This window comes from Phyllostomus hastatus, unplaced genomic scaffold, assembly GCF_019186645.2.
Source record: "Phyllostomus hastatus isolate PE091 unplaced genomic scaffold, TTU_PhHast_1.1 phas_scaffold_39, whole genome shotgun sequence".
NCBI lineage: Eukaryota > Metazoa > Chordata > Mammalia > Chiroptera > Phyllostomidae > Phyllostomus > Phyllostomus hastatus.
In genome coordinates this window covers 29,395,829-29,540,007 of record NW_025334028.1, presented here as the reverse complement: position 1 = coordinate 29,540,007, position 144,179 = coordinate 29,395,829, and the positions used below count along the sequence as shown (strand labels likewise).

General features: G+C 42.7%; 1 protein-coding gene across 6 annotated transcripts; it reads left to right on the top strand.

The window, feature by feature from the left end:
- Positions 1-23,913: 23,913 nt before the first annotated feature.
- Positions 23,914-136,929, top strand: LEF1 (lymphoid enhancer binding factor 1). Of its 6 annotated transcripts, none has more exons than XM_045820377.1 (12): positions 23,914-24,722; positions 27,236-27,302; positions 28,955-29,088; positions 102,266-102,398; positions 107,753-107,843; positions 109,487-109,570; positions 111,605-111,727; positions 112,997-113,159; positions 118,326-118,433; positions 122,635-122,683; positions 123,351-123,391; positions 135,744-136,929. In XM_045820377.1, exons 1-11 carry the CDS (start codon positions 24,507-24,509, stop codon positions 123,383-123,385), a joined length of 1,203 nt encoding a protein of 400 aa, XP_045676333.1. In that variant the 5' UTR covers positions 23,914-24,506; the 3' UTR covers positions 123,386-123,391; positions 135,744-136,929. The 6 variants fall into 6 exon arrangements, with proteins under 6 accessions (XP_045676333.1, XP_045676335.1, XP_045676332.1 ...); XM_045820381.1 differs by lacking the exon at positions 23,914-24,722 and adding an exon at positions 25,560-26,022; XM_045820379.1 differs by lacking the exon at positions 109,487-109,570.
- Positions 136,930-144,179: the final 7,250 nt, after the last annotated feature.

Below are 144,179 nucleotides of genomic sequence, written 5' to 3'. Positions count from 1 at the left end.
TTCAGCACCAGGACAACAGCTGGAAGGACACCAGTGGCATACGGGAAGAAATTGAAGTGACTGACAACAGGGCAAGTGCCAGGAGACAGCTTCCTCCTGGGCGAAACTCCAGAGGCCAGAAAGCAGCATTGCCTCCACTCTGAACCCTCCTCCACACAGAGACACAGAGCAGTGACACGGTTTGCCCTGCCCTGGTGCTTACCTAAGGCTCTGCTACCCACAACTTAGCAGTGCACTTTTCTATAACAGGTCATGCTACTAAGACAGGGAGTCAAAGCAGCTCTACCTAATACGCAGAAACAAACACAGGGAAGCCACCAAAATGAGGAGACAAAGAACTATGGCCCAAGTGAAAGAGCAGATCAAAACTCCAGAGAAAGAACGAAATGAAATGGAGATACGCAACCTATCAGATGCACAGTTCAAAACACTGGTTATCAGAATTCTTAAGGAACTCATGAGGTACTTCAACAGCATAAAAAAGACCCAGGCAGAAATGAAGGTTACATTAAGTGAAATAAAGAAAAATCTACAGGGAACCAATAGCGGGTCAGATGAAGTCAAGAATCAAATCAATGGTTTGGAACATAAGGAAGAAAAAACATTCCATCAGAACAACAAGAAGAAAAAAGAATTCAAAAAAAGTAGGATAAGCTAAGGAGCTTCTGGGACATCTCCAAACATACCAACATCCAAGTCACAGAAGTGCCAGAAGGAGAAGAGGAAAAGCAAGAAATTGAAAACTTATTTGAAAAAAATAATGAAAGAAAACTAATTTAATCTGGTGAAGGAAATAGACATACAAGTCCAGGAAGCACAGAGAGTCTCAAACAAGATGGACCCAAAGAGGACCATACCAAGACACACCACAATTAAAATGCCAAAGATTAAAGATAAAGAGAGAATCTTAGAAGCAGCAAGAGAAAAGCAGAGAGTTACCTACAAAGGAGTGCCCATAAGACTGTCAGCTGATTGATCAAAACAAACTTTACAGGTTAGAAGAGACTAGAATGAAGCATTCAAAGTGGTGACAAGCAAGGACCTACAGCCTAGATCACTCTATCCAGTAAAACTATCATTTAGAATGGGAGGGCAGATAAAGTTCTTCCCAGATAAGTAAAGTTAAAGGAGTTCATCATCACCAAGCCCTTATTATATGAAACATTAAAGGGAATTATGCCATGTCCAGCAGAAGTAACTTCTGCTTGAGTGTGGTTGGTAGGGTAATAATATGAGTGTGATAATTTATAGTTTTAATTTGAACATTTCACCTAAAATGTCATATGATGTGCTTTAGTGTGATATTGTTATACTACAGAATTACATGTGTATGCTTTTGTAATAAAATATTTTGTAATTAAATGGGCGCATTATTTGTGCCAGACCCTGTATAACAAAAAGATCATAACTATGAACAATATGACAAGAAATTTACAACTACTCACAGCTGAATCTAAAAAACAAACTAAGCAAATAAGCAGAACAGAAACAGATTCAGGGGTATGGAGATCATTTGGAGGGTTATCAGCTGGGAGGGGGAAGGAGGAGAATAGGAGGAAAGTTGCAGGTATTAAGAAGTACAAGTTGGTAGGTACAGAATAGACAGGAGAAGGTTAAGAATAGTATAGGAAACAGAGTAGCCAAAGAACTTATGTGCATGACCCATGGACATGAACTAAGGAGGGATTGCTGGAGGGAATGGAGGTACTGGGTGGAAGAGGGCCACGGCAGAAACATTGAGACAACTATAATAGCATAATCAATAGAATATATTTTAAAAATTCTTCTGGTACACCACTGTGCCATGGCACATGAGTTGAAAATTGTTAAGCTAAATTATGACCTACTTTATTATATTATTCAATGTTTACTTAAATGGCTTGCTTTGGTGGAGTACAAAATGCTGATGAGTCAGTAAATGGATACTGCAGAGGTTTCCAGCTCTTGATGTAGTCTAAAATAAAATAAAACTTTCTTTGTATGGATGGAAAAAAAAGAGAGAAAGGATGAGGTTAATTCATAAAACTGATAAATATTCCTTGGTGAAATGGTCTACTATCCTACTAAATTATTCAGTGACACATATTTACTGTTGGACTATGAGCCATCGTTGTGCCAGCTGTTGTGAGTGAGACACTGTAAGACATGGTCCCTGCCCTCAGTGCCCCCCAGGAGAGGGGGCACAGGGCAAACTTTCCACATCCCAGCTCTGCCACAGACCATCTGGGTGACATTAGCCTAGCTCTGAGCCTCAATTTTCATTCTGTGAAATCGAGATATGCTGCTTTGCAGACTGTCTCCAGGAGGAGAAATGATGTTTTGTGTTCATGGGGCATACAGCACGGAGGAGTGGTTCAGTAATTGACAGGTCTCGTTTTGTTGGTTTTTGAGTGCTTGCTGAGAGGCACATAGGAAGAGGGGCCTACACATAAAGAAAGCGCATGGGCACCAGAGTGGACTCCTCCATCGGGTAGATTTCCAGGGTAGTGAACAAAAGATGCATGCTCACACTTTCTGGGATGGGGAAGTCCTCATAGAAGAGGTGACAGGACTTAAGCCACGAGGGATGCTTAAGTACAGGACAAGTGGTAGAGACTGGAATGGCACTGTAGATGGAGGGAATAGCATGAGCAAAGCCTGAAAAACTGCATGTAGTTCGGAATTCCTGGAGCCTGCAGTGTGAGCCTGGCCCACAGGGCATAAGACTGTCGTGTGCAGAAAGAAAGCCTGATTGGGAATCAGTGACAAGGTACAGTGAAGTTTTAGTCTCCTGCTTGTAAGCACGGGGGGTGTTCATTGAACATACTTCCTCTTGAAAATCTTTATCTTTATTCATTTTCATTGGTGAAATAATATATGCTAATTGTTAAAGAAAAATCAAGTTGTGGAAAAGTGAGTAGAATAAAAAGCAAATGATCTTGCCCCATTCCTTAGAGAAAACAGTTTAGTGTTTAGCTTTCTGGACATTTCATTGGAGATTGTTTTAAGCCAGAAAGTGTCATAAACAGATTTTGTATTTTTTTTTAAATCACTTTGCACATAAGGTGAGGACACTGAAGGCAAGTGACAGGGCCAGTTATTTCAGAGGCGCCCAGCACCTGCATGGAGGTGGTGCAGTGATGGGGGCAAGAGGCCGGGCAGAGAGTGAGGAGGCCAGGATGACTCACTGACTTGGGCTGAAGTTAATGAGCTTGGAAATACAGGAAAAACGCAGGTTGATGAGAAAACATTTTTATTACAATTTCAGACACGATGAATTTGATGTGGCCATGGCACATGTGGGAAAGGATGCCTTAGCTCTGGGGCTGAGGAGTGCAATCCAGCTTAAAGAAGTAGACATAGAGTGGATTTCGCATGGTGGTGAGATTGAAGGGCTGGAGTCAAGAACTGAGCAGAGTCCTGACTGGTGTGGCTCAGTTGGTCGGGTGTCATACTGCAAGGCAAGGGGTCACCAGTTCAATTCCTTGTCAGGGCACACTCCTGGTTTGTGAGTTCTGTTCCCAGTTGGGGCACATATGAAAGGCAACCAATTGATGTTTCTCCCTTGTATTGATGTTTCTCCCCCTCTCTTTCTCCCTCACTTCCACTCTCTCTAAAAATGAATAAATAAGTACATAGAAATGAGCAGAAACAGATTTTTATGAGAAAATGGAGAAGGAGCAGACCCAAAAGGGGAGAGTTCAATGTCACAGTCAGTCAGCAGGACAGAACTTCAAGAAGGATCAGAAAGAAGGGAATAAGTAAAATGACTCAGGTGAAAATGAGCATTGCCCTTTATGTTCATCAGGGGGCTTTACCAGAATGGGTTCAGTTCATCACTTATGTATGTTATTAGAAAAGGACAGGAAACAAATGTAACATAATGTCAACAGTAATTATTTTTGGGTGTTTGTTACAGAACAACAAGTGGGGGGGGGGGCGGTGCCTAGGCAATATACTATTGCCTGAAAGGAAGCCCCAGGTTTGTTATGTCCGCCACCTATAGGAAAGATGTCTCTCAATGCCAGAGATTCATGAAAAGGAAAGGAAAGGTTTATTTAATGCTATACAAACTTAAAGTAGTGACCTAATGTCATCATCAAAATCCCAAAGTCCCTTAAAACACCCACAAACACACACAGTCCTTCCTTCCCCCCTTTGCCTCAGTCTAGGGTACTGTATCTCAGGAAAAGAAATAGAAGTCCATGGCTCAGGCAGCCCCCAGTTCTTCCCAGTAATCCGTCTCGGCTGGTAGGCCTCCCTTGGTTCCCGGCACCCTCAGCTGTGTTGCCGGGAGCTCTGCTAAAGCCGGGTGGTGGTTCCTCCTTCTAAAGCTGCGGGAGTCCCCACTCAGCCCAAACCACATGGTTCTCCCTCCTCAATGGCTGCAAAGACAGGGGTCGCCACTCTGCCAAAGCCGAGTGGCGGTTCTCTGCTAAAGCCACACAGTAATTCTCCCTCGCAGGGCTGCAGGAGTCCCCACTCTGCTAAAGACCGAGTGGTTCTCTCCTACATGTGCACAGCTGCATGGCTCTCTCTGCACAATGGCTGTGGGAGTCCCCACTCTGCCAAAGCCACGTGGTTCTCCTCCCAATAGCTGCCGCGTCTGGGCTTAAATCCCTGCACCAATCTTCCTCTGCAGTCCCATTTCCAACTTGGCTACACTTGCCATCAATTTCACATTCTTCCAGCTTTACTGGGCTGCCATCATGAATCTGGGCAGGCGTGGCCCCTTGTCATGGAGCCAATCATCTCCAAGCTCCCACGCAGGCGCTGTAACTCGGGGGACCTGCCCCCTAGTTTTGTCTTGGTGGGGAAGTTACTTCCATTCCCCTGGCTCAGAGCATGGCCACAGCTATTTGACATATCTATGTAACCAGTCAAAGGTTATAGATATGTTAAATGACCATACCAGAGGTTAGTTGCAAGGCTGTTGCTATGCGAAACAACTCTCAATGGCCCTGTTCCATGTGTCCCTTCCCCCAGCCCACACTTTGCGGGGGGTGGGGGGGGGGGGGGGGGGTGGTGAGGACATCCTAATATTTTCTGAACATCTTGAATTCTGGACCCAATTCCAAATCCCTATTTGGGGTTCCCCCTCTTGGCTTTACCCTGTAACATGTTGAGATTATGGGTGATTGCTCTTTCCGTCTCTTCCAAGAAAAGAGATGAAGGATAAGGGAGAAATAAGAAGGTATGATATTCCAAAGGGAGACATTTAAAGATTACACGGATGAAGCAAATTTATTCACGATGCTCAAGTATTTAAATCATAAGGGAAGATACCAACTTTACAGGGATCAAACCATAAAATTATATTGCTGCTACATATTACTTCTTGCTATTTTGTGAAGGAGCCACATGAAGCATGGCAGGACACTCTTTGGTTCCCTCAGAGACCCGACAAAATCAGTTAAGGAGCGAGCTACCAGGATGTTCCCCAAACTTCAGTCATTGAAGTCCATGATTTTTGTCAAATCCCTTTATGACCAGGCCTATTATTTAACCAGCACTATATAAACCAGCTCACTTTTACACTTGAATGGATCCATTTAATATCACAAGTGTAAATAGAAAATCATTATCACAATAAATTGGTTACTGAAAAATAAGTATAATAAAAACCAAACAGCCCTGGCTGGTGTGGCTCGGTGAATTGAGTGCCGACCTGCAAACCGAAGGGTAACTGGTTTGATTCCCAGTCAGAGCACATGCCTGGGTTGCAGGCCAGGTTCCCAGTGGGGGGCATGGAGAGGCAACCACACATTGATGTTTCTCTCCCTCCTTTTCCTCTCTCTAAAAATAAATTTAAAAAGATATTTTTTAAAAATAAAATAAAATAAAATAAAAACAACTGTTAGTAATTCCATCAAGAAGCTCTCAAGAACCGAAGATTTACAGCCTGAGGCCTGAACTAGTTCTCCTGTGAAACAGAAGCTCTGCAAGCACTGCAACCAATGAAAAGCTTTACTGGTACTGCCTTAGTGTGATTTCTTCAGAAGCAAACCCTTTGACAAGAATTCAGTTGCAAGCACTTTACTTGAAAGGTGAAGGAAACATGGAAACACAAATAAGGGAGTTGGGACTTGTGAGAGAAAAGGGAAGGGAGTCAAGAAATTATGTATTAGACCAGCGATCTCTCCAGGAAACTGGAGCTTAACCCCCTTGGAGAAACTCTGGAAGCCAGTGCAGAGTACACCTCAGAAACAGCCCCAGCCAGGGGTGAGAGCTGTATACCCACTGTTGTCCAAGGCTGATTCTGGGCTCATTAGTTCCCCAGCATTCCTGGGCTGCCTTGTGGGCAGCAAGGCAGGCCCCGGAGGCAAGAGAAGACCTCAGGCAAAGAATACCACCAGTGTCCCAGTTGGAAGTCTGGCCTGAGTACACTGACTTGATAAAGGTGAGAGATATGGATGGCAGGCAGAGACTGCTAGACACTAAACTGAGACTAAAAGATAAAAAAGGAAATTGCTTTCCCATTATTTGCATCAAAGGAATTTATGCTGGACCTATTAATCACTCAAAATCAACGTCTATACCACCAGCCTAAGGCCTCCCCACCCATTGAGGCCTGAAGCAGCCCCAGAGGCACAGAGCCTAACCCAACCGCCTTCCTGCATGGCCTGGCTGAATCTCGTCCAGGCCAGGCCACTGAGAAACAGAGCTTTTAAATACCATATGATCTCACCTTTAATGGAACATAATCAACAAAAGAAAAAAGCAAGCAAAATATAACCAGAGACACTGAAAGTAAGAACAATCTGACAGTAACCAGAGGGGATCGGGGAGGGGACAGTGGGGAGAAGGGTTTTCTGGAACTACCATAAAGGGCACATGGACAAAACCAAGGGGGAGGGTGGAAGCAAGAGCGGGGCGGGGGGTTGGCTGGGGTCGGGGGGAGCAGTGTGGGGGAAATGCAGACAACTGTAATTGAACAACAATAAAATAATTTTAAAAAACTAAAAATATATATTTAAATTTAAATTTACTTTCCTCCCTATCAATGAGAAATAGCCTCATCATATCTACCTGCCCAACAGAATTGTTGAAAAGACCGTTATCCTGGCCAGAGCTCAGTGGTTAGAGAGCTGTGCCAATACACCAAGGTTGTGGGTTCAATCCTGGGTCAGAGCACATACAAGGAGCAACCAACGAATGCATAAATAAGTAGAACAACAAAGCAATATTTCTCTCTTTCTCTCTCTCTCCCCTTTCCTTTCTCTCTCTAAAATCAATCAATAAATTTTTTTAAAAGATTCCTCTCTATGAAAGCAATTCATTAGGATGAAAATCTGTATTGACAATAAAGACAAATGAGAACTACTGATCATTTTTAAAAGGAATTTTACCCTCATAAAAGGACCATCATATGCCTTGATCCATTTAAAATGATGTAATAACATCCCTGCTCCATTTAAAATGATTTATTTACAAATATCAAGCTACCCCATCTATAGCTCAGGAGTACACAAGGTATAAAGTGTACAGGTGCCCAGTGCTACCAAACTGCCTGTATATGTTTAAATATATTCTTTCATCAGCAAACATGTATTGACTCTCTCTATACCAGGAACTGTTCTAGGAGACTAGAGACATAGCAATAAAGGAAACACAAAAATCTCTTCCCTCCAACAAACTACATTCTAGTGGGAAAGATGGTCAATAAAGAAATGAATAATATATAGAGGGTGTCAGCTGACAATAAATGCTACAAATAAAGCGGGAAAAGAGGATAGGGAGTCCCAGTGGCTGGGAAGGGGTTATGATTTTAAATGGGGTGGTCAGAGAAGGTTTTTCTGATGAGGGATATCTGGAAAGACCTAAAGGAGGCAAGGGAGTAAGCCAGGTGAAGATTTGGAGAAAGATTACCACAAGAAAATAAATAGCCTGCACAAAGATCCCAGGGCAAGGACATGCCTGAGATTTGATGAACAGCAAGAATCCTGGTAAGGCTGGTGCAGAGTAAACAAGGGAAAGGAGATGCAGCAGGAGACCTGACCAAAAAAGTCAGGAGTGAGAGTAGATAAGGTAGGGTCTTGTAAACTATTGAAATGGTGAACTTCTGGATAGTCCTGAGCAGAGGAGAGGCCTGAGCTCAGGTTTAAGAGGATCACTCTGCTGGCCGTGAAGACAACAGGCAGGTGTGGCGACACCTGCCAACAGGCAGGAACAGACCAGTTAGGAGGCTGCTGTTGAAATCCAGAGGGAAGATGATGGCAGATTGAGCCAGGGTGATGAGAAGTCATTGGTTGTGGTTCCATTTTGCAGGAAAAGGACTTGTAGCTAGCTTAGGCATGGGGAGTAAGACAAAGAGACTTCTGGCCTGAGCAGCAGCAGAACAGACCTGTCATTTCCTGAAAGAGAAGACTGTGGAGGAACAGATCTGGGGAAAGATCGGTTAGATTTCAGATACCTATGAGACATCCAAATGGAGAGGTCTTAGGCAGTTGTACATGCAAGTCTGTAAGCCAGAGGCTAGGTAAAGGCCAAAGATATAACTCCGGTAGTTACTAGTGTCTAATGTGTCTAAAGGCAGAGACTGGATGAGGTCACCAAGGGAATGAATCAATGGAAAAGAAGGGGTTGAGAGGCTGGGCCACAGGGCACTCTGCCAATTTCAGGTGAGGAAGAAGACGAAGAACAGGCCAAGACTGAGTGACGGGTAGCCCAGGAGACCAGGAAAGAACCAGAGCTGGTGGCGTCCTGGGAGCAAGTGAGAAAGTGAAGAAAGAGCAATCAGCTGTGTCGAATGCTGATGATGAGTCAAATAAGAATCGACCATCAGATTTAGGGAAGCGCTCCGGCCCGAAGCATGTCTGAAGTGCGTTCCGGAGAGAATGCGTGAAGGGGCACCTGCCTGCACCTGCTGCCCCCTCTGTGCCACTGGTTTTAGCTCTGTTTGGGACCTTTAAAAAAGTCTGATTTTTTTCCCCTGACAAAATAAAGTATAATTAAACATCACATTTAGCTGATTAATTCAGGTTCACAAAACTGCCTTTTCTTCAACAATAGGGTGTTTTGCCTAAGATAGTTCATGACTGGTTTAATTTTCTGATTTATTTTTTACATGAACAAAAATATCGACCACACTCTGTGATGCCTGTAGTAAGTGTGACGGATACTGAGCGTGTAGAGTCACTGCTGTGAGTGCCTTGTAGTATCTAAGTCAGTAAATACCTTTCTGCCCTTCTCTCTGTTCCCTTCTGGTACAGCACCAGTGACCTGGAAGGTGGAAAAAAGGAGACAGTGGGGTGAAAAAGAGGAGCAAGCAATATGTCTCCGTTGTCTCCAACCTGGTGATGAAGTCAGTTCCATTTAAATCCAGTAGCAACGTAGTGTGTGAACACAAAGTCACATTCATCAGTGTTCACAGTGAGGCTAGTGGCATGGTTACCAATCCACGCACAGTGTGACTGGGTCACCAAAATAAAAAGAAAAGAGAAATTGCCCCCTCCTCCCTTCTAAATTAAACCTTGTTGTCATGTTGATCAGAATACAATCCTGAGTTTTTAACTGTATAAATTAGTTCTGATGTCTGCAAGTGTCATTCTTATTTGATTGTAAATTTCTCTTTCATCTTAGACAAGAAGAAACTATGAGGAAATAGGATATCATTCATCCTCTGATTAATGAGAAGTGTGGCAGTTTTATTCAAAGGATCGTAGTCTTAAGCTAGAAATATAATTATTATTTTATTTCTTTCTTTTTCTTTCTTTTTTCATCTTATTCTTTTTCCTTTTCTTTCCTTCAATAAAAAAAGGAGGAGAGAGAGACAGTGCAGCTGAAATAGAGCCACTTCCCTGAAGTGTTTCTTCCCCGGTGCTGGGAACCTGGAGATAACAGTCCTGTATTCAAATGTGAGAGGCAGAAAATGTCATTTACTTGAAGCATTATATGAAACAGAATAGCTTTTTTTAAATCAACCATAGTAAAGTGAAATACTCACAGTAAATAATGTACAATGTCCACTTGATTTTCAATCTTTTTTCACTTTTAGTAATCAAAAATAGATATAATAACAATGATTGTCGCTTAAAGATCAGTTTCGCTGTTGCTATTGTGGCACTGATGACTATAATTAATTATAGAGCATTAACTCTTGCAGGGAAAACGAGCAAACAAATAAATGCCCACCTTGGTCTGTAAGCAAAGGGGGCAAAGAAAATATTAATTGTTAAGTAAACTTCCTCTCTTGCTTCTTTTTCACAGACTGTAACTTAACTTTTATTATTGCTCTGCTTACCTCTTTCTTATTATCTTAATTTTCAGCTCACTTATTATTTCTTACCTACATGGCCACTGCACAAAGGTGTATCTTACCTAGGTTTCTGGTGACTAATTCACCACCTTGATCCTTAATTCTCTTCATTTTCTGGGGTCAAACTATGAAATTCTCATAACTCACCAGCGGAAACAGTTTGTCGAGTGATTTCACACCCCGCGTGCTGCAGGGCCCATGAAGAAAGGGGATGGATGAAAGGCAAGCAGAAGCAGGCCAGCAGCTCTGGAGCATTTTGCAGTCCATCCTTGGAGTAAATCCTGAGTGTGGTTTTCACATTATTGTTTTATTTCCCTCACAGCATGCAATGTCTTTTTGGACTACCAGGACAGTAATCCAAGAAGTTCTGACCCTTAGCTAAGAAATCATCTGACCTGAGCCACGCAGCAATCCACTCCACAGACAGTTGGACAATTCTGACCTGTTTACCGATCAGATTGTTCAGGCATAGGCCTTTGAACCCATATTTAAATTGATTAAATTTTCTCCTTCCTGGAGGCCCAGGTTTATTTTCATGTAAGGGCTGGAGTGGGGAGAGAACTGAGAGACACAGAGAGCCACTGAGAGAGAGAAGACAAGAATGTCAACTATTTCACAATAAGGGGGAAAAGCATCAGACTGCATCCTGTCTGTATTTTTTAACACTTCCCATAAGAGAAATCCAGGAAATGCCCCCCCCCCACTACCTCCTTTTTTTTTTTTTTAACAATGAGTGCTATTTTGTGCTACAGCCAAGAGACCCTCCTGTTAGCTTTGCTCAACTGCATGTATGCAGCGGGCTGGACCAGACAGAGGCCAGAAGAGTGCTAAGCTCAGGAGCATGTGCCGGAGGCCTGCGCAAACCCACCGTTTTGCCCTCCTGTGTTGCTACGCCTACCACAGGTCTTCACATTCCCAGGTCTCTCAGATGCAGCTGCCTCTGGAAGTCACCCCATCACCTCTTTCTCCATTCACCCCACAATCTCCTCCCCAAAACACCGTGACCGGAGCACCCAAGACCTCTTCTGACTGTTGTGTCTGTTGGGGTCGCAGACATCATTTCATCTGTTACATTGAAAAGCAATTTGTAATATAAATATCTCCCTGAATTTACTTGGCGTTTCACTTCAGCATTTTAATGGCCAACCCTGCACCATGAGTTCCGTTTCCGCCCTTCCTATAAAATATATCATTAGCACATCTTCTGGAAAGGTCTATTTTCATCAGACAGGTTTTTCAGATGGAGATAATAAATCACGTAGAATTTAAGGGACAGTTCCAAAGCAGTCAGCAAGCAAATGATGATCTAACAACATATGACATTTCACCAAAAAATGTAGCTTTAAAAGTTGCTTCAAGGTAAGTTCCTCCCATGGGGGAATTTCTGGGGTGATTAAAATGTTCTGTATCTTGATTAGAAGGGTGGTTTCACAGGTGTATGTATTTATAAAAAATCATTGAATTGTACGCTTAAAGCCTCTACATTTCACTCTATTCAACTTTTGACTTAAAAATAAAAAGCCCAGCCCTGGCCGATGTGGCTCAAGTGGTTGGAGCATTGTCCCATAACCGAAAGGTTGCACATTCAGTTCCCCATCGGAGCAAGTACCTGGGTGACAGGATTGATCCCTGCTCCAGGCAGGGGTGCGGGCCCACGCGATCCCTGTCTGGTAGCACACGGTCCCTGGTCCCAGGATGCAGGGAGGCAACCAATCAATGCTTCTCTCTCACATCAGTGTTCCCTCCCTCCCTTCCCTTCTCTCTCTAGGAGCAATGGGGAAAATGTCCTTGGATGAGGAGGTAGAGAGAGAAAGAGATAGACAGACAGTCCACCTTTTGCTGCGCTATGAAAGGTGGGCTATCTGGGTTAAATTCTGCATGCCCACCAGTGGGCCCTGCAATGTGTCTGCTGTGACACAGCGGCACCGATACTGCCACTGCGGCCTTATCCTCGTCTTGTCCATGCTGACTTCATAATCTCTTTCTATTTTTTTGTTATTGTTTTCAAAATACCCTAGGATCAGCTCTTTTATTTTTAAAAACTTTTTGTCATATTATATTTTAACAATTAAAAATTTTCTCCCTTTAATAATGTTTGTTCATTGCATATGTTTTTAAAAGCACAAAGAAGAAGATAAAATCCACCTGTGCCCCACTATTCAGAGAGAAGTCCATTGGTACTTTAGTCTGTCCTTCTAGAGATAGCCAACAGATTCAGACTGAGTGCCCATTTGTGTGGCAGGAATTATTCAATTGTTCAAGGCACCAGGTATCCTGTAATAAACAAGGCAGTGCCCTTGCCATCACAGAGCTTGCTTGCTAAAGAATAACAGGTAGAAAGGGATGTTAAGTATAAATATTTGTTCATTTATAATCTTTTACCACTTAACAATTTGGCCCTCCTATCTTTTCAAGTGAATAAAAGTAATTATATGTAATTTCATTTTCATAGCTGCATAATGCTCTTATGTGGCTAAATTAGAGTTTATTTAATAACCTCTAGTTCAAACAACTAGACTTTACAAAGTTATAAACTACTCTTCTGTTAACATACTGTTGAGAGTCTTTTGCATGTATTTTTAGTGATTTTCTTGCTGGCAAAATAATTTAAGGAATCATTGTTAACATACTTAACTGTTTTCTTTCAAACACTCTTCACTTAAGTTGTTGCATAGCTGTATTGTTGATGAAAAAATCTACAAGTCATTTTCAAAACCATGGAAAAGGATGACATGCTCATGCACTTATGTCCACATGATGCCTCTCTACCGTTAAGGCACATCAAGGCTTTGAAGGCAAACCCCCCATCAGAAAACTCTTTACCCATTTCTTCCAGGAAATTACTTAGTTTTTTATTGTATCAGGATTCAAATCTCTGAAATGGGCAGAATCATTTTTGCAACTCCAAAGTATTTGACTAAGTCTAAAGCAAATGCTTTATTAAGGTGCCTTGTTTGAAAAAAGCCAGGCACAGCACAGAGGAGATTTACTATCTGGCCCACGTGAGGCCGAGAAGTAGGAGGAGGAGGAGAGCTGAAAATCAAGCCTGGAGTGTGAGTAGGAGATCTCCATGCCATATATTTCTTGAGAAACCTTTGATCCTAGACAACTTGTAGAGAATTTAGCAGTTTTGCAGGGGAGGAGAAAATCATTTTAGAAAATATGATATAGGAAATCTTCACCTTATATATTTCTAAGAATGTAGCAAAATACTCAAACAAACTATTCAGCACACACTTGAACCACAACTATTCAGTGAGCCCTTATTATGTGCAAAGCACTATGTTAATCATTTAAGATGATTCTTACAATCTCAAGCTAGCTCAAACACTTATTTCACCCTCCAATGAAGTTGAAAGTAAGTTTATACTTGCCATGAGAATAGTATGTAACAAGATTATAATATTCTTTGATACATTTTTGATCATCTACTGTTTTAAGAGAATTCTGCAAGGTACAATTGTAGCAAGGGGCTTACAAAGATGCATTAGACAAAAACTTGCCATTAAAGAGCTGACCCACTACAGCTGCACTGTCTAATATGGTAGCCTCTAGCCACACATGCTGCTGATGGGTGGAAACTGGGCTACTATGAACCGAGAATGCTATAAGTAAGTGATCCACTGATTCAAAAACTTAATATGGAAACGAGAATGTAAAATATTTCATTAATAAGTTTTGATAATGATTACATGTTGAAATGGTAATATTTTGAATATTGGAGTTAATTGAAATATATTATTTAAATTAATTTAACCTGCTTCTTTCTAGCTTTTTAATTTAAAATTACATGTGACTTATGTTCTATTTCTATTGGCAGTATTGATCAACACAATTATAGTTACTAACCCATTCAGTGTATATACAGTGTGCCAGGTAATTTTATATTAGATATATGTAATCTGCCACAAGAAAGGTATTACAGATGAGAAAACTGAGGGGCAAAGGCTATATTTATTCATTATTTCAACACATACCAAGGTCTGTCCAGAAAGTCCAGCCATGTACTATAAAAAAGAGACTTTTATTGAAGAAGATACAAGATACAAGAAACATTGTACATAAGACAATGATGTCTCAGTCTCCTTCAAAGTAGGCACCTTGGGACCTCACACAGTTCTCTCACTCTCTCTTCCACTGTTCAAAATACCCTGCAAAGTCCTTTGTTGGAATCACCATCAGCTGCCCCATTGTATTTTTTTGAATCTCAGTGATGGTCTGAAATCTCTTCCCTTTCAAAGGTGATTGTAGTTTTGGGAAAAGCCAGAAGTCACAAGGTGCCAAACCTGAGTTGTAGTGGGGCTGAGTCACCTGGGCGATTTGATGCTTTGCCAAAAATCTCTGCACGAGACATGATGCATGAGCGGGCATATTGCCGTGATGAAGCTGCCAATCCCCAGTTGCCCACAGCTGCAGCCTTCTGAATCACCCCAGTAGTTGCTGCGAAGGAATGTGCAAGCAAAAATTTGATGCAGATTCATTGCTCTACTTCGTTAGTCATTTTGAATGTGGTGACCACACAGTACACATGCTCACTCAATGGCATCTACTGCCCCCACTGACTAGTACAGTGAAGTCATCATTGTTCATGCATGTGCATTCCAGGCCACTCTCCTTGGCTGCCAGGTTACATCGATGTCGCAAACCATTCTTGTTATATTAACAAGGGCTGGACTTTTTCCAGGCAGACATCATATCTTCCTTATTTTTGTGCACCTAGGGCTCTTGTAGGCAGTAGAGATACAACAGAAGTCCCTACTCCCATGGAACTTATGTTCTAGAGGGAGAGAAATATACTTACTTAATAAGTAAGTAAGTATAAAAATATGTCAGGCAATGACAGTAAAGAAAGATGAGGCCTATAAAAAGAACACATAGTGCCCAGAATCGGGGTGAGGTAGGGTGGGGTATTTATTAGATAACAAGGTCTCAGAAGGAATTGTCATCTGAGCAGATACATGAAGGAGGGAGTCCTACCTGGCTTCAGGACAGAGGCAACAACAAGTAAAACACTAAGGGATGTGCGTGTGTGTGCTCACATGCTTTATACATTGGAGGAACAGCAGGAGAGCCAGTGATGTTGGAGAGCAGTGAACAAGGAGTAGAGGGAGAGGAAGCCAGAAGTCTATTCCTGTAGCAACTTGGAAGCCACCATGGCTAGGAAATATTGAAGGATGGCTTTGGCTGCCTGATGACGCATGGACTGTTGTGGGCATGCCTGGAACCCAGCAAGAGCAGAAGCTGGAGACCAGCTAAGAGGCTGCTTGCAGTAATGCAAGAGAGATTTTACAAGGTCTGTCTGACTCAGCCACCAGAGATTTGCTGTTCCTACGATACAAAGTAAAATAATCCAAAAATTATCCAGAGAATTAGACCAGCAAAGGTCAAATATCTGTATAATTTAAGCTTCAAAATATATTTGGGAGTATGTAGAGTTATATGAAATGGCAGTAAAAAAAAAATCACTGTCTAGCTTCATAAGATAGTAATTTGTGTCTGTCTCTTGCTTTCTGCCAATTTAACCTAAGGAGAGTGGACTTGAGATCTGCAATTGGTAGAATAGGATTGCAGGACCTTTAAGTCAAATTCAGATCAGGCAAATTAGGGTTTTTTTTTTTCAAAGAAAAGTGTTTAGTTAAACCAAATGACAATTTTGTACCCTAAACTATTTGCATTTGCTGTCTACCTTCTGAATTAGTCCCATAATTGCTAATTCTGAGATTGAGCATAGCTGTACATGCAAGACACAAGCTGTGTCTTGGATAAATGTAATTATTAGTCTAGATAACCCCCCTCAACAAGTCTGTTTTGATGGACAGAAGAACTTTTAAAAAGAAAGCATCCTGAAGGTCAAATGTTATGTAGGCCAAGACCCTCCTCTGAGAGATATATTAAGGTTTAAAGTAGGTACCCAGTCTCAAATGAAAACAAGTACATAGCAATCACAAGGACACCCCCAAAGGCTTGTCTTGATAAAAAGGAGGCTAAATCTTGACCCTCCAGGTGGTTTATTTACTTTGGTGGCATTCACTGGAAAATTGTTCAGCTCCTTGTCTCACTGTGCCTGCGTAGGTGTGTTTCCTGGGCACTGGATGTCGCTCCCATCAGTCAGGCAGTTTCCCCAGAACTGAAATGTACAGATCGTGCACATCAAAGGCAGGCTGCAACCACTGCAGCTGAAATTTACACAAATCTGTGCATTGAGTAACTGGATAAACAATGAAACGAATGACCTCGTTCTGCATCAATCTCCATAGGACTCTGTTGGTACTGCTCTCTTCTGGCAATAAGGCTGTAGCTTGGGCTTCTGGCCTCCAACCAGGGATTAGGTGCTGGCCCATGGATGGCAGAGCCCAGGGCCTTGCTCTTATTATAGCCCAGGAAGCCTAAGAAGGCTACAGAGGCCGTCCATCTCAGCAGGTGTGCCTTTGCCACCATTCAAGAAACCCCTCCATTACCACAGCCATGGAGGAAATGCATTTATAAAAATAAGAAAATCCTTTAGTCATGCCTCTCCCTTCGGAGAGCTTACCTTCTTCTACAGAGGACCCAAGACTTCCTTGAGTATTTTTAGGGCCTTCCCACTGCTCCAACCCCTCACCCCTCAAAGGAGACTGAACTCTCAGTGCCTTGGTCCGTGTTCCTCTTTTCACCAAGAATAAATTTCAAAATGGCTGCATCTGTAAAGAAGAGTGAAGGGGAGACTCAAGCTGATCAATGAACTTGATCAGCATTTACTTCTAATCTGAGATACTTGGGGAAAGATATTTTTTAAAAAGAAGCTGCCTCCTAAATGCCTTCCCTTCTGATGGCCATCGAGTCCCTTGGACACTATTTGCAAAGTCTGAGTGTTGCTGCCAAAAGAGGTGGAGCAGCCTTGGGCCATAGTAAAAGGAGAAGGGAACACTGGAAACCAGCCCCTATGCCCGCTTCACCACTTGGTACACAGGTCACACAGAACATTTACACTGAGGGGTAGAGCCGAGGCAATGACTCCGTCAGTGGGGTTAGCTTCGGTTAGAAAGGGTCACACAGGAAAGAAGCACACTGAGCTGAAGGCCCTAAGTGCTGCACATGTAACGCTCCGGTCACTTCCCATCCAGCCCTAGCCATAATCTTTATTGCCTTGAAAACTTGAGATGCCTCCGTCTGAGACATGCAATCACATTCTATTCTTAACATAAATTCCGGTGAGATTTACAGTCCCAAGAAACACCTCTTATGCGCCTTTCTGCTCACTCTCTCTGTATTTGTAGGGCTTTTGTCATTTGAAATACTTTACCCATGTATATGCATTATCCCTTTCATAGGCCGTCAGACTACGAAGGCTGTTCTCAGAGTTATTGGGAGCTGTGTCAAATGCCTCACAAAAAAGTATTCTATTTCCAGTGTCATTTTTCTTCATCCATTTATCAGTTCATTAAGAGCCCATCAAAAACATGAGGCACATTCCCTCCCTTCCTGGAATATTCTTTCTCTCAACACACTCACTCTGGGCAACAAGGGCAAAGGTGACTTTGGTGCCTTTGTAATATGTGAAGACAGTCACAGGAGAGTGGATGTATGTGCTTGACACCATCCCCATCTGCCCCTGTGGTAAAGGTTCCTAGTGCTTTAGAAGTTTCCTATTTTGTAACTTACAGATCTCAAGAATCATCTTCGCTTTGTGGACTAACAACACCTTAGATTTGTACATACTTTCACATGCATTATCTCACTGAATTCTTAAAACAATCTTATCAAGTAGGCAGCCATCATACCCATTTTGCAGGAAGAAAACTGAGTCTAGGAGAGGTTGAAAGTCTTTCCTAAGGCCATCACATCATGGGAGGGAGTGGCAAAGCCCACCTCCAAGCCAGGGTTTCTGACTCTTTGCATTACACTCTTTCAAAGCTGTCTCTTTATATTGGTTACTTCTAAAACAAGAGAATACTGTTCAAGAAGCACTTCAAAAGGGGCCTTACAGTTTAACCATCAAGGCAGAAACTTTCTAGTCACATTCTAAGTGTAGGAAAAGATTTCTGAAATTTGCCAATAAAAGGACTCCAAATCAGTGAGACCACTGAGATAGTGAGTGCTTTGATAAAAAATAATATTAACACTGGTTCTCCAGACCCTAACTTCGGTGGGGAAAGAATTATGTGTTGCACTGTACTGTGTGTAGAAAAAGCAACATTCTGTACAGTAGATGAGTGCACACGTGTTGTGTCAACATTCTCTTCCCAAATGTGGCTGCAGAAGAAAGTGTGAAGCATACTGAAATGAGACAATATTTATGGCTGAAGAAATTCGGCTTCACATAACGGTAATTATGAACAAGATATTTTCCTTAATAAAATTACTGCAAAACAAAATCTGGAGGAACTAAGTGTTTCCCTATGTCCTCTTTATTTTATTCCATGTGCTCAAGGATGGTTGCAGGAAAGAAAGGGAGAGAGCAGAGGGAGCAGAGGGAGAAAGAGAGTCAGAGCCAGACGGTCTCTGCTGAGGGTTGGTTTTGCTTTAGAAACTGGAATGTGTCCAGGCTTGATTTTTATTTTCAATTCACATTTCAGATCCAGCTCCCCAAACTCTTTGATCTTTCTCCCTGTCTCCTTACCCGGAAGAGAACCCTTGGCCTTCTCAGCTGGGAGCTGAGAGCACACGTGGAAAGACTGGCTCGGATCCATATTCTTGCCAAATTTAGTCACACAAAGGGGCCTGCGAGGGAAAAAAGAAAGGATGAAAGCGGCAGCCGCCCGGACTTCAAAGGCCGCGCCGCCGCGCCGTGTCCTGCGCAGGCGCCGCCCTCCACAGATATAAGGCGAAACTAGCGCGCGGGCGGCCTCTCCGCGCCGCTGCCCGGCGCGCGTCCCCGGCCGGAGGGTGGGCGGGGGGTTCCCGCAGGGGAGTGAGGGGCGGGATCCCTGCGCCACCCGCGGGCTGCCCGAGGCCTATCCTCAGCCAAGTTAGGGCGCTTGAGAAAAGTTCTCAGAACGTAGGGGAAGGCTGTCGCGTCCAAGCGCCCTAGGCGAGCGGTGCTGAGGCCAGCCAATTTATTCCAGCTCCCACTACACTCTATTTCGGGGGTCCCCCTTCCAGACGAAATGCCAGCTCTGTACCTGATCCCGGGCCCCTCGCGGCTTCCCATCGCCGAGCAGAGCAGGGAGGGCGCGTGGCAGGGCTCTCCGTGGTCCAGACCGGGCCACCCCCCCACCCCGTTCCGCACCCCGCCAATGCCGTCGGAGAGGGTCTGCCAGCGAGCCCACAGAGGATGGGGTGGGCCGTGGCCCTCCCTCACAGGCCGTGGGCGGACCGGGACCCTGAGCTGGCGCCCCTGGGGCCCCAACCCAGCGAGACCAGGACGCCAGGCTCGGCCCGCACCCGCACCCGGCGCGGGAGAAGCCCCCGAGGGCTGAAGCGGGCACCGTGGGCGGACCCGCCGGTCGGCGCTGGCCGGCGGAAGCCGGGTGTCCGCAGGCGGCCGGATTTGGGAACGACATTTTTACGGTCCCACGAGTTCTCTATTGCCCCGGCGGGTGGGGGGGTTGAGTTTGTTTGTGTTTGGAGGAGAGGAGGCGGAAGAACCCCTGGGACACAAACTGCCATTTCCCTCGCCCTCCCCTCTCCCTTTCCCCTTAGCCCGTTAAACTGAAGGTGCGCACAGCTTTCAGTCTCCGGTGAGGCTGCAGTGGAAAATCCGGGGTGCCCGACGGAGTTCCCTCTCTGCAATCACGTTCCTCGTTTTTCTAATCCTTAGCCCTCGGTTCTCTCTTTCCGAGCATCCTCTTCCGTGCGCCCCGCCACCCCCTTCCTTCGGGATCCCAGCAGAGTTGCAGCTCGCTGGGAGCGAGTCCAGGCCGCACAAAGGGGAAGACCCAGAGCTTGAGTGGGGCGGGGGTTAGGGACCGCGGGGGCGGAGAGGGCTCTGAAGGGCACCGCGCTTTTTCTCTCCTCCCTGTAATTAAGGACTCGCTTTAGTGTTTGTAGCTGACTCGGTTTGGCAGCAAAATCGCTGGGGTGGGGGTGGACTCCGGTGTGGGTGGGGGGTCATTCTCCTAGTTCCCCCGCCGGCACTCGCGGGGAGCTGAGCCCAGCCTGCCCTCGGGGCAGCGGGCCGCGTCTCCGCTCCCCCTCCCTGGGTTCCGGCGCGGGGTGGGCGCCTCGCCCCCCACGCGCAGCCCTGCCTGCGGCGCCCAGCGCAATAGGAAGTGTTGATATAAAACAAGTCACTGTTCGCTCGCTCCCAAACTAAACCCCAACCAACCGAAGCCACCAAGAGGGGAAAAACCAACAGCAATCCAGCCAGCCCCTAGCAATTGTTTCACGGTCGGAATTAAATCACTTCAAAACGCCCCCTGAAACCCACATCCTGAAGGAGTGAACCTGCAACAGCCAACCTCCAGTCGTTCGCTCGAGTTCACACGAACAACCCGCCTCTACATCCGAGGGAAGGGGGCGGTGGGGCGGCGGCGTTTCTCCCGCACCGCACCCACCACATCCCGGACTTGCACCCCAAGAGGCGGCTGTATATGCTAATAGCAGCCCCCACACGAATTAGAGGAGACCTGCTGGCAAAAGAAATACCTTTGCCTGGAACTTCACGCAGCCTGAAGGGAGAAAGGATCGCCCTCCTAAGAGTCACTTCGCCCCTCTTGCGCCCTCACCCCTTTCCCCGGAGAGACAGAACTTCGTGTGGAAATGTCAACCTCCTTCCCAGGCAAAGCTTTTGAAAACTTGGTCGAACGTTTCCTAGTAAAACAAGCTCCTTTAAAGACATTTGCAACAGTGCTCAGGACAATCAGCCAACATCTCGCACGCCATAGGGAAGGAAATCAGTCACGCACACAGAGTCGGGCATCGGGTGATTTCCAGGGTTACGGCCAAGTACTAAAAGCAGGCACCCACCCTCGGCCCTTTTAGTAAACAGTTCCCACTAGTTAGTGTTCCCCAAATTCCCATCTTCTCGAGTGCCTGATCTCCAGGACACCTGGAGTTGAGTTCCAGATGACTCAGGGAGTCCAGATAATTAAGGAGAAGGAGAGAATGGGATTCGAGTGAGTTGCCACACTTAAACGAGGGCAGGGGGGTAAAGTACGGGGTCGTCATTGATCTTTTTCGGCTTCCAGAAACTACATTCTGGCCATGCCGTGTGCCCCCTCTCCCTCCTCCAGTTTGAGGAAAAGGAACTTCCACCCTGGCTGCTTTGGTGAAGCTGCCTTTTTCCAGTTCTTTTTTGTCGGCAAATTGGCCCTTTTGTGAAGGGACTTTTGACCCCCACCCCATATTTCTTTTTGGAAACGGTGTAAATGTCTGACGTAGCTACATGTTCCCATTTCTAGGACCTTGTACTCACACTGGCACACAGCTTCACGGGAAATTGCATATGAACGCCAATCAAAAAATAAAATTGTTTTCTTTCCAACCTCTTCAGTATTGCCATATAGACACATTGCAGCAGAACACTTCTTTTAATTTTTCTTCTCTAAGGCATAGCATTGTCAGCTATGCAAAGTGGCTTTAGTGTTTCACTCTTCCTGGTTCCCTTCACCAGCCCAATGTCCCCGGAAAGAATGGCGAGAGAATGGCTACTCGCCATTCTCTATGTGACCTAGAGAACCCTTTAAATGATAGTTTTTAAATTTGCTTCCTAGAAAACCCCCATCCCCAGGAAGCAGTCACCAGTAGGTGCAGTTTTAGGTGCTCATTTAGAGCACTGTTGTCAGTGTGTGGCAGCAGGGGTTCCCTCCTAGGAAAAGAAGAGGGGTCTTCGCCTGACTGTTCCTGTATGGTAGAGCTAAAGTCGGATTCTTTAGTATTTTCCTTATTTTCAAATTGAGGGAGATGTGGACACATTTCTTCCTGCCCCATGTTTACTGTTCTGAGGTTTTTACAGATGGCTACTGTATTGGGTATAATAATTTCGCCTGGATTTTTAACTGAGAGGGGTTTGAGAGCCAGGGAACAAAATGTAATGTGTTTTCAAACTTCAGCTTCGCTTATACTGTCACTTTCACAAAGCATCTCCTTAAAAGTCCTGTCCTTGCATAAAATGCATCAGAGAGACGGTGGAGACTGGAGAATGTGTGGGGTCGGATTCGGACTGGCAACTCCAAGGGTCCCTTTGAGCAGGCAGTCGGATGGGCCAGGAACTGCGGATCTTTTCTCCCTCTGCCGGCCGGGCTCTCCTGGGTCCTTCTGCCTCCTCGTCCTCCTCCCTCGGTTGCTTTTTCATCCTCGGTGACATTCCCACACATTGTGGGTGTAATTCCGAAAATCCAGGAGAGACCTAGAGTGACTCTCTATGTACATCACATGGTGAGGATGTAATGTAATAGATCTAATTTAAAAAGCGATAATTAAGATCTTCAGTTTTTTTTCTTCCTCGTCCTATATCACTCTCGGTAAGCCTGGAGATTTTATTTTTGCTAGCGTGTGATCCCTTGTCCTTTGGCATTACATTTAGGAAAGCCACAACTCTCTCCCTTGTCCTTGCTTCCGTTCACTCGTGAGTTGAGCGATGTCTGTTATATTCTCTTTTGCCTTCTTCTCTCTGTCCGATTCCCGCCTCATCCGCTCGGTCAGAGCATCTATCAATGTGGTGTCGATCACAGCTGCGGCGGCTTCTCTTTCATCTTCCTCCCCTTGCCAGAGCCGGGCGGGGGCGGGGGTAGAAAGGGAGGCAGCAAGGAGGTGTGCGTGAGACTGCAGAGGAGGGGGTGGGAAGGAGGTAACAAGAAAAGAGATACTTAGATGATGAAGTTAAACCATTCGGGGAGTTTCTTGTCATTTCACGCAGGCAAAGCCTGACTCTCAATGGGTAACAAGAAGAGTCCGGTCCTTCCTTCCTCTGCCAAATTGCCTGATTCTTCCCTCCAGGAGCGCGCGCGCACACGGACGCGTGCGCGCACACACAAACACACCCTAAAACTAGGACTCGTCTTACAGGCTCTGGGAAAGGAAAAAAAAAAAAGTCCTCAATCACCACCTCCACTCGCGGTCCCCCTCCCCCCCCCCCCCACGAGCAGCCAAGGAGAGCTGGAGGCGGGGGATGGGAGGGGGAGGAGGAGACGCAAATGGGTAGCTTTTCAGCGCCAGCGAGGCGCGCGGGGAGGAGAAGCGGTGGGTAGGCACAGCCGCTCACCTGCGGGGCAAGGCGCGTTGGAGGGACCCAGGCTACGTGCTCTCCGGCCAAAGGCCCGGGACGCACCCGAATCCCGCACACACGGCCAAGCCCGCGGCGTCCCCTCCCCTTGGCCGGGAGAATCCGAGGGGTGCAGCTCTTTGCTTTGACAGGGAGGCCCAGCGGAGGCGTGGAGAGCGGCGAGCGAGACAGCCCGCGAGCCAGGCTGAGAAATTCGAGCCGGGAACAAAGAGGGGTCGAGCTCTGAGCGTGTGTGTCGGCTCCAGCTCCTGGAAGAAGCAGTTGGGTTCGAGGCCCCTGCTGTGACTCTCCGAGACCCCGCCGTGCCCTCCACTGCCGACTCCCAGAGCTCGACGGCACAAACTTTATTCTTGGCAAACTTCTCTTTCTCTTCCCCTCATCCTCCGCCCCCACCTCTTTCTCCTCCTCTTCCTCCTCCTCCTCCACTAGCAGATTAAACGCGCCTGGAGAAGGAAAACCGAATGGGAAGCGAATGGGAAGGAAATAAGCTCTAAAGAGGACATCTCCAACCCGAGAACTCTTTATTATTATTATTTTTTACCCTCCAGGAAGCGGACATTTCGTTATCTTCTGATTCTCCTTGCACCTTTGCCGCTGGGTCAGACGGAGCCTTTTTTGCTCAGTTCTCCGTTTTTCTCGGAAAACCAGTTCCCAAGGCGGCATTCGACTAGGGTAGAAAGGCTTGCGTAGAGACGCGCCGACGGACCCTGTTCCGCACTTTGGAGAGTCGTGCCTCGCCAGAACCGGCGCCCTCGGCGCGCGTCTGCTGGGGGCGTGGGGTGGCCGCCAGGGCAGCGGAGCCTAGAGCACGCCGCGCCGCGCCACTGTCCGCAGAAGCGCCGACTGCTGGGCCCTCGCAGCCCGGTGCCCATCGGCCTCCAGAGCGGGCGCAGGCGTCAGTCTTCGCGGAGCGGGAAGGCACGGGCGGCCTCCGGGACTCCGGAGCCACTGCAGCTGCTCCGGCTGCGGGCCGCCGGCCCCGCGCTAGCCGACCTCGCTTCTGCCCCGTCTTACCTCACGCATCCTTCCAATTCTTCTTTCCTCCCCCCTTTTCGTTGACCCCCTCTTTTCCTGCTGTCGCCTCGAGTGCTCCCCCAGCAAAGCGGAGATTACAGAGTGGTCGGGATGCCCCAACTCTCCGGGGCGGGCGGCGGCGGCGGCGGGGGCGACCCGGAACTCTGCGCCACGGACGAGATGATTCCCTTCAAGGACGAGGGCGATCCCCAGAAGGAGAAGATCTTCGCCGAGATCAGTCACCCCGAAGAGGAAGGCGACTTAGCCGACATCAAGTCTTCCTTGGTTAACGAGTCCGAAATCATCCCGGCCAGCAACGGACACGAGGTGAGTGGGCCGCTGCCCGAGCGCCGAGCGGCGTGGCGGGTCGCGGGATGGAGCGGCGAGCGAGAGAGGCGGGGCAGGCACCAGGCAGCCTCGGCGGCAGTCCCTCGTGGGTCCCTCGTCTGCTGGAGTGTGGATGAGCCCCTGGTCATCCTTCCTCCTTTGTGTGTGTGTGTGCGTGCGTGCGCGCGCGTGTTGGGTGGGAGGTGGAGAGCTGTGCAGGGAAACTTATTCCAAGTGGATCCGTTTAGGGTTAGGTGGCTAAACCGTTGGTTTGCGGGCGGAGAAGTTGGCCTTTAGCACACAACGTTTGTCCTTCGGACTTCTCACTGGCATTCAGAGGATGCCATGCTCTAAAGCGAGGATGTCTGAAGTGAGAAGTTTGCCGTAGGACGGAAAACAAAGTGCATCCGCTATCTCGGTAGAGATCTCTGCAAAAAATGCGTTAAACCACCACCAAAGGCTTAGGTAGAGACGAGCAGAGCCACAGGCGGAGAGGAAGGGGAGGCGGGCGTGGGCCGGGGACAGGAGGGGCTGGCCCAACCGCCGCTGAGCTGGGCTCGTGCGAAGCCGACCTGCCGTGGGGGCGCGCGCCCTGGCAGCTGGGGCAGTGTGGGGCGCGGTCCCCGCGGCCGCCGGAGTCCCAGCGCCCGGCCCACTGCCCAGAGCCGTGGGCGCGCTGAACCGAGCCACCCCCTCGCAGTTCCTCCCGCAACACTAGATTTCTCCAACCCGCGTCGCTTAAAAAGCTCTTATATTTGGGGTTAATTTGGGCCCGGATCAGGCCTTAAATCTACACCGAAGACAGGAGAGTCAGAGTGGTGCTGGGGCGGAAGCCAGGGCACCCACTCAGGGGAGGGTGGAAAGCGCTTTATCAGATCTCCTGGCCCGTGGCGGGCGATAGCGCTGGTAACTGGAGTAGAGTAAATAGAGACACGTGGGTGCCAGCGGGAGCAAGCCGCGAGCGGGGACCCCGCGGAAGGGCTATTTAAGGCCACTGTAGAGCTGCAGAAAGGGGTGGGGTGGGCGGATGGACCCTGATACCGGACACTCCACTGGCCACCCTAGTTCGACTGCTGGGAAACGCTTTGAAGGAAATCCGGTAGAAGTGTTCTGACACTCAGATGATTTCAACAACGATTCTTCCCTCCAAAGAAACTTGGAGGGTATACCCTTTTCCCTTAAATGGCATCCTTCTGCCCCCAAAAAGAAAGCGTGTGGTTTTGGGGGCGGGGGCATTTTTGGTTTTAAACAACGCGTTTAAGAACACCTCAGAGTTACCTTCTTTATTCCGATGGCAGGGGTGAGTACGCCTTTTAAAATGGAAGAATGGGACCTGGGTTCTAAGGAGAACATATAAGGGTGTTCTTTAACCTCTGAATCTTTCTTCCCATTATGCCAATTTGAGGGGGACTTGGTGGTGGGAGATAGGGTGAACCCAGCCCCATTTACATGGTTTGTGACTGTGTGTATTCAGGGGGAGGAAGTCTTGGGGGTGGGAGGATGACATGTCCAAAGAACAGCAACAACAACAACAACACAACAACAACAAAAAACAGCCAAACACTCAGGCCAAACTCTCATACTTGTGGAGGAGCCTCTATTTCTTCCTACCCATGTTGCTCTCCTTCCTTATTTTATAAATGAATTTGCCACCATTTCACATTTTCTGCATGTTTCTGCTCTGGGGAAAAGGGTGCTGTATTTGAAGCCCAGAATCCAGGTGTTAGGGCTCAGTCAGTCTTGGTCCTGGAGGTAAATGGGCATGGGGCAGCCCGGAGGAAGATGGTGAAGAGGGTAATACCACTGATTTGCACGTGGTTGAGCCTGGGTGGATGGTGGTTACCAGAACTGATATTAGCTGGGCTACCTTTTAGATGTCTATAACCCAACTCTCAAATTTTCCTTTCTTTAACCACAGAGTAGTTTACTTTTCTCTTGTAAGCTTGCACTCAGCCAGCCATGGTAGCTTACAAGGAATGGAGCTCCTGCTGGGTCTGGCTTGGGACAGTGGCCTTAAGCCCCCATCTGGGAGTGGTTGGCCTGTTTTTATTTAAAATGTCATTTTCAGTTGCAAAGTGATATTTCAGCGTGCTTTTAATCAGCTTTGATTGAAGTGAACAGTGGTTGAAGAAGCTATCAAAATGATCAACGGCATTGATGCAAACTCCTATCATATTGGGCATCCAAATAGCCTTGATGCATTTTAGCAAACAGCAGTCAGAGCAGCATGTGGATATTTCCCAAATTTACTATATTGTTATTGTTTTCCTCTCACTATTTATCCTTTTTCTACTGCTGGGTAAAATAATAATGATTCAGAAATACATGTTGAAAAGAAAAAGATTTTCCAGTACTTAACCCTAGCCTCCACCTCTTTAGGTTACTAAAGCAGCTGATTGAGTTGCACCTAACCCTCCTCCTTTAAGTTACCAATTGACACACATTTATATTAGTATTGTCACAAACTCTAAGGTGTTTTTCTTTCTTTTGGGGGTGTGGATTCATGCTGTTAGGTGGCCAGACAAGCACAAACCTCTCAGGAGTCCTACCATGACAAGGCCAGAGAACACCCTGATGATGGTAAGACTTAATTCTACTTCTCTCAACTTAATCATTTAACACGTGCAATTTGTGATTGTAGGTACATTTTGTTATTTTGAGTCCCCCCCCAAAAAATGGGATCAAGCCCTGACTGGCATAGCTCAGTGGATTGAGCGTGGGCTGCGAACCGAAGTGTCCCAGGTTCGATTCCAGTCAGGGTACATGCCTGGGTTGCAGGCCACAGCCCCCAGCAACCGCACATTGGTGTTTCTTTCTCTCTCTATCTCCTTCCCTTCCCTCCCTAAAAATAAATAAAATCTTTTTAAAAATGGGATCAGATGTGATAAGACTGTGCCCACTCTTTTTAATAAAATGGGGGGTGGGGACCCAGGAAATGTAATGCTTATCTTTAATGTGTATTTATATAATTTTAAAACTGTCTTTGAATAAGTTGGGTGCCTTTGGATTTCATTTGGCTTCCAGATTTTTTGTGGAAGAGGAAATAATGAGTTTTCCTCTTTTTCTTATTTTACCTACAGTTTTAATTGGCTTAGATCTTTAGTATTTGTTCCTGCATTGTTATAAAGAGTGACAGTCTAAACCAATTTATTTTCTAACTTGAATAGTTTCACACGGATTTTCATTTGTTAAAATGCTATTTCCACTTACAGTAAGAAAGCAAACAGAGAATGCACAGAATAAAGCAGAATGCTCAGTAAAGCAGAATGTGATTTGTAAAAATAGAAAACTTCATTTGTAAAATTAGAAGCTATGCATATGAAACATGATAATGTGACTTCCTCCGCATTTTTGATTCTTGCTCAAAACTTTAACAATTGGACATATATTTTTTAGATTTAGGGAAAACTCTGTGTGACTTTAAAAGAATCAAAGAATCTGTAGAGTTGCCTTGTCAGATGGTCAGCTTTTCTGTTCTCTTTTGATTATTTGCAATTGGCCTGACCAGAACGAGGTGTTTGTACATACAGTGTGTCAGCCAGAGAAGAAAGGGAGAGAACTATAATATCAGGCTTCTTTCTGAGCTACAAAGTAGTTATACAGGTTAAAGAGAAGAAATGTATATACTGAACACATGGAAATTGCTTTGGAAAAATGATGTAAGAGTAACACGTAAAATTAAGCTACTGGAATTACTCCTTATAAATTTGGGTAATCCCTCATGTACTAGTTACAGCTCTCTTCCTTGGTAAAATCTAGAAATTTTCTAGAAATCTAGAAGCACAGGTAGGATTTTCACATTTGCTATAAGGTAGAGAGTAACTTTAAGTGTATAAATATATACGTGTGTGAATAGCTAGATGGTCTAATGTATTCATATTACAGCTTTAGGTTTGTGTATGTTCTTTCATGTGTCTCTTTTTTTAGTCCAGCTTGTTGGTATCCGAACAAATTAAATTAGAGGGATAACACTTATTTTTGTAAAAACACCAGTCAGTAGTAGTAGTAAATTGAAACACATGTTTTTAAAACATCTGGTTCCCTGCTAATTTCATTTAAGAGAACAAATACTATCAATCTAAAATAGAGCATAATAATTCAGTTACAATGTTTTGTAAACAACTGTTTTATGAAAGGCCTGATTTGTCATGGAACTAGCTGATTTTCAAATAAAAAACAGTAATATAAAAAGGAAGCCAGTGCATCATCAATTGTTCTTTGGACTCTCTCAGGGAAGCATCCAGATGGAGGCCTTTACAACAAGGGACCCTCCTACTCGAGTTATTCCGGGTACATAATGATGCCGAATATGAATAATGACCCATACATGTCAAATGGATCTCTTTCTCCACCCATTCCAAGAACAGTGAGTAACATGCAATCTATAACATGTTGCAGATTGTTTTCAAAAGAGCAAATTGATTTGTATTTTGTCAAAATTTTTTTAAACACATTGGAAATGCTTTTTATTATATATGACCACTCATTGCTAAATAGGATCTGTTATGAGGAATGGCTTCCTTAAAAGAGTTCCAACTTGGATGTCTTGTATTTGGAATTTTATCCTTTGGCTTATTGGGTTAAGATTAATAATAACATACCGCCAGTTTTCATGAAATTAAGTGAAGTCAACAGATTTATAATTTTATGAGTATTTTGTTTTCTGTGCTGATGAGAGGGAAAAAATGACTTACTCTTTCAGTTAGCTGAGTATTATACAGCTTTCACTGCCCTGGAGCCATCCAGCATCAGAACTCGTTTGGCTCATCTAGAGCTGAACATTCAGAATGTTACTTCAGCTTCTAAAACGATGTCCTCCTTGCATTGTATTAGCTATTGTTTCTTTAATATCAGTTGGGATGAGCTATTTTTTACTTTATTGTCAACTGTTCAGAAAAGATCACTTGAAGATAACCCTGTGAAAATGGTTCTTTTTGTCTTGTGGTTCAGTTAACTTTTAAAGTTGTAAAAATGCAATGACATTATAACTGCATGGTGCAAATGCATAACACTATAAGGAATTCCAGATCTGTTAGTTGATGGTCTTTCTCTTTTGCTGGGAAGTGGAAACTTCATTTATATAAAGCAAGCATCTACAAGGGAACACGTAGTATGGGAACGTGAGGTGTGCTGGTGTTGGGGTGATCCCTGAAAACCATCCCTGGAGCAGTGGAGATTGCTTTTTACTGGTCCATCAATACACTTACACCTTCACTCAATCTCACTCTGGCTCCACCACCTAAAACCAACGAGAAGCATGTATGTCTGGGTCTTAGGGATTAGAGTTTTCCATTCTTCCTGGCTCTGCCTGAAGTCAAATTCTGATAGTAAAAAGGAACCTATGATTTTTGCCTTCTTAGCCCAGTTCTTTCACTAAGTGAAAAAAATTAGCCACAATCATCTGGAGAAAGTAGTGTCATTAATACCTCAGTGAACAGAATCTGGGGTCAAGAAGATTCACCAAAATTGCCAAGAGGAATGGCTCATACTCACAAGAGTATTGGTGGTTATCTTAATTACCTACAGTACTCAGTTGTTGGAATTATAGGTATATGAAATATAACTATTTTATGTGGGCACTGTAAATCTGTATTTTTCCACAGATTTCAAAGAGATATTTGACGTTTTGTGTAGGGAATAAGATTTTTCTAGTTTTCATGTCACGACTACAGTGGCGATCTTGGAGATCTCATGATGGTTGCTTTAGGTGATAGCAATTTCACATGTTATTTTAAAAGTCTTTTTAAATATGTAATGGTAGAGATGCCTATGTGGTGAATATGAATCTCCTACCTAAAAAGTGAATGAACTAATAAAAACAAACATAGTTTAATATTTAGAAGCCATTCCCAAATAAATGCTTCTTTAAGTTTTAAAATTTGTAGGAGAGTTTGTGTTTCTTGAACTGAACGTGCAAACATACCAGATATTTCTTTTATAACTTGGATATTTTGTTTTGCTGGGGTTTTTTTAGATGAATGTGGAGAATATGTTTTAGATAAGGAATAATTGAAGATTACTGTTGAAAGCCTTCTTAGAACAACAAATAATCTTTCTGACAAATCTAGATTATAGTCTCTGACTTGTTAAACAATAGAAAGTAGCCACTAAAACAATCTTATACTTTTCAAAGCTGTGCACACAGTTCATGCTTAATGAGTATTTGTGGGGACTTGTTCCATAGTGCAGCTACTTCTTCGTTCAAAACATTTTTAAAGACAATATAATAAAAATCTGTTGGTATTTATAAATGATCCCTACTAATGTTGAAAATCATTTCTCCTTTTTTCTTTCAATGAGCAGTTTCTTCCTTCAGCATTTCTCTCCAACGTCCCCCGACCCCTGTATATTAATCATTTTGAAATTTCGATAGAAAATGGAAGGTATTTATTATTAGTGTATGTATTGAAATTTTGAGGTCAGTAAATTGAACAGCCATTCATTATTTAGGAAAGATTTGTGGCCAGAGTAAATGTTGGTGGGTGTAGAGTGGAGGAGAGAGGGGTGTGGTCAGGAAACAGTTACTTTACACTCTCATCTGCTGCTCTGCTTTATTCTGTTACATTTTAGGACATATTTATTTCAGGCACATTTTCTTGCAGATATTTTGCAGTTTGCACAATTCCAGAAGCTTTTCTGATTTAACCACAAGGCTATGTCAAATTTTTTAATTTAAGGTCCCACCGAAATGAGTTGCAATCTTTGGTGTTTAATATCTAACAGCTGTTTTTAACGTATCTGAGACCGGAGACACTGTAACCGGAAGGCAGCCTCTCTCCATCGCCCCTAACCACACTTCTGCCTTCTCAATGTCTAACTCTGTCCGTAGCAGGAGTGTTTGTGTAACTGACATCCATGGTGATAGGTTTTTATCTGGGGTGTCAGGAGCAGGGTGACCATTTGTGTTTGGACTTAAGGTGGAAGCAGCCCTCAGGCATTTCTTTACTGGAATTTGCATTACAAACAACTGCTTGTTTACTGCATCTGCCACCTGCAGGTGTTACGGCTAGAAAAACATCTGGGGGTGGGGGAAGGTCCTGACTGCCCCTTCCCACACAGAATCTTCCATTGTTAGTAACTGCAGGTAGTCCGGAGAAGACCCACTAGGGCCACAGGCAGGCACAGAAATGTTTCTGCTGGTAGCTCATTCTGACAATTCCGTGTGCTTTTCCTCTTTTTTAGACAAACACTGACATGTATGATCACACAGCTTTTACAATACTTATGACCTAAGTACAGGATTACCTACTCAGGAGAACCACCCTCGCCAGTCCAGCTTTTTTCCTTCAGGAGGGACATTTTAATGGGCTAATTACACCCTTCCACAACTGGAATTCTTAGTGGTGTGTCTATACCACAAATCTTACAATTGGGTGTTTCACCGAATTTTAAATAAGAATTCTTAATTCAGATCAAATGGACCTAACAAGAAAGTACCTATAATGAAAACCCATTTGGTGTCAAGCAAGAGTGAGTTCTCAAAGCCCAGTAAACCTTGGCTTGTTGTCATAGAGAGTGCGAAGGAGATGCAGGAGCCTGTTCGACACATTAGAGCAAAGACCCTGGCGACTGTATTAAAAGCATACGCTCAAGGCTTTCTTTCTCTAAGTCTCCTTTATGATAATCTACGTAGGCCAATGGTAAAGGTTAATATTAAAAGAATAAAATAGTTTGTTTCCTCCTTTGTGGAGTCCTGGCATTTGTATGCCTGAGTACCGTGTGAGCAGTGAGCTGGGCTGGCTTTAACCCAGTGAAAGTTCCCACTGGCCTACTGCACTGTGGTTATTCATCTTAGGTGTCAGGCTTCCATTTGTCCCTCACACTACCCAAATGTTTAACACCTTTGAAGGGAAACATCTCATGTCTCTTCAGCTGCTTGGGGGAGGGAAAAGCAGCAGGCTTAGTGCAGGAAGCAGCGAGTGTGCAGCTGGGTCCCACCGACCACAGGAGCACCTGGGCAGCACAGCGCTGCTGGCCCTGTGTTGGTTTCTCTGTGATCTTTCTGAATGGATCTTTACGTGGGAAAGGAAGGTGTTTGTTTGCATTGTATCTTTCTTATTTGTATTAGACGCTGCTATTAAAATGTTTCAGGGGTTCCTTTTTCATTATTTCCAACAACTCATGAGTTTGGGTTCTAATGTATAGTTTTTACCTCAAGGGAGTCAACATTTGGATATCTGATGAACAGAATTATACCTCTCATACGCTTGTCTTAACCTCCCCTCTGCCCCTTGTTTGTATTTGCTTACAAGCAGCTGAAATTTGATTTCTGTCATTGCTCCCATCTGGAATTAAGGAACTAAGGTGGATATGTCTAATCAGTAAGCGTTCACTTAAATCACTGTACATCGCATTCGTGTAGCTTTGAAGATAATCAGAGAAATAATAATTCAAGGGTAGAGGAGACTATGGCTTATATTTTGAGCAAGATTTTGTTAAAAGATTTTATTTATTTATTTTTAGACAGAGGGGAAGGGAGGGAGAAAAAAGGGAGAGAAACATCAGTTTGTGGTTGCCTCTCATGTACCCCCAACCAGGGACCTGGCCTGCAGCCCAAACATGTGTCCTGACTGGGAATCAAACCATCAGCCCTTTGGTTTGCAGGCCAGCACTCAGTCCACTGAGCCACACCAGCCAGGGCCTAAGCGAGATTTTTAAGAGAGTATGTCTTGCCACTTCACTGCAAGGAGCTACTTAATTTTACTTACTGACAAGTTACTTTTAATTTTCTGATCTAAGTTGTACACTTTTTGAAGCTAAGCATATTAAATTTTCCTCTTTACCTCAACTGCAGGAGAAATTAAGTTTTAGAAAATGTGTTGTCTTTCAGATTTGAATGTAGATATCAGAAGAAAGCATGGGAAAATTCCTTAGCAGCTCTAGACTCTTCTGTTTGATTCATTCTTAACTGTACTGCTACACAGTTGGGAAAAGGTCACAATAAGAATAGCTGGATGCTACTGTCACCCTCCTTAGGCATTTATCTTAAATATCTTACGACGAACAGCTTGCTTCTCCCAGGAGCCCAGGCAGCACACTGCATGGGCCTGTGGGAGCTGGTGTATGACTGGTACTGCAAAAGTATGACCCTTATTCAGATATGTATATTTTTAAATAATCCTAGAAATTTCTTGTTTATTTATAAGTACCTGAGAACAAACCAATTTCACTAAAACAAGGCCATAAAAACAACCTGCAGAAAACCTTGCTCTTTGAAGTAACCTTCTTCTACCCCCATACAGGTCCTGGATTTACTCTTATCAACCCCATTATTTTGCTTTGGTCACGTGAGTCTTGTGGTCAAAGACTCATGTGAGATTTAACAGGACAGAGATAGGGCCCTCACAAAGGGGTCTCTCTGAACTTGAACTTGTAGCCTCAAAAGTATTCTTCCATAAATAATATCAAAATTTTGTAGCTTTTGAGTCTTTTTTTTTATTAATCCTGTTAGTTCTTTAGACAGAACCATTTTTGGTTTACGTGACTGACTTTTTTTTAAGCAATTGGATCACTACATTCTTCTCTGACTCCTTTTGTTTCTCATTTATGTATTATAGATACGGTTAGAATTTTATAAAACTAGTTTCCCTTTAATATCAAGATAGACTTGGAATTTAAAGACAAAAATGTGCCAGCATGGTCTGTGGGCCAGCAGAAAAGCACATCTGTTTTATTTCTTGGCAAAGCAGAGCTCAGAGTTACCAGGCTGACCAAAAAGTTCATTTGGTTTTTTCCATACGATGGCCCTCATAGTGCCTAGTTGTCTTTAACTTTATTCAAAAAGTTTTGTTAGAACGAATTGTGACAGCTGTCATATCAGCATACATTTAAACAACAACTTATCAAAATTGATGAATTTTTTGCAGCCAATTTAATATTGAAGATGGAAGAAAATATGTAACATTTATGGCATATTATGCTTTATTATTTCAAGAAAGGTAAAAATGCAACTGAAATGCAAAAAAAGATTTGTACAATGTGTGGAGAAGGTGCTGTGACTGATTGAATGTATCTGAAAAGGTTTGTGAAGTTTCTTGGTACTATTGACATTTTGGCCAAATGATTCTTTACTGTGGGGCTGTCTTATGCACTGGAAGATGTTTAGCAGCACCCCTGGCCTCTACCCACTAGAAGCCAATAAATAGCAGGAGATAGCTAGCATACTCAAAACATCCAATAAAGTTATTGGTGAAAATGAAAAATGTATCTTTTATGGAAAAAACTAAATAGAATTTTTGGCCAACCCAATATAGAAGTACTGCTGTTATGGGACTATGGTTTTTAAAAAGAGAATATTCATTTAACACTTGGGTCTTTAAAGTTATTAAGTGGCTATGCCAAACTGAGACAGCTTGTGGAAGGTAATATTACAGCAATCAAGAGACTTAGTACTACTTTGTACTGTCCCGACAGGTCCTTACTCATATGGAAAAGGCAGCCATTGGATTTTATTTAAATAATTAAAAAAATATGTTTTAGCTGCATATCACTTTTTAAATATTAATTGTGACCTTATGAAGTCACAGTCTAGGAAATGGAGACTCTGCTATAAGGTATTAAGTCATTTTAGGCAAATAAATGATCCAGTTTCTAAGATTTAGATGCATAAAGCCGGAAAATGACCTACAGATGAACAACAGAGAGTGGGTGGCTGGGTTTGAAATGCACCAAAGGGAGAGCGGGGAGTTGAACACAGATAGTGAACAGGGGTTCCTAACTTGAGAGATTTTGATAGGGTAGCCAACTTAGTCTGGACTATTTATAGACAATTAACAGAGGCTCTTCAGAGGATTAAAGTCTCTAAAATAGTGTATGTGAACACAATACCTACTCTATCTAGAATTATAAACCTGCTGAAGTTATGTACTTGCTATGTGTAGATCACTTACAAAGCTCACTGAGGAATGGTACTCACTTGCCTTCAGTTCGTAGTAGGAAATTTGCAAGGGCATTGGGAGCCAACAAGAGTTTTGGTTACCTGTGTTCTTTCTTCTTTCTGACTGAGAAATATGACTGGAAGAGATGTTGCATCACAGAAGGGCTAGAAATGGGTTTTATTTTTGTAGGTAACGAGAGGCAAGTAAACTCAAAAACGTTTGATTATTGATCATTGTTTCGAGCTATGCCCACAAGTAATTCGTCATACAAATGTGTTGTTGCCCTCCTGGCCGCTGCCCCTTCCCCTCAACCAACTAGCTCACACGAGCCTGGCCTGTGCACAGCCCTGCGTGCCGACTCCTGCTCCAGCCATATGCAACCTGCAGCCTGGAGGCGACCTACAGCATGTGGGACACCATCATGGGCCTCACCCCCAGTTTCTGAAGGAGAAAAGGGAAAAGCCACCAAGGTGGCATGTGGCATGACCCTAAGGGCCTGACTCAGAAAATCACAAGATGGAAGTGTAGGTAAACAGGCCTTGCCTCCTCATGCACCTCGTAAAAATGCAACTAAACTACAGTACAACCATCACCCAGAATCATTAGAAAAGTGAGATGTATGGAAGTCTTTGACAACCAAGAAATTAAAGAAATCACATCTGTCCAGACAGGTAGGTGGAGCAGAGACACAGAGACGCAGAATGGGCAGTCCCACCCCACATGTGGTGGATAAAAATTGGGAGGTATACCTCAGAAGTGAGGGATCCCAACCCCACACTAGACCACCCAGCCAAGGTTCCATTGCCAGGAAAATAAGTCTCCACTACTGCTGGCTATAAAAACCAGTGGGAGTTAGGGAGGTGGAAGAAATGCAGGATTCTCAGGACTCTACTCTTAAAGGACCCAAAGTGGACTTAGGACTTATGCAGACTGACTCCCTCTGGGCTCCAGCACTGGGGCAGCAGCTAGAAGGGCACCAGTGTATTACAGGGAGAAACTGAAGTGTCTAGCATCAGGGCAAGTGCCTGGGGACAGCTTCCTCCTGGACAAAATTCCAGAGGCAAGGCAGTGGCCTTCGTCCTTTTTCTGAGCACTCTCCCACACAGAGCCACAGAGTGGTGACACCATGTCTGAGACTCATCATCCTGGTTCACAAGTGTTTCCCCACCCTGGTGATTACTTAAGGCGCTGTCCCATCCAACTTACAGGTAAGCTTTTCTACAATAGGTCACACTACTAAGACAGGGAGTCAAAACAGCTCTACTTTATACATAGAAACAAATACAGGGAGGCTGCCAAAATGAGAAGACAAAGAAACATGGCCCAAATGAAAGAATAGAACAAAACTACAGAAAAAGAACTAAACAAAATGGAGATAAGCGACCTACCAGATGCAGAGTTCAAAACACTGGTTATTAGGATTCTTAAGAAACTCATTGGGTACTTCAACAGCATAAAAAAGACCCAGGCAGAAATGAAGGTTACACTAACTGAAATAAAGAAAAAAATTACAGGGAATTAACAGTAGAGTGGACGAAGCCAAGAATCAAACCAATGATTTGGAACATAAGGAAGAAAAAAAAATTCAATCAGAAGAGTAATAAGAAATGAGAATCCAGGAAAACAAGGATAGGCTAAGGAGCCTCTAGGACCACATCAAATGTACCAATATTCCCATCATAGGGATGCTGGAAGGAGAAGACAAATAGCAACAAATTGGAAATCTATTTGAAAAACTAATGAGAGAAAACTCCCCTAATTTGGTGAAGGAAATAGATATGCAAGTCCAGGAAGCACAGAGAACCCCAAACAAGATGGATGCAAAGAGGCCCACTCCAAGACACATCATAATTGTAATGCCTACAGTTAAAGATAAAGAGAGAGTCTTAAAAGCAGCAAGAGAAGTTAGTTACCTATAGGGGAGTTGCCATAAGACTGTCAGCTGATTTCTGAAAAGAAACTGCAGACTAGAAGGGACTGGTAGCAAGTATTCAAAGCGATGAAAAGCACAGACCTACAACTTAGATTACTCTATCCAGCAAAGCTATCATTTAGAATGGAAGGGCAGATAAAGTGCTTCTCAGACAAGGTAAAGGTAAAGGAGTTCATCATCACCAAGCCATTATTATATGAAATGTTAAAGGGACTTATTTAAGAAAAAGAAGAGCACAACTATGAACATTAAAATGACAATGAATTCACAACTATCAACAATTAAATCTAAAAAACAAACTAAGCAAATAAGTAGAACAGAAACAGATTCATATCTATGAATCTGCTGGAAGGTTATCAGTTGGGAGGGGGAAGGCAGGGAGTGGGGGAAAAGGTGCAAGGATTAAGAAGTACAAATTGGTAGGTACAGAATAGACAGGGAGATGTGAAGAATAGTATAGGAAATGGAGAAGCCAAAGAACTTATATGCATGATTCATGGACATGAACTAAGGGGGAGTTGCAGGAGGGAATGAGGGTACCAGGTGGAGGGGGGCAAAGGGTAAAAAATCGGGACAACTGTACTAGCATAATCAATAATATGTATTTCAAGAAAAGAAAAAAGAAACACTAAAAAGAGAAACGTTGATGTTATGTTCTCTTTTAAAAAGAGGACTTTTGCTTCTTTACTCAACATAGAGAGGGGTTGAATGAGGGCTGGGTGGAGGAAAGGCTCTGTAATATAAGTAGAAGAGTGGCTATAGTGTAGTTTAATGTTCCTTTATTATCATCAGCTTCTGAATGAAACAGGCACCAAAGCAAATTTTTAAAAGCTGACATAGTAAAATATTTTATAAGTCCATACATTTTTATTTTGCAACAAAACCTATCAACTGTCGTTGATAGTTGGTTATCTGATCAATTGATCCAAGACTACTGATAAATTATGAGGTAGTCACATTCAGCCTAGTACAGAATAGGCACTTCAGAAGATTTGCTGAATAAAGAATGTACTAGAAAAATTTCCTGTAGGTTTTTTGGATACTTCCACAAGACTTCTCTTTTTCTAACCAAATGTTATGTGAAAAGCATAATCTGAACGTGTCTGCTAAATAATCCTTAGCATTTTATTTACTTTTTCTGTGATTTGTTGCATCAATGAAAAGAGAATTAAACCAATGTCTTTCATGAGGAAGTCAAAGTCGCTCCTGACAGAATGTCAAGTTACCAAGTAAGAGCTGAGAGCAGTCAGTGTCTGAGCTTGTTGCTGGAGTAAAAGGAGTGGGAGTAGACCCTCCTATGAGAACTGGTCCTAAGAAGTACTTATTTCTTACTTAGGTCCAGAAACCTAACTGAAGAGGGGGAGATAATAGAAATGCTCTTTTTTTTTCCAGAAGTGTACTTGAGATAGAAATAGAATAAAAAGAAAGCTATCCTCAACTATGTTTTAGTATCATATGGTTAATGCTTTTCACTTCATTTTTATTCTTCCCCAAATAAAAAGGATTCTTTTTTTTTCAGTAACACTTGAGATATTTTCTGATATTAAAAATTCTTTGTGTTCTGTCTAAATACATGTGGCAGCATCAGTGCCGACTTTTACAGGCCAGTGTATGTCGTAAATTGATTATATCCTTCTGCAATGGGGAAAGCACAGTTTCCGAGTCTTTATTAAATGAGGGTAAGCAGTCCCTGTGAAGACTGAGCCTACCCCAAAGTCTACTACTCTTCCCCAAGAGCCTTGGGAAATTATTTAACCTCTGTCAGCCTTTGTTTCCTCATTTACAAAATGGCATATTAATGTCTGGCTTGCCTACCTTATGTGGTTGATGTAAAATTCAGATAAAGCCTGCAAAAGCACTCAGTTTTCTAGCAAAGGGAGCAAAGTTCGAGTCTTAGATGGTACAAGCCAGTGCTCTGGTTCCCACCTGCTGGGAATTCTGCAGCCACGAGAGATCATGGCTGTAGCCAGGAAGCAACTGAGAAAGGGAAGAAGTTTTTGGTTCTTACTATGCTACCATGCTGACCTGGGATTGGAACACTGAGTAGAGGCCTTACATTAACCTTTAAAAAATTCTTGCACGAAAAAAGTTTGGGGACCTGTCGTTGCATCCCTTACAAAGGTAGCTTTCTTTTCTTGGGCTTCTTTTTCTCCTAGTTGTTAAAGCCTCTGATCTTCCTCTTCAGGACCAAAGTCTTCTAGTAAGGAAATGAGATGTGTGAGGGACCAGATTTCTAAATTTTGTATTTGTTAATAATCTCATACCCTTCTAATATTTGATACAGAATTTCCAGATGATTCTTAACTCCATGGACTGGAGTAAGAATATATTTTTGGTCAGGCTGCTCTCCTCACTTAGTTCTTAGGAGCTGGGTTTCTTCTCCCCACTGCACAATATACAGAGAAAGGAGAGCTCTGTAGTTGTGAGGGTAGAGGACAATGGGCAAGTTTTTTTCTCCCCCTTTGATTTTTCTTTTAACTGAAATCTTTCTAGCTTTCCTTGGCACCTAAAAGGATCCGGTCCAAGGGGATGTGTTGGCTGGGCAGCAAGCGAAATCAGTGCTTTTTAATAGTCTCATGGAAAACTTCAGCTTCCATATTTCAAGACTTTTTTCCTCACAATAAAACCCAGTAAATATTAAATATATTTCAACACAGAGTCAGCTTTCTTGGTACAGAACGCTTCCTTTTAAGCACTGTACGTTCCACCTCACGATAATCGCGATCCCATGTACCATCTTGGTGCGCTGGCTCAGAAGACTTGGATGAAGGGAAAGGGTGCTGCGACCTCATCTCAAGTGCATTGGACTTTGTCTTGACTCCTAACATTTATATGTTTTTAAAGTCTTAACCCTGAAAGTCCTGGAGTAAAACTGTGTTTACCGTTTACTACAGTTGGGATAACCAGTTAGCTCACCAGCAAGGTTAGGAAAAGAATTGTTCCCCAAACAGTGCTTGAATTGGTTTTTGTTCATTTTTATATGTACACATTAAAAGCTTTAAATTAAAACTGGAATTTGCTTTTTTGAGAGGGAAAACAATTACTTTTTAAGTTGTTTTAAACTATTCCCTTGTGCCACATACTGTGCTGGGCAGTTTACATGGTTATCGTATTGAATTTCACCTTAGCTGAAAACTGTGGGTGAATGTTGTGGTCTCCATATTGAGACTGGGGCCCATCCTCAGGGACAGCAGTAATCTGCCTTGATTTAGTGAGCTGTAGAGTCAGTGCCCTTCCCTGAGGTCTAAAGACTTATTTTCATTAAAACAATCATATTTGCCTTTCAGAACATTTATTAATGAATCATAATAGTGATTAAAATGTAAAACAGGAAGCAATTATTTTAATGATTGTGTTGGAAATTTCTTTTCAATAACCTTAACTATTTTTAATGAAAAGAAGAATAATTCACTAAAAATCGATACATGTTCATTGGAAAAATTAGAAAACTCAGATGAGCAACCGGAATAATGAGTATTAAGTTCCCAGGATCCCACTGTCAGAGATGATTACTATTAAAACGCACCTGTGGCCTTTAGAGTTATTCCCATGCACATACTGAAACATGCATAAACATACACAGTATATGTTACACGTTCATGGCAGTGGGAGCACAATATACCATTTTGTAACTTGCTTTCTTCCCCCACCAATGTAATATAGTGGATATCATTTTTACTCTAATGTAATATCCTTTTAAATGATTGCCTAAGCATTTTTTTGGGAAGGCAGCTCTCCTAACCACTATACCACCAACACTGCGGCAGTTTTTTGGTAGATATTTAAATGGTATTACCTTTTCCCCCATCTTAGGCAGCATTATAATTAATACATATTGTCTCATTAAATCTTTGTACAAATTCTATTTCTTTATAATAAATTGCTGGAAATAGAATTGTAGAATCAAAGGCAGGGCACTTTTTTAAGTTGTATTAACCCAGCATTGCATTTTAGCCTTAAACACATTTATTTAAAGTATTTGAAAGTGCCTGGCTGGCATAGCTCAGTGGATTGAGCACAGGCTGTGAACCAAAGTATTGCAGGTTCGATTCCTAGCCAGGGCACATGCCAGGGTTGCAGACCACAGCCCCCAGCAACTGCACATTGATGTTTCTCTCTCTCTCTCTCTTTCTCCCTCCCTTCCGTCTCTAAAAATTAATAAATAAATCTTTTTAAAAAAGTATTTGAAAGTATGTACTGGATCGCGTTAAGCTTGTTTATGGTTGGTGTTTTGAGGCTGATAGTTTTTATGCCGTCTTCCAGTCAAGAATAAGTCCAGCAACAGCCAAGAAGCTGGACAGATGGAGAGCAGACTATCAGCTTACTTATTAATAAGGCTGGATTGTAGAATGTGGCTTGAACCATGGCATGAATTTGGACTTCTTTTGACTTCTTTAAATTGAATACACTGCTCCTTGACAGAAGCAGAGGTTTACCTGCCAGAGAATAGGAAATGGGAACAAGCCCATGCTTGGGCAAGCTAGCCCCAGAAGAGAAAACCAAGACTCCGTCTGGCTTTCCCCAGTTTCTCCTCTCAGTCACCAGAGATGAGTAGGCCTCCCTTGTGGAAAGTGAGTGAGGGAGTGGGAGAGAGTAAGGCTACCTCTACTGCCAAGAGGGCAGAAATTCCTGCTTTACTGACCAAGCTAAAAAGAAGGGGAGAAGGAGTGGGTGGTTATCTCCTTAGTCCTAACCATTGACCAGATTGACCAGGACATGAGCCACGGGCCATGGTGGTAGCACACCTGGGTACATGTGATCAGACCAGTCAGGCCGTGGGCCGAGGGCCAAGGTGATAGCACACCTGAGTGAATGTGATCAGACTCATGAGGCGGTGGGCCGAGGGCTGTGGTGGTAGCACACCTGGGTGTGTGTGACGGGGGTTGCCACAGAGCACACTGCGTTGCAGTCAGATCTAGAACCCAGTGCCCGTTCCTGACTAGCTGTGTGCTTTTCAGCCAGTAAACTCTCTGAACCTTGGTTTCTTCACCTGTCACATAGACTGCAATCTTTTCTGCTTATAAAAATAGACGGTATTATGTGTTAATAATATGGAGTCTGGAACGGGAACCAAGTGCAACAAAATTACTGGTGTTCTTGTTTAAAAGGCAGAAACCTGGGCCCATGTGCAAATGTTCTGAACCAGAAACTGCAGACAGGTCATGTGTGTGTACTCTGAAGTTACTTTAGTGATTCTTATCTGAGGTGAGGTTGAAGAAACACTGGCCCAGTAGATGCTCAAAACTTCACTGAAATTCAGATAACCTGAGTGGCTTACACAAGGTCTCACCCCAAGAAAGCAGTGGAACTTGAACTCAAAGTCAGGTGCTTCAGCCGGGCCCCGAGCTCACTTTCCACTCAGCTCTGTCTGGTCCTTCCCGCATGGGACTGCTGGCACTCTGTTTACTTCCAGCGGACCTCAGGGGTTTCATCTTCGAATGTTCTCCTCTGCTGACCGCAGAATAAAACCCACGTTCTTTAGTGTTATTTTCGAAGTTTTCTATAGTCTTGACCATGTACCTTTCAAGACTTGCCTCCTCACTTCCTTACCCTGCAGCTTACAATTCAGCTACATTTCCAGACCTGCACCTGAATGCATTCCCCAATCTCTATCTCCCTGAAGTGCCTCACCAGTGCAATCTTGTTCATCCTTAAAGGTCCAGGCCTAGTGGTGTGTCCTCCAGGAAGCTCCTCCTGATTTCACCACCAGTTAAGACTACTAAGTGTTCTTTCCTGTGGGTTCCCATAGGACCTTTTCATAATTCTATTACCATGTGCTATATACTAGTTGGTTGTCTCTGTGTCTGCATTTCTCACTAGTTGTTAGTTCCTTTAGGACAGGGAGCATGTCTTACTCACCTCCATGGCCCAGAACCCATTATACTACCCTGCATAGAACAGCATCTTCCCTCATATTTGTAGCATAAATATAGCAGAAATTTTTTTAAATCCTCAGCTGAGGATATGTTTATTGACTTGAGAGAGAGAGGAAAAGAGAGAGAGAGAGAGACTAAGAAACAGAAACATTAATGTAAGAGCCCCAACTGGGGATTGAACTCAAAACCTCGGTATATGCCCTGACTAGGGATCAAACCTGCAACTTTTTGGTGTACAGGTCAATGCACTAACCAAGTGAGCCAACGTGTTAGGGCTAACAGAAGTTTAAAGACTTCACTAATGCAGGGCAATAACACCAGGTGTCAATTCATATTTAAATGAAGACTTAAAAATATATAAACTCATACAAAGTCACAAAGCTGGCATTGAGCTTAGAAATTATCTGAGCATTAAATACAGAGTCCACGGACCAGACATTAGCTATTAGTATTGAGTACTTAGTATGTGCTAAGATCTGTTCTAAGCTCATTTGATCCTCGCAATAACCTGCCAGTATTCCCTAATATCTCTCTTTTACAGATGAGATACTGGGGCATAAAGAGAGTTGAGAAGCTAAGGTGTAGGGGGCATAGAAAGGGAGTGGACCAAGAAGTAGAAGGTCAGGGGGAGTAGGTGCTTTGCTCAGATCCCACCCCTGGTGGGTAGCGGCACCCTCATGGGGCCCAGGCCCTGACTCCTCCTGCAGGGTGCCTCCTGCAGCCTCAGCTTCTTGCTGCCATCACAGCCACTGGCACACGGAGGATGCTGGGTGATTGTTAAATCAGTGAATTTATTGTCAATCAGATGTAGTTGATTAGTAACTTACAGGGGTTTTGTGAGTATAAAATGAGATATAGTGTATGCCATTATGAATTACTTTAACCTAATTTTTGGTAGTAATAGCTGTTGTGCTAGTGGAGAACATGGGGTCAGAGGCAACCAGTGAGATTCGGGGAGAGGGGGAGGTATAGCAAATGGAGAAGGTTCCCGCCTGATGATGAGGGGCAGTACTAGTGGAAATAATGATTCTAGAAAGGGGCAAATTGTAGGACAGCCTTTCTTGAGTTTAGCTTAAGGATTATCCTACATTTTCACTTTTATGGTAAGAAAACCAAAAAATTAACCAGTATCTAGAATGAAACATTTTACATTATGGACATCTTTTTGGTCCATGATTTATTGAGTTGCCTCAAAAAAAAGCCCCTAACTTAACTCTGAAGCTATGTGGATCTGAACCAGAAGCTTCTGTATGGTTGTGAGAGGTAGAACTGCATATTGCCCAGAGGTGAGGAAAGGAATAATAGCATTGATGACATAGTAGAATATAATCTTTAATGAACGTATTTAATGCGTTTTTCTTATTAAAGACTATAACACTATGACATGAGTACTACTCATCTTTCCATGTTTCCAGTAAAGAAACTGGGGCACAGAGAGGTTATTTGACTGCTACAGTCCCACAGTTTAGTAAGTGGTGGAATTTGGATTCCAAGTCAGATATCCCTGATTTAGGAGCCAAGGCCCAATTCATGAACTAGTTTCTCCTCAAAAGGGTGTTGAGAAGAATCCTTTAGTCAATGTCAACAAACTGCTTTGAGGGTCATAAAAGCATCTGTTATGTTTGTGTTTCATTAAGCGATGTAGACAGTTCAGCTTTACTGGTGGCTTTAATAACAGGTTCTAAGAATACTTGAGAATTGTCTTCTGGTTCATTCAACACACAGCCATGTAATTGCTCAACGTGTTCATGAGACTTCCCAGGAAATATTGGATCCTTGGCACATGTTGATAAATGTCTAATTTTTATGAAAATCCCATTGCCCACTTCTGTGGGCCCAGGGTTCCAAAATCTTAAGGACCAAAGAGAGTATAACCAAATAGCCACATTGCCAAAGAGTTTGTGATTCTTGAATTCTCTTTGGTAAATGGTGTTGCCCCCTTATTCCATGAGAACTAAGCTTTACAGACAAAAAAATAAAATGCTGCCAGAGAGTGTGCTTTACACAATAAGCAATTAAAATGTGGCATGTGCTTCATTTTCTAGAGCTGTTGGTGGTGATTTTTGTGGTATCACAATGTTACATTAAGAGAAATTAGTTTAGAATTAACTAGAAATGTGATCATTCCTGAGAAGTTACAACAGTGGGTTTTCTTCAAAAAGTGAAGAAACTTCTTGTTAAAGAGATCTTATTAGGAACAATCTTTTCTTCTTTATTCTTTCTCAAAAGGAAATACCTCTTTTTGGTTGGTTTGTTTTCTAAAAAGTAGTAATTTTTAAAAAGTCAGGGGAAAACTCATTAATTTTCCCCTGAAGTCAGAAAAAAGTACTTATTCAGATGATTTCATTCACACACACACACTTTCAGATGTTGTTTTTGCATCTACACTTAACAATACAAGCATTTTTATAAATGGGTTCATTAGGTCAATGGTTTATCATAATTTTTTTCTATTAAAATATATTGTGTGCTCATCTTTTTATGTGAATATATATAGGTCTATATCATCAGTTGTAATGGCTGGCTACTGTCTAGTTATAAGAATATTTCAACTTACTGATTTTATCCTCAATTATGGGTATTAAAGTTTTTCATTGTTTGTTTTAAACAATGCTAAAATAAAACTCTGAAAATACTTATTTATCTATAATCCTTTTATAGGCTATATAGATTTATATGGAAATCATCTAATCTTCAATAGAAATAAATTTAAATAGATTAAAAATATGTATTTTTACATATTTTTGTGATTTACATATTTATATTATGAATTGTTCATATCTTTCTTGACTTGTTAGAACTCTTTATATATAAAACATATTAACCATTTTGATCTCCTACTCTTTAAATAATAATGGTTCAAATCTACTCTACACCAATATTATCAATGTTTTTTTCTGTTTCCTTACAATTGAGATCTGTCTACTGGTTGTTGTATAAAAAACAATTAATGACTTGTTACAAGAAAATGCTCTTCAGCATGAGCTTGGCTCATTTCTTGTATTTTATTTCAGGAGAGCAGACGCTAATATCGCTCATTTGACCCTTGCAGGGTGGTACAGTAACCAGAAAGGACATTTTATTCCATCTCACTCATCAGGAGAAGTTATCTGTGGTAACTGTCTCTGAACTAACCCAAAGTTTAGGGTTAAACAAGTTTTCTGACAGAGTGAAGACTAACACCAGACAAAGTTTATCTTGGTACTAATTTAATCATCCATCTCAGAAATATTCACTGAAGGTACTTATTTGAAAGTCATGGTGCTGAGCTCCGTTGTGGATGTTTGACAATGAAGAGTCACCACTCTCAAGGAGCTTACAGTGTAGTGAGGGGGAGACACCCTGCAGACACCCAGAGCTTAACAGGGAGTGAGCAGGAGCCAGGTTGTTAGTACGGACCTCGGTACAGGGTGGCAGAGACAAGCCAGGTCTTCCTGGAGTGGTGGCAGCCTACTACTGCATTCCACAGGGCAGCAGTTTTTATAAAGTGCCAGTCTTTCTTTCTCTGCTTTCAGTTCAGTGTGGCCCTTTGGAAGTACAGTAGAGAGTATTTGGCTCACTGGTTTAAAAATGGATATGTAGATAGCTCTGTTCAGTTGGGCCAAGAAAGTTGCTTAATAAACGCTTTCTAAATTGAAAGGTCATACATATTAAGCAACCTAAGACTATTGAAGAAAGAACTCAGAACTACTTACAGGGCATTCAGTTTTATTTATTTATTTTAAAATAGAGTTTGTTAACGCATCCATCATGAAACATTTTCCACGAACACATTTATAAACATTGGTGCCAAGTGAACTGGTGGTTGGTGAGAACGAAGGCCAGGAGTTAGGCCCTCCTCTGCTTTATGCTTTTGGTACTACATCAGCGTTTCGTCAGCACAACCACCAGAAACCTTGGCGTGTAAGAGACATTCGCTCTGTGCACTCTACAAGCATATTTGAAATAGCTGTCAGCCTTGACTACAATTAGAACTAGGCAAACAGAATCTCATGAAGGTAGGTGAGTTTCCACTTGTTTATATGGTACAGTGGGTGGGAACGCGTGTCCTGGACCTGGACCGCCTGAGCCCAAATCCAGGAGCAGCCACTTGCTAGGGGTCTGATGAAAAATTATTTCTAGCTTTCTGTTTCTGTTTCTTGACTCACAAGAAGTGTGAAAAATTCTGTGATAGTTGGAAACACAGCAGGAAGTGACTGCTTTGTTTCAGTCACGTGGTGTAGTTACCATATTTAGGAAATCTTTGGTCAAAATCCATGGCAGGGGTCACTGCCTGCTGGCAACAGGTGCCAAGATAGACCTGTGAGGTGCAGGCCTGAGGATGTTTGCTTCATGTCTTACATACCATTTCTCAAATAATTCTAAGCTAAAAGCAAAGTTAAGTAAAGCAATAGCATATTAACTAGATTTATGAGGGTTTCTTATGTAGCTAATTGGGGAAACAGTCACATGAAATTTTTCAAGAAGAAATGTTTTCTCCCACGATGGCTGGTAATCAGGAAAGAACAGAAGTCTCTATGTGGTTACAAGAGAAATGTGACATTTAACCTACAAATGAGGAAACAGTTCATAATTCAAGGACGTTTCAGATGTTTATTTTTTGTTTATTATTTGTTTTTGCATGAACTCAGTAATGTGTATGCAATATGAAGTTTGAAAATAGTTGGCTACCTGAAGAAAACCACATTTTAAAAGGTTGTTTAACACACATGTTTTTAAGTTCTGTTGTTGCTAATTTAATGATGGAGCAAAAATACTGATGTGGAATTAGACAAATCATGCACCAGCCGTGTGTCTTTGAGCAAGTCCCCAGCTTCTTCAGCTTCAGTTTTCTTATCTAACACCTGCTGAATAGCAAGTGGTTGTTGGTGCGCCGAGGGAGGCACTGCCTGGGTAGTGTGCCTGTTCAAACCCCGGGGTTTCTTGGTGCCAGGTCTCTGGACTGGGTCAGAGAAGGAAGCTTTTGCACTGCTCCCAGTCCTGCAAGCATGGGAATTGACCTCAGTGCTTTGACAAAGGAGGTTTCTCTGTCCTGGGAATACATAAGGTAGAGAATTGATCCAGTACTGCTTTGCCTGTTCTGGGAGGGCATCTCATTGTTTGTTAGTAGCTTTCTGGGGCACCAGGACTGCAGACTTTTACCAGGGTGACATCTGGAGCTCCGACTTGAATAGCTGACCTTACCATAAAGGTCTGCCTCAGGGAATCAGCCTATCCCTATTTTCTGTTCTTCTCTTCTCACTCCCCAGTATAGTCCTAGAATTCCTTGTCCACGACTTCTCATTCACATGCTGCCTTTTCATGAGTAAACATCCAGTTGTGTTAAAGTTATCAGGTAGCTCCATGGACAAAGACTGAACCACACAGTAGTTTTACTCAGGAAAATCACATCCAGGAGGGTTTCCCCTCTGCCGTTTAGTAATTTTTTTTAATTGGGTGAAGAGGAATTTACTTACATATTCACTCAGCAAACATTTGTTCAATGGTTACTTATTTTTTAAGTGACTTCATTGAGATGTAATTCACACACCACCCAGTTCACCCTTTTAAAGTATACAGCTGAATGGTTTTTAGTATTTTTACAGTCAATTTTAGAACATTTTCATCACCTCAGAGAGTAACCCCATACTCTTTAGTTATCATCTCCATATTTCGAGATTCCCTTATCTGCTACCCTGCTAATCTAAGAAAGATGAGTGGTCTAAGAAACCACTAATCTATTTTTTATCTCAATAGTTCTCTGTTTGGGACATTTTATAAGAGTGGAATCATGATATGTGGTCATCTGTGACTGCTTCTTTCACTTAGTATAATATTATCAAGTTTCATTCAGGCTAGAGCATGTATCAGTACATCATCCCTTTCCCCTCTGGCTTTTCACAACTGTATCTTGCCTCCTAAAGGTTACATCTTCTTGCTGATGCAGATATAAGCACTAGCGCAGTGAGAAAAGGAGGTGGTTCAGTCTATTTTAGGAGGAAGGAAGATCAAAATCAGTTAATAAGTTTAGATATAAAAATTAGTGGTGAGAATTTTTTTAATTTCAGGTCCATGGCAGTTAAAATTTTTGATCATTGTATAATTATTTATGAATTATATGCCTGAATTGCATAATCATCTAATAACTTAAATTACAATGTACACTTAGGGCATGTTTACGGTCACTGATAGAAGCTGCAAATTCTGATTTCAAATAAAATTGATGGTTTCTGATTATTCGGGTCAGCTCCTTTTCAGATCTCATTACAGATTTTGGCTCTGGTGAAAGCTCTTTATAGAGTTGGGATTAGGAGCATGATAACTGTTACCCTTGCCATTTTCTTGATGTTTGCCTGTGTTTGCGTTATTCAGATTTTTTCAGTCCACTTGACATTCTTGCCCATCTGACATACAGAGCAAGTGGGGGCACCAGTGATAATGTATATTAAATATTTCTGTAAAGCTTAAAATTTCTAATATAAACACATATTTTGACATTGTGGTGTTTTCTTCCTGCGCCACAGTGGACGATACTGTGTATTTTTGTGTAGTGCAGTACAACCCACTGCTGTAGTTTGATGGGGAGCATGAAGAGGACTCTATCCTGTTGGTTCCTGTGAAGTGCTTCTGACAGCCTGGGGGCTGTGTTTCACAGGAAGGGTTTTCATGAGACCAGAGGATTGTGTCACACGTACAAAAATACTTCTCTTTTTGGATGGTTTTGTCAGCGCCTGGCTACAGGGGTTCCTTGCAGACTGTTCAGAATCACGGGGGGTTTGCTGCTGCATACTGGGCCACGAGCTGAATGGGTATGTGACCCTGGTGTGGCCCAGCCAAATTACATCACTCGAGGTGGTGCTTCACGCTGACCTTGTGGCTTCTTCTGCTCACCCTCCTGTGGCTCTGCCCTGAAGCAGCTGTGTGGGAATCCTGCCGTCTTCTCTCCCCCAGATTAGAATGTCTGCATGAGGGTGTTGTCTATTTTCAACCAAAAAGGTCATCCTGGGTGTGCTAGTGATGAAATCCCTTGAGAAGAAAGCCCTACGGTGTCTGAGACAGTTCTCAGTCTTTCGTGAGCATGTCAAAAATCGGGCACAATTCAAATCTTGGCATATTCTGGTGGCTGTTGATGGCAGAACTCTTTGCTAGTCCCCAGGGGGACCTGCCTGAGAAGCCAGACATTGCACTTAGAGGCCAGTTTGAAATCATCTCCAAGTATAAGACTGTTTCTTTCACGTGACTTTGTGACCAGCTCTATTCTTTACTGAAAAAACACCCGAAGGAAATGGGCTTAAATTGTTGACAGAATTTAGGTGGGAAGAAGTGCTTCCAAGGGAGGGATCTGTAAACACTGAATGGTTTATCAGAGGAAAGCATGGAATCTGATTATTTAAAGGTCTCAAGAATAAATGCTTATTTGTATGAAGCGTTATTAAATGCCTTACCTGGAGGGACCCCAGACCTCTCCCCCCTCTACCTTTGAGGCAGTTCTGTTTTCTTTCCAGTAAGCAGCATACAAACCCTCCAGGTCCTCCAAGAGATTATATTCCTTCCTGAAGGGAAAAATAAATAGGCCAGCATACAGATCACGCGCTGTAATGAGCCCCCCGTGCATTCTTCCAGTGTTGTCATCTCAGTTCTCAATTACGGCAGTTTTTGCTGAGGGGCAGTCTTAGGAGGGTGTGGACCCCAAGGCCACGGAGTCCACTGAGAATCCATGAGCTTCAGTGTGTCTCTGCTGAGCTATGCTGTGTCTCTCTCAAGGTCGGTGGCTGAGCACCCTCAGGTGCCATTCAGGTGGCAGAAATTCTAAATTGCAGCTTTTCTGCAGAGATCCTTGAAGAACATTGGGCTCCCTGGAAGGAGTCCAGGAGAAGTCTGACCCGTGTTTGTGGGCAGGGGCCTGCGTTCAGCCAGCCAGCATCAACTTCTCCTCGGGTACAAATGAGAATCCTGGGATGTGTCCAGTAGCTGTTTTGCTTGTTACTTTGCTGGAGAAGGCTAAGGATAGAATCATAAAAGAAATGGTTTTTGCCTGATAATCTCGATAAATTGAGGCCTTGGGATATGGAAAATGTGATAAGCTTACTAGAAATGGAAACTAGAGAAAAACATTTGATAACTGGAACTTATTTCTGGCATTTTCTGCAAATGGTAAAATTAAGGAAGGACAGTTTTCAAGAGAAAAAGATCTAGACTTTGAAATGTTATAATTTGTGTTTTCTTGCAGAAATTTGCTGTTGCAGTTGTGAATTCAGGCAGTTTGCACAACTTCCTCCAAAACAAACAAAAAACAAACTCCATAAAGCACAAACATCAAAACTGAAACCTAGTAAACTGAGGTGGACAGGCTGTTAAAAGAACGAGTTTTCTAGTTCAGCCCAGTTTCAGGCAAATTTTTCAAAGAAAATATATAGTTAGGTACCTTACACCCAGGCCTGTTGATTCAGAATCCTGTCAAACAGACAAAGGCAGCTTTTGTTCACCAATTACTTGGTGTTGCAGAACTAAGAGATTTTGTACAGAATGAAAAGAGGCGAGTTATTTTATAGTCATTTCTTTGATGTCATTAAGTTTCAGAACTTCACAGACTTGGAAAAGTAAAAGGCTGATGGTTTATTGACTAATACCTACATAAACAACATTTAGTCTTTGCAAAAAAGGGCTTTAATAAGTGAGATACATTCAATTTTATAAATTCTTTAAAAATTCTGCTGTTCCACTCTCTCTTAAGCCTTGTCATTTATTACATTTGGAGTTTCTGCATAGAGCTACATATAAATTGGGGCAGACATTTTCTAAAATAGCAGTGTAAGTGTTGGAATGGGAACATCAGAGGATTTTCTGACAGCCAGGGAGTGGAAATTGCTGGACACACACAGCACTGTGCATGTCGCCCTAAAGACTCAGTCTTGGGATTCATGGTTGGCCTGCTTGTTTTCTATGTTGATTTTCAATGCAGTGATGGATTATTTGTGCATCATGCTTAATACTAATGACCAAGATGCCTTAATTAGAGCTCGGGGTGAGGGGTGGGGGTTAGGGAGTGGAGGGGATTGAGCAAAAAAGAAAAAGGACTCCTGAACACGGACAACAGTGCAGTGATGCGGCGAGGAGGGTAGTGGAGGTGGAAGGAGGGCACGAGGGGGATAAATGGTGATGGAAAAAATGCAATAGGAAAAAAGATAGAAAAAAACAGAAATACCTTCACTCTCATTTGGTATTTTAAGAAAGAGTAGAGTGCTAGTGTTGATATATTTTGACCATTGTGTCAGTAAGAACTTTTCCGCCTCAGGTTCGGTGGCCTCAGGTTTTGATTCAAGTGTCAAAGGTACAATCATGGACACAGATTTGTGCCCCCATATTTGGAGCCTGAATCAAATACCTAATTCGACTTTTCTGTTTTTATTCTCCTGTTAATAAGGAATTGCGCATTCACAGTTTGCCAAATAACCTGTGATTCATTACAAATGCAAATTCCAGCTTTACTTAATCGATTGGCAAGGGAGCAGGTGAGGGGGTGGGGCTGCTCTCGAGCAGCTGTGCTGGTTCACCTTGCATCAGGTGCCTGCAAAGACTTCAGATCCAATGAATGCATGTCAGAGTCCCTCTCCCGATTGGAATCACTTACCCCATCGTTTTCATTTTACCCTCCAGGCTTGAAAAAGTGTGTATTTAGCCATCAGTTCATTTTGTGTGGTCTGAGTTATAAAAATGCCCCTGCCGTTTTTTCCATATGAAAAACATGTTTTTCATTTGTGGAAACTTATATAATTTTTTTGCTGGCTTTCTTTTGTGCTGCTTTAAATTAAAAGCAAATGTACTTCCCTCCCCTTCATTCTTGCTTCCCCACCCCCATCTTTGCATGTTCCAATTACAGAGTTGTGAAAATAAGTCATCTTTCGGCTTTTGTTACTTTAAAACAGCTATCGGTGATGTCAGAGTCAATACTAAAAGCATTAAGAATGCTGGCAGAATGTAATGCAGCTGCAATCCAACATGATGCTGGAAATGGGGTTGAGAGCATAAAGGCTTTCCATATTCCCAGGGCGCACAACTGCTTGCGGCCTTGGCTTTGATCTCTTCAAAGGCTGCTGCCTCCTCCTAGATGGAGAGACTTGGCTGCCACTCGCTTGCATTGAAAAAAGGCAGAGGTCTCTATTCAGGCAGAAATCAATCACTGTGCAGAAACAATTATGTGTAATTCAACCATCATGAAAACAGGACAAGATTACGGGTTTGTTACCTGAGTGACTGTGTGGAGACGGGGAGCAGAGAACACTGGAGTCCTGCTGACATGCCACATCTCGATGACAATTATAGACGTATGAATGATGTGGCAGGCGGGGGAGTCACGATGACAAATGCTGGTCATGCTGTCCAGCAGAGCAGAAAATGAGGTTACAATTGGGAGATAATGTTTGCATATGTAACCATATTTCATCAAGCTGAACAACTTCAGGGAACAGACCCTCAAAAACTCTTCTGGTGTTTGTCTGTGTATGTACACTAGCATATGAATGTGTTATTAGCCAAATTAAGGTACAAATGACCCTAATAACTTGATCATTATGCTGGAAGAGAGAAAGACAGTGAAGTTTGGGTTATTACATTAGCTAATTTGGAATATATACTCCTGACATCAAACTTGAAAAACACAACAAAGTTTCTAATCTATGTATGTGAGTCTGTCTTTCAACATCTTCTGGTTCGAGAGTAACATTTTTGTTTTGAATTTGTTAATCTGCCTCAAAAAAGCATTATTTTTTTTTATCTTTACTTAAGCCCTTTGGGAAATAGTTTTGTCAGTCGTACCACCTTCCCTTATTTTCAAATGTTATTTTTCTAGAGCAACCTTCTGAAATGTGTTGAAGTTTTCTTTCACTGTGAATGAAAGCAGGGCCTCTTTTCTAGGTAGGAAGTAACTTTCTGCTTTAAGTAGACGTATATTTAATCTCAGAGCCCTGGCACGCAAGCTGTCGAGGCATTTATTTTTATTTTTATTTTAACTTGCTCTTGTCACCTAACAAAGGCGTAGGAGTAACCTCACACTTTGCCAGCAAGCCCCAGTGAGGGTTGGGGGGTGAGGAGTGGCGAGGCAAAATAAGATGAAAACCTAGATGGCTGATTATAAAATGGTATTGCTGCCGCTCAGCTTGCTACCCAGGCCCAGGCTTACCTTTTATGCTGCTCCAGCTTAGACATCAGAGGCGTGAGAGCTGCTTTGAGTTACAGATCTTCAAACAATAAGTCAAAACAAAAAATCAATCCCCTCCAGTCCCTGGGTACAGTTATCGAAAGATAAAAGAGAAAAATAAAGTTATGCTAAAGCAGATAGAGTAAAGAAGCAGATATGCCAAGGAAACTCGGAGGACAAGTGCAGAGTTGAAGTGGGCCTCGTGTGAGCCAACATCAATGAGTTTTTATCTTATCAAAAAGTTTTCGGGTTGCCAGTTCTTTTCATACTGGATCCAGTCTGCTCCAGGGCTGCCTGGAGCATTGGCTTCAATAAAATAAAATGCTTCCCCACTCCCTTTTAAACATAACCACATAGGAATTAGATTGCATTTCACTCAAGGTATAAAACTTGCCACAGACTTCAACACAAATTAGGGGTTTCAATAATCCCTTGATATTTTGAATATAAATTGAGGGGAGTTTTTTTATGTTTATTGAAAGCTGTAGGTTTACATGAAAAGTAAGGCAAATCTCTATAGTGGTGTGCTTTCTTCAAGCCAGATTTCTAAGGAGGGCTGGAAAGCCCCATGAATTCTTTTTGAGGTAAGAAATCCGTATTTTTCCTGGGTTACGTGTGGGTAATGCCAGATATTTTTGGAGATTAACTTTAAGTGTCTATCTAAAGCATTTTGGCTAGCATTTTGATATATGAGCCAGTATGTATTTTTGAGAATCCAAGTTATAGTAAAAAAAAGGACATATTTTTAGATATTCTTCTAGAATAGTAAACCTATTGCTCACTAATTTTATAGCTGTAAACATTTCGGATATTATACAAGATAGAATCCCTTCCCTAGCATTCCTAAAGGTCTTTTTAAAACGGCAGCCCACATTTCACTCTTCCCCCTCCCTTGATTTCTCTTTAGTTTCCTCTTGATAGAGTAGTTAGTGGACGTGAACTTGTGTGGGGGAGCCAGCCCCCCATCCATCTCCCTGACCACTGCGGAGCCCAGTCTGCCCCGTGCTGGGTAATCAGCTTTCAGATTTTAAGGGAGCAAAGGATAGTTTGCTTAGATCGTTAGAACTGGATGCCCTTCTATTTAAAGAAACATGTTCTATATATAAACTATAGTTAGTCATTTGAGTAAAACCATCATAGATTTCATTTGCATAGTTCAAATGACTCACTGTTTTGAAAATTAAATAAACTCAAACAGAAAACAACCACACACTGCGGGTTGCAACTTTTATTTCCTAGTCTAGAGTTAATGAGCAGAAAAATGGCAGAGCCATTTCCAAACATCTAAGGCTTAAATTTTTTTGAACTATTAATGAATGTACTTTATTATAAACACTGAAGCTTCGAGTATGTGCTGTTGGCCCCGAGAGAAGTGGAATGAAGACTCTTTCTAGTTTCTTATCGTTAAGCCATGGTAGAGGATTGCAAGCTGTATTTTTAGGCCTTTGTCCTCTGACTCTCCTTCAGGCAGGGTGCAGCTAACATTTTCACTCCAGCCTCTCTCTACCATTTCCTATCCTTAATCCCGTCTTGTCATCCTTCCAAACTACTTAGAGGATGTTGTTATAAGTGGCTTCAAGTTCATATTCAAGGAAGAAAAGAAGGCAGAGGAGGAAAATGGGGCAAGGTGGTGTATGCCACCCATAGGGACCTGCCCCGGCAAGCTCCGTTCTGGCCCCAGTGGAAGAACCTGTGAATTCCTAACATTCCAGCCCAGAATTCTGAGCTCTTTTACTCTCCTGCAGGCAAGGGGTGGGTGGGTGGGTGAGCCTAGCCTCCATAATCACTGGTAATATCCTCAACCCCAAATAAACTTCTATGCTAAGTAAAAACATTCTTCAAGATAGAACCTCTAATCCCCTTTCCAACCAGGTTGCTGTCCCTAAGCGCCTGTTAGGTAAAATGTCTATGCTGGGTAACCTGTCCATCATATTCACCTGTGTGTGCATGTGCATGCATGTCCATGTACATATAATGCAGTGTTTAAAGCTCATGAATCATATTGACTGCACGTGAATCCAAGCCCCACCACTTAGTGACTGTGTGACCTTAAGCAAGTTACTTAAGTATTTTCATCCTCTGTTTTCTTATCTGTATAATGGGAGTGTAGTCAACCATGAGCTTTGTGTGAAGGCAGTGCAAATGTGTTAGGCAAAGCATGCTTGACGTCTGGGTGCCAGGAGATGTTAGCTGTCATCATTGTTGTTAGGAAAGGACATGTCTTCTGCATTCAATTGATTACTAACTTTTTGAGATGTACTATTTTTTCTGTTTATGCATTTTTGATATTTGAGTTTCTTCATGACCGGTTCTGGAGGGAAGTGTTGAGTCCAGTCTGTCTTGGGTAAGCCTGAATTTCTGTTGAAGGCGCAAAAACAGGAGGTTTTGTTGTGGTGGTCCTAAAGGTGGTATGATCATGGGAGGAAATATGTGGTTAATAATTCCTTAATTTCTTAGGTTTCAGTGACTTGGAATTTAGGGATAAAAGCATAATTTACATTTTTCTAATGCTTTTAATATTCTAAAGGAAATAGCTTATCTTTTTCATAGGAAAAATAAACTTTAATTACATGAATGTTATATTTTTGGCATTTTATATTTAGTTGGATATATTCCATGGGACAATATTAAGCACTTATTATAGAGTACATGCATATGTAATATTTGGAATGGTAAAAAGGAAAGCCGTATTTCAAATGTTCTGAGTCAAATAAAAATAGGGGTTATGAATCTAAATGTAATAATCAGGGATATGGTGGATAAGACAAGGAAGATTCAGGTCCCAGGATTAGCACAGTCCTCCAGGACAAAAGCAGTCTCTGGGCAGCGCAGTCTCTGGGACCTGTCCTTCCCTGTGCAGACGGCCCCCCTGGCCCGTGCGCTCCCAGCTCTCAGCCTCTGGTCTGCACGCCTGCCCGCAGCCAGCAGGGCGGCTTGACCTTCTGTCTCTCTCTCCTCCGGGCCTCGAGGGCAGTTCTCTCTCATACAGACTCCAAACTGAAATCGAAGTTGCAGTGTGACGATAACTTTATGATACTTAAAATATTACTTGGACCTTCTGCTGTAAAAGGAAATGTCTAACTTTTATGATGCTGATTTTATAAAACTGCTTCAAAATAACAAAGTTAACAATTTTGCTCCTTTTAGCTTCAAAATTCTGTAAATTGAGAAATATTTATTTGGGGAGGGACACTAAAATATTTTAATTAATGTTAAGTAACATCAGTTTTAAAGTATTTAAAATAAAAATACTGACTTTACAACAAGCCAAAAGAAAATTACTCGGAAATAGCTCTATCCTTAGCAAAAATGACCAGACAGCCTCTTATTTCTCCCCCAGCTTCTCTGAGGTATAATTGACAAATAAAAATTGTGTATCTTTAAGGTGTACAATGTGATGTTTTGGTCAAGCTCTCAGAATTTTAAAGGAACACTCAGAGCTCTTATTTGTAATTTTCAGCAACTACATACCTATATAATATCTTCGTAAAAATTTTTGGACAATATTTCTCATTTTACTCTTGGCTATTTGAAGTTAGAACATTATTTCAAACATCTTACAAGTGTAACAGGGTAAATAATCACACATATTTATGCTTTTGAAAGAAAATACAAATCGTACTGGAGCCTAAATGACTTAATTTGATTCTTTGGGCTTCACTGTCACACTTTATAAGAGGTGTGAGTCCTCACTAGCTCTGCAGTTGTGACAGTCCCAACAGGGGACCTTTTGGTGTTTGAGCCTAAATATTGATGAGCTTTCCAGATCTGACCGGGGTATCCAGACTTGGAATGTTAGTATGTGGCATAACTATCTAGAGTTTAAAAAGGAAATTTAAGGAGATGTGTATTATTTCGTTAGAAGTATTTGAACTGGCAATTCAGCACACACATGTTTCTATAAAGGTGAACCCTTTGATTTTAGAATATTTGGTTGAGTAGCCAGTAGAACTACAGTATTGAAGATTTCAGGGAATATTTATAGTAGAAGGGCAAAGCAGAAATGGCATGCATTTTATAAAGTGCTAAGCCAACACCACATGGATATTTTAAAGGTAAGAGTTATTTGTAGAACTTGTAGTGTTGCTTGTGCATCTTAGAAAAGATGAACTGTGTTTTATAATTTTCAAGTTTTTATATGATCATCTCCTGGAAGTTATTTTGCATTTAAGTTCGGAGCTGTTTTTCCCTTCTGTTGTTTAGCATGTTTTGTTTTGTCTTTCTACCTGGATTTTAACCCCACATCATCAGCTTTCTACCAGAGGTTGCACTGCTTCCAGGTAAAATGAGACCAGTTTTCATTCAGTTGGCCTGTTTGCCCAATAAGTAATATTGTGACTTTTCTGTGTGGATGGGCAAGAAAGTCAGCCTAAGGAATTTTTTAAGGATGCATTTAATCTCACAGACTGATGTACATTTGGATGTGATGCGGGAGGGGTGTATATGTCATGAAGCCAAAAAGAAGAGATTCCTTGAAACCTCGGCCAGTGGGGTCAGTGGGAGGAGGGCAGGAGGAGTCATAGGCTCCACTGGGCTAGCCCTTGAAGGATTCAGAGTGGATAATTACCTACCCTGTAGGGCTTGAGGAGGACTACATGTCTCTGCTTGCCTAAAATCTCTCCCCTGCCAGCAGTCCATTGAAATGTCACTCAGCCGGCTCACTTGCTCCCAATTCCCGCTGTTATAGGTCCTCTACTGACAAAGCCTACAGGCCCCAGTTCAGTGCCCAAGAACAGAACCTGAGGAAAAGGGGGCCTTAGAAGTGGGCTGGCCTAATATTCTGGCTGGTTGGACACAGCTCTGTTTCTCCCCAGGTGAGGCCAACCCCCTGCAGGAGTAACTCCTTCACCTTCCACTCTCCCACCACCCCCTACCCCCAGTGGGAGGGGCACCTGCATTTCAGGGCCATCCTGACAAGAAATGGAATCACTCTTCTGTATGTGTTTGAGACTGCTGTCATTTGCTTTCCTCCCACCCTTTTTCACTCTTCCAAACAAAACAGATATTCTTAGTTCTTACAAGCCTCTGGTTTTGGAACTTTTGCTGTTCTGCACCCTTCCTCATTACATGCTTTGTTCTGGTTCAATAAAGGCTTGAGGTTTTAACTGCTCAGTACTTCAGATTGGGTCTGGCCACTGTGGCACAGGGTTGGTCTGTGGCATCCCTCAATCTGGGCTTCAGAGAGGCCTATTAATGCAGTCAGAGGATTACTTTTAATCACCTTTTGATACCTGAGCTCAAAGTTAATTCTTTGCAACCGAAACTTCTGTCTTCCTCCAACATGTTGGTGTATGGACCCATTGAGTCGTAAAGTTTTACATTAATCCATATTAAATTGTCCTTTCTCGGTGTCACTTGGTCATTTTTAGCTGCTTTTGTTCACTGGGTTCCAGTGATAGTTTTTTTTATTCTTCCCATTTTCTTCTCCTGTTGGATTTTGGAAGGCAGGCATCTTCATCCTCTTTGAAGTCATTGATCATTATTGTTCCACTTACTCATGCATTCATTGGCGGATTCCCATAAGTGCCCCTACCTAAGTTGTTGATTGAAACATGTGTGGACCACTAAGGCAGAGTCACTGAGCCCTTCATCAGAGGCCTGTAGGTATATTGGAAGGATCCTGTATAGACTTTGGGGTCAGGTGAGAATTCTGGTTTTGCCTTTGGCTTGCTGTGTGACTGTAAGTGGTTAACTTCTCAAGGTGTTGCTTTTCTCATGTATGAAGTGGTGACACCTCCTGCTTTACAGAGTGGTTGTAGGGATTGGAGATCATGTATGTACATCATCAAACATAGTGCCTGGCACAGAGCAGTGGTCAACAAGCATTAGTTCTTCTCTTTTTTCTATGTTTTGGAATCACAGAGAGAATGTTTCGTTCTTCCTCCATGTCTTGAATTAATTAAACCACAGTTTTCTTGCCCATCAGCTTCACAAGTCTCTTTTTTTCTAAGGTTGAGTGCCACTTCTTTTGGACTGCTCTTCCTCTGCTCTTACATTACTGCACATTTGAACTTTAGGTAATGAAATAAGGCTGCCTTGGACAAGAAGTTGACCTCTTTCCTAGTCCTCTTTTATTACACTGGCTTACTTTATCAGCTGATAATTTAGAAGGATGGTGACATGTAGGAAGAGGCATAGCGGGTAAGGGGGAGGGGCGGTAGCCGTCTTCAGATAGTTGAAGGACTGCTAGCGTGGAAGAGGAAGCAGACTGACTTTGCAGAATCACAGAGGACAGAATCATACAGGTCCACAATCCTTTACTCATAAATTTGTGATCAAAAAAATCTGGAAATTGGGTTTTGTTTTTTTTTTTGTAAATTTGGTGGCAAAATCTGACCCTAATTAATGTGAAGTTATTTATGGTTTTTATTGCACTAAGTGTGCATATTTATATGCCTCATTGCACAGCTAAAAATGTGTTTGATTATAGACTACTGCCTTGGAACAGACCAAGGGCTATGCGTGCCAAATATTACTTTTCTTTTTTTCCAAAATAGTGCTTTTCTAAAGAATAATTAATTCATAAAACATATGGTCCCAAAGGTTTCAGTTAAAGAGATTGTGGGCCTATACCAATGGGTAAGTGGAAGGACGTCTTCGAAAGACAAATACCAGCCTAGTTTAAGGAAGACTTTCATGTAGTGCCTCACAGTAAAGTGGAGATATTTTCCAATGTGATGACATCTCAAACCCCTGGTAGGGGTGGGGAGGTGCTGTGCAACCACCTCTTAAGAATATTGTCAAAAGAGTTAATTGAGTAGGAGACTGGACCTCTAAAGTCTCTACCAACCCTGCATTTATCTTAAAAGACACAGTTTGTTTAGCCCCAGGTGGATGAGCTGCAGCAGAGGTTTCTTTGGGAAGATGAGCCCCAGCCCATTCCAGGAATTAATTGGGGCATAAACGAAACATGGGGTACCATGCTAAAGAGTGCAGGGGCCTAACAACAGAGAGCCTGCAATTGCTTTACATCAATTACTTACATCTCAGGATTACACAGAATTCTGTAGTCATTGTAAATTTCAAATTCTAAATAAAAGTTGTATAATAAACTCCTGTTTCATGAGGTTGATCTAACCCCCAGGTTCTCAGAGTGTGGTCCCTGGATTGGAAACATCGGCATAGCCTGGGGACTTCCTAGAAATTCAGATTTCTACTCCCATCCTAAGTCTACTGAAACTCTGTAGGTGAGGCTGTCCAGGCGGTTCTGGTGCATGCTGATTCAGTAACCGTCACAAACAATACACCCACCCAGAGGGGGGCCGTGACACCTGCCCTCTAGTCCTCAAAGTATGGTTGCAAGATAGACCCAGGCTGCCCCATGCCAAGGTGCTATTTCAAAAAGGCTGTAAAAGAAACTTAAAATGCAGAAGGACAATTGGAGAGGAGTAGAGGATTCTAACTGGGACCATAAGAAAGGCTCATTGGGAAGTGTGCGTTTTAAGACATGGCAAGACTTTGGGGATACAGAATGGGATAGCATTCCCGGCTGAGGGGAAAGGACAGTTAACCTCTCCACTGGGGACTCAATTGTCTCTAGAATGCCAATACCATATAGCACCAACAAGGGAGAACTAAGACAATGATACCAGCCAGACTACTGGAGTACATATTTCACATGCTTAGGATATGAAATCAATTCTTTCTGGACCCAAGTGCCGTACATTATTTCATTTTGCTGCCGTAGGCACGTAAGTCTAGACCTATAATGTTTTGGATTCCTGAATCTGTTACCCCATTGCCTGATTAGATCCTCCTTCAAGTCATCAAAACAACTTTGAACTTACATTTGAAATTTCCCCCCTTTTGACCTAAACCCAAACTTCAGTTCAGTATATTTCTTGAACTAGAAAGAAATAATCCTGATTTTTGTGTGTAGTTTGTAAAAACAGTCTCATTATCCTATCACCATACCCTATGCAACACACTCATTTTTTTACTGGGAATTTATTACACTTTAAACTTTTTGTTCAAGATATGGTTTATACTATATGGTAAGCTGCACAAAAGCAGGGTTGTATCTGATTTTCAGCCTGTCAGAAATCTTAAAATTTTATTTATGTTCCCAAAGGGCCTTTGCCTCACAGAAGCTTAACTGTCACTAGTAGCATATACTGGCCGGTGCCAGCACGCCACCCAGAACAAGGGCTCCCGCGCTGGTCCTCGGTGGCCTCTTCAGACCTCTCACCAGTTTATGGAGACTGACTTGGGGACTGTCGCTGGAGAGTTCAGAGTGTTTCCAAATGTCTTTCTTTGGACTAAAGTTATGTCTAATGGTATCTGGGAGTGTGTTTTCATAATGGCCTCTTGCATAGTTGTGAAGGCGTGGCCTTAGGTGCTTTTGAGTGGCTTAAATTAGAGAAAACTGTCTACTTAGCACCACCACCACCACCATGCATTAGTTTAAGATTGTTTAAGACAAAAAATTGAATACATAACCAATTTTCTTTCTTCATTGGTTAGGGACAAGCCTAAGTTCCAGGAAGCAATTTGGGGAGGGTGAGGAAGGAGACATTATTTTGCTTTATTGCAAATTCACTGGAAAGCCTTTTGGGGAACTGTAAACAGCTAGTAATCATAGGCTGATAACACAGCACCATAGGACTGTCAAGTAACAGGAGAGAGTATTCTGGTGCCCTTAAAGATCGCATCAACTTGCAGGGAGGTATCTATCAAGCTCTTAATCACTTCATGTAAAGAGAGTCATAGGTTCTGGTCACCCATGTTACAGGCTCTTCTTCCCCTTTTTGAACCCCAATTCCAGCTGCTGTTCTAAAAGTTCTCGTGTAAAGGGAGGAATTTGAAGGACTGTTTTAACTCATCCTTAAACTCGAAGCGAAGTGTGTGAAGTACTGTTTTTCCATGAGTGATCATTGGGGCTGATGATGTTATGGAGAAAAGACCTGAAAAGTGGATCACTCTTGAGTACCTTGGGGACTACTGTTCAGGCTGTAAGTAGCATTGCTACCTATAGCAGGGCTTAGGAGGACCACGTGTCTTTCCGAAATAGATACTGTTCATTATTGGTACTCCAGACAGCAGGCTAAGAAAACTGTTCAAAGAATACACATGTGATTCCTAGGATTATACCCTAGTAAGTAGCCACCCAAATTGATACCACATTTTTGTGCCTTTGTATAACTTAAGATAAACTGGGTGTATTTCTAACATTGCTAAACAATTAAAGTGCCAAGATGTTACCTGAATTAATTGGGAGTATTTTAAAAGTTATTGGATAGACTTAAAGAGAATGAAGAGAATAACCATCAATAGTTGTGTTGCTTGTTTGTTTTTCAAGTGGAGCACCCAAAGCAGGGTTTTTGTCCTATACCTGGAATTTTCTCAGGATCCAGCAAAGTGTGATTTCACTTTGATTGTTCTCTTTCCATCTGCCTTTCCATTATTTATGAAGAGCCATGTTTTTGAGAGCAAAGTATTCAAAATTCATGCAATCCATACATGGCTTGAGCTTCTAACTACCCCTTACAAAAATAATTATGCCTCTGAGGCTTAGAGAAACTATGATTCAGAGATATTTTTTCCTCCTAAAATTATAATTTTCCTTGGGATTCTAGTACTCTTAGAATGTTAGAGACAAAGAGGGTATTCTAGATGACCAGTGGTTTGGAGGAAAAGATTTGTACTTTTCTCTCTCTTTTGAGTTGGTTGACTAAACCATTTGACACTGAGCAGAATTCCATGTAATCAGAAAGACTTTGAAATGACTAGAATCCATCAAAGGTGTTCAATGAAACTTGGTTTTCTGCAGTCCTTCCTTCTTCCCTTGGATGCAGGAGGGTTGGTCATGTCAGGAACTGGAGAAAGAATGGGAGCAGAAGAAATGCACTGCTTCAGCTTTGAGGGGGATGGGGAAGCGGTGCCTTCTTTTCCTAAGTAGTGGTGTTGCCTATGATTTAATCATTTGGGAAGTGCTTATTAATTTTATCTATGATAGGATTTATTTGATTGTTACAAACAACCATTTATGATAGACTTTTTTATGGATTCTTTTCCTCCTTTTTACTTCAAATCTGTATTAAAGCAACAACAAAGGAAATGAGCTAATTCGTACACAGCCTTACCACCATAATAAGTAACTCTTTTCATTTTTCATGATCTGTTCTAGTCCTTGCCCATGTACATGTTTTTTATATTTTTATACTCCTATCTGTTTAGATATTTATATTCTTTCAATAAGTATGGGTGCTATATCTTAACTATATATTTGTTTTCTATTAAAGAGAACATATTCACGAACTAGAAAAGGACTCCTTTAGAGTCAGCTTTAAAATAAGTAATATCTTTCCAAAGAGCAAAAAATACTCTTGTTTACTTTGAGTTGTCAGTTTATCCTCCGGCCCCTAGACAAACACCCATCACTTTTTCCCTTGAGAATTTTAATCCCACCTGGCTTTTCATCATAACTAAGTTTCATGATTAGCTTATAATATAAACATGGACATTGAGAAGTTGTTGCTCTGTTTTTGTTCATGTTTTTGCTACGTTTCTTGAAGCCCTGGACTTGTCTTTGAGGGACAGGACTGAACGTTCCTGAGTGCGGGACCCTGTGTGGGAACTCCGCAACAAGTGAGGCGAATACTCCCACTTTATAATAGGGTTTGCACGTGTGTTTATTTTTGAGCGTTCTCCCTCCTGAGAGTAGTGCACACTTTATTTGCTGTTTTTCCCCAGCAATTATATATTATGGGAATATGCTCTGCATGTGCTATATTAGCAAACCTCCAGTAGCTGTGCACTTAAAGAAATAGGGTTTGAGAGATTAAAGTGGAGACTCAGGGCCATGGAGGAAAGCTCCAGAAAAAGGGACGCAAGGACAGGCACCCAGTCCCTGACCTAGGTCTTTGCCTGGCCCCGAACACTCGAAACCTTACATTCCCATTTTCCACAGTCCATCTTTTACTACTGTACACGTTATAGTCCCTACAACCATAAGTTCTCTGTGACTTTGGCTTCCCCACTGTTTATATCCTCAAATCTCTGGTTCCCTGCCGTGGCGGGAGCGCTGTAGTGCCTCTTCTGCTTGCCCGACATGGGGCTGCAGGACGTGCTCAGCCCAAGGAGGTGAGGCGCGCCGTCAAGCCAGTTCCGGAGACGACCTGTAGGCTCACTGAGGGAGTTTGACTGGCGGTTTTCAAATACATGGAGAGAATGAGAAATAACATAAAATTTATGACATCACAGTAGTAATTATAATAATTTGATTTATCATCAGTGAACCACTGGGCTTGCTTCTTTCTGGCCACCACGCTCTCCAGTTCTCTTCAGCCTCTCATAGGAGGTTCACAGCTTCAAAATGAAATCAGTGATTTTTAGGTATTTTTCATTTCTTTAATAGTCCCCCGGCCCCCTGCTTCTAGAGCTTTGGGATCACATAAGGAGTCCTCCCTGAGTACAACTGTAGGAAGTCCCGAGTACCAGCCAGAGCCTCCCCTGGTGTCAGCGTGCTGTTCCAGCCTCTGGGCCTTGCCTGGCTCTTTCTTCTGTCACACTACTTCTCCCACAGGTCAACTTTGGCCCAGCCACTGATCCATCCCACAGGCCTCATCTCCTTGAGCCGTAGGTGGCCTTAATTACTTCCGTAGTATTGTATTCAAGTATCACTTAGAACATTTTTCACATTGTATCAAAAGTGATTAATTTGCATCTCATCCCTGTCATTAGACAGCATACAGATTCTTCATTCAGGACAGGGACCACCTTTCTATTATTATCCCCTAAAATAGAGCCACATAAACACAAATTAACAAGTAATGGAGCAAATGAGCAGGACTTTCACCTCATCTTTTTTAAAGGATAAAAAATCAGGAGACGAATATGTTGAGAAACTATTAAATTATAGTCAGTTTAAGTCCTGGTAAGGGACTTAGATGAAAAAATTTGATTGGGGAAGTTGACATAATTGACTAAAATAACTTCTGAACACTTGCTAAAAATATGCATAATGTCTGTTTTTCATTATTTTCAAAAATTTAGAATTAGCTTTTTATGTGCATGCATATATAAAGTTTATTTCAATGTAAGAAACTTATAATTGGACCTTGAAGTCCTTATAGAAAAGGAGAGTTTCAGAACATAATTAAAACCACTGGACTCTGTAGCAGGACCACTTCCTATAAAAAACAAATAACAAGAAACTACTCCACTCCAGTAAAGAGGTCTCATGTCTGACTAAGAACTTAAACATTTAAAATTGGGAGATTATTGGGTAATTTTGATTGGAGTTTGGTAATAAATAACATGATCAGTGCTCACACTGTTGTGATTAGTAACTAATAATGCAACACAATACATTTAGGATTACCTCCTAACATAAATCACAATAGATTTAAGCACCTTTGTGGATTTCATTGAATTGAAGTCCCAGGCGAGCTGTGGTTCTCTGCTCTGGTGGTAAGAGTACACACACAGGCTGCTGCACTTAACCATCTGTTGTGGGTCAGTTCTAGGATTTGACTAGTAGGACTGCCAGCCAAGATGGAGGTGTAGGTTGATATACTGCACCTCCTCACACAACCAAAAGAAGGACAGCAACAATTTTAAAAACCAGAACTGCCAGAAAATTGAACTGTATGGAAGTCTGACAACCAAACAGTTAAAGAAGAAACATTCATTCATACTGGGAGGAGAGGCAGAGACGGGCATCCAGGGCAGAGAGAACGCTGGGCTAGGTGGCAGCTGGCTGAGTGGGCGGTCCCACATTTGCATGCAGATAAACCAGGTGGAACACCTGGGGGGAGGGGCACAACACACCACACAACCCAGGGATCCAGTGCAGGGAAACAAAGCCTCAAAACCTCTGTCTATAAAAACCTGTGGGGGTTGAGGTGGCAGGAGAAACTCCCAGCTTCATAGGAGACTTTGTTGGAGTGACCCACAGGGTTCTAGAAGGTACACAAGCCCCCACCCCCAGGAATCAGCACCAGAAGGGCCCAGTTTGTTTGTGGGTAGCAGAGGAAGTGACTGACAGCTGGTTGAGAGCCAAGCAAAAGGCATTGTTCCCTCTCTGACCCCTCTCCCACAGAGAGCACCACAACAAAGTAGGTTGCCCAGCCCTGGCAAATACCTAAGGCTCTGCTCTTTAATATGTCACAGGCACACCCAAACAAAAAAGATATGGCTCAAATGAAAGAACAGATCAAAGCTCCAAAAATAGAACTAAGTGATGAAGAGATAACCAACCTATCAGATGCATCATTCAAAACACTGGTAATCAGGGTGCTCCCAGAAATGGTTGAGTATGGATGAAAAATAGAGGAACAACTGAAGGCTATGCAAAGTGAAATAAAGGTAAATGTACAGGGAACCAATAGTGACAGGAAGGAAACCAGGACTCAAATCAACAGTTTGGACCAGAAAGAAGAAATAAACATTCAACCAGAACAGAAGGAAGAAACAAGAATTCAAATCAATTAGGAGAGGCTTAGGAACCTCTGGGGCAATTTTAAACATTCCAACATCCTTAATGTTAAAAAAAAAAGTTCCAATACCCAAATCATAGGGGTATCAGAAGGAGAAGAGGAAGAGCAAGAAATTGAAAGCGTACTTGAAAACATAGTGAAGGAGAACTACTTTAATCTGGTGAGGAAAATGGACTTCTAGGAAGTCCAGGAAGTTCAGAGAGTCCGAAAGAAGTTGGACTCAAGGAAGCACACACCAGGGCATGTCATAAATACATTACCCAAGATTAAAGATGAGGAGAGAATCCTAAAAGCAGCAAGAGAAAAGGAGACAGTTACCTACAAAGGAGTGCCCATAAGGCTATCAGCTGATTTCTCAAATAAACTATCAATAATATATACATATCTGCTGAACTTTCATAAATTTTCACTAAATAAATTTTCACCATCAAGTAAGTTCTAAACCACTAAACATTTCACCTGAAACAGTGGGAAATTTAAAAATGATAATGTGTGGAGGGATGTGTTTAAAAGAACTAGAGTTCTGCCACTGGAAACAATATTGATAAGATAATGACTGAATTATATTGAATTGGTAGGTGCAATGCATACTTAGTAAGCTCAGTGCTTTAGTCCAGAGAAAAATAATTGCTAGTTTATAATGGGAAAACATGTTGTGTATGAGAATTCTAAGTTGGGAAGAGCTGAATTCTATGTGATTAACCTTCCAGTAGAGAATTCATTGCAGTTTAACAAGTGAGAAATAATGTTTCCCACAGCTCAGTACCATTGTACTCACTAAAGTATGTAGAACAGAGCTGGGGATACCTAGACAGGAGTGCTGTAGAAAACCTGAGTGTTAGTCCTAGGTCCAAGTTGGACTCTGGACGGATTGCTTGCATATAAAAGAATGTGGAAATTTAAAAAAGCTCTGAAATCTGACACTGTTTTCATAATGTAATTGGTGGCCAAAATTTGATGTGAGACTTTTTATAGCCTTTATTTACCCTGCTTAGTTTGACTGCTGTTGAGTTTTGCTGAAGTAGTGTTAATGCATCTGATTAAGGGGTGCTGCCCTAGACTTCTGGGGGCATTATACATTACTAGTTTATATCCTGTGTTACTTTTCGTATGTATGAGAATTCTGTAAACTAAAAACCAATTGGCTCCACGGGTTTCGTTCCTATAACACACACATTGTGGACTAGAACCTCATTACTTTGTGTAAATTAGATGAACAATACTACACTGTCTTGCCTACCAGAGAGTGTTTGATGTCAGACAAATCTGGGTTTGAATCTGCCTTTGCCTGTAAGGGACAGACAGGTTATTACTCTGAAAGGATAAAGCTTAGTGTGTAGGGTTATTTATTTTCAAAGTTTCTAAAATACAGTGTTTGATAGGTGGTAAGTCAAAATACTCCTTACATTGTAGCTTTGATTATTAATTTTAGATTTAAATCTGATACTAGGCCTCTTAACAGTTGATGAGATCTAACTCAGGTATCATGCTTGATGATATACTCTAACCAACCATTTTGCTAAAATAAACTAAAATTACAGATACACAGTGAGCCCATCACTTTCACAGAAACAGTTATATTTATTACCAATGATAAAGCTCAGACTTGCATGCACAAATTAGAATTTTGGAAATTCTGTGTCCTTCACCATAAGCTTGAGCTTCAGTCCTTAAAGATTCGTATGAGAACTCTTTGGTGATACTGACAACTGCAATTATGATTTTGTATAATGAAATGTGTCAATATTTGAAGGTCTGCATAACTCAGTAAACCAACATTCTCCGAATGATCAGTACTTGTTACAGAATCATACAAAGGTGAAAGATTTATTCGAGATGCAGGACAGACCAGTGAATTTCAATGTGACAGAGTAGGGAAAGTTCACTGGCATGGTTTCAAATTCCGTATTACGGCGAACCTGATGAAACCATCATTTGTCCAGTGCAGTATTAAAGGGGAATGCTCACAATTATCTAAAAAGTCTATTAAAGTAATTCTTTCCCAACTACATTTCTGTGTGAGGCTAGATTTTTCTACATATACTTCAAACAAAACAACATGTCACCACAGATTTTATACAGAAGCAGATATGAGGATGCAGCTGTTTTTGATTAAGCCAGATGTAAAGGGATTTTCAGAAATGTTAAACAGTGGCACTTATTTTCCATAAAAAATGTTATTTATAGTCACGTGAAGTGGATTTACTATTGTTTTTGTAAACAAATTAATATTTTTAAATGTTCTTAGTTTTAATTTCTAAAACAGTAAATATTGGTAGATAAGATCCACATAAACAAAGCTCTTTGAGTCCTCAATGATTTTTAAGAGTCCAGGTATCCTGAAACCAAAATGTTTGAGAACTGCTCGTGTAGCAAGTCAAACTTTCAGGCTCCTGCCTAGGAAAGGTGTGAGGCTGCTGAACGCACAAATACACACGTGGTGGCTTTTTATTTGTGATGAAGGCTACTGGTGATGAAACACACCATTCAACATAATGCCAAATGGGCCGCATTGGCAAGGACCTTAAAACCTTTTATTGAGCATTTGGACTATTTTTTTGCATTACAGGGGGATTTTTTTGTAAGCGTGGGTAGTTCTCACTGTCATTTTGAACATGACTGTAATATTCTTAAATGACACATTGAGTACCATAAATCTGAACCCTTTCATATATTTAAAGGAGATTCAAATTTCCTAAGTGAAACTTGGTAAGAATCGGTCATGTCCTTAGCTCATACTTAATTAAAACAAAACTTCAGTATGTGCATTCAAAGGAGATCAAGAATAAAAATAATCTATTCTAAATGAAAGGAAAAAAGAAAAATTCCCCAATTTAACAGAAACAAAGACAAATGATTTAGAAACCCAAAGACTTGCTTTTCTCAGTGTGTGATTTTCGGTAACCTGGTGTTTGAGCTTTCATCCGAATGTGGGAGTTTGCCTGCAGACTCTACAGACAGCGTTGTGATCACAGCCTTTCCCCTTGGCCTTTAGACCTTGAAATCCCACAAGCACAATTAAAGAGAGCTGGGAACAGGAAGGAGGAAAACTCATCTTACTGTACATCCACATGGTATTCCAGAGTGTGAAAAAGGAAACCGTCAGGACTGGGAAGCCCACCTCTCTGCGTAATTTACATCTATAATCTACATAGTTGATTTATTGAGAAGGCAGAGAGATTGAGTAATAAAATCCTTCGTTTTAAAATTAATTTTGTTTTCTTTGCTATAAATTACTTGAATGTTATTTGATGGCAAACTCCATGACATGAAGTGTAGCTCTCCCACAATGATGCATAGCTGTCATATACACACAAAGCGTGTTTGAAAAAAAAAGAAACAGTTTTTGCTTTAATCAAAAAGAAGCTCAAGAACAGATTAGGCTGAAACACCAAATGTGTATAAAACAACACACAGAAAACAGGTCGGTGGATGTTGTGTTACACCATCTCATTAAAGAAAATGAGTGAAGATTGATCTAATTAACTCACACCGATTCAGCACATTTATCCACTACCCAGCCGGTGGTGGCCATCTCCTGCCACAGCTGTTTGAACTGCTCAGATGACTCATTCTGAGAAGAGACTCTGCCTTTAAGAAAATAAGTAAACAAACTAGTTGAAAAAATTGTCTTCTACCTGATAATCATCTAAGAGAAGCATTGTAATTATGTACTTGGGAGAGTCCCTGGCCTGAGGCCTTTCCAAACCTGAAGTGGCCTCAGAGAAATTGAGAAGTTTCCATGTGTCCGTCAGCAGAGGCACAGTGTTTATCAAGTCACTCACCTCCCTGCTGGTTCAGCTACAGTGTAGCATTGCAGTTGCCAGTGCACATTCAGACTGAACTTTACACTCAAGCCATTATCAAAACTATTCTCATGTCAAATGTGTGGAGGCTGACTACCAGCAAATTGATCTGAGTAATTTATGTCACTGTTTAGCAAATGCAGAAATGTGAATTTGTAAAAAGACTCCAGAGATGAAAGTATGAATTGCTTTGCCACCTTCTAAACTAGCAGTGAGTACTAATAAGCTCATCTTTTTAAAACTAATGTAATGAAAATAAAAATAATTATCACTCTTACAAGATGCTTGGAAGAAGCCTAGTTCAGTGTCAGACAGATCTGGATTTGATTCCTGCCTCTACCGCTTACTAACTATGGGATCTTCGGCAACTCATTTAGTCTTTCTCAGCCTTATCCTAAAATGGGGATAATTATAGCAATATCACAAGGTTGTTGTTGGGATCAAATAGTTGTTCAGCACAGTACACGCAGTAAATGTTCCAACTGGTAGTCATAGTCATTGTGACTGTTATCTTTGCTAATATTAAGTTGTATTTCACAAGTAATTAAGTCCTGTTATCTTCCTGAGTCTTGGTTCTCTTATTTCTAAAATGGGGAGTTGGTAGGTGAGCTCTAAGATTCTCTCAGCGGGACATTCTGAGTGGTTCAGGAGCTTGGTGCGCTGCCCAGTGGAGGGTCCTTCAAGCGTCCTGCTCCCCTCCCCTTCTCCTTTCCCTCCCTGGAGCAGCCCTGGCCAGTTAGCACCAGGCAGGAGGAGGTTGCTAGATCAAAGCCCCGGGAAAGGTCAGGCATTCCTGGGGCTGTGGAGCTCAGCTGGCTGCAATAGCTGCCCTTCCCTAATCTAGGACGGAAGAAGCTCCCGCCCCGAACGGAGAGGCTTTTCTAGAAGGCTTTTTCTGAGCACTGGGCTCAGCTGAGCTGCGGAGAAATTTAAAGGACAGTGAACACCTGTTTGGGAGGTCCCCGTGAAAAGCTTTCATTGTAATGCTTTTGTTCTCTTTGGGGACATGTAAAAGGTGAGACTAGGAAGGTAGGGGCCAAGTCTCATCATCAAGATGCTAATGAGTGGTAAATTAGAGTATAATCAAACAGTGCAACCATTAAAATTGGTGTCACGAAGCATTAATCAACAAGGAGAAATATTCAAGTGTATCGGATAAAAAACTAGAAGACAAAACATCACAGGCTTTTTAAAATAAATGTATACATATAAAAAACCATGATAGAGAAAAAAGATAGAGACAACTTACTGTGTTAAAGCGTTCTCTGGCAATATCAGGTAGTTTTTAACTTTTATTTGTATTTTCTAAATGTTTTGCATGAGTTAAGAATTCTAATAAAGAAAAAACAAAGCTGATTTTTTTAAGAGAAAGAAACCAAATTGTCTTTCGGATGAAAAGCTTAACCTTTTCAGAGAAAAGAGGATGTGTGGATGTGAACCATGCCCTGTGGCGCCTCGAAGCGCCTGCAGCCTTCACAGCGTTCACACGCTGCCATCCCCAGGGCTGCGGGCTGGAAACCAGGGATGCAGCCAGCGCTCTCGCTGGTGAAGCAGCGCTCACCTTGTGCCCATTGTGCCCGGCACTGCTCGCAGCCCTCTAGATACAGTCACTGCCTGAAGAAGACCCTGTCCTCTGTACTTTGTGGGAAACTGAAGCAGAGGGGACGTTAACACAGTCAGTGAGAAGGAAAGGCGGGATTCAAACCCAGAACCCAGAATCCAATGTACACCATCCTGGCTGCCCTGGGCTCAGACTCTGCCAGCATTCCTGGCCAGCTGCTTTCCAGGTGGAGTTATACATGTGTCATGGCCAGGTGAATTGGGGTGTTGTGGGTACATTCAGTTATGAGTGGACACAAAGGGCTTTTAGACCCTTTTCTCTTACTGGTTGATTCTCCATCTGGTCAGCTGAGTCCAGCCATTGTGCCCTTGCACTCCTCACTGGGTCTGGGTCCTAATCCCACAACAACCTGGGCTATCAGGTTCTACTACTCATTTTACCTGAGAATCAAAAATCCTACCTGGCTATGAGTACACCAATGTGTCTATAGTGTCATTTAACATTATAAAACCACCATTTCTTTTCCTTCTGTGTAGTCAGTGGTTTTACTTCTCCCTACAAAAACAACTTTTCCAGAAGTGGTTCTCAAAAGATGGAGTAAAGCAGTCAAGAGGCTAGATCCCTGGCATGGGTCTTCAAAAGGTGGAGGGGTACCTAAACCACCTGTGCCTGTGATGGACAGACCTTTTAATCTCTCTGGGCCTAATTTCCTTCACTGGAAAAAAATCAAGGACAGAATTACATGAATTTCAAGGTCTCTCACTGTTCCAACTCTTCAAAAAGCTTTAGTGCCATCTCTCAACATTTTCTGTTACAGATTGTTTTTTTCTGAAGCAGAGAGAAGTTAGAGTACTATTATATATTTGTGCAACAGCTACTAAGTCTTTTGTGGCTTTAACTTCTTCCAGTCTGGTAAGTACCTCAGCTGTGTCTTATTGGTTCATAGCAATTACCTTAATGTGGCATCAGTTACTAATTTATTTTTGATGGAGAACTCAGAGTTAAACAATTCTCAGATTAGCAAAATTGTTTCTAGGAAGACTATTATCTCTTCAGAGCAAACTGCCTTAAAGTAACATTTAAATAGAAATGTTTTCAATGTTACAAAGCAGGGAAATGATACAGGCTCACCATGGCCACATGGAGAAGCGATAACTTCCCAATCTGAAAGCAAATTGTATCTCACTGACTTCCCTTTACCAGGTCTTTTGACTGTTTCTACTTACTCCTGTTCCCATCCTCAGGTTGACATAATACGTGAAATTGTGCTCATTGGTCTGATCACTTTGGACAAATCATGTTCAGTTTATGAAGTCAGGTATTTGCATGGCCACTGGAGACTTTCTGTCCCCAGCAGAGGAATATACCAGTTGCACCAGTGTGTGCATACGTGTGCACACATGGCGATGCTGCTACAGGCACGCATACCTTTGGTTGATGCCTGTAATCTAAAATGGATAATAAATAAAATGCTTTAAATACAATCTCTTGGACTTAGGTTGTCCACGACAAGCCAGTGGAACACAGTTCGAACGCCATCCTCCCCGCCTCTTTCTTCCCAGGCAGCTGACTCCCTCCTCCCACCATGCCTGGGACTGCTTGCTGCCTGGGTGACGCCATCCTGGGTGACTGAGGGGCAGGGGATTCCTGAGTTTCTCTTCACAAAGATGACAGTCCTCTTCAGACTGTGGACAGTAGTTCTCTGAGACATGGCAGATCTTTAATTTGATGTGATTTGATGGTGACAAGTTATGTGTCATGTGTGACAGGTGCCTCTACCTGTGGTCCTAATAGCTGCCCTTGTTAAACCCTTTCCAGGGTGGAAGGCGTTTCCCTTGTCCTTTGGCTGCCGCTCTCTCATAGTCGTTGTTCTCTCCCTAAACTCGAAATCCTGTTTCTTCAGCTCAGGGAGCTCGTCGGCTCATAGGCACCAAAATTATGTCTACATTTCCCATAGAACACTTGTTTTTGTACCACTTGGGGCTGTTTACCCAAACTGTGTAACTTTCCACCTTTGTGCCTTTGCTGTTATCCTCATTTTGTCCTTTCCCTGTAGTCACAGGGCCCTTTGGGGGAGGGGGGATGTGTGATGAAAGCCTTCTTTCTGCCATAACCACTTGCTGGAGGGGCCGGTTGACATTTCTCACCACGCTGCCATGCAACAGCAGCGGTGGCTATGATGATGGTGCCACCTGTACGGCTCTTCGCATATAAAATGCCTTTTCCTCCATCATTTAGGCATGCTTGGTAGTTCTGCCTGGCTTGTTCTGACACATCCCTCTATTTGACCCTGACATATTGTTTAGGTTGGTTAGCTTACCAAATACTTAACTGTAAAGGAGAGAGAAAAATCTCTGAAGGACAGTTTTTCTTTGTTTCTTGTTCACTTGGATGCTAACTACTCTGGGCTATTATAGAGTCACAGAGTTTGAATGCTTGCAACTACTGAGCTGAATAGGCTTACAATTAAAATATGGATTTTTAGTAACTTAATAAAACAGGTAAAAAGTGTTTGAGTAATTTTCAACTTCTTGAAGTTTCCCTCACATTCTCTTGCCTTTTAAAGCAAACAACAAAAAAGAAATACAGATTGTTTTAAACTTATTTGTTGCCTTTCTTTTATTCTTTGTCTTCACATAGTGGTTTTTAATGACTTGAGTGTCCAGAGCTCAAACTTTTACAGCTGGAAGTAGGACAAACTGTTTAACTCGAATTCGTCTTGCCCTTTTATTCGCAGTGCTTATTCTACGCAGCGGTGGCAGAGGGTGCCCACAGGGCAGAAACAGCGTCTGCTGCTCGCCCTCCCTTCTCTCTCGGCACACGCACCTGCAGCTCACCCGTGCTCACTCGCAGCCCCAGCCTCCCGACTCAGGTGTTACTGTTTGGCAGTTGTCCTCCCTCCTGTTCTCAAGTGCCAGGGAAATCCTGTTGAATTCTTTGAAGAGCAGATTTGTAGGTGTCTTATGTTTTGATATTTTGACAGCACTAGGTGCTGTCTTGGGTTCAAAGTGCTTGTGATCTGTGGCAAAAACAGGATGTTTTAGGTGAGCCTGACTATATAGGTGGTAGGCTTGTGGCTGGGTGGGTGCTCCCTACTTTGGTCCCCATTTCCCCCTCCACACCCACAACAATTCGATTTCTTTGTGTGCAGGCTAGTTTCAGGACTTGGCAAGCGACAGTGGTTCAGTAGGTGCTCCCTTCTCCCTCTCACACAGCTCCCTGGGTCCCCCGACCCAGTCACGAGTAGCTCCCTGCACCCCCTCACCCCTGCACTCGGTCACAGCAGCACCAAGCCCTGTGGGCCTCCTCCACCCATCTCCTTTCTGCTGTCCTCAGATTGTCTTCTGTCCCATGGGCTTTCTCTCTGATTTCCAAATTCTGGTTTAGTGGATTTACTGGTCAGTGTATTTCTTCTCCTTTGGGGAGTGACATCAGACAAAGAGAATGGTCTCCATTGGTATCATCAATGAAACACACAATGTATCATTCCCCTCAGTAACACCTCCCCTGTACAGTGCATCCCCCAGGTCACCATGTGGCAACTTGTGGCAGCACCAGTCTCTCATTTCCAGGCTCCTGACTCTCCTGGAGTCTCACTCCAAATGGGCGATTTCTCACAGTGGTGTTTTGACTTCTTGGCCTAACAGAGCGTCCTTTATGCGTCTATGGGGGGTGCCTTAGGGACAGAATATTTTGCTTTGTGGAGTTAGATCCTGGCTTGATCCTGCCTTTTCTGAGAAGGCTGCTTCTCTAAAAGGGCGTAGGTTTCAAATGAGGAGCACAAACTAGCCGTGTTCATGCTCAGCCATTGGTGCTGGGTCCCAATGACACTCTGTCACTGTGCCATGGGTGCTGACTTATTTTCACATTTTATCTATTTAATAAACATTATTATGAGCCAGAAACTGATTCAGACACTTGAATAATACTAGCTCACTTAATCCTTAACCATCCTGTGGACTAGGCACTGTAATCATGATTCTTATTTTCAGATGAGGCACTGAAAGAACAAGCAACTTGCAAAGAACAAGGTCATGCAAGGAGCAGAGGAGTTGAGGGTCAGACTTTGGCAGTCGGGCCCTCCACACCTCTGCTTTACTGCTCCCCATGGATGTGTGTCTGCAGGTGGGTGGGCTGGCCAAACCCTGTGCTGGGTCCCACTTCAAGACACATTCTCTTTGCCTGTGAGACACCAGGACCAGAATCCTCCATGCAGGGGACTGGAGCACACAGTGAAAAACTAACCCTTTGGTTATTGTACTGGCATCGGTCTTTCCTGGGCCTTTTCTAATGGAGGCAGATGCCTTAGGTGTTCATCTGACTACACCAAACCCATCACAGGCTCGCAGAGTGCAGTTCCAGGGATAGGAGTTTCTAAAGCTGCAGCTGCGTGTGCTGTGCACAGTTCCTGACCTGTCCGTGTGGCCTATGTGGGCTGGTGCCAGCCCAGCATTCCAGCGCCACTGAACCCCCAATAGGTCATTACCACTCTTCCTTGTCGCCTCCAAACAATCCAGCTCTTTGCCTCCCACTCCATCCACTAGTTGTTGACTCCTGAGGGGCAATTAGGGCGGGACTTGATTTCATGGATGAGACATTGTGCCCATAGTCCACCTTAAACATAGGACCTGACTCTATCTGCCATTGTTTTGTATGCCAGCATTGTTCTTTCTCGTCTTGTCTTCCTTTAGCTCATCCCCCCTTCAGTCTCCCTCTTGTTAAATAAGGTGATGGGGATAAATGCTGGAGTCAGGGCTAGGAATTTATCCAGTAGCTGCAGAAGGAAAAAACTCTTTTTTTGTAGCCATCTCTTCTTTTTCTCTCCTCCCTCCCTCCCTCCCCCTCAAGCAGCAGCGTGGGGACTCTGCTGTGCGGCCTGGCTGCTGAAACATGACTTAGCTGACAGAGTCATTCAGTGGCTGGGTCCCCCAGGTACACTCCGCAGGTGGTGCTTTCAAAATGAGCTATAGGCCAATGTGCTGGGAATCGAGATGAAAATACAGCTTCTGTGAAATCATCAAAGCTGTAGGTACATTCAGAAAAGAAAATGGGGATGGAAGGAAGGTAGAGAGCCCAGTCTGTACAGGGGCACCTCACGGGTGAGTGTCTGTATGTGCCTCCACAGGGGTTCTTTTCTGATCATCACCATGAATAATCTTGTCTTCCTCGTTTTCTGTCACATGCGTTGCTTGGTGTATTTTATGGAAATATTGGGCAAGGGGGGGTGGGATAAGGTTTCCATTAGCTTTATATCCTACCTAAGAAGAAGTTAGAGGAAATTATTTGCCCGAATTTTCCCAATTGCTAGGAATTTCAGCATATAGAATGATGACCCATCTTTCCCCCAACTTAATAAATGTTCAGTCTGGGAAGATCTCAGAAACCTCATAGTTATAGGACCATCCAGGGTTTGCAGTTGTAGGAATTATTGCTGTGAGCTTATTGAGAAGCTCCTAAGTGCTGTTAATTCTATATATTTTTCCTTACTCCTTATGAAAACATCATATGATGGATATTAACATTTCCATCTTACAGTGGAAGAAATAGAGAGGTTAAGTAACTAGAGAAAGATTATGAAGGTCTAGAGGGAAGATTTGAACCCAGACCCGTCAGTCCTGCCTCACACCGGGAGGCCTGCATGCAGTGCCTGGCCGTGCGGAGGCCTGGATTAGCTGGGCTGATTTCCTGTGAGCAGTGGAGAGAGGAGCGTTCTTAGAAGGGCGAAGACATAAAAAACATTGATATGTCTGTCTCTTGGTTGGAAAACAACGTCCTCTGTTTTATTATTATTATTATTATTATTATTATTATTATTATTATTATTAAACATCAGTAGCAGAAGTTCAGTCTCAAAGACAAATTATAATCATCCTATTAGCAACCTTCTAGGCAACAAATGGTTGTATCACCAGGGACAGATTGAAGCTATTAAGCTGTAGAAGTCGGAAATGCCCATACTGTATGATGCTTGTGAGAAATTCTGACTTCAGAGAAATGAGAATAAAATGATGAAATGTGTTAATTTTAGAAAGTGAAAACATGCCCCATAAGGAAATGATTATAATATTTAGTGACCTGTGTTGCTGTACTCAAAATAGCAGGCAGAAAAACTTGACAATTAAGCATTGTTTAGAGGATGTTAATTTTCTACCTGGAAACCTGTTTAGCCAACATTGCCACCTGCGTTTTCCCCCCACCTCTCCTCCCCACTGGAGGTGCCTCACCTTTGCTGCCTACAAACAATGGAAAAGAAAGGCTGTTCTAATACAAATCCTCATTACTTTCCCTTTCACACCCCTCCCCCAGTATACTTTAAAAGTGATAATTGCTTGAAATACTGGCAGAAAGTAATTTGTCTTTGTAAATCTCCGATGAACTTCAAACAAATCTGCATTCCATAATAGTGACTTCTTTTAATTATGGGGCTGGGCAAATGGGACCTTCTGTGGACCTGCTGCATCTGACCCCCCACCCCTGCCTTTACCCCAAGAGCTTGGGCCTTGGTGATGGAAAATCACTTGTCTGGATTTTTAAAAGTTTGTGTACAACAGGAGGTCATAATTTAGAAGCTCATGGAATGAATATCTTAGTATTCAGGACCCTGAATGTTTTGGTTTCTGTTTTCTAGGTTAAATTTTACATTAGACAGTAGTAGTATCTAACACTTATTGGCCACTAGTCTAAGCACCTCATATACATTTATTTTTGTTTAACACACAGTACTTATTAACATAGGCCAGGCACTGTTCTAAGTGGTTTGCAAATATTAATACATGTGCTCCTCACATGGTTCTTCAAGGGGACTTCTGTTTTTGTTCCCACTTTCCAAATGAGAAAACAGGGGCACGTGGGGAAGGGCTGACCTGCCAGAGTCACCCAGCTGGTAAGTGGCAGAAGAGATGTTCAGACCCGGGCAGTCTGGCTCCGGAGTTAGTGCCTAATCACATTACTGCACTGGGAGACGCCGTGTCTCCTCCTAGTTTTCAGGGGCCTTCCACAGCCTTCAGCAAGTGAACAGCATTTAGCTTTCATCTGTTAATCATTGAAACAAATTGAGCACTGAGGAAGTGCTCAGGCTAAAACACTAAGGAGGGATCGTTGATGGCCTTACAAAGGAGTGGATTTCTCTACTTTCCCCCAATTTAATTAGTTCTTCCACACAGGTGCCAACTCATGCCTAAAGATTGCATGCCTCCAGCAGATAAGTAGCTTCTAGCAGATTCAACAAATTATCCTTTGCCTGCCAAGCCTCTTTGTTATCAAAACTACATCCCTGGGTAGAAATGTAAGTTTTTACACATCAAAGTTTGCCTGCTAAGCTGGGGATACACACAGGAGGGACCTATTGAATTTGATGCTTGGTCTGGATCCAATCCTGTGTTCCTGGTTCCAGATAGAAAATGAAAAACACACATAAGTCGGCTCTAATTATTAGTGAGATCTTCACTTCAGATCCTTTTAATGTAATTAAGAGGGTTAATAGGAGTAGGAGTGCAAGGGAGGAGAGAAGCTTGCCGCTCAACAGGAAGGGCTTGTTTGCTTGTTTTCTGTTTATTTTTAAACCTAGTATTTAACTGTTAATCCTAACCTCGTGTGAGTATACCTTATAAAAAAGGAAATTGAGAAGGCAGTGATTTGTGTGGGTCTCCCGGGTGAAACCGTCTGCCTCTTGGCAGAGACCGGTCCCATGGAGCGGGACCCTCACGCCGGTCCTGACCGCGTGCCTGCTCTTACGTGATGGAGGCACCTCCAGGCCGGAGGCCGTGAGGCATCTCCCAGGTTTTCATGTGATTTTCTTACACATGTAGAAGGAAAATAACGATATTCATGCGTGCCTTTGCTTTAGTTTGGATAGGAAAAACTGAGGCCAGCGAGACATCAGTGCTGCACCTCTGAGCCAGGTCAGGTTGCAAGGAGAAAGGGTGAGTGAGTCAAACCCAGAAGCTGAAAGTAAAAAAGGTGCTATGACAAACTGATTGCAGATAAGATGATGATAAACTGAGACCTTTTCATTACCAGCACAGTGTATGGTTTGTTACAAAACTGTCATCTGTTGCACAGCACCTGAAGGCTGATGTGGAAAATCTGAGCCATTTAGAGAGGAAACCTCAAAGCGAAGCACACTGTTATGAAGCCACACGTCAAGGTCGTGGTCCCTTGCAGCTACACATTTTCCAGAATCAGTGAGTGTAGATGGTCAGATCTTGTCGATACTTCCATCTCTCTCTTGAATTCAAGTGCAGATGAGTTTCACTTGATGGTTTGTTTTTTTGTCTTACCTGTCCCTGTCCAGGCAGCCTGTCCCTTTGCAGCTAGCTTAGCACTATGGATGACTGGCTATGAATCGTCAGAGGTGTGCTTTCTGAGAATATCCTGGCTCCCATTATGAGACCTTCCGGTGGTAATTGTCGCCATCAGTTATGTGTCTGTACTAGGTTTTCTATATCTTGTCTTTTACTTCCATGGGCAAGTGGCAGTGAGAGGCAGCAGAGCGGGAGACCGTGACGAGTGAAACTGGGAAAGTGGACTGTTTGACTCCATCGTAGTCAGAGGACATAACACCCAATTTATTTTCCTTTGATGGACCTAAAATGTGTGTGTGTGTGTGTGTGTGTGTGTGTGTGTGTGTGTGAAGGCAACCAGCTACTTGATCGAAATACAGGAGGACATTATGTGAAAAACGTAAAAATATACATGTGAGGCTGACTTCAGTAGCTATCCAAAATGAAATTCATAGTATATGATTTCTTCATACAAGAAAGCTCAAGTAGCACTAAAATTTCCTTTTGTAAAATAAAACTGTTTTTCTTAGATTATAATGCAAATGCCTAATATTGTTGGTAGAAATTTTGGAACATACAGAAAAAAGCACAAGAGTCAAAAATCACCTCTAGTTCTCCCAAGTTAACATTGGGATTAACGTTGCTGTGCATATGTGTCCAGCCTTTTTGCTGTTTGTATACATTACTGTATATGAAATTTCATTTTTCCCAGAACTAAGCCTGCTAAATCTGTGTGATCTTTCTCCTTTCTATTTTACACAAGGCTTTTCTCCCCATGTGCCCACAAACCCCACCATGTCTGCCTGCAGAGGCCACTGGCCCCAGCCCTTCTTCCTGGTGCCGGTCTGCACGTTAGTGCAGAATAAAATGATGGGGACAGAGGGAGCAGACTGCCTGAAGGCCCAGTCAGCCTTTCCACGGAGACCAGCGAGCCTTTTTATCTCAATAGGCATGCGAGGTGTGGGTTTGGTGTTTTTCTTTTTAGTGTGTTCTAGTCAGGGTCCAGTTACCAGCCCACTGCTGGACTTGGGGCGACACGTGGTTTGCCTGGCCTGCTGTCTGATTTCTCCTCCTGCCTCTGCCATCACTCAGCCTGTCTGCGTCTTCACTCAGATGGGGTTCTCTTTTCAGAGCATGCGCAGAAGTCGGGAGTATAAACCTGTGAAAACTGCCCTTTGTCATCAAGTGTTTTTTGATGATCATGTGATGTCACATTTTCTTATGTATTTTTAACAGTTTCCCCTGTTTATGCAACTTATCTTTGAAACATGTCCACTACAGAGGTAACAGTATAGAGCTGTAGTCTGGCCAGGGACCAGAAGTCAAGCCCTGGAGTCTGGCGTTGGCTCTACCAACTTTCTAGCCCAGTAACCTCATGCAAGTCACTTTGTTAATTTTGTTGCATGAGAGGACAACAAAAATAACCTCATTGATACATGAACCTATGGCTTTGTTGTCGCTGGTTTGTTTCTAGTAAACAGAGCCCGTTATCATTCCTCATCCACCTCCCTTCCCCCTCCCCACCCTCATGCACAAAGGCAGCCTTACCGTTCTCTGAGGCTTCTGATTTGGAAGCCTAGAAGTCTTTCCTGGCCCATCTTCTCTAACACCACACCCACTCTGTCACCACCTAGGGCCTCTCTGCCTCATCAGCGGCACTCACGTGTGCGGCATTCCCTCTGTCACCGCCATCCCTCCAGCATGCTACCTCCTGCTGGCCCTGCTGCTCTCCCAGCTGGCCAAGTTTTACTTTGGGCACTCCATGTTATAGTTACTTGTGAACTCATCGTACCTCTTTGAGCAGATTCTGAGTTTCTGGTGTGATGAGATTTTATTTATCTCTGTCCCCTTTGTCTTGCTTCCTTGTCTGGCGCTGCATGTTAACATGGTAGACACTCAGTTTAAAATTGATTGGGTTGGACAGAAGTAAACTGCATTGACTGGACTATTTACTCTCCTGAAGCCAGAGCTGGGCTCATGTTTGGGCCTTCTGGCTGATCTGGTGGTGGCGTGGTGTCGTCAGGGCAGTGCTGGATTTGGAGTGAGAGCATCTGGAGTCTGACTGCAGAGAACCAGCTACTGTAACTTCCCTGGACATCACTTTCCTCGTTGGCTGGCTGAGGGTAGTCAGGCTTGCGAGCCCTTGGGCTCCTTTCAGCTCTTGAATTTCATTTTAATAAACTGCTTTGCACTTGATCACTTTGAAGTGGCAGTTTTCTTCCTCTCGGATGAGATAAAATGAATATTTCATCTCAAGCCCAGGAGCCGTTTTGCACATACCTATGATAGGAGGCTAATGAAAGCCCTGGCAGAGACTTTACATGGAAAGAGGTGGGATCGTTTACATCACTCCAGCGTAAGATTTGACCAGATCCTCTGTAGAGAAATGTGGTAGAAGACTTAACATTTCATTCACAACGGTAAAAAAATCATAACTTGAAACATTATTGGAGTTAGTTTTAAAATCATTTGGGAAAATAGAGATATTTGAAGTGAAAACAATTTTTTAAATTCTACAAGAGTGGCCTTTCAGGTTTCTATTCCAACCCTAGCACTCCTCTTCAGGGGTGACTATTACATTGAAGTGGATTCTTCACACAATTCTAAATTTTTAAAAATGTTGCATTTTTAAATACTTAAACCACAGTACTTGGCACTCCAGGTTAAAATGTTTAGTTTCTAAGTTACTGATGACTGTGAACCTGGCGTGGCAACAGGGCCAGCAGCTGCCCCGGGAGCCCCGAGGTGCCTGCCTTGACACACAGTCCTCAGGTGGGCATCCGTCAGCTCCCAGGGCACACACCCGCCTGTCCACCTGGCAGCCAAGAGCAGGTGAGAAGGCAGTGCCAGTTCCCAGGAGCTCTGCACACACCCTGCTCATCCTCCGGCAGGTTGGAGAATGCCTGAGAAGGCACGCCTTCAGTTCCCAACTGTCAGTTCACCGGAAGTGCCTCCAGTGAGTTGGACTGGTGCCATTTAAGGACCCACTCTGGAGAGAGCTCCGGGAAGGGGGGTGGCAATGGGGGAGTAGCAGCTTCAGCCCCATCCCTGTGAGACAGGCCCAGGAACTGTGTCTGTGTGGGAAGGGGGAAGGCTCCCTCCTAGACTAACGTCCTGAATGTGATGATGTGGGTGTCATCTGTGTTAGTAGCCATATACAGTATGTCATACTTGTGCTGTGGACTGCTTTGATTATATCTAATTCCAAGTTTAGCCTTCTGAGATTCCCTTGTCATCACTGATGTAGAATTACAAGGTTCAGAGATAGAATAGACACAAGTAAAATTTCACTTCACTTTGCCTTACACATAAAGTAAAATTAGCCTTTATTCAGTTCCAGTCAGTTGTATCTTTTGTTTATCTAATTCCAGAACATTTCTATCACTCCAAAAAGAAGCTTTTTATCTATTAACAATCACTCCCAATTTTCCCTCCCCTCAGCCTCAGGCAACTACTTACCTACTTTCTGCCTCCATGAATTTGCCTATTCTGGACATGTCATATAAATGGAACCATACAATATGTGGCCTTTTGTTTATTTCTGGTTTATTTCACTTAGCGTAGTTTTCAAGTCTCATCCATATTCTAGCATATCAGAACTCATTTTTTATGGCTGAATAATATTCCATTGCATGGATGGATCTACAGGCATACTCCGGAACTATTGTGGGTTCGGTTCCAGAGCATGGCATGTAGTGAGTATTGCAATAAAGTGAGTCAATCTTTTTGCTGACAGAGGGTCTTGCCTTCATTTTGTAAAAAATGTAACATCTGTGAAGTACAATAAAGCAAAGTGTAATACAGTGAGGTGTACCTTACCACAATTTGTTTATCCATTTATCAGTTGATGGGCATTTGTGTTGCTTTCACTTTCTGGCTGTTCTGAATAATGCTGCAGTGAACATTTGTGCATAAGTATTTATGTGAACATATGCTTTCAGTTCTCTTGGGTGTATACCTAACAGTGGAATTTCTAGGTCATATGGTAATTCTATGTTTAACTTTTCTGAGGAACTGAAAAACTATTTTCCTATTTATTTATTTTAAATATTTAAAATTCCTAAATATCACCTAGTTAAAAAATTTTTAAAGGGAGGTAGGGTGTCAAACAAGTCAACATACCTGGTTAGAGAAAACACTACTGAATTAGTAGAAAGTTGAGGGAGGAAATTTCAGGTTATGCTACACAAACAAAAAAATGTATTATTTACAGCAGTTCATGTCATCTCCACATTTACACAATAAAACTGGTTTAAATAGAGTCGGTGGGAAGATGAATTCCTACAAATTTTTTAATAGGCATATTTAAACTCTGCTAAAATCAAGTTTATTTTCAAGAATTACTAATAACAGCTAAGGCTGAGAAGATATCCTGAGCATTGCTAATTAGCTGAGAGAGTTGAGAGCCTGAGGGAATGACCAATATTAACATAAACTGGAAAATGGAAAGTGAAAAAACAAAGACGCAGATTTCTTAAAATGATTATTTCTTGTTTTATGGGCAGGAGTTTTCTAAATAGAATGATGGCTTACATTCTTTTTTTGACATCAAATTCTTCAGCTTAACTTGGGGATCGCAGGCTTGTGAATAATCTACACTGTTCTCTAGCATTCTGTTAACATGGTATTGCACAACCACTTCTAAAACATAACACGGGTGATGACAGCGATGATCCCACGTTAAGAGGAAGGGAAGGTTGTGTGGTGATTTCTTGTTTGGTTACACATTTACAGCTTGATTTCCTGGGTCTGCCTCTGAGGCCTCTGTGGCCCAAGCCAGGTCACCTTTAGAGAACAGCCCAGGGCCTAGCGAGAGGAGGGGCTGTTGGCCACTGTGCACGTGGTGTGGTGAGTCCAGCTGCTTTTACTTGCTGCGTGACATTGGGCTTTTATGAGCATTTAAAAAAATTTTAAACATGGGGATAATAATAATACTTTCTTTACAGGGTAAGGATGACATCCAAATGAGATAAAGAACATGAAAACACTTCGTAAACTAATGTAAATTTGGTTGTTTTGGTTATCATTCAGTTCCTGCTCCCCACCTGACCCAGCCTAAGACATCAGCCTCTCCTTGGAGTGGCTTATTCATAGCTAGACCCTAAGTTGAGCCTCATGTTCTCCAGAGAGAATTTATGTTGTGTTTTTTGAGTGAACATGCTGCGAAGGCAACAGCCTCTCATCTCCCTCTTTGTTAATCTCTAGTCCAATGCCAGGCTCCGTGCAGTTGGCTGAGGTCATTGCACCCTGATACACTGCCTCGTGTGGAAAGCTGCCTATTTTAGTGCACAGATGACAGTCTCAACTATTTGCAAATAATGTATGTAAAAGTCATTTGTTATGGATAACTTTCGAAAAAATTACATTAAGCATTTTACACTTAAATAAAACCTACATTAACTATTTCCTCTCGAAGAGGGAAGAACTAGCTGGTGAGTCTTCCACATGTCTCTTCTCACAGCTGTGTGGTAAGGCCTCTCCTATCTACAGACTCAAACCCAGGAGGGCTGTGTAAGCCCAGAGACAGTGACCCAGAGACCGATGGCCACACACTCCTCCAGTGTTGGCAGGACCTGGGGCATAGATCAGGTCATCCTGGATCACGTGAAATGATGCTCTTTGAAATGTCATATTCTGGAATGGTTTCAGACAAAGATGAAGGTTATTTTCCTATTGCTTGTCAAAGAGAAATAAGGAAAGAAAAGTTTGTTGCACCTAATAATTCAGGATGGGATTCAGTGTTTGCCAGTGAGGTGCTGGTATGTGTTTAACAACTGGTTTGGGGAAAAACAGCACTGACTTTTCATATTTGCAAATTCCATGGTGTAAATAATCCCACCATGCCAATGTAAAGCTACCAACATAACATTAACAGGCTCTCAAAATTAGTGAAAATTGTATAATCACCTTTGGAAAGCTGGTACAAGCAGCCAGCACACTGCTGGAAATTAAGGGTAACCTAGGTGGTTTGGGGGCAAGATTTCTAGATCAGGAATTCAGTATCTACTTTGATTTCATTGGCATGTTCCCACCAAAAAGATGCAAATTAAAGTTCAGGAAAAAAAAAATTCTATTCACAATAAGTGGTTAAAAATGAAATTTATCTTTGACAGTAGGGTCACAGAAGCATGTTTTTTCACTAGCAGAGAATAGCTCTTGCCACCTTTGCTGATATAGTTTTCTGACTAGCTATATAACATTTTTCTTTTATAGTCTATACATAGAATTAAGAATCTTTTGAAAGGTCTTTACATTTTCTTCCAAGTCTTACTGACTTGGCCCTCTTTTTATACCATTGAAACAAAATGTTCTTAAGGAAAGTTTTCTATTCTAGTTTGACTTACTTGGGGGCTTTAAAAAGGCAAATCAAAATTCACAAATTACATAAAACCCAATTTTTATAAGCTTTGTTATTTAAGTTTTCTGCTTTAATTTTCAACTCATTTCAGGATTTTGCTTTTAAATCCAAAACAAAAGGTTCTTTTTCCTTGACTCATCTAAGGATATCCTGTGAATAGTGATGTCTACAGAATCATTTTCACTAGAGATAAGCTCTGGGCTTTTTTCCCTATCAGCAATATGCTCTGTTGTGAGATGGAAAAGATGGTTACCTGTCAAAGAGTGATTTAATCATTAATTTTCAGTGAATCTGAAAATGTGTATTAGGTGTTTTTAAAAGTAATCTGAGCTGACTGAAAAGTTGAAGAAGTTACATAAACCACTGCACAACAAACCATGTATTCAAAAAGCTCTCTCAAACCTGTAAAAGTTTGATATTTAGTAATTTTTTCATACCATAATATGAACTGTTATAGGTTTATACTACTTGTCATATAAATATTAAACTTACTGACTTGGCCCTCAATATGGGGTTTTGAAGTGTCTGATTGCCATGTCTGCCACTAAACTTCTCTGATTTTCAGTTTCCTCATCCATAAGTTTCCTGTTCCACAAAAGGAACTTTTGTTAACAAGTATGCCTGTTTCTTTTGTTTGTTCAGGTCAAGTTGGAATACAGCTGGGAAAGGAGCAATCTTACCTACAGATTTCCCAGCTCTAAAGCCAAGCTGCCTGACAGAAATATAATGCGAGTCTCAAATGCAGTTTATATATGAAATTTAAATTTTTTAGTAGCCACATAAAAAAATAAAAACATAAAATTAATTTTAGTAATTGTTACTTCATTTAATACAATATAGCCAAGATATTATCTCAACATGTAATCAGTATTAACTAGTGTTATTATTTTTTTATGATTTTATTTATTTTAAGAGATGGGGAAGGGAAGCAGAAAGAGAGGGAGAGAAACATCATTGTGTGAGAGAAATATTGACCAGTTGCTTCTTGCACGCCCTCAACCGGGGCCTGCCCCCCATGACCAGGAATGGAACCGAGGACCTTTTCGGTTTGTAGGCTGGCACTCAATCCACTGAGCCACACCAGCCAGGGCCAATGTTAAATATTATTGAGATGTTTTACATTCTTTTTTTTTAACATTAAATGTTTGAAGTCAGTATATACTTCACACTTAAACCACACCTCCATTTGGACTATCTACATTCAAGCACCGAAAGCAAGTGACCAATGGCTACCATGTTGGATAGTGCAGCTCTATGCAAGAGGCTTATTGCTTATCTTACCTGTAAATATCATGGTTATACAGTCATAAAGATGATCTGAATTTCAGCTAAACTCAGCTGAAGTTTTAGTCTTAGTAGCTAAATACAAAATAATATTATTTGTTGTATTTTTCCTTTAGATTTCTGACTCTTCAGCAAATTTTATAGAAAAATGAGGCTCCCCACAGACTTAAATGTTGCTCTTTTCACTTTTTAAAATACCCAGTTTTTTTTAAGGTTTTATTTATTTATTTTTAGAGAGGGAAGGGAGGGAGGGAGAAAGAGAGAGAGAAATATCAATGTGCAGTTGCTGGGGGCCGTGGCCTGCAACCCAGGCATGTGCCCTGACTGGGAATCGAACCTGCGATGCTTTGGTTCACAGCCCGTGCTCAATCCACTGAGCTATGGCAGCCAGGGCAAAACACCCAGTTTTAAGCAAAGAATATTTTACAAATGTGGCACTTCATAAAAATCATGACAGCTTGGAGGGACAAAATTGGTACATGAGCCTTCTTATTCAGCTGGTTTGCAAATGCTTCACACTTGATCTTAAAACCAAAATCGGTTTTGTTTAAAATGAGGCTGATGCTTTCCATAGTTACTTTAAATGTGAATGGTCCTTTTTCAATATGAAATTATTAGGTTTAAGTCTGTTGTCTTTGGCCATATGGAATTTTGCCCTTCCATTTACAGCCTGAACATCTGGGTAGCTGTGGGACTTCCCTGACCTTGATGGCCATGAAGGCTCCCACCACCCCTTCTTGCTGAGGAGACCCAGCTCTAGTTTCCTGGGGCCCCAACCAGTCTTCTTTTCCCACTGGACATTCTGAGTGAGTGCCAGTGCGGAGCTTCCAACTCTATGAAACTGGGGAGTACAGAGGTGCTGCTGCAGGGAGGCTTCCCTTCCCCTCACAAATGCTATCGCTGGGCAATGGTAGAGAAAGGGGGCAACGTGGGCCCGAACCAGCACCAGAAAACCCAGCTGAGTCTGTCCAGGCTGGACCATTGACGAGATTCAGAGAACTGGGAGTTCACTCACCTCAAAGTGGTACCCTCTCCCGGGCTCTGGAGAGCCAGGGGTTCCCTCATTCTGTTCATCCTGTTGCCTGCTGTCATTAGTCAACCCTGGCCCCGGGCCCTGGGGCCTCTGCTCTGAGCTCTGGTAGACAACGGGCTCTTGCTCCTGACATATCACTCACCTTCACTGACTTGTTCACCTTCTTTCCTGGTGACCTGCACAAATAGGACTTTCAACAAGCTGACTAACCTCCAGCTTATTAATAATAATGAATGATTGTGCAGTGATTGCCAAACACCTTCCTCTGGGAACAGGGCAGCAATTTTTAATGTAGAGTCTCTGTTCTCCGCTATAAACACTGCCGCCTCCACCCCAATCTACTGATGTGTGATTGCATTTGTGTGTAGAAAGGTTTGCACACAGCATTCATCAGATCACAAGGCTTGCGATCCAGAAAATGTTAGGAACCACTGGAATCTTGTTCTACCCCATATCCTTTCCACTGTACAATTTTACAAACACATGGCCCCCACAGAACCCCAAGCTTCTGCAGCCGGCAGTCCAGCAGACTCCTCACCCCTCCTGCCTCCGTAGAATCAAGCAGTCCTTGCTTTCACCTGTGCCCCATCCCTTTACTGCACCTCTGGACTTGCAATATTTTACCACTAGCACTTGTTTTTGTTCTTTGGTTTGTTTATCCTGAATGACTCCAGTTCTTTCTTTTAATTTTCAAAGGACAGTCTTAACACAAACAAAAGACAGTCTGTAACATGAAAACTAAATGTAGCACCCAGAGGATTAGGGGTGTGTGATACAAGTGTTGTGAAATCAATTAAATAATAGGATGTTGCAAGGTTTCATAATTAGAAGTCATTCTCCCTTTTTCTCTGATCTGCTCTTAACTTCCAACTTGAACCCCAGCCCCTCTATTTATAGACTTCAGTTACTGGAAGGTGATGGTGGGGGGGTCCCTCTCGACTTCCTTTGGCTCCAAGAATGAGTTATTCCCTTTTGCAGCCATTCTTTTCAGCAGTTCACAGAGAAAAGTTTACCTGTCCAGGATAAAACAGATCTGTATTTAATCCCAGTTCAGCCATTTATAGGCTGACCCATGTGACCTGGGACAAAACTTAACCTTTCTAAGTTTCAGTTTGTTTCCTCATTTGAAAATAGGGGAGTAAATTTGATCACAAATATGAAAGCATCATTCGTAGTTCCTACAATAAATATTCAGTGAATTGTCTCTTACTTTTCTTACTCGAGCATTCGCATTTTAATTATTGAGACCTATTCTTCGTCTCTTTTCAATTAATTGGCTTTCTTTGATTGATTTCTCTTCCATGTTTACTTTATATAGCATTTAATGCATTATTAATAATTAATGAGTTTTGAGACAATTACATGACTCTTCAGTCACCTTAAAGTGTCAGATAATTAAGTTAAAATAAAACTTAAGGTTATACATAGCCATGTAATAGAAGAGGTATGCTTAAATATAAAATAATGATTTTTCTAAAACTTTTCTTGAAAGGCAAATGATTGGCCAAATTTTGATAGGCTGGTTGTTAATGTTGGTGAGAAAGCCAAAGGTTTTTAAAACTTTTCCTCAAAATAAATTTATATGGACCCTCATCTCCCTATAGAGATGGTCCTTTTCCATTTCATCAGCTAAGACCCGCAGTTACTGTGGCACTCTCCCTGCTCCCCCCCGATGTCGGGAGGAAGACGTGCTAACCCTGACTCTGCCCTTCCCCTCTGACCTGCAGCTCCCATCAGCTTTGATGTGTGAGGCACATACTCTTGACTTTGTAGCCCCTGGATAAAAGGAAGAAAAAAATAAGAGAAAAACACAAAACTAACTTCAGAACTTTATAATGTAATCACAATAACTATAACATTACCATGTAATAGTGTTTGTAATGGCACTTCACTTTTATCTGCTAAAGATAAATTGGTGATAACATTTTGTAGATGAGAGAAAAAAATACAATAAAGTTAAGTGGGTTATCTTTGTCTTATTATGGTATTAGGCCTTGCAGCACTCTGAGCTTATCATAGCTGCCCTCTCCCTCCTCCGCTCTTTACTCTCCCTGTTGACTTTTGGAGAGAGATTGTGGGGAAGGCCTGACACAGTCACATGAGTCCTTCAAAAGCAGACAGGTTTCTCCACTGGTCATAGAAGAGAAAGTCAGAGATCCAAAACAAGAAGCATTCAAAACAAGCACCATTGCTGGCTCAGAGAGAGAGAGAGAGAGAGAGAAAAAGAGAGAGAGAGAGAGAGAGAGTGTGTGTGTGTGTGTGTGTGTGTGTGTGTGTGTGTTCTTCCCCACCTCCCCCATTCCTCCTCCCAACATCAGGAAAGCGGGTGGAGTTCCGTAGTAACTGTGGGTCACGGCCGAAGAAATGGAAAAGTGCAATCTCTAAACACAGCTAAGGATCCAAACAAATTTATTTTGAGGAACAATTTTTTTAAAGTTTTGGCTTTCTTTCCGACATTAATAACTAACAGGTCAGATTTTGGCCAATAATATTTGCCTTTTAAGAAAAGTTTTAGAAAAATCATTATTTCATATTTAAGTACAGCTCTTTTATTACAAGGTTACTTACCAGGGAATGTGAGTGGCCCCCACCTGATAACCAGCAAGGAAATGGGGACAGATCACCAGAGACTAACTTGTACTAACAACTAAAGTGAGCTTACAGAGCCTCCAGCAGGAGCCCACATGACCAATACCTTGTGATTTCCTGAGCAGAGGACCCCCTCACACCATGCTGGAATCCTGCCCATGGAATCTGTGAGATAATTAAGCTGCGAATAAGTTTGTGGTAATTTTTTATGCAGCAATAAAAAATACAAGGATCAATCCCTGTTTTTCTTATAAAGGTATGAATTCTTTCTTGAAAGGAATTGGCTTCTTAGTGTTGAAAGCCTCATTCAGGCAGTTAGTCATAAGAGATAGGTATTGAATATCTCTGTTTTGCCCAGACCTGCCCCAGATGCTGGGGATGGTTATGAAGTCACAGCCTCTCTTTGGTACGAGAAAACAGAGGGACAAACAGACAGTAGCAGCAGAGTGTGGTCAATGCAGAAAGAGTCATGTGTGAGGGGTTGTATAAGTACAGAGCAGATGATGAGTGGACAGGAGGCAGTGAGGAAGGCTTCTTAGCACTGAAGGGTGCAGATCTACATTCCTATCTACTGTATGTCAAGAATCCTTTTGAAGAAAATAACTCAAAATCTAATTAAAGGACACAATTCCAGGGTTCTATACTGAATTAAATTAAAGGAGTTTCAAAAATTTAAATATTATTTAAATGATATTTTTGTTTGCTTTTCAGATTCCTGTTTTTCCCCCAAAGATTTTATTTATTTATTTTTAGAGAGGGGGGAAAGGAGGAAGAAAAAGAGGGAAAGAAACACCAGTGTGTGGTTGCCTCTCACATGCCCCCTACTGGGGACCTGGCCTGCAACCCAGGCATGTGCCCTGACCGAGAATTAAACTGGCAACCCTTCGGTTCTAAGGCCAGCACTCAATCTACTGAGCTACACCAGCCAGGCCAGCCTTTCAGATTCCTCTTGATTTGACATTTAGACTACTAGGAAGTAAGAGGGGGGAACTTATGGCTTAGAACATCACAAAAACATTTCATCTTTGTAGTCCATAATCAATTCTTCTCTGAATTCCACATAACTTTTCAATATTACTTTTCACTTTATTAGCTTGGATCACCCACAGTCAACAACTATTTCTGTTCCATTACTTTACTGTAGACATCTGTTCTTAAAAGTAGTCTGTGGACCCCTGGGGCTCCCTGGGGTAAGGGTCCGTGAGGTCAGACCCCTCTCATGGTGACACTAGCACAGTGCGTGCTTCTTCACTGTGCTGACGTTTGCAGCGGTGGTGCAGACACAGTGATGGGCAGCAGGGCTGGCGCCTGCGCACAGGGCAGGGGCGGGGGTTGCTGCCAGCGGTCGTTGAATCCCGCACCACAGCACCTGCCGGGAAAAGGAAACACCAGTGCTACTTTAGAATGTCCTCAGTGAAGCAGGAAACATTATTAATATTACTGAATCTTGACCTTCGAATGTATAGCCGACAAACTGTTGTTTCTTCTGACTTTGGTATTTGGCAGGTATTTTCTCACAAATGAGCAGAGTCTCTCTTTTCAATGAAAACAATTGGCAGCATTTGTGGCCAGTGATAAAGTTTGAGCTTTCAAGCAAAAATTAGAATTTTAGAAATTTGTGTTCATTGCCATGGGCTTGATAGCTTCTTAAATTCTTAGAGCTTTTCTGAGATTGGTGATGATAGGAATACATGTGATTTTTATAATGTTTAATGAAATATGCCAGCTCAGTGAGCCCGTCCTTCCAGACGACTAAGGCAGAGTGTTACTCAGTGACACGTGGGTAAATTCGTAGTGTGACATAGATCAATGGACGTTAATGTAAGAGTAGGAAAGGAATATTGATATGGTTTTTGATTCTACATTGCAATATGATAAAAAACCTACCACTTGTTGAATTTTGGTATAATATCAAAGAAGAGGATTCACAATCATCTGAAAAAAAAACTGTTAAAAATAATCCTTTCCTTTTCAATAACATATCTTTGTGAGGTCAGATTTTCTTCATATACTTCAACCAAATAATATCAAGAAGGAGACTTGAAAGTGAAAGCAAATAAGAGAACCCTGTTGTCTTCATTAAACTAGTTGCTAAAAAGATTTGCCAGCCCTGGCTGGTGTAGCTCAGTGGATTGAGCACTAGCCTGAGAACTAAAGGGTCTCCAGTTCGATTCCCAGTCAGGGCACATGCTTGGGTTTCAGGCCAGGTCCCCATTGGAGGATGTGTAAAAGGCAACCACACATTGATGTTTCTCTCCTCTCTCTTTCCCTCCCCCTCTCTCTATAAATAATTAAATAACAATCTTAAAAAAAAGATTCGCCAGAACTGTAAAACTGCCACTTTTCTCATTTAATGCTTTTGTTTCAGAAAATGGTAATCACTCATAGAAATATTTTTATGTTAACATGCAGTTGTTTGTAATTTTTAAATGAACTAGTAAATACTTTTAAATTTCTCATTTTAACCTTTAATATTATAAGTACTTATAAATAAACCAACACAAACAAAAGCTCATTGAGATCCTCAATGGTTTTTAAGATTGTTAAGGTGTCCTGAGAATAAAGTTTGAGAACTGCTGCTGTAAGAGATTTTTTAAACGAAGAAGCATAGATTGTCTTATCTATTAAATTATAATCTAATAGGAGAAATAAAGCAAGCACATAGAAAACCTATGTGTATATGAATGCATAGCAGGTTCTAAATCAGAATGTTCTGCATGGTTAAGGCTTCAAGCTGGAGGTGCCACTTATGATGAATCCTGAAGGGTGGGACGGATTTCTACGAGCAGTGATAGAGGAAGTTGTTGAGATCACAGACACTTTCGACTAGAAGTAATGTTGGCAGAATAGGGAAGGGAGAGTCTGGTAGGCAATTCACCTGAAAGAAAACATAGTTCTGAATTGTAAAATTTATTGTATCTTAGAGATGAATGATTGAAATTTGGGGGAGCAGAGTATTTATTGGCCCTCTTTTTTGTCTTTGTTTTATCATTCCACAAATATTTATTGAGCATATATTATGTGCCAGGACCTGAGTAAGAGGTTTTGTTTGCATCGCTCATTAGTCCTCACATTAACCCTGTGAGATATTATTTTGCCCATTTCATGTATGAAACTGAGATTCTGAAAATGAAGTGAATTACCTAAGCTTAGAAACTAAGTGGCATTTAAATGTTTGGGATTTGAACTCTGCCTCCAGTACCCATGTACTTGAATTTTCAACTGTGCTATTACTCACCTCTTCCACTTGGCACTCAGAAGATGCCAGGACTGTTTTTTTTTTTATTCTGTAGAAAGCAAGCTGCAGTGCCACCAGCCTGAGTTGAATCCTGCCGCTGCTCCTTAACATCCTGTGTAATCTTGTATAAATTACTTCCTGTCTCAGAACCTCAGTTTTCTTCTCTATGACAGAGAAATATTAACACCTAACTTGGGGGTGATTTTAGGATAAAATGAGGCAATGTATGGAAAGCATCACTTTATAGAGAACTGGGGAAATCATGGGTGGTCCACACCTCTTCTTTTCAGCAGCTCGTCCAGCAGTCTGTTTGTAGTCCTGCTAGTGACATCAGGTTTCCCCAAGTGGTCAGTTGTTCTGTCCCGATGCTGCCTGGCTGTTGAGCCCCTGGCAGGACACACTCGCCTGGCAGGGTGGTTTGAAACAGAAGTGGAGAAAGATGCTGAGTGGTGAGCAGAGTGGGGCAGGAAGAGCAGGGACTTAGTATCAAACAATGCCAGCACAAGTCGTGTTGACTAATTATTACTGAGTTGTGTGTCCAGAAGGACTTGGCCTTCTCACCTAGAAGCAGAGCGATACTGCCCACTTATGTGGACCAGTGCCAGAGAATGTTAAGGCACGGCCACAACCATAGGCACTTACTGGGTGTCCAGTTCATATTAACTCTTTCCCCTGTGACATGTGCCTTCCCCTCTTAGGAAAACATCCCAGGTGTCTGATGATGGGACACCTTTGCCTCCAGAGTTGGGCTCATGGACTGTTTATCCCTTACAACTTTACCAGGGAGCTCCTGCTCAGGAAAGCCTGTAGAGCCTGGGGCCTCATCCTGGTCTGAAAAGAGCGATTGCATCACAAGCAGTAGTGGTCTTCTGTTTGAAAGCCACATCGGACCTGAATCAGGTGTTTAGCTTTGGTGGGTCTTAGGAAAGGTGTCCAATACTAAATGTCACTTTTGAGGTTTGGTTGATGCAAGGACTTTGTTCTTTTTTTGGAGCAAATCAAATCTGCTTCTCTTTGTGGGAAGGCTTAAGATGCTTTGACCTCTCATAGGAGGAGGGAAGGCACACGATGACATTACACAGCTTCTATTGTGCTTCATGAGTACCAGACTTCCTAAGAGTTCAATAAAAAGTTAAATGCCACCGTAATGATTGAAGCCAGATGAAATCTCTCAGCTAAGTTGGTAGAGTGCTAAAATTTCCCTGGGTTCAGCTATTACCGGCAGGATTATTGGTAAAATGCACAGCCAGTTGATCATGGAACTCAAGTCCTTCCTGCACAGTCAGAGCCTGTGCTGTGGGTTGAGTTGAAATCCAGAGATGTGCAGGTTGGGGACCAGCTACCAGGCCAGCAGGTTGCTCCTTCCACATAGCACAGCAGGCCCACACCTTAGCCAGGAGGGAGCTGAGCCTCTTTTTAGTCCTTCCAGAACCACATCCTCAGAGGCTGACAGATTTCATGACAGCTTGAGTTACTGGCAGTGGGGCATTTCTGGGAACATTGCTGTGATGGGGACTCTCAGGATCCCCAAGGGGCACTCATATTGTGTCAGCAAGAGGTGTGGCTGTTTGGGAACTGGGATGCCACAGGGGTCTATACCTGCAGGGAGCAGCCTGGGTGGCAGCCACGCAGGCTTCCGGGAATGCTTGCCAGACGTGGGGAGAAAGGTGGCAGCTGAGTAGTCTCTGCAGGTCTAACCGCTTCCACTGAGGTGCCTCTTTGTCCAAGATGGTTCCTGTGCTCGGGACAGAGACCACACAGCCATTTCATGTATACACATCCTTTTGGGTGTGACCCAGATGGTTGGCTCAGTGTCCAAGGTTTTATGAACTTGGCTCTTCGGGAAGGCCTTGTGGTGTGCTGGTAATGAATGTGGCCTCTAGAACCAGACTTCCTGTGTTTGGGTCCTGGCTTTGCCATTGACTCGCTTTACACCCTTGGGAAAGTTGTTTAATTTTTCCATGCCTCAGTTTACCTGCCTGAAAGGTCCTCTAAAGTGCTTGGTAAGTATTAGTTGATATAATAATGATGTGCTTTGTGGGTAGGATGGCCTGATGGGGGTGGTTTCAAGTTTGAAAAAGGCTTGCGGGCTTCTTACTGAGTGTGTGGGTGCTGAGTGTAGGTGGGAGGGCTGTCTTCTAGAGCCCACCATTTATATTTTATACCCCTTTCCCGGTACCCACTCTTTCCATCTTTGGATTTTTCCTTTGCACACCTGACCGATCACCTGCCTGAGAGTACAGAATGTGCGGTATAGTTGGAATCAAAAGATTGGGGTCCATGGCCTGACTCAGCCACTTACTGCCCTGTGACCTCAGACCTAAGTTCTGGCACCTCTTCAGCAGCATTGGAGTTTTCTCAATGACACAAGGCTCCTGAAAATCTCATAAAGGCAGAGTAATTGTGCACATTGTTACCCTGGGCAAATGAAACAAAGGACAAACATTGGGAATCCCTGGTGCTTCTCCACTGGAAGCTAAAACTTACCTGACTGTATGCATGAATGAAAAAGCATCAAAGCAATGTTTACTCTCCCTCCCTTATAGGGAGACATGGAGTGGGGAAAGCCCCAGAGTGAAAGTCTGGAGACTTGGGTTTTATTAAGTGAGGTCCTAGGTGCACAGAGCAGGAGCTAAAAAGATGGAATTTCTCTTCTACTTGGTCCCCTGTATTGAGTGACTCAGGGGTCACTGCCCACATTGCACTCGCAGCGACCCTGTGTTACTGGAGCTGTGTGTGAGCAGCCCTGTGTTGTTTTAAGTGCTGAACGCAGTAGTGGCTTGATCAGCCATTCCCTGGTGACCTGTTTCCTGTTTTAGAAAATAAGGATCTTAGACTATTTAAACTGTTGGTTTCTTATAGGGTTAATGTGACACTAAGGCATGTAATTAGTTCTACACTGTCTCTCATATCACCGGGTTTCTTTTTTTAATAGTGTTCTGTGTCATCCTCTCAGATTTTGCTTGTTGTCATTTTGTGTTTGCATAGTTGTTCCTTGGCTCCAATACCACCCCCCCACCACCACCACTTCTAGGCCCTTAGAAAGGAAGGTGCATGAAAATAGAGACCTTGTCTGTGTCACCCATCAGTGCTAAAAGAGTGCTCGGCATGTTTTAGGCACATAAATATACACATAGGCCCACACACACATGTGTAACCATATATTATAATGTACTTACATAAATTTGTCTGTAAAGACTAGGTAGTCACTTGGTTATTTCTCCTCCCCCTCCTTGGCCCCACCCCAAGATCCACCACATTGTTATTTGGAGATCTGAGAACTAGAATTAGAAATGGTTACATTGTCTGTCTTAAAACTTGCTCCAGGTGGCGATGCCTGGTTCTTGCCTTATATGCGCATTAGTGTCAAAGGATAGAACCTTGTGTGGTCAGGGGCAGCCCTTGGCGGGGGGCCGAGGACACTTGGCCATGATGGCAGTGGGCGGTGCAGGTTGGTTCTGTTTATATGCGTAGAGGAGGTGGTCAGCAGGAGCCAAATATAAATCTTAGAATTGCATTCACACATATTATTGAGATTTCATATTGCTTTTATTATTTGGCCACAAAAATGGACATAATCCTTGTTGGCTTTAACACACTACTAGTAGGCTATCCATCTTGCAAAATATAAGACAAGGCCAGAGCTTAAATTAAAATCCTTGGCTTCTTATCTCCTTTCCACAGGAAAGCAAATCTGTGTTGAAAACCGTAAAATTAAGAGGGGAGAGCAAGGATAGCATAATTTAGCAAAAATTCATGGCACCAGATTCTGAGCTATATGACTGGAGGGATAGGTCAGACATTAAGAAGATGCTGCCTGCTAATGCAACTTCCTTAGGATGGTGCTCTGGAAATAAGAAAGGCATGAAAAAATATATATATGTTCATATATTTTTTTCAGAAAATTTCTGCAATGCTTACTCTTTGTAACTGCCCTAAGAAGATATCTTGGTAGATTTGCAATTATACTTCTTATGAGACTTTTGAAATAAAAATCAAAACAGTTACTCTAAAATATAGTTGAAATATATTCATTGTAGCACTTGGGTGTTGAGATTTTTGTCTCCATTTCAAAAAGGGTTTATAACAATATCCTCCTATCCCTGTACCCACCCTCCCACCAGCCCCTACCTCCTCTAGCATTCTAAATTCCTTGTATTTAAGAAGCTCATCTGTGTATCTGGCAGACAGCATCATTAACACTTGAAAAGCATTGAAACATTTTTTTAACCTTTTACACATTTATATGCATAGATGTGTGTGCTGAGGTATATAGAAAAAAGGCGTGTGGCTTTGATAATGGTGCTCTATTTAATAAATGCCAAGGGCAATACGAGCTATGCAAGTTCTGCCATTAGAGAGGAGATGTAATTATAAAATAGAGAAAATCTAGTATGGAAATTATATCATTGTCTAAAAAAGGGTAATTTTTGTTCCCCTTGCTTTTTTCCCCCCATGTTTCTTTTGGGTGGAGGTTGTAATGATAGAGTATAGAGAATTACTGTTACTGGCTGTAAAGAGAATAAGTGTTACTAGGATAATTGTTCCTAATTTTCCTGAGGGTAGACCTCCTTGTTGGAGCCACATACCTCTTATACCTAATTTGTAAAAAACATCAATACAAAATTACGTCGGTCACAGGTGCCGCCACCACGCACCAGAGTCACAGGCCCTCACCATTCCCACATGGACCTGCATTGTAAGGGCTTTTCACTGTGTGCTGCAGTTTTCAGGCATCTCCTTAAATGTTTAAGTTCAGATATTTGCTCCTGGAAAGAGAGATTTCATATGCATTTTAGTTTATAGTCCAGTAAAAACTTCATTAATTCACACTATGGTGAAGGCATGTCTGAAGTAGTGAATTAATGAATATTCAAAATTCATTATATCCTGTTCCTCTTAAATCCACAATTACTCATAACTATAGTGTTTATAAATGGAGAATTTCATGATTCTGCTTTAATTAGTATATGTGTTTAGAACAAATACATGTTGCGTGTATATAATTGTATTGAGTTGACTTTCTTTTGCAGGGGAGGAGGGGTAGAGTTTCTCATAAAAAACTATGTCCTTAGTTAGGTTAAACTGACTCTTGTTTATATTATTGATTTGCTTAGTAATCACTTTCTTGGGGGTAGGGAGCGGGGGGATTCAACTTTAACCAGACAAAAGAATCCCAGATTTCAAATCGATAAAGTCCAAATAAATAATCTGTACCTTTAAAAGTATTGTTATATAGCTTTAGACTTCCAGTTTAAATAAAATTATTTTTAAACAAATGTAAGATAAAATATATTAAAATATATAAGATGTTAACAATTTAAAATGTTTTTATGAGCTGTATTTCATATTATGCATTTAAACTCAAGAATGGAAATTCCCTTTTATCAATTAAGACTTCTTGAAACTAGAGGAACTGAGCACGGCCAAGCACAGTGGATGGTCAGCTTTGGTTCACAAAGCTGCAAAACACTGAAAATACTGTGTCATGGATCTTAGAAATGCACAATTGTAGAAGTGTGAGTTCTGTAAATGAAGGGGATATTAATACAGCAAACTTATATTTATTGGGTTATTATTATTTATTTATTATTTGGGTTTTTAGAAATTTGCCCTTCAAATTTGCCATATTTATTCACTTATTTGTTTATTGAATGACTTTCATTGAGTGCATTTTTATTGCCAGATGTGTGTAATGAATAAAGAGCTTAGAAAACATTCATAACTTTTGCTCCAATAACTCTTTGTTGAACTCAACCTGAAGAAATAATTTAAAAGGGAATGTAAATATGTGTATACAGAGATTCATGTCATATGGAATAATAGTAATCAACCTAAATCTCTGAAGGGGAGCTGATTAAATAATGGATAGTCCTCTGATGGGATATTCAAACACTCGAGGAGTTTTTAACATGGACAAAAATCCTGAAGATCTAGATGAGTATTGCAGATGATTTCAGTTGTCCAGGTCTGGAGGAGATTCCCGGATTATGCTGATGAGCAGTCACTGCAATTGTGTGGCTTTTTCTTTGGGAGAGGAGACAGGAGCTGGGCATCCATTATTAACTGTTGACCTGTGGTTACTTTGCAGTCAAATAAAGTGCCCGTGGTGCAGCCATCCCATGCGGTTCATCCTCTCACCCCCCTCATCACTTACAGCGACGAGCACTTTTCTCCAGGATCACACCCGTCACACATCCCATCAGATGTCAATTCCAAACAAGGTGAGAGCCCTGCCCTCCCGGGCCTTTTTCAGTTACGGAGGAGCTGTGCCTCATCAGTGTGAGGGACCATACAGGTGCCTTCGCTCCATGCGCCTGCATGGGCCCAAATACATTTGTAGGAGACAAGAGTAATTTATGTGATAGCAATTTTTAATAAGCCATAAGAATTTGTTGTTGCTTCTTTTATGTTTCAGGATTTAAAAAAAAAATAAGACAAAAAAAAAACTTAGAAGGGTTATCTTCAAAGTGACAGCTCTGAAATCTAGGATCTACAGTATAATCCAATCCAGTTATACAAATATACTGAAAATTCAATCCTGGGTGGCCCCTGTACTTACTCATTTACTTCAGCATGTACTAGGTGTTGATGGTAGTGTTAAAAGAAATGTTAGAAAAGGGACAAAGTATGAGATTTTTACTTTCAAATGTTACCTTTTTGACCCTTTAGTGATTTGTTTTGGTTTCAATTATATCCCTGTTAGCTTTTGTCCTTGTTTGTTATCTACCAGCACCAACTTAGATATAAGCGACAAAGTACAAAACCATAACATGAATCTGACTTCTCTACACCATTCGCAAGCTCCGCTTCTGTGTCACTTACAGAAAAACACATAGCACAGAGGTCTGTGAAGTCGGAACCCCAAGGGGTGGGGTGGTGGCTGTGGGGCCCAGGGTCAGGCCCTCCCGGCCTGCTGCCACCACGTGCCGGGCGCACACCGAGGATGGGCTGACCCACAGGGTGGCCTGTCTTCTCTCCCTGTGCACAATGCACCTGGACCTCAAGGGAGTTCTCAGGAGTTCGAGATAAAAGATCCCGCATACCTGAAACTAATATAATGTTGAATGCCAACTGTACTTGAAAAGAGAGAGAGAGAGAAATAAGTAAAAGAGCTGCTAAAACCAAATGAAGGCAGAGAATAGAAAGCACCTCACCATTTTGATCTGAAGTGGGTAACAAAATTTATGAAGTTTGTAAAAAAGAGTGGAGTTCAGAGGCTGGGTGTTTTTAGGTTAAAGACTGAACGCCTTCATTTCCCTCCCTGGTTAACATATGCAACTTATTTGAGGGCCTAGTTACTGCTGGACTTCGACTTGAGTGAAGCCCAAGCACCTTTATGTAGAAAAGGTAAGAATCACCTACACAGAGGTTTCCAGATTTGCCTCTGTCTTAGTCCTCATCTCTAGTTCCTTACTTCCTTTACCAAGGACCTCTAAAGAATAAGAAACATCAAAGACAGGTCTGGGGATTTATGGTGAGGATGGAAACTAAGGCATTTTAGGAAGAAGGCCAAGTTTGAGAGGGAGGCCACAATTTGCGACCTTAGTCCTGGTGAGTTTGAGATCTTGGAAGGGAAACACAAGGTGGCGATTTAAACGCCCCAGTCCAGAGCCTCGCTAGAGGTACACACCTGGGAACTGAGGAGGTGTGGGCGACAGTTTAAAGTAGATATAAAAACTCAGGCAGGCTATTAACAAAAAGAACCCAACAGTATATCTTATTAAGTGTTTAACTATTTATTTATTTAAGTTACATGGTGCTGTCTCTGTCCTAGGCCCTGTTCTAAGTACTTCAAAATGAACTTATTTAGAAGAATAATGTGTGTTGGTTTAGTAGTTTTTCTCTTAAGAATTCTAGGACAGCTCCATTTTTTTAAAAAAAGATAAGCTCATGACTAGCTACCAATCTATTTTATCTTCCGTTTCCATCACTTCTGGCCCAGCCACCTTACCTTGTTTTGCCTGACCACTTGTAATTATATCATTGCTTCTCAAAACTTTTTTTTTTAATGAACCCTCCAGAACTTGAGAAGGCCCAGTGGGCATGACCAAAAGTTGTCTGTTTACAGTTTCTTTGAAGACTTTATTTCATCCTAAAAATTTGTGTTATTTTTGTGTTCTACTCCATACACTCTTTGTGTAGCTTTTAATGTAAAGATCTTTTGAATTACTTTTTGACCTGGATTTCATGCATCTCATCACCATGTCTCTCAGGATATGCAAACTTTGATTTGAAAAGAGCAAATTTACGTGATTTTGAATTTATATTTTTCCATTTGAGTACATTCATCACTGAAAAAAAATAACAGTGAAAAAGCATACTAGGTTTCTTGCTTTCACTCCCTTTCCCCTTCAGTCTGCTTTTTGGCTTTATCACGTAGCACAGCTAGTTAGAACATGGTACTAAGGCCAGAGTCACCGATTTCACAGGTCCCAGGGGGCTGGTTAGCTTTATTTAAAAAAGAAAAAAAAGAGTGGCATGTTCATACTCTAATACTAGATATAACCATCCAATAAATATAAACTGTTTGTCAGCAGAAACCATTTGCATTTGTAAGAACATATCTTTAGATTAATGTTCCATTAGGAAGCACATTAGTTTTGACCTTTCCCTCAGTGTGTTGGGGGCGGGGGGCGTGTATAGGTGTAGAAAAGGAAAAGGAAGATAATACCAATCATTTCATTATGTCTGGTAAAAATGGAAAAGAGCTTTTGGTAAATGGTAAAAGGAAAGAGTTTTTAGGAAATACTGGGTTTACATACCTATTTATATCCTTGTAGTCTTCATTGTATCCTGATAAATAACAACAAAGACATATCACTTACTGTATACTGAGCACTTTTCTATATTACATATATTAATGCATTTATTCTTCACAACAACCCCTATTCCATTTTTATTCTGATTTTATAGAATAATAACTTCCTCAAAGATATGTAGTTGAGTGGCAAAATTGATGTAACCATACAGCCTGACTCCAAAATCACTTCATTTTTATTTACCAGTTACTTATAAAAGATTAAAAATTTTTAAGGTTATGTTGTGTATAGCCTATAGCACATAGTAAGTGTTCAAGAAATACCAGTTAAATGAGTGATGGTAAATGTATCTTTAGTAGATACACTTCTACTCCACAACAGAGTTGGTGTAGTCACATACTTGTAGGAATCTTAAAGAGGATCTTAAAGCAACAATAAGCTGTTTAGCAAACACAGATCTATTTGCGGCTCATGTAATAACCAAAGCCACATCATGTACTTGTATGTACCTGCAAAATGGTTGATGATGCTGACCCAGCATGGGGAATGGGTCTGTTTAAACTGTTTTTTTTTTCACTCGTTCATTTGTTCAAGTCATTCAGCAGTATTTATTGAGAACCTCCTGTGGAGACAACGATGGTTTGATGCATTGACTGGTAAAACATGGTTTCTTTTTCTAAGCAGTATTTAAACTCATGCAGGAAATCCTTTGCACAAACTAACGATAAAACAAAATGAAGAACATCTTTATTACCATGTTAAAAGTACAAATAAAATCTTGTAGATGTAAAGAAGAAAGAGATTTCTCAGAGCTATAAAAGTTAGTATTCCATGGGAAAGGGATATTTGAAATATGAGCACAATTTTAGTAGAAACAGTCAAATTAAATGACTAAAATAGGAAGTAGCATGTAGCAGGTGCTAAGTAAATGTTAGTTTTCTCCTTCCTCCTTCAGAACAGTAAAAGTAAATCCAACTAATTTATATACTTTGTTCTGCCGAGTTACTCCTACACAGAGTCACTGATGTGTTCTAAGCATGTTCAGAACAGGGAGTAACATGGGGAGCAAAGTTTTCAGCTTATCTGCTTAGAGGCATGTGATTGAAGCAAGTCGACTGCCCGTGTCCCAGTGCCGAGAGCCCAGGACAAATGTGTGTGTGCCCCACCAGTCACTGCCCCTCCCTAACCGAGGGGTTAAAGGAGACAGTTCAGGTAGTCTCTCACCTCTAACCATGACTTTTGAGTTTGTATTTTCACTAAGTTTCCAAAGTCCTTCTCAGCTGGTCTGGTTTTTATTCTCAAAATTGAGTGATCCCCCTGTAGACCCTGAGGTCTGGAGAGGTATCTCAGGTGAGGATGCTGGCCTGCTGGGAAAGTCCTCGGTGACCCTGACAGGTCATGAATGCCACTGTAGGCTCCCTTAGGGTCACCCCTGCTGCTTGGACCTGGCCAGACCCAAGAAAAAAGTCCAGAGTATGAAATTTGGGGTCTACTGTGACCAAAAGAAGTAGTACGTTTAGCCAAAAAAAAGAAGATTTGAAAAACGTACTTTTAAAAACAGCAAAACATAAGATGATCATGTGAAAACATGTAAACTCTCTACTGAGGGAGAGATTAAAGACCTTTCTCCATCCTACCTACTTTCTACAATTGAGAAATAGATTGTCCTAACTTCAAAGCCAAATAAATATCAACTTCAAAGGCAACATTTCTTAAGTCATTCCCATATGTTTAAAGCCTTCCGTATCTTTTAAGATTCAAATGAAACTCATAACCAATTTGAACAGTAGAAAAGCAAGATACAGAAAGAGCATCTTCCATGTGCTCACCCAATTCCACATACTGGCCAATCAATATATTTACAACCACTGAATGCATCTTCTAAGTCCTCAACTACGAATATGTGCTTCTATATGGAAATGCCCTTATAAAGTCAGAGTAGCTGTATGAGAAGACTGTTGTAGCTTTTTTCTATTCAGAATCACTCCCATTTCTCCAAATACATTGAATGTATTTGTGCTAATATTGTACATTTTTATACGTGTGTCTTACCCCTTCTTTTCTGTACCCAAGGTAAGATACAAAGAGATGTCATTTGGGACTAGGATTAGGTATAATCTTTAGGTGGTTTTGACAGTTAGAGGAGAGTGTACTCCAGGGAGTGTGAGCTCAAGAAACAATTTGGTGGCTCTCTCATTGTCTGTGGAGTACAACTAATCCAGAACAGCTTGACCTTGGAGCGCAGAGGACTCAACTTGATGAAGAGCTTTGTTGGAGCTGAAGTGGCAGAGACCAAATGAATCATATCAAGTGTGACCATTATGGGGCTGAAGATGATTCCTAATTAATCTTTGATTCTCTGAGGCATCACATTTCCCAAATCTGTGTGTCCATAAGGGAGCCAACACAAATATGAAAGTGGCAATTTACTTAATCCTTGAGCACATGGCAGGCCATCTACTTAGAAAGGGCTCCCACTTCCCATTCTACACAGAAACAATGGCCTACTGTTTTCTTAACCAAATGCAATGATGTGGGCAAACTAATTTAAAAGTCTTATTTTAATGGCTTTTATTAGCAGCATATTTACTCTTTCAGGAATTCCTCAAGATGTACTGTTTTAAAACCTGTTTTCTCAAATGTTGAAATTTGAAAAGATAGCAAATTGACTTCTGTTAAACAGATCAGATAAATAAATGTTGTTTCATTCTAGACCATAAGAAGTACGGCATAAAGCATTTTGTTGCCCTTCTGTTGCTGTAAGAGTCAAATGTCCTGTGACTCTGAGCGCTCTACCTCTCCATTCTTTTTAATAGGCATATCCAGACATCCTCCCGCTCCTGAGATCCCCACCTTCTACCCGCTGTCTCCGGGTGGTGTTGGACAGATTACCCCACCTCTGGGCTGGTAAGACCCTTCCTGCAAACTCCAGCCAGGCACTTGAACACATGTTCTGCTTCCCACTTAGGGAAATTAGCTTTATGAATGATAACACTTGTGGACTTGAGGAAGCTTTACAACAACAAGCAAGGTGGCAACTTTATCTCATTTCAATTTAGAAGATTAAAAAACACACAGACTTTGAAATGGATTGAATCCGTTCGCTTATATGTGTAGAAAATGACTGTAGCATTTGCTTTGAAGCTTATGGTTGTATGGATTCAATTTGTGGCTTTGGGCATTTGCTATGCCTGTACAAAGTTCTCAGTGTGGTTTTTCTTTTCTGTTTTATTTATGAAAACTTATATTTTTGAAAGAAACTAAGACACACTGAATATCTACAAGTATGTACTATCTTTGCTTATAAATGGCAAGTGATATAAATGACATAGAAATAGAGAGAAATTTTAACATAACAAAAGCATCTTTTGAATTTTAATGAAGTAAGCTCCAGCTTGAGTTCAGAGAAGTAAAAAACTAATGTTTGGGCTTTTTCCACCCCCCTGAATCCTATTGCCCTTTGTTCGTTCTAAAAAATTCTTAACTGTAGCCTTTAAAATTTTCTAAATTATAAAGGTAAGGGAAAGGAAGTAGATCTTAGGAAGAATCATTTTCTGTAGTATAACCTATTTTTATAATTTTACTGTGAACACACATCTCCCCCCCTCCCCCGCCCATTCCCACTCCTGTCCCCTATCCACTCCTCCCTCCGCAGTGCTCATGCCCTGGAAATAGCTCCCACTGGGGCAGAGCTTTCTCTCTTTAGCCGAGTCTCTGCCCCTTCAGGCCCAGGTCACCGCCCCAGTCTCTCCACCTTGACAGCCTTACAGTGTCTCTTCTTCAGTGAGAAGGGGTCATCCTACCAGGGACATTTCACCTCACTCTCTTTAGTGTTAGATCTCTTAGTCAATAACTGTTTGAGTTAATTAATTGTGCATACATGTTCGGTCCTACACCAATTGTCTGACACTAGTAGTTCCTTAGGAGCAATAATCCTGTGCTAGCAGTGTTGGTGGCAGGGGGAATAGAGGACGTTACAATGAAAAATGTGAGATGTGAGAAATGGGGGAAATGGACTTCTCAGAGTGGAAAGGAAATTATTCCAATGAACTTATTTTTTGACTCTAACATGGGGATGTGGGGGAGGGAGGAGCAGTGTTTTTAAAATATTTGTTCAGTCTCATATAAATATGAAGTTTTATTTCCTTCTTTTTTCTGAAATTCTCAAAGATTCTGATAAAGAATCTGCTAACCTTCTCTGAAAGGAATATTTCACCATTCTCAGGGTTCTGTTATAGTTAATAAACATTTGTCACATGCCTAGTTTGTTCAAAGCATTCATGGGTTTGGAAGAGGGGAGGGGATATGGGTAATTCATGAACTGGTTTGTTTTTAAAGTTGAGGATGGGAGATTTTCTTCAACGCCAACAATACTTTGATTGGGTGGAGGGTAAGGAAGGCAGGCAGTTGGATAACTGAAGATATGCCGTGGTCTGTGGTATTCCAAAAATTCTATTTGAAACCTTGCCTTTCTCCCCTCATCAAACTCTTACTGCTGATTGGTAACTCATGTTTTGTCATTGATGGGTTCCTTTCTTCTGTGACCTCAGGCAAGGTCAGCCTGTATATCCCATCACGGGAGGATTCAGGCAACCCTACCCATCCTCACTGTCAGTCGACACTTCCATGTCCAGGTAGGTGGAGGTGGAACCCGGGCACCCAGGACAAGTTGCTCTTCCTGCGCTTGCATCTTGTGCGCCTCTGCTTGCCTCTTGGTTGGCTAGGAGGGTGCGTAGCTCAGCCACGTGTCTGTCTGCGCAGTGTGCCTGGCTCCCACACTAGGTGTTGTAGAGATTCCTGGGTAGGAGCCACACTCTGCATCCCCACACCAAGCACCAGCCACACCCACCAGGGGGATGGACTCAGCCACAGGGGCAACTGTGCCTCAAGAAGACTTCACTGGCTGCAGGATGTGACACATCCCCAAAATGGACATCATAAGAGATTGTTATTCAAAATATGCTGGGGGTGTGGTAAAGGGGAAGGTAAAGACTGGTTTGGTCTGAGTTCTACCATTTACTTTCTTTGAGGAAAGTTGTACCGGTTTAACGTGACAGTGTTTGAAAATGCCCAGTTAGTCTAGAGCCTTCCTGGACCAAGGCTGTCGGAAGAGAAAGAATGGTGCTTATCGGCCATCAGGCCTTCGGGGTCGTGTCCTAGTGTGTGAATCAGGCCCTGTGGGGACACAGTGCCGGCGAAGCTCTGTGAGGTCTGCCGCCACCCTGCTCTGTGTAATGCTTGCTTCTGGAAAGGATGGCTTCTGTGCCCTGTGCTTGACATACACACATTTGTGGTGTATCATCTGTGTGTTTGATGTTGCTTTTCCAAGGGATCTAGCATTATTGCACCAGAGTCAAACTTTTGGGTTAGTAACTGGTTGTGAATCTTTACTTTTTATGTAGGTAAGAAATTCACAGTTTCTGTGGTGAATTTCAGATTAAAAAAAAATGTTTCTTTAGCAAATTGTAAATCTAGCCAGGTGGAAGGGGATGAAATTAATATCATTCTCCTAAAATATATTTTTACATTTTTTCAACATTGTGAGAACCATCTGATGACAGGAGTTTCTCACAGGCATCAAGTATTTTTGCAAATGGTGCATTTAGCAAAGGATTATTATTTGATCAAATATTTGTATTTTTACCATGCCACCTTAATTTTTAAAAATTTGTTTCCAAAATATTACATAGCCAGGCAGTCCTTCCGTCCTTCCCAGATGAAGGAATAAATTGTACGGGCTGTGATGAAAGACTTGAGAATGTTGTTCTTGCTGAATTAAATGTTTACTTTAAAATAGTTTGAAAAGCAAAGAGTTCTAAAGCATAACCAAATTTATCCAAAGCTCTTGTTGAAAGTAGTCTTTATTTATTTTATTTTTCTTGCATGGCAGTTTCCCTCCTTTGTGTTGGATGGTGGTGGATACTTTGAGATTATTTTTTTAATACTCTGCACGCATATTTAGGAAAAAGCCTTTGTTCAGCGAGTGCAGTTTTTACCTTGATGTAGAACTGTACGTATTCTTCCCTTTGATTAAACCCTTCCCTTAATTTTGTTATCAGTTTTCCATAAGGCTAGATCTCTCAAACATTCTCTGTAGAAAATTACTTCGGGTGATGTTAAGGGCAACCTTGTTAAATTGGAGGCTGAAAAATATCTTCCTGTCCCTTATTTTCTCAATTGTTCTCTCCTAATATTAGTAAAGAAGCAAACAATATGAGAAGACTCTTAAAGTGATGGTTTCACTGGGAATATAGGCAGAGGTTTTTAAATGTAATTTCTTCAGCTTTAATTATAAAAATCTTTCAAAAGCTAAATCTTAATAAAGTGTTATATTTCCAATATAATTGTTATTACTGGAACTACTTGAAAACTGCTTTGCAAGAAAAGTGACTCAATTTTTTTTCCTTTATCCTCTGGCCTAGAGCATCCTGGGAAAAATGCCAGGTTCTACTATTAGTTTGGGGGAAAAAATGTATTTATACAAGCAATAATTATGAATGTTTTGCACCTGAACACAGAAAGGAACGAAATTCTCAGCCCGCCCTAATTTACAGTTAATGTGTCCATGTGCAACTGCCAGGAGCAGTTAGTGGATTGTTTCAAAACTCCATCCGGCCTTTGCTCCCGCAGCCACTAGCACGTATTGCTCTTCTCTTTCCTTCTTCCAGGTTTTCCCATCACATGATTCCTGGTCCCCCTGGTCCCCACACCACTGGCATCCCTCACCCTGCTATCGTGACACCTCAGGTCAAACAGGAGCACCCCCACACTGACGGCGACCTGATGCATGTGTAAGTATGCGGTGGTCTCCCCTGTTAGTGCCTGAAGACCCTGAGGATTTAAACGGAGTTTCTCCTTCACTGTGGTTGAACCTTCTCCTTCTCTTTTAGTATGGAAACCAGTGTAGCTCTGCTTTGAAAACTCTGCCCATAATTGGCTTGATTCTCACTGCCAGCTGGTTGTGATTCTCAGATTGGAAAAAAGAACAGACCTCAAAAGGTTAAGGAAACCTCACCAAAATGGAGTGATGTTCAGGGCACAGGCATTGGATACCTTGAGCCATGTAGCCAACACTACCAGATTTCAGTGGGCTCTGACGGTTGGGAGCCCCTGGTGGTCCCTGAAGTGGACAGGAGAGTTCAGTGCATGCCCAGGAGGAGTGTCCCTGTTTCCAGGCTTTCAAAGCACAGAAGTCAAGGGAAAGGGGCAAAGCCGCCCAGGATGGGCCCTGGCTGTGTACATGAGCCAGGGGCTAAATTCCTTGAAGAATTTAGGAATTGAGTTTCTTAATCTAGGGTTTGCAGACGGAGACAGAAAGGTAGGGTAGCAAGGAACTCAAGATAGTCTACAAAATCCCTATGAATGTAACCCAGGCTGGTGGCTCAGTTGGTGGGTGTGTTGTCCCATAAACTGAAGGGCCGAGGGTTCAATTTCTTGGTCCAGGCACATGCTTGGGTTGTGTGCGGTTTTCGTCCCAGGTCCCAGGTGAGTGCAAGAGGCAATCATCCCATCCATCAGTGCTTCTCTCCCTCCCTCTCTCTCCCTCCCTTCCCCTCTCTTAAAAAACAACCAACCAACCAAACACACAAAAAACATCCTGCAAATGTAGGCAAAGACAACATGCATTTGTTTGGAGGAGAGAGTCTGAAGTTTCATTAGCTCTTCAACTGCCTCCTACGTGCACCACCCCACTTACTCCCCCAAAAAGTTAGGAACCTCATCTGAAAGAGGAGTGGACACTTACACTACAGGGGCGGCTTTTCCCAGGTGACCCAGTTGCTCAGCCTCCAGGCCCTAATAGAGCAGCTCTACACACCCTTTTCCATTTTGTGTTAAACACTTGTGTAGCCCCAGGCAGACTTTCGCTAACAGAAGGAAGGATACTCACCAAGAGTTGCTCTCCTGAGTTGACAGTGTTCAGGCTTGTGGAGAGCTGGAGGGTTGCCCCAGCACAGGTTTGACTGGTGATGTAAACAGATGCTCTGCTTCTCTCCTCCCCCTTCCGGTCTCTTCCTCGTGCTGCACACCCCTCCTGCAACACCACCACACCCGCCTTTTAGGAAGCCTCAGCATGAACAGAGAAAGGAGCAGGAGCCAAAAAGACCTCACATTAAGAAGCCTCTGAATGCTTTTATGTTATACATGAAAGAAATGAGAGCCAATGTCGTGGCTGAGTGTACCTTGAAAGAAAGTGCAGCTATCAACCAGATTCTAGGCAGAAGGGTAAGTAGTGGGATGGTAAATAAATGTTTATGGGAACTGTGGAGCTACTTCATTAAAACCTGCCCAAATGCACTTGCGTGTATCAGGTGGTCACAGTGTGCGTTTGGGGAATCACCAGGCACTTTGGGGAGTAACAAAGAGAACAGGCTAAGTGATAATCTTTCAGAGGATTAAATGATATAAAGCATTATAAACAACTTAGATTGTACCTGGCACATAAAAACCTTCCTGGAAATGATAACCCCTTTTCCTGGTACCACTCTGTAAACAACATTATTTATTGTCTTTTATGTGCCAGGCACTGTGGTTAGGCAATTAGATAATAATTGCTGAATAAAATATATACGGTCCTTGTCTTCATGGAGTTTAAAGTTTTGTGACATGATACTGATATTAGGCAAGTAATTACTTGATAAATTTGTAATTAAAATTGTGATGTATACCATGAATGTAAAGAATGGCTTCTATGAGAAAGACCAGCAGGAGGCTGGGGACACAGTGTGTAAGCTGAGACCTGAGGCATGAGTGGGGGCTCACCAAGTGCTGAGGGGGGAGTCGGGGATCTCCAGATGGAGCCCCGTGCCTGCCTGCGGACTCAGGCCTGAGGCAGGAGAGCCCTGAGCCTGCATAGAGAGCAACGCAAAGGCCTTGGCTGACCAGGGTGCTTCTGGATGAACCCTGGCAAGTGTGCCCACATTGTCCATGACAGAAGCAGGTCCGTGTTACTCAGAAACTTTAAGTGGAAGAATTTATATGAGCCAGAGAAATCTTTGTTCTAGTAAAACCACTGTCTGATTCTTAAAGTGCCAGGTTTCTGGATTGCCCCTTTTCTTTTCCCCCCATCTGTCGCCCTTCCTAAGATATTTTTGTGAGCACATATTATGTACCAGGCACTAGGCTGCCACTAGGACAGACGCTAAGATTTATGTGATCCAACCACCAGGCAAAAGGCTAGTCAGTTTTTTCAGGTATTTTTTCTCAAGATTGAAATGTTTTTAGTTAGGTATCTGAAGAGTGGTGAAAAAAATGGAATTTTCTAATTCAAATAACATTTTCTATGTAGTTACATTGTAATTTTAGAAAAGGTCCATCGTAGTTGTTGATGCCCAACATAAATGTGTGGTGGTTTCTTAATTACACATGTGTGTATTTGATTTTGCAACCTCTCAAGAAATTCATGATTCACAAATGAACATTCACTTACAGAGGTCTAACAACCTTTGTGGAACTCAGAGGACCATGTTTCAACTGTTATTGATGATGATTTTTACCATGTTTGTTACAAACCTAATACATTTCGGCATTCATAAGAGAAAGCATTCAGGAGATTTCAGGCCGAGAGAAGTGGGCTTTCTTGCATTATCGATTCCTGTTGAGTAGCAAAAAATGCCACTATTTCCAATCTGCAAGACACCAGGGTTTCAGGGTTAGGGTGCGGCAACAGATTATAGCTTTTCGGTGTCCTGCATACAATACTCTATCTCCCTGTGGATTCTTAAATACTTAATAACAATAATTACAATGATTTCCTAAGCTACATCATAGCAGATGAGTGATTCCCATCATCTTTGAAGAACTCTGCCTTAAAAGCTTAGAGACTGATGATCATTTCCCCTGACCCTTTAAAAGAAGAAACCAGAGGAAAAGAGTTAATGTTCTCATTTCAGCTTGTGTAAAACTCTCAGCTTTTTTTTTTCCTTCCTTTTTTGAGTTAAAGATCCCCTGTCCCTCCAGCAGGAATTCTTTTCCTTCTCAAGAGACTAAGTAAGGCTATGATATGAAGGTATGATTCCTATTTTTAATGCACATTTCCCACAATTGCTACTTTCTCAGCTCCCTTAACAACCCCCAGATCGGAGCATGTGTCCTACAGGATGGTTCTCATTTGGGGTCTCTCTCTGTCTTTGATTTGGACACCTGTTTCTATTTATAGGTCTCTGAGATCTTTGATTAAGATCAGGTTTTCTGTCCTTTCATAACTCCCCTCTGGCAGGGTAGTCCTTGCTAGTTCTTTAAAGTTCCTGGCTTTAAAAAGATGAAGTTTTACACTAGGATAATTATAATTCTTAAAAGTGGAACTTCAACCTCTGAACATTATATCTTTTGATTTTTATGCAACTTTACTGTATCTCTAAAATAGAAATGTTCATTCATACCAATTAATCAGTTTTTTTCTTTGTTTTATAAATAATAACACAAATCTTACTTTAAGATAAACTTTTTAAAAGACCTTCCAGGCTATTAAAGGAAGTCTTTTTATTATAAATGTATTCTCAGGATTTTAAATCTTGAGACTGTATAAATTTCTTCAAATTAAGTGGGTATTTTCTGAACAACTTGGTAAAATCTTGACAATGAAACTTAATTAAAAAAATTAGCTCTTAATTTTTCTGTAAGCAAAAGTGATAGAAAAGCATTTTTAGTATGTTGTATTTCAGAAATTCCTATAAAGAAAGATCAGCTTTCTGGTGTGTATGAAAGTTTATTTTTGTTTCAGTGCAAAATTTTACTACCATTTGACCTACTCTTTTACTCTGGTAAATGATCTTTTATTTGTGAGTAGATTTTGTGCATTAGAAATATCAGGAAACTAAAAGCAATGGAAAATGCAAGTAAATAGTTGCTGACCTGCTTTTTCTCCTTGCAGTTGCTCAGTTTTATTTGCTCAGGTCTTTTTATCAACCCGTTTTCTCCTTTAACTGAAAAATGCCTGATTATTTGGGTAGAAGACCCAACTTCCCAAATCTTGGGAGATAAGTTGTTTTTTAAAAAAAAAATCCTCGCCCAAGGACATGCTTGTTGATTTTAGAGAGAGGGGAAGGGGGGAAGAGAGAGGGAAAGAAGCATCCGTGTGAGGGAGAGGAGCATCCACATGAGGGAGGAACATCCATAGGTTGCCTCTCACATGCGCCCTGATCAGGGACTGAACCAGAAATTAAACCACAACTCTTTGGTCTACTGGACGATGCTCTAGCCATCTGAGCCACAGTGGCCAGGGTGAGACATAAGTTTTATAAAACTTATTTTAGGTTTTCTTAGCGAGTTATAAAGCTGCCATAAATTATATAAAATTCTATTGCTATATTGTGGTAGCATAATTACTTGTCAAATGAATAAACAAATTTATAAAGTAAGACTTTTTTTGTTACTTTATTTTTTTATCTTTTTTTGTTCCTTTTTGTTAACACTCTGCCTCCTGCCAGTCACATTTACTTAATATCAGATGTGTGTAAACATTAATGACTAGTCTTTTCTTTTAAAAAGGGAAGAAAAAAGAAACAATCAAGGCTGCCCTCTTCATTGCATGCAGTCCGTTTCTCCCTGTGAAGGTCTCCAGCACCAGGCGAGGCTCTCAGCTTTAGGAAAGCTGTGGTTTGACAGAGGACATGTAACTTTTCTTGCCTGGCTCCCACTTCCCACAGCTGACCCAGAATGGCTCCTTCCTAGGCTCCGTTTGACTTAGTGTGTTTACTCTGCTAGTACAAGGAAAAGAACTGGGTCTTCGATGTTTTTTCTTTCTTCTGCCCCTCCCTCAACTCTTTTTTAAGAAAAGCGTATTACCTGAGTTAGGTTCAGACCAAGTCCCGCTGTGTGTTGTACTTTTTAATTTCACACTGCACTTCTGCAGCGATTGAGGAAATTAATCATGTACCCTGTCCAACACAGAGGCCTTGGGCTTTAAGGGGCTCTCAAAGGAAATGGAATTAGTGACCTCCTGGAGGCTGGAGTGGTGGGTAGGCTGTGTCAAAAGGTGCTTTCATGCCCCTCTCCTCTCGAGGTCCGTGGGTGTTTCTGTTTCCCCGAGGAAAGCTCAGGGAAACGGAAACTCCAGGGCCGGGGCCACGTGCAGAGGACCTAGACCGTGCCTCCTCCTGGAGAAATCCCGTCAGCCTCTCTCCCTCGCTCTTCCTTCCTTTCCCCAGTCCAACCACGCCTGTCTTTGTTTTTGTTTTTTTCTTTTTTTCTTGGGTTATCATTTTAAAAGACAAGAACAGGGGAATTAAAATCGATATTCAGGGTGGACGTGAATGAGAATGACTCGCCCAGCCTTGAGTGGAAGGAGTGAAGTGGGAAGCTCCACACTCTAGAGCTGGGGAGAACAGGAGCCGGCCCGGACTCATCCAGAGCGCGGCGGAATGTGCGTGTGTGTGAAGATGCACCTGCCAATGGGCAGGCTTGGGTCCACTCCTGCAGCTGGCCAGTGAGTCCCCCAAAGCTCAACCAACTCTCCTGGAAGGTTCTGTTGACAGATCCCGGCACTGAGGAAGTAGGGAAAATACTTGAAAACTGCCTACTGGGGGGTGGGGCAGGTGTCTGGGGCAAGTTGTGTGCAAATGTACACAACGCAATGTGCAAATACAAGCTGCTTAAAATCTCAAGTGGATACCCTGCCTACATGAGCTGTTTCACTATATATGATATATATCAGTGATATAAAGGGGAAATGGAAAGTTTGCAGGGTATCAGCCACCGTATTCTCCAACGTAGGTACTACAGCCTCAAATTCTAGATGGCACAATAAGCTTAGACAACGCTTCTTAATGTCCATCAGAAGGAAGTGAGAAATGGTCACCATGAAGTGTGCATGTGTGACCGTGCAATGTTATCAGTGTTGTCCTGTAGACAGTGTTCACCGAAGCGTGAGGAGAGCAGGGATAGACTGAGACAGGCTAACTTCTGGTGTCTTGCTTTGTAGAGACAGGATCAAGTGATGAAGCTTTCGGGCTCTTCCTAGGACAGTGTGGGAGAGTGTCCATGTGAAGTGAAGACGTATCTGTGGAAGAGACATGTAGAAACCATCATATTTTGCCTAAATAAGTGGTAGTAAGGCTCAGATATCAGAATATGTTGCACACTATGAAAAGGGCTAAGCTGGGCATTGAGGTTCAGCAGTGAAAGTTCTTTTTAATTTATATTGGAGACAACAAAGGGTAAGTGACAGATCATTTACTCTGGGTACTTGATTGACTTGGATGAGTTTCATGCGACATCAGAGAACAGAAGAGAGAGCCCAAGTTCGAGTGTCTCACTAACCACCAGACTCCAATTGGATTTCTGACGTAAATGCGTAACATTTTCATTTTTCAATGTTTGTAACATGAACTTTGTATTACTTTCTACTTTGCTTACTTTTATTTGTTTTTTCCCCTCCCCTTTGTGTTTCAGTGGCATGCCCTCTCCCGTGAAGAGCAGGCTAAATATTATGAATTAGCACGGAAGGAAAGACAGCTACATATGCAGCTTTACCCAGGCTGGTCTGCAAGAGACAATTATGTAAGGCCCTCTGCGTACTGTCACCTGTCTGCTTTGACCCCTCCTTTCTTTCCGTGACTTTCATGAGGGAAATATGTTTTATAGTGTATTTTATGTCCTGTTTTTGAAAGTTAGTGGACGTTGTAATAAAGATTTCATGGGTATATCAAATGTCAAAAGCTTTGCGCTGTCAGGTTTTTTTTTTGGCTATGAATTCTTTAAGTGAAACTTTTAAAATAAAAAAACACCTTATGTTTACTTTCATCTTAAAAAAAAACACCATATCATTAAAACGCTAGTGAAGATTTTTTAAGCCGATAAACTCATCCTAAAGTCAACATTACTGATAACTAATTACATTACCTTCCAGTATTTTTTCTGTGCCTGTTTTTATTTTTTACTTGAATGTGTATGTACATACCCTTTTGTGTCATGCTCTTATATAAGCATTTTTTGTTATGATGTAATATTTCTATGTATCAGTCTTAATGGCTGTACAATATTTCATTGAGTGAATGGCACAATTAACCATTTCCCTACTTTTAGATATTTAAGGTGCCACCTTTTTTTAACAATTGTAAATAATCCTGCAATGAAAATATCTGGCATAACAGTTTTTTTGTATTCAGGACTATTATTTCTGTAGGATAGATTCACAGTAGTTGAATTGTTGAGTTCAAGTATACAAATATTTTAAAGGCTTTGGTACATATTGTCAAAATGCTTTCTAAAAGGAATATATCACTTTACAATTCTTATTTACATTGTAATCAAGTGACTACTTTGTCACAAACTAATCAGTACTGGGGAGAAATTTTTTTTGTTTTGTATTGATGTGCTTTGATGTCTATTATGTATTTCATTCAGAGTAGGCATTATTATATTTTTAAAGTTATACTCTAAGTACTATATATTACCAGTTATGTTACTGCTTTAGAGTGTGAACATCTTTCTAATGTAATCTTAATAGAGCAAAGAATATTTCAATGTAAGTATATTATAAATAATATGTGATTGAGGGGAACAATTTTGATTATTTAAGCTTTCAATTAAAAAATTTGAAGATTGTTTCCATTTTCCATGTGAAACTAGCCTTCAAAATGAAGTACCAGCTAAGACTGTCTTAAGTATGAGTGGCCCCTTTTCATAAAGGCCTAAGTGACACCACTAATCAATATGTGATTTAACATATGGCCATTGCTGTGGATAGTCCTGTGGGGCTGAGTGTCTGAGGCCATTTGTCCCACACAAGGGGACACCAGGACTCTGGGACACATCGCGTCTGGTAACACGCTCCGAAGAAGGACTCACTACTGGGCAGGGTGTGGAGCAGAGCCCTTGGCTGCCACAGGACACGGGGTGCCCGAGCCCAGCTGTGGGCCACTTACAGGCAGCAGCTCATGGGCTACCTGAGTTGTCGTAACAACTACCGTGTGCCAGTTGTGAAGAACTGTTGGAATGCCTTCTGTGTTATTTTGTAATCCTTATAATACTCCTGTAGCATAAATAGTATTATTGCCTTTTACAGAGGAGGGAAACTGAGGAGTCGGGGAGGTTAGGGAGTTTGTCAGTGGCCGTGTGGAGGCTTGGGTGCGGTCACACCCAGGTCTCCCTGGCTGCACCATCTCCAGAGCAGACTAGCGCAGCCCTCCAGTGCCTTCTTAAGAAGATGGCTTTCTTCCCTGAACTGGGATTCTCTTCTCTTGGCAACAATTAACATCTTCTGGGTAGAGCCTTTGATGGGTCCTTTAACTGGGAATCAGTTTCCCACCTAAAACCTTTCAAAAACATCCTCCTGTGACCCTGTCCTGGATCTCTTTTGGACATGGTTTGGCTGAAGGGGAGAGTGGACCCTCTTTCCCTGGCCCATGGGAGAGCTTTGCTATACTATGAATTCGTGTAGATTGAGTTAGCGTTGCTTGTTGAGTGAAGTTTCTGGTTCTGATCCTTAAGTAAAGAAGTTAGTTTTTACCTTTAAAAAGAGATAAAAGAAACGTTTTCTCCATCTTTTTCTCTCCTCTTCTTTCCATGTGGAGAGATGGAAAGAAACTTTGAAAGAAAGGCAGTGTCATGGGAATTTACCTTAATTTTCCTTTGCCCATTTTTTAAAGAAAATTGTTTAGTGTAATTCGATTTTAGGATCCTCTTGAATGCAGGAGAAATCCAGCTTTGTTGCCTATAATTTTTATAGTAAGTCAAAATAAGCCTGTTAATTAGTAAGGCAAACAAAAGTCAATCAAGTGATAGCACTTTAGCTAAAGATAATCTTTAAATAATGGTATAAGAATAATCTAAACTGGTCTTACCATATCCTAGCACTTAGTGTCAGAACGTTATCCTGATCTTCACTGAGGTCATACTACATGTATCTCAGTGAGTTACTATGAAAATGCCCTATTCTATGGCATCATAGATTTTATAACTCCAATTTGTTTTCCTAACTTTTATAATGGAAGTTTTCATGCATTTCAACAACAATGCATGTGTTGTCTTAGGTGAGATCAGCCAAATATTTATATTGTGAGAACCTTCAAATTTAGTGCTTAATAACCTCAGTATTAGGTATAATTTTATGAAAAATATTTTTATGTTTACCACACATTAATTTTTTGTATAAGTTGGCATTAATACATCCAAGCTACTTATCTCCTGTTTACTATAACTGTATGTTCTCTTGAAACACCCGTCCCTCCCTGGAATGTAGTATAGGTTATTTCACAAAGGCCATAGTCACATGTCCCAGGCATGAGCTGGGTGGCAGAGATGTGCTGACTCAGGTGGCGCTCTGATAGGCCCAGGTGTGCTAAGGGACTCCGCAGCCCAGCACAGCACCAGGGGAGAGTGAGGTGGTGGCTGTGAGCGCTCTGCCTGAGGGCAGAGTGGGTTGAGACAGAGAAGGTTCCCAGAAGAGGTGACACTGGAGATGAATATTAAAGGACAAATGGAAGGTAGGAGGAGAAAGTGGGGAAGCTGGTTCCAGATATGAAATAAGCTCACAGTGCCTCGTGAAAACCACAGTGATTCCATTTGGAAGGGGGTGGCGTAGGCCTGTGAGATGCATGCTCTCCCTGTCTGCTCCCCTCCTCCAGAGCACCCTCAGTAGTCTTCACAACAAGTCTGCCGTTACTGATGCACACCGTTTCCCAGGGCCACTAGCATCTGCTGGTTGCCTTAGTGTGTGTGAGGGCAGTTTCAGTCAACTTTCCAAAGCTTCATGGCTGCAATGGCAGGTCATGTGACATGAAAAAAAACTATACTGAAGTTTATAAAAACATATGCTTTTATATGTTTATATGTATATTCACACAATATATTCAGTACAATTTTATAGTTTTATGTGTTATTATTTGTTAAAGTGATTATTACAGCAAACATGAGGTAGAGATGTTGGATGTGATATGTGTTCTGTTACAGTTATTTGAAAGTACCAGCCTAATCCAGGTTGGTCACTTACTATTCATATAAATCAAATCTGTACTGTGTCTAGGCCCTATTACAATTATTTTTTGAGGGGAAAGTAACTATGATGAAAAACAGAAAACTAGACCACTGTAAATGGGACCTAAAGTTTTTAGTTTGTGATTAAGATGGCTTTGAAATATATTTAAAATTGCATGCATATCCATGTTATTGTGTCTGTTTTAGGAAGCAAGCTCCTTAGTTTTCAGAAATAAGTCTTTGGAATTACCTTTAGTTTTCTCAAGCTTGATCTTACACTGTAACCCCTGTCTTTGGTCTCATCACGTCTATGCCGAGGGGACTGAGGGTCCTCAGTTATAACATCCTGAACTCCTAATTGTGTGGTGGGACTCACAGTAAGGAAGTTTAGCACGACCAGGAGCAGAAGTTTGGACAGAGTGTGGTGGTTAGGAAGGAGAGCTCCGCCTCCGTATGTGGGCTTTCCTCGAGGGCGAGGGCGTCCCTCTCCCAGCATGTGTGTGAGGCCATGCTGCCGCCGGTGCCAGTGCTGCCGGTGTTCATACATACGAGGCCATAGAGATAAGCTCACAAAGAAATAGGAATTCATTTTCTTCCTCTGGCTTTCAGACCGTTCCCAGGTACAGACAGGGGGAGGGGAAGAGAGGAGGTGGGGAGAGAGAGATGTGAACACGAGGCATCTTTGTCCCTCTGTTGATGGGTCACCTGCCTACATTTTTGTGTCGTGCTCACCCGTGTGTCCATAGCATGGGATGTGACATGACAATGTGCTGTCTTCTTCCAGGGTAAGAAGAAGAAGAGGAAGAGAGAGAAACTACAGGAATCGACATCAGGTAGGCCCCATGTGGCTTTTCGGCCAGTGCTCATGCTTCTGACAGACACCTTTAAAGTAGTTTGCGTCTTTCTGTGTACACACTGCTTTATTCTGCAGCTGTAACTTGTGATACTTCTACTCCGCTTTTCCTCCTGAAATCCTTCAAAGATGTTTTAAGAGAACTTTCTTTTCAATGTGGCTATGTGAAGGTACATCTGAAGACTCCTCTCCCCAGCCCTGTCAGTCACCTGGAATCTTGGTTGACTGTGGTTGTTTGTTTTGTTTTGTTTTTGCTTCTTTGTCTTTGTTCTCTTTGCTTTATTAACATTTCAGTTCTTGTATTTGTATAACTATAGTAAAATTTTTATGATGATTCTATAATATGTTACCTTATATCCCCTTGAGAATCTCTTCTGAGGTTTAGGTTATTTAAAAAATATAAAATATAATGATAGGGTTTATCTTTCCTATCCATTAATTCAAGGCATCAGTCAGTGAGGTCCTATTTAGTTCCCCTTTTTCTTTCATTAAAAGTAAGGCCACTTGGACTGCACAAATAAAAATGGCTGGTATAAGAACCATAAAAAGTAAAGCAAAAAAGTCCACGTGATGTTGTAGCTACTACGTATTTGGAATGTTCAAAAACCTCTTCAATAACAATTTGTTAAAGACACAATTTTCTGCAGGTACAGGTCCAAGAATGACAGCTGCCTACATCTGAAACATGGTAAGAACGACTCTCTGGCCCTACTGCTGACACTAGCTATGAACAAAGGCACTTGCTTGTGATTCTCCGTGCTCACACTGATGCCATTCCACATTGCTCCTCTGAAGAGGAAACGCCATCAAAATTAAATTAGCGCTTTAAAAAATCTGATGGTTTTTATACCGGCTATGTATTTGCAATATAGTATGCGTTTATCTCTCCCTTTCTTCCCCCTCTGCCCCTTTAATCTTTCTCCGTTCCCTTTTCCTTAATTCTCTTCTCACCCATTCCTTACTCTGAAAAGTGGCATACCTGCCTGCCTAAAACACAAACAAACAACACAGATCAGCAAGCAAAACTCGATTTCCCTCCGCACACCCAGGGCCAAGTGTGAGGAGCCCAGGCCCAGGACTCAGTGCTTTTTGCTCTTTAGAGATTACTTTCCAGTTGAGAAGATATATAGATACTTAAAAGTAATTTATTTGTTTCTCATGAGAAAGAAAGATGTGCTTTATTTATTTTTTTTAGATACAGCATGGGGACTACGACTTAATTAACTCTGTTCTGCTATCAAGTTTTTTCTTTATTGGCCATCATTGCTAGTTCTTTCTCTAGTATTTATAAGTAATATTTATTTCATTTCTTTTGGGTCTAATTTTATTTTTGAACACGTAACCACCAGCCCGGGGGACCTGGGATTGTGCGTCGATGCGGTCGTTGCAAAGCTTTGATCCCACAGTGTCTGCACTGTTTCTTGGTGACAGCTCTGTTCCGAGAGGCCACCTTGGATTCCCCCTCTCTCTAGCAGCCACGTCCAGGGCCTGTCAGCTCTGCCTCTTGGGCCTGTCTGGCTTTCCTCTCACACTCAGCCCATCTCAGGAGCGCAGACTTTTCCATCCGGATTATTTAACAGCCTTCGGATCATTACCCTGCCTCCAGACTTTCTGGCCAGCTCCCGAAGGGGTTTGCTAAAACAAACAGATTGATTGGGTCTCTTCCTGGCTGGAAACGGTCAGTGCTCTTCGCCATCTGAAGGATAAAGCACAAACCACCTAACCAAGCTCCCCCTCAGCCCTCTCTCTCTGCAGGGCTTTGCCTTCAGTCTCTCCTGCTCTTCACGCCCCCTTATGAGCCCTGTGCTCAGTCCACTTGGGACAAACAACACAGATCAGCAAGCAAAACTCGATTTGGGAACTGTCCGCAGGCCCCCTGGTCGGTGGAGGCCGCCACCTGCACTGCCCTGTGCCCAGAAAGCCCATGTGCTCTGCCTGAGGAAGAGACCCATCTGCAGTGTGTCTGTGGCGAGCACTGGTCTGCAGGTCATTTAGTGCTTGACTAGAACCAGGTGACTCCTACCTGATCTTTAGAATCGAATTTTTGGTGCCAAAACATCAGTGGACTTTTGCTGACTCCCAAAGGAGACAGCAGAAATTTGGGTACCAAATAGATCAGAATTTTTTTTATCCTCACCTGAGGATAAGTTCATTAATTTTAGAGAAAGAGGAAGGAAGGAAGACAGACATTGATGGAGAAACATCGATTGATTGCCTCCCGTACATGCCCCAAGAGGGGCTCAAACCAGATTGGGGATTGAACCTTCAACCTCTCAGTGTATGGGACAGTGCTCCAACCAATAGGGCCAACTGGCCAGGGCCAGATCTGAATTTTAAACCCACGGTTTGCCTGGGCAGTCTACTTCAGCTTTGTAATCTTCCTTTTTCCCTTGATAAAATGGAAACGATGACACCTGCCGCCCGCAGTTGTCTCTGTGCTGCGGAAGCCCGCCTTCTGCCGACGCCCTCACTACGCCCCCACTCGGGTGCCCTCTCCCCTGTGCAGCTTCCTGATCTGACTTGGGTTGTTCAGCTCCTTCAGAATTCCACCCTGGAGTTTTATGCTGTCATTAAACTAATGCCGAGTGGTAGGCTTTGCTCCAAGTGAAAAGAGGATCATCCCTCCATCTAGGTGTCCGAACATGGTTCCCAAAAAACATCGCAGATGCCCCTATTTCATTCCACCTGAGGGCTATTATTTAAGGACCTCTTCTGAGCAGGCCTCCCGGCTTGGTTATTAGGAACAGAGGGATGACATAACTCCTGCCACTAGAAGCTCCTGGCATTGTAATAGAAGTCATTGTAGTAGCAATCACACACACAAGCTTTTGTGGGGTTGTTGCCTTCTTTTTGAAAGAATGCTGTCCTTTTAACTGCCGCATACAGGTGTGGCCAGCAGCCCTGCCTCCCCTGCTCTTCCTCTGCACGGCAGACCCGCCCCCCCGAGGTGCTGAGTGCCGAGGGCTGACAGTGACTGATTCATTCCATCTTCTCCTTGCTCCCAAATCATCGGTGCCATTTCTATTAAAAATCATTAAAAATGTACTTCTGTATTTCAAAGTTTGTTACTTGATTTTGTGTCCCTATTAACCTTACATAGTATTTTAGATTGGAACATTAAGCTAATTATATTTTTGTCCTAGACTGTATCTCAAACATCTTTAAAAATAAGTCACAGCTATCGGTACACTTGCTTTTCTGACTAAAGGATGCACTTTTTTCCCACCGAATTTGGGAGGAATTATGGTTGTTAATGCTGTTGTTGAGTTCTGTTTACATTTACACTGGTGAGACATTGTTATTTTTGTTATTAAATATTTTACCACATTTTTTGCTTCAAAATTTTTTCCCCTATTTTCCTCCTCTAAAACCTAGGTGCATCTTACTGTCTGAAAAATACGGTATTTGTTTTTAGAAAACCTTAACTTGAATCTCTCTCTAATCCTCTCCAATCTGTCCCAGAAAAACATAAGAAAGCGCCCCCTACCCTCCACAAGAGAAGATCCCCACCAGCGTCTGGGTGAGGCTGCAGAGGGCGGAGTGTCCCCTGCTCAGAATCTCCAGTGCTGCTCTCAGGCCCGCCCCTCAGCCCATGCTGCTGCAGTCCTCCTCACCGTCCTGGTTTGGAGAGCCGCACCGGCAGTCCTTAGACAAGGTTTATTGAGCAATGAAGAGCTACGAGTTGCATTCATAAAGATTTCAGTAAATTAGGAATGATAATATTCCTACTCTTCCCCCTGCCTGTTTCCTTGTTTTTGGAATTCAGAAACCTTGGTATGTATAGTTGTTGACTTGTTTTGTCATCGTTCGGCATTTATTGAGCACCTAATAAATGCCACGTTGCGTTGTAAGACCTGGAAATAGGGGTTGAGTGAATGAGGCAAAGGAGCTCCCTGTTCTCATAGTGCTTACACTGCTGTGTGGGTGGGTGCTGAAAAACAAACAGGAAAGTATATGTGCTATAAATCAAAATAAAACAGGGATTGGGCTTGGTGGACTGCTTTCAGTTGGCTGGTCAGGACGGGCCCTTCTGAGGAGGTAACATTTGATAATACCCAGTCATTACTCCTGAGAAGTGGACGGTATTCTGTGCATGATTCTGGCACAGAGCAGTGGCAGAGAAACAAAAGACAAAGGAAACAGAGCCCCCTGTTGCAGAAAATGCTTAGATGAGGAGTGAGGCCCCTGGCCTGTCACATTTGACCCCTGTAAGCTGTGTGGCCTGGGGCGAGTCATTTAAAGCCAGTGGACCGCTGGTTCCCCAGGCGGCGGGACTGAAAGGGCTGGACCCATGGCCTCTAAGGTCCCCCATTGTCTCAGGTCCACCTTCCTGGCTTGCTTTGCTCTGCATGGTCTACACTGCCTCCCAGTGTTATTAAAGAGACTTGGGTCTCTTTTATGTGCACTAATTTGTATTCTTGATTCTATGCCTGTGGTTCTGTGTAACGGTTAAAGCCCTGTGTGATCTCAAGAACGACGTGTACACGGTGTGGTTGCTCTCTGTCCCTGCACAGGTCAGTCCTGCCTGCCCCGCTTCTCCCCAGGACCGGGGCCTCTGCCGTTCTGCCTCTAGGGAGGCTGGGTGCTCTGCGGACATGGTCGCATGGCTCTTTGTGTACCTAGACGATGGTCATGCCAGTGCTGGCTTCAGCTTAGATACAAACCAGAGACATAAAAATTTGATTAGAATCAATCCCGCAAGCAGTGTGATGTGAAGTCTCACATGACTGGTGTTTACTTCTGAACACAAGTTGCTGAGTATTATCTAAACCCTTGCGCTCCCCTCTTTAGTCAGGTAGAGCTATTGGAACAGAGGCCCAGGCAGGGAGACATCGCGACTCCCATAGGAAGCAATTTTTTAGGTGGTTTATTTTTCTTATGTGAAACTTGTCACTGTTTGGGTGTCCTTAAAGAAAAATCCTGCCTCCGTGTGTGTAGCTCAAATGCTGGGCAACGCTTTACTCTGAACTAGTGTGTAACGAGAAGCTGTGAGGAAAGTAGCCCCTCTAATAAGGAAAAGACTCCCCTCAGCAAATGAAAAAGCCCTCTGAAAACTTGTGTTTCTGCTCTTTAAAAGGCAGATGTTTCACCTAAAGCTCCCTGTTTGATGGGAAGTGCTATTGCAGTTGCCTCGAGCAGACCAAGGTAGAAACTGGCCCGTTCGGCAGTCCCTCGTATACCCAGCTGGGTCGCCGTCTCCCTGTGTGTTCCTCCTTTGGTGTACTGTGAGAGTATTTACTCTGGTGAAATCATGTTGAGACAAAGAAATTAGCATTAACCCAGTCTCTATACCTCACAACTACTCCCAGGATAATTAGACATGGGATTCATAAAAGACATTCCTCCAGATTGGAGATGATTCCCAAGCTGTGGGTCTTTCATGAAAGCCAAGTTCATGCTCAGCTTTTGGGCTTGTTGGGAATGCTGGTAGCCCAGGGCCACAGGGAGCGAGGCTGCCCGCATTCTCCTGCATCCCGCCGGAGGGCCAGTATCGTGAGTGCCTGGTGTTAGTTTATTCATTCTACAAACATACAATGAGGACTAGTCCTGCGAGTCTAGAAGTGCTTTAGGCAGTGGGGGTGCTTGGTAACTGGACCCTGTTACTTCCTGGAGTGCTCCCAATTTAACAAGATACAGACATACAAATGGGTAATTATAAAGTAATACGTTTTATGCTGTGAAGGAGGTGCATGCAGTACATTATGTAAATGTAAAGAGAGCAGGAAGTATTTAAATCAGAGTGAGATCAAGGAAGGCTTCCTGGAGGAGGTAACACTTGAGCTGTCTGTCATGAGGGAATTCTGGGGTTTGATAGAACAGTGATTAAGTTGCTGTGAGTTTCCAGTGTTTTGGGACATGTTTGATTTGTAATACGTAATATCTCAAGAGTTTATCAGAGGTCAAAGATTATTATCAAATACTGAACTTCCCTTCCTGACTTAAGATTCATAAGGAATTAAAGAAGCAAAGATTTAGGATTTTTGAAAAGATAAAAGGATTATCATTCTGAGTTTACTAATTTAAAAATATAACTTGACAAATTGGTTAGTAACTTTAGCAAAACAAATACAAAAAGCCCATCATCTTAAAATTATATAGATTGAGATATGCTTTTGCTATTTTAATGTATTTTCTTTGATTTTATAACATCAAAGAACTAGTTTTATAAAAAAAAAGCTATCTTTTTTTAAAAAAGCAAGAAACATCTGGTTAAACACAGAGATACAGACTCTCACAGGCGCTCAGCTGCCGGCACTCACATGCCGCTTCTGGCCCTGGCACCGCCTTTATCTCGTACACTTGCCAAACTGAGAAATTACAATGTTTTTTACTTTAACCTTTCTTTTCCTGGGGCCGAGAGACGTACATGAGAGAGGTAATTTCTAGTACAGTATAGTACACAATAGTTCATTGTGCAGTACTTGGATTTGTATCTTTTAAAAAATTGTTTCTTGCTTTCCCTTTGAAGGTGGTGTTTGTGAGCCCAGTGAGGCGGCTGGGGTTTGGGAGCTTGGGGCCCCTGGGTGCTGTGAGGCCTCCCTCCAGAGCTGACTGGCTGCAGTGTGGGGCAGGAGACATCTTCAGGAGCCTTGCCCGAGGCCGGAGAGGGGCCCCTGCCCTTGCAGTCAGGGCACAGTCTGAATGTTTTCGGTGGTCTTGTTGAAAAAACGTTTATTCCATACAGTCTCTGAAGTTCACCCTGATGCGTTGGACACTGTTGCCCGAACTCTGCTCTGACCTGTCTTCCACAGTGTGACTGTGGTCACCCCATTAAGTGCCAGTAAGCCTCTGGGTGTTTGCCTCTGTGCCGGCGTGCCCAGTTAGAAAATGCAGCCATGCTCCTACCAAGTGATAGAGCTGGAAGCAGCTAGAAAAGTCTTGTCTAAAGTCTCAAAGTAAAAATTAAGGTTTTGACAATGAGAAAGTAGAAAAAATGGCATTCTGTTTTCCATTATTCATCCTTTTGTCACTGATTTAGGCACTGAGTGTGTCAAACACTGAGGAAGCCCCGGCCCAGAGTTGTCACTAAACAAGAAGGAGACACGTGGGGCTGAGGGGCTCCCGGGGGGGGGGGGGGGGAGTGGGAAGGGAGCAGGTGGGTGGCCATCAGGCCTTGGGCAGGTGGCCCTTCCAGCGCAGGCTGCGCCCAGGGGCACTGCTGCCGGCCTTTTGCCATGGTGGTTGGATCCAGATTCATCTCGGATGAGGTCATTCATCTTGCCAGGGGCGATGGTTCAGTCTGCCCAGGAATGGAGGTCTCGGTGGCCAGCAGAGGCTCACGCTCACCCCCGTCCCTGCGTGTGTTCCTGTCTGAGATGGTGGCCTGCCTGTGCCTCCCCTCCTCCTGTGCGTGTCCGCAAATCCCTGCTCAACTCGTCAACTCGTCAGCTTGACTGCAGTGTTCCTTACTAGAGACTCCGCAGTAAGAACATTCAACAAGGAAAATCGGCATCTGAAAGTGAAGGCAGACTTGGTCACACTGTCCTTGATGGCGGTGGGTGCTTAAGGACACTGTGTCTAGACTGTGCTGTGTGTGGACTGCAGGCTTTCAAACTGTGCCCCTCCTGCAGGGCGCCTCATTTGCACCCCTGCGGCGGGAGCCCTCAGGTCACACGTGAGCTTAGGCAGGGTAGGGACGCCGCTTTAAGGGTACGGGAGCATGCAGAGGAAAGCACCAGAGAAGGGCCTGGAAAGTTCTCCAAATGCTCTCCCTGCCCCTTACGCCAGTCGTTCCATGAAAATTGCTTCATCCTCCCTCCTGCAGATTGACTCCCCGAGCTCTCTGATCCACTCGTGCAAAATGCCCACGCCTGTGTGTCATTTCAGTGTTGCTGTCCCAAAGAGATGGTGCTGCCTTCGTGTTCCAGGGAAGGGCCTCTGGTGGGCCCAGCATGGTCATACTGCTACCCAGAGCCACTGTGGGCTGTGGCCAGAGGCGATGGTCACCCTGCAGATGGCTGTCAGGGCCCTCTGCTCCAACCGCGGGTGTGAGGAGTGGGCACGAGAGGAGCGCTGGGCAGCGGCCCGGCAGGTGTGTGCTGCAGCTCTGTGACCAGCTGTGGCTGGGACCATCCAACTCGCAGGCCCGGCGGTTCTGTCTGGACAGCTGTGCGTTAGTGAAGAGGTTGGGAGGGGACTGTGCACGTGGTGAAAGCTTTAAAAATCTCTTATGTGCCGCAGTGTCCTGGCCACCAATTCCTCATCCTCCTTCTGTGGTCAAAAGAGCTAGAATTGTGTGTACATTGCGTTGGGTGACAGAAACAGGGAACTGGACGCTTGGCCATCAAAGTTGATCATGTGTCATTAAAGTACAGGAGAGGGATGGAAATGTGAGGCTCATGAAAACCCTCTCGAGACACGTAATATTTAGTATTGTTCATGAAAGTGAATTAAGATCATGCAAAGGAATGGCTGATAGAACTGAAAATGTATGTTGGACAAATTTTGTTTAATTGAATCTTTTTCTCACTGAGCCATCTGGAACAATAGAGAAAATTAGCCCTTCTGAATAATGGGGTTTCCCAGAGAACTCTAGGTTTACCTCTTATTGGAGTTAACAAAGCATGTAATGTTTTACTTTTTTGGGTGTAACTCTATCTTCAACAAAGAATACATTGAAACTAAATCTTTCCTCACACTGCCCATCGTTACCCCACCGTGCGTGCGGCCCACCGTGTGCCCCATGCTGACAGGGAGTGGCTGCTGTCGGCAACGGTCCTTTTTTTCCCCTCCAGATCTCTCGAAACCTTGGTTGGCTCTCTGCCACTATTCTTAGTGACCTCAAGTCACGTTGGATTTTTTTAAAAATCTGCTCTTTCAATATTCTGTGTATCCCTTTTCTGATTGAGACTGTACCTTTCCCATATAACAATATGTCCCTTCTGACATTATGTGAATTTGAGAATAAGAAAACAAAGCTTATTTAAGTAAAATAAAAATGAACAGTTAACTGGGGCCCGCGTTGGCGTGTGGTGGTCACTCTCGTGAGGAAGGGTAAGGCGCGCTGTGTTTGTGAGTGAACTTCCCGGCAGTACTGTGACAGCTGGAGGCTTCGTCACTTCGTTTTCCTCAGCTGTGTTCTTTACGGCGGAGGCTGCCTGGTTGAGTGATGCCCAGATGAGTGAGGTGGCTGTGCTAAAGCTGTCCGCGTGCTTCAGGGAAGCCACTTTATTGTTTTTGGCAGAATGAGGAGAAAGGTGTGGTGGAGAGAACAATATTAAGGGCTCAAAAGCTCATCCTGCCACCCATTAGTTGGGTGACCTCAGGCAAGCTGTTTAACCTCACACAGTCCCAAGGTCCTCGTCTGTAAACAGAGGGAAACCCGTGGAGCTGGGCTGATGGCGATGTGACACTGTGCAAGTGAGGGACTGTCCGAGTGGCCAGCACACCAGTGCTCAGTGCACATTGCTTTTCCTCCCCCGTCCCTAGCTCCTTGCAGACCAGCCACCATGGAAGCAACAAGGCGGTGACCCACATGGAACCAGGAGGCCTAGGCACCCTTGAGGGGGGTACCTGGGTCCAGTCCCTGAGACCGCATGCCCAAGGCCCTCTAAGACAACGGCCAGGCTCGCTCTGCCATGCCCACTCCCTGCACTGGAAGTCTGCGCCTCTCCTTGCCTGCACCCATGATGTGGCGTAAAGCAAGAGTTCGTTCCCTGAAATGACAGGCTTCGGTCAGCTAGCCGGCTAGCCATATGGTGAGGCCGAAACACATAGGCAGCCGGCATAAAGTGTGTAGTGTGCTGCTGGACGGCAGTCTTTGTAATTCAAATCTGTTCCCCTCTCACAAAACACATCTCTGATACCTCTCCTCAAGTTTCATGCCATAACTTTAAAACATTTAAAGCCCTGTTCCTCACTAGTAACATTTGGGTGGGGGATAAAGGAAGGATCTTTTATTCCAACCTGCCTTTTTGGGTTCTTCACCATTTCTGAACAAGGCTGTGATATTACCTGACACCAGTTGTGGGTGGGGGGGGGGGCAGATCTTCACTTGTTCCTACCGACAGCTCTGCTGTCCCATGCCCACCCCCCCCCCCACACCCCCCCGCCCCACTGGCTACACCAGTCAGGACAGAGCACCACCCTGGGGAAGGGGGCTGGGCTGCGGAGCCACAGGGTATGGGCCGGCAAAGCCCTCGGCTCCCTACCTTAGAGCTGATGGGGCAGGAATTACCCCCTTTTCCTTTCTTCACTTCTTGTAAGTCAAGGCCTAGAAAGCTCTAATGCCTCAGAGTTAGTGCTATTCATCTCCCCCAAACAGGTCCATCTGGAAATCTTCAGATTTTCCTTTGGGCTCCTAATAAATGATTCTGCCCCTTTGGGTTTCTGGTTCTGTTTGGTTAGTGGGATATTTTGTCAAGACTGGAGTTTGGTCCAGGAAAAAGAACATCATGGGTTTCAGCTGGAGGGAGGGGGTCACCTTGTGCCTCCTTGAAATCCACTCTGCAAACGGTGGCCCACCGGCCATAGTGACTCCTGGTGGAGGGAACCTGAGCTTTAACTGGCTCCCTTTGAAGCTGGAGCAGTAATTGCGGCTTTGATTGCACCAACTTCACTGGTGGGTTGGGCTGCGCTGGGGCTCGCCTGGCCCGGCCCGGCCTCGCCACAGCCTCCCAGTGAAGCCTTAGATGTGGGAAGTCTCCAGTCTCCGAGCGTCATGCCTGTGGTTTCTTGAAAAGACTCTTGATCTGACCAGTTTTATATCTGTGAAGCAACACTGTCAGGCCCCCATCTGTCCCGTCTGGAGCTAAGCCTTGGTCCACCCCGACACCCTCGTATTTATAGGAGCAACCAGGTTCAGACTGCCTCATCTGAGAGCAAGATGGTTCCTTTGCCAATTTACTTAAATGTTGGTTCCACTGTTGGGAAAGTGTCCAGTGGGGATGAGTTGCTTTTCTGGTTGACACTTGTACAGAGGAGTTCTGAAGTCCGCTTCTCAGGATGATTTGTAAAAAGACACTGAGATAATGAAATTTATAGTGGGGAAATGTGCAACTACTTGGAAAGAAATGGCTTTAGTAGATGTTGAGATTCTTTCTGGAAGTATACATTGTCTCTGCTGTAAATAGCCCCTCTGGACAGCCAAGTTTGTTTTAACAATTATGCTAGTACTGTGCTCAGCTCAAAAAGGGAGGTGGGGCTCTTTGGGGTGAGGTCCGAGGGGAAGGACGCCTGGGCAAGCACCGGTGTGGGCTGCGGCAGACTGGCAGGGCCAAGCCCCGCTCAAGCAGTGGGACCGCAGCCGCGGAGGTCTTGACCTCAAGACCTCAGAGTCAGGCTGCGGTTGGGATTAGGGACAGTACCAACAGAGGGACAGTTTGTCCCCCTCAGCCTGCAGACATTCCTGGCTTCTGATGGCCAGTCCACTCTGAGCCACAGCACTTGTCGTCAGCTGCCCTGAGCCCCGAGGCCAGGGCTGCAAGGCCGTCCCTCCTCAGCAGGAGCAGTCCGGAGCAAACCCGTGAGAATCTGGGCTGCAGAACCGCAGTGCCCTCACTGCTCTCTGAGCTCTGCTCCTTTCTCCTGCGGAAGACAGGGTCCTGCAGCACTCTGGTCCTCTAGGGTGAAGGGTCAGTAGGTACCCTGCTTACATTTGGAAAACCACAACACGGTAGTGTGTGTTTTCCTGTTAAACAGGGCAAGGGTAATTTTGCAGGCAAAAGGAACTGAAATTGTCATTGAAGACCTCCTCGGCTGACCAGCACCCTGTGTCTGACTTCCTTCTGTTTTTTGTTTGTATTATTTTTTCGGTAACTACCCAGATATGCAGATAGTTTCTCCAGTTCCGAGGAGTCATTCTGAGGGCCAGCACTGGTGGTGTTGCAGTCATCCCAGTGACAGCTGACACGTTGCCGGGCTCCCTGTGCTCCGAGGGTCTTTGGCCTCTCCTCCCTGAGCAGTTCCGTCTCACTGAGCTCTCTCCTTCCATAAACAGTGCTTTGCAACTGTAACCCCCCATCCAAAGTTTAGCTTTTGTTGTTAAACAGTTTCAAAGCATCCTTCTGTTTCTCCTCTGTTGTCTCTTTCCACTCACTTAAAAGCATGAAGAAGTTCACTGTTACGATGAATTTTGAAAGAAAACTGCTAGTGACAAGGACAGCACAAACACAGAAGGTTGGGATTCACCTGAGATCGTCAGGCATCTGCCTCCCCAAGTTCAAAGCGGGGGAGGCAGGTGCTCTCCCGGGTGAAGGAACCAAACTTTGGGATGCTTTCACTTTCCTTTTGTCTCTGTCTCATCCTGTTATGAAGTTATATTTTATTTTTAATTGCTTATTAAAATCTCAGCTCATTTTGGGATTTGGGGATTTTCCTTTGTGAAAAGTCATTATCATCAGCAATATTAAACAACAATTACTTAAATACTTGTCAAGTGTACATTCCAAGGCTAACATTAGAGATCCTAGTTATCAGGAAGGAAAAATCTTGAGAATTGTAAAACCTTAAGTAAAATTGGAGAGGCCTGTGCACCTTGGACTGAATGCGGTGGACCGGGCACACCCCGGGTGTGGGGGCTTGCGAGGGGCGCGTGCGTGCCCGGGCTAGTTGCGGTACGGTTTGGTCCCGTGTAGTAGAATCACACAATGGGCGCCCACAGCGGACTCACAAACCCACACCCTTTATTCACATGACGGTTCTTTCCCTGATTTGGCTGTTGCCCACCATTACAATCCATGTTTGGCCATGATCCAAAGTATTAAGTGTATTTCAAAAAAATCAATTTCACATCATACATACATTCATACATACATATATATATGTGTATATATATATACACACACACACACACACACACACACACACACATAGACACATACATGGAACCAAAATAAAGATTTCAGTAAAATGTACTTACCTCTCACGTAGTCTGGGGACTTGGGGCTGCCGTGCAGTTTGTTTTAACCATCACCAAATCAAAAAGTGGATTAATTAAGTGCAGAGACCTTAAGTCATAGACTTTAGTCAGTAGAGGTTAAAACCTTTTCAAGGCCTGTGGCAAATCCACATTAACAGCATTTCCTGTGTTCCTTCCTGAGGTGGAAAACGAAGCTCGTTCCCAACGTGCAAAGCCAAGGCAGCGGCCCCGGGACCTCTTCTGGAGATGGAAGCTTGTTGAAACCCAGACTGTCTCCACGGCTTGCCCAGTCGACCCCAAATGAGAACCGACACCAACTTCACTCTGAGGTCACTGTTAGAGACACTGATCCATAGAGACAATCACTGCCAAACCCCCGTTCATCTGCTGCGAGAGCCAAGTTCCAAAATAAAGCGTTAAAGGTTTTTTAAAGAAAATTGAAAAGCACATGAGTCTGCTAGCAGGCCCTGGGCCCGCTGGGCAGCGCGCCTCCCTCATGTCCCCACGCCCTTCCCCAGCATCTCGCATCCATGCCCGTCCCCTTCCGGCCAGGGCAGTCGCTTGGCTGCTGGGCTGCCACCAGCCACTGGGCCCGGCAGCCAGCCCGCCCTCCGCGTCCCAGTGGGGGCCTTGTGGAAGAGTCCCCTCTTCGTCTCGTTCCTCTTCCTTTCTCCCAAGGCTTTTATTTAACAGTGCAAAAGGATCAATCTTAACGTTTGCTTTTTTTAAACTTGAATTTTTTTTTAATTTACACTTTTTAGTTTTAATTTTCTTGTATATTTTGCTAGCTATGAGCTTTTAAGTAAAATTGAAAGATCTGGAAAAGTTTGAAATAAAAATGAAATGGAAAGAAGCCACCTTTGTTTTGAGCAGCATCTTGTCCAGTAAGTGGCTTCTCTGTGAATGACTTGTAACAAATAGTGGCCTCTCTGTCTTCGAAGGTGTTCGACAGAGCTGAATAAACGTAACAGCCAGATCCACTCTGTCGGTAGCAGTGGGCAGTACTACGTATTTCATTTTATTTTTCTTCTGATCTCTTCTTTTTTTTTTAATGGTAAACCTTAACAGATACTTTCAGTAGACCAGTTTGCAGTGAATTTTCATTTCTTCTCACCCCTTCTTGTAAAAAGCCCAGCACTTGAATTGTTATTACTTTAAATGTTCTGTATTTGTATCTGTTTTTATTAGCCAGTTAGTGGAATTTTATGCCACTTGTTAAAATGACCATTGATGTACCCATTTTTTTTAAACAGCAAGGCACAGCCTTCGCCCCAGACTGTCATCTAACGTTTGTCATTCCAGTTTGAGTTAATGTGCTGAGCATTTTTTAAAAGAAGCTTTGTAATAAAACATTTTTTAAAGTGTAACATTTTAAAAGAGTGAAGTTCCTGCTAATCTGGAGTTGGTAATGGCGAACTAAACCCAGGGCCAGGCCAGAGCCATCCGAGGTGCTGCGGGCGCAACTTTCTCCTCAAGGGTGCTTGTGTGGGGTGGGCCTGGCCCCTCGTTCCCAGGTGTGGACGGAAACCAGGGCCGAAGCGGAGGGTGTCCCCAGGATTCAGATGGGACTGACCAGTGGCTTCCCATCCATTGACCTAGCACGAGGACCGCTCATACTACTGGTGTAACCTAAATCTCTCGCTGAAATCCTATCTCCTCTTTCCAACCTTCAGTACAGCTGGGGAACAGCTGGCTACCATACTTGTAATCCTCCACATACTGTACTTGAAGATTGCCGTTAAATCACCCCTCAGATTTCTCCTCTCCAGGCTAAGTAATCCCAATTCCTTGAACCTTTCATCATCAGTCCTTTAATCATTTTTATTACTATCCTCTGGAACCTCTCCAATTCCTCTTCATTTAGTCCTAAACTTGAACCAGGGAGAAATGTCTATTCTGTGTTCAGGGGACCTACTTGTTACAAGGGTTTCATATTCATTTGAAAAATCTCAAGTTTTTTTAAAAAATTTTATTTACTTTTAGAGTTGGGAAGGGAGAAAGGGGGAGAATCATCGTGTGGGAAGTACATCAACACCTCTCAGATGCCCCCTACTGGCCTGCAACCCAGGCATGTGCCCTGACCTGACTGGGAATTGAACCAGAGACCCTTTGGTTTTCACGCCAGTGCTCAATCCAATGAGCCACACCAGCCAGGGCTCTTAATTTTTTTTTAAATGTATGTGAACCAAGTAGGTAAAACTGTCTAAAGCACCCATTGTGCTCTTTTCTGGAGTTGACTAGAAAATCCGACAAAATGATGTAAGAAGTGATATTTAAGTGTTACTTTTGGGGGGGGGGGGGGAGTCGGGGCCGGCAAAGGTTGTTGCAACATATTGATGGGGTCTTCTGGATTTTGGAAAGAAACCCATTAGTGAGAAAATTCTCTCCATCACGTAAACACTTGATACAGATCTGAGACTCGGGCCTTGCCGAAAGCCCACTTGTCTTCTCCCTTGGTTCCTCCTCCTCCACATTTTTGATACAAAAAATGAATAAATGTTGACATGGGTTGTCTGCATCCTCTCTGAACCGGTAGTTCCTCCCTTACATTCAGTCCCCTCCTTTTTCACATTTGCTTTCAGAGTAACTTTTCCCAGAGAACTTGAATGTCACAGTTGCTTTCTTCAGACAGTGGTTCTGGAGTAGGAGAGTCAAGGGCCCCCTAGAGACACCGGCCACGGAAGCTTTCCCGGGGGCCACCCAGCCACCGCTTCTCTCGGTCTGGGAGCCATGAGGCTTTCTTCCCAGCCCCAGGCTCCGAGCTCAACCGTGTGCCCTGAGGAGGAGGGTGGGTCTGCCTTTTTTCTAGGAGCCAACCTTCCTCTTAGGTCACAGTCAGCATGCTGGCCCTTAGAAGGGGTGTTTCCGAACAGTTTCGTGACTACAGCTGTCCTAGGTATGATCGTTGTTTCCTCTGTAGTTTGGTCTAAGGCTGCAACAATGTGGAACCTCTAATCGGGGTCCATGAGCACTAACACGATGTCAGTGTGACTCTCTTCTTAAGAAAAGCCACAAGGGATTCTGGTTTTGGGCTGGGCGTGGTGCACCTACCCCTCTGAGCACACCTCCTTGCGGGCTCGATGAGGAGATCACTGACCTCTACAAAGCTATGGCGAGGGGAACAGAAGAGAGACACCTGGCACACAGGAAATAGCTAATAAATGAATTTCTCCTTGAAATGTTCTGTAAGTGGTTATTAAACATACTTTTTCTGCCCCCTGTAAAAAAATACCATTCTGTATTGCCTATGGCCATATGGGCCATGGAGCACGTGTCCACGGACACGACAGGCAGCCAGGACTAACCAGTCTGTTCTGCACCAAAGACCAAGGAAATACAGAAAATGAGCAGTTTGATTTGTATTGAGTCATCTATGCTGATTTGTTTATAAGTATTTTTCTTACTCTGCAATAGCTTGTTACTCCAACTTCCATGCTGAAGCTTTAGGATGACCGCCTCTCTTCGCCCCTCCAGTCTCCGCCACCCACAGCCCCAGAACAGCAGGGATGGGGAGGTCCAAGCCACGGTCAGGAACCTGGAGTGCAGAGTCCTTGGAAGGCTGCAGTCACTGCGGAGGGGCCGGGGCTGCAAACTGCGGGTCTATGAATGAGCCCTGCCATTCCCCAGTGACTGCCCGGCATTTGACATGCCTGTGATTTCTGTAAAAGGCCCCTATAAACTAGTGCTCTTTCTTAGCAAGAGAAGAGTAGATAACAGAAAAATCAAGACAAACGCATTAATGACAACCACAGGCCTGTGAGTGAAGAATGCCATGCCAGCTATTGGCAGAATCCACAAGAGACCGAGCGCTGAAAGGGCAGCTGGTCTGAGACCAGGGTGTGTGTGGAGAAGCACGAGTCTGTCAGCCGTGCAGACTCGGCCCTTTACCCCTCCCTCCCGAGGGCACCACCTTTTCATTGGGGGAGCAAGAGCTGCCCACCTGGGGAGCAGTCTGCTGGCGGTCGTCTCTTCCCGGGACTCGGCCCACAGAGCTGACTGGGCAGGGCCAGACAGTGGTGCTCCCACCACACACCGATGTGGTGCCATCGCCTCCCTTTCGAGACTTGGACACGGAGGCTAATGAGCTAAACGCCAAAACCTCCACATGGCTCCAGGATGAGGCACGTAGGGCTCAGTACTTCAAACTGCCCCAAGCAGCTGCTCAGTTCAAAAGTGTCTTCTTCCCAGCACTGGTTCTGGAAGCTTCTCAGTTCCGTCCTCTAAACGCTGTGCAGTGGATGGCTGTTTAAGAGGAAGCAGGACCCAGAGCTCTCATTCTAGGAGGTTTTCCCTTCTAATACCTGCTTGCCTAGAAACTGACTACAGGTTTTGGGTGGACCATCCCAGTAAGGAGGCTGAGGTGTCCCACGGAGGCCGGGAACACCACACCCACGCAGCAGCATCTCCAGGGATGAAGGCCCGCATCGTCACCCACCGCGCAAAGGGGCTTTGCCTTGACAAACTGCACTATGGGAGGGCAGTTTCTCTTCTGTCCACATTCCACCATTTCCCTAACTACCGTGCTAGGGAAACTTGGGGACCCTCTCTCCTGTATATTTGCTTTTTCTCTGGGGCCTTAAATTACCCAGTCTACCCTCCATACATAAAATGTGACTTACTCCAGCACCAGGCGCCTACTGCAGCTCACTGGTTTCCTGTGTGCTCTTCCCTCCCGAATCCCCCTGCCAGCACCTCCCCAGAAGTTTGGGAAGATCTTCCACAGCGGCTGGAGGTGGGGTGTGGATCTCCAGCACTTATCTTTACCCGGGTGGACCCACAGCTGAACTTCTAAGATGCTTTTATAAGACTCTTGGCTGTTCCCAATCTTTAGCACTCTCTCCTCGAGTGTAAGATGTTCAGGCTCTCCGTAAGCCGTAGGCTGGGAAGGAGCTGTGCCTTCCTTCCAAACTGGGCAAAGAGGAGGCTGCCATGGTTGCTGTGTTATGCAACACAGCGTGCTCAGTGTGTGATGCCCACCATGTCGTTTGGTCTTCAACAGCCCTACGGAATCCGGGCTGTCATTCTGCCTATTCTCCCAGACAGACCAGAAGACGACCCCCCAGGACTACACAGGTAAAGAGAGTGGAGCTGAGCACTAGAACCCAAGTCTGTTTAATTCCAAAGCCCACGGTATTAATCATTTGCCATGTTGCAGAACTGGTTGATTCTGCAACAGCTACATTTGGTGAGTTTAAATAAAACAGTGAACTGGTATCAATTATGGGATTTTTGTCTTTCAGGAGTTAAAATTTGTTCTGCCATAGAAATAAAAACTGTGATTACGAAATATTGAGACTGATTTTAAAAATAGAATTTATACAACCAAATGAGTAGAAAACAGCAATGCTTCCATTGTTCCAAGTATTTTTGTTACTATTTATATAGCATCAATGCCTGTTTACAAAAAAATTAGTCCCACAAAATTATAGTCACTCCTTGTATTTTTAGTAGATTTAATTGGTTACTTTGGTTGAAATGTTAAAAGGATTAAAATCAAGGCGGGACAAGACAAAAGCCTGTTTCAAATGTGTGGAAAGTGTAATTGAAAAACCAAGAGAGAAAGCAGAAAGTACGTTGTATAAGCCATGACTAACATATTAGTTCTACCTTTTCTGTCAATTAGTGGTAGAGTCTGCAACAAGCTACTAAAAGCTGACCTGTTAATGAATCAGAAAACTTTCTATATAACAACACTCAGTGGGGAATCCATTTATACCAGTTTCTCAGTTCCAAAATCTGGTCCCACCTTGCCCCCATGCTGTGCCAGTTAATAATCCCCAAAACAGAAATAGAATTTACAGTGATATCAAAAGAAGCCAGACAACCTTTTCCCCACATGAAACTGTTATTAACAGTGAATGTTATGCACATTGAAAGTCCACAATTTTTATTTACAAAGATGTCTTCCTAAGCATTAAAACCATTCTTCAGGGAATACGGACTTCCGGCCAAGATGGAGGCATAGGGAGATACGCTTTGCTTCCTCCCATAACCACAAGGATAACAACCAGTTTAAAAACAAAAACAGCCCTGGCTGGCGTAGCTCAGTGGATTGAGCATGGGCTGCAAACCAAAGTCTCGCAGGTTCGATTCCCAGTCAGGGTACATGCCTGGGTTGCAGGCCATGACCCCCAGCAACCGCACATTAATGTTTCTCTCTCTCTCTCTCCCCCCTCCCTCTCTAAAAATAAATAAATAAATAAAATCTTTTAAAAAACAACCAGAACTGCCAGAAAATCAAACTACATGGAAGTCCCACAACCAAGGAGTTAAAGAAGAAGCATTCATCCAGACTGGTGTGCCAAGACAAAGAAATATGGTTCAAATGAAGGAACAGATCGAAACTCAAAAGAACTAAGCAACAAAGAGATAGCCAACTTATCAGATGCAGAATTCAAAACAGGGGTAATCAAGAAGCTCAGAGAAATGAGTGAATTTGTCACCAAATAAAGTAGTGAAGGCCATACAAAGTGAAATAAAACAAAATATACAGGGAACCAACAGTGAAGGCAAGGAAACCAGGACTCAAATCAATGGTTTAGACCAGAAGGAAGAAATAAACATTCAAACAGAAGAGAATGAAGAAACAAGCATTCAAAATAATGAGGCTTAGGAACCTCAGGAACAACTTTAAATGTGTCAACATCTGAATAATAGGGGTGCCTGAAGGAGAAGAGGAAGAGCAAAACATCGAAAACTTATTTGAAAAAATAATGAAGAACAACTTCCCCAATCTGGCAAAAGAAGCAGACATGTAAGTCCAGGAAGCTCAGAGAGTCCCAAAGAAACTGGACCCAAGGAAGCACACACCACGGCACATCATAGTTACATTATCCAAGATTAAAGACAAGGAGAGAATCTGAAAAGCAAGAAGTGGAAAGGAGACAGTTACCTACAAAGGAGTTGCCATGAGACTACTGGCTGATTTCTTAAAAGAAACCTTGTAGGCAATAGGAGGCTGGAAAGAAGTATTTAAGTCATGAAAGGCAAGGACCTACATCCAAGATTACTCTATCCAGCAAAGCTATCACTTAGAATGGAAGGGTAGATAAAATGCTTCCCACATAAGGTCAAGTTAAATGAGTTCATTATCACCAAGCCCTTATTCTATGAAATGTTAAAGGGACTTATCTAAGAAAAAGATAAAAAATATGAACAGTAAAATGATAACAAACTCAGAACTATCAACTGAACCTAAAAAACAAAAACAAACAATTAGAACAGGTACAGAATTGGACACAGAAATGGGCATCACATGGAGGGTTAAAAGCAGGGAGGGGCAGAGGGAGAATGGAGGAAAAGGTACAGGGAATGTACAGGGAATAAGCATAATTGGTAGACACAAAATAGGGGTATGGGGAGATGAAGAATAGTATAGGAAATGGAGAAGCCAAAGAACTTGTATGTATGGCCCATGGGCATGAACTAAGAAGGGGAGAATGCTGGAGGGAGGGGGGTGTAGGGCAGAGGGGGAGAAAAGGGAGAAAAAGAAATGGGACAACTGTAATAGCATAACCAGTAAGATACACTTAAAAAAAATATATATTCTCAGAGAATACCACCTTGCTAAGCCTAACTGAGGTCTCCGTGACCTCAGAGGCTCACTCAATCTTTTTCAACAAACCATTTCATCAATTGTGTGGTTTTCCTTCTATTCTCAAATTTTCATTTCTACAGTAGGAATATAACCACTAAGAAGGCAGTAAAGGGAAGAGGAGGGGAAAAGAATCCTCTTGACCTAAAACCTGGTAGTTACTGAGGACGCCACTCTCAACTAAGGCATTTATGAGGATGTTCAAGATGCCTTCCTGTTCACAAACATGATGCACAGAAAGATTTTTTGAAAGTGATAAAAGGATGTTCAGAGGCCAGGGTTTTGACTCGCTGGTAGGCTAAAAGTGCATTTAAGAATCTTAGCCAGAAAAAGACTGCTGTGACCCTGACCCTCACATCCTGGCGGGCTGGTGGTCACACTGCTGAGTTTTCTCTCTTCCCTGGAATTCAGTGGTCAAGAAAGAGCCCTGCCATTTTCGGGACAAGGGCCCACATCCTGTGGGCAGTCCAGTCAGTGCAAAGGAAATGAAGCCCCTCCTAAGCCCAGAACACACGGCAAAGGTCGAGAGCCAGCCCCAGAGTGAGTGGGCGGCGGGACCACGACAGTGACCTTAAGTAATGGAAACGGCGGTGGCATCACAGGTGCTTCCTTTTCTTCGTTAGGAAATGTTTTATAAGAATAACCTACAAGTTTCCTAACCAGGTTCTGTGTGTGGTAGAAATGTACATATTTATTTTCCTATTATGCTATAGTTAGATGCAAGAAAAAAAGATTAATAAGCTCCCTTCTGTCGGGGGGCGGAGGGGGGGGGTTCTCAACGATTAGGCTTATGACCCAGGACACCAAACAAGGATGCCCGTTTTGGGGACACTCCTGTTTGAAAATCTGGATTTGAAATCCTCAAATTTGCTATTTTGTATTTAATTTTATCATCAAAGCCTAGTTCTAATGCTGGCTCTGCTACAAAATTTCTGGTGACCTTGGGCACATAACTTAGGGTCTTTGTTATGAGGTCATGGGATCTCAGGGTTTCTGATGCCTCTCTAGCCTCAAAACTCTATC

Bases quoted from the DNA above. Each gene is read 5' to 3' on its own strand.
- LEF1 (XM_045820376.1), top strand. From the start codon at position 24,507: ATGCCCCAACTCTCCGGGGCGGGCGGCGGCGGCGGCGGGGGCGACCCG. The intron at 109,571-111,604 runs GTAGGTGGAGGT...TCCTTCTTCCAG, and splicing joins GTCGACACTTCCATGTCCAG to GTTTTCCCATCACATGATTC. The intron at 113,160-118,325 runs GTAAGTAGTGGG...TTTGTGTTTCAG, and splicing joins ACCAGATTCTAGGCAGAAGG to TGGCATGCCCTCTCCCGTGA.